At 40.7% G+C, this 109,112-nt stretch overlaps 3 protein-coding genes and 1 long non-coding RNA gene across 7 annotated transcripts in view; 2 read left to right on the top strand and 2 right to left on the bottom strand.

The window, feature by feature from the left end:
* Positions 1-4,848, top strand: part of LOC146572613 (serine/threonine-protein kinase pim-2-like) — a 13,077-nt gene extending 8,229 nt beyond the window's left edge. For 2 of the 3 annotated variants that reach the window (XM_085276846.1, XM_085276847.1), the window contains 8 exons: positions 1,143-1,385; positions 1,520-1,654; positions 1,772-1,866; positions 2,008-2,055; positions 2,159-2,377; positions 2,481-2,661; positions 2,748-2,918; positions 3,008-4,848. In XM_085276846.1, the coding sequence (XP_085132972.1) occupies positions 1,143-1,385; positions 1,520-1,654; positions 1,772-1,866; positions 2,008-2,055; positions 2,159-2,377; positions 2,481-2,661; positions 2,748-2,918; positions 3,008-3,099 (1,184 nt within the window). In that variant the 3' untranslated portion in view covers positions 3,100-4,848. Of the gene's footprint in view, positions 1-422; positions 513-1,142; positions 1,386-1,519; positions 1,655-1,771; positions 1,867-2,007; positions 2,056-2,158; positions 2,378-2,480; positions 2,662-2,747; positions 2,919-3,007 lie in introns of those variants that run through there. The other variant, XM_085276848.1, reaches the window with a different exon arrangement.
* Positions 4,849-41,764: 36,916 nt separating this feature from the next.
* ankrd49 (ankyrin repeat domain 49) lies at positions 41,765-49,039 on the bottom strand. Of its 2 annotated transcripts, none has more exons than XM_085276844.1 (3): positions 48,887-49,039; positions 46,137-46,358; positions 41,765-42,346 (listed from the first exon to the last, which is right to left on the bottom strand). In XM_085276844.1, exons 2-3 carry the CDS (start codon positions 46,347-46,349, stop codon positions 41,870-41,872), a joined length of 690 nt encoding a protein of 229 aa, XP_085132970.1. In that variant the 5' UTR covers positions 46,350-46,358; positions 48,887-49,039; the 3' UTR covers positions 41,765-41,869. The 2 variants fall into 2 exon arrangements, with proteins under 2 accessions (XP_085132970.1, XP_085132971.1); XM_085276845.1 differs by having other exon boundaries at positions 46,137-46,355.
* A 15,241-nt stretch (positions 49,040-64,280) lies between these two features.
* LOC146572611 (uncharacterized) lies at positions 64,281-65,837 on the bottom strand. Its single transcript, XR_014892924.1, has 2 exons — positions 65,478-65,837; positions 64,281-64,645 (listed from the first exon to the last, which is right to left on the bottom strand). It is a non-coding gene; the product is annotated as an uncharacterized LOC146572611 (long non-coding RNA).
* A 1,322-nt stretch (positions 65,838-67,159) lies between these two features.
* gpr83 (G protein-coupled receptor 83) lies at positions 67,160-100,591 on the top strand. Its single transcript, XM_085278656.1, has 4 exons — positions 67,160-67,582; positions 70,221-70,346; positions 97,138-97,271; positions 99,812-100,591. The coding sequence occupies exons 1-4, from the start codon at positions 67,160-67,162 to the stop codon at positions 100,527-100,529; spliced, it is 1,401 nt and encodes a 466-aa protein (XP_085134782.1). The 3' UTR covers positions 100,530-100,591.
* Positions 100,592-109,112: the final 8,521 nt, after the last annotated feature.

Here is a 109,112-nt window from a genome sequence, read left to right as displayed (position 1 = left end):
CTCGCTTCACCCTGGCCAAAAAGGCTAAAAAGACCAAAGAAAAAGTGGAAAACAGTTAAACATGAGAGGTTTAGGACAAAGTTTGTGTTTTTTCCATTGTTTAAGCACTGCTTCCAGCCAAGAGTGATGCCATATATGCCCCATAGCTGCAGAAAAGGCTAACATTGTTATCTTTTTACAAAAAACAGCTGAACATGAGAGGTTTTTGGACCAATTTTGTGCTCTCCATTCTTTAAGCACCGGTTTGAGCACCGGCACCGTTTCAAAAGTACCGGTTTGGCACCGGTATCGGATAAAACCGAAACGATACCCATCCCTACTCCTGAGTTTATTTTGAAAGCTCACTTACGGAACTCGCTTAAACAGCTTAGGAAAGACAAGCGCACACATTTGAAGAAGTATTCCCTCATCACGGTGACATTTTCCATTTTACAAGGTCTCAAAAATTAACATGAAAAAGGAAACGAGAAAAAATACAAATTCAGGAGAAAAGAAAGATCCAGGAGATCAAAGTAAGTAAACAAATACATCAAATCTGGGTAAAATCCCTCAAATAACAGAATCTACTTTTCTAAAAATGTTGACAGTCTGTGTATAAAATGAAACATTTGAATCCTACCCATATGGAAAAGATATATATAAATCTTATAAAGTTTGTATCTGTCTTGTGTGAAACTTGTATGTTTTGGATACTTACTAAAACAATATATGAAAGTAATGAGAAAGTGGCCACTTTCATGAGTAAATCATATAAGCCTGATATGATTCACTGTATGAAGTAGGCCACATCTTATGCAAGTCTTTTATAAATTTGTACCATTTCTTTTCCATATGGGTATGTTTGACTGAAAACAACATAATTACAACACGTCTAATCAAAGAAAGGTTAATGGGGCACTTTGTCTTTTGGTAAAATAATGTGACAAGTTTATTCTTGGACTCAGCAGTAAAAACAGATCAACAAGTGTCATGAAGATCTAAGTCTTAGTAGACCTAGTATGGACTCGTGTTGCTCTGTTTTTATCAAAAGGATAAACTTGTTATTATAATTTAACCAATACTTCCTAAAATGGCATCAAAATCCTTCCAGTCCTGATGTCGAGCACTCTTTTTCACTACTGTGTTGTTGTTGTTGTTTATAGACTCTAAGAGCAGGATGGCTAAAAGAAAGGCCAGTCCTGAAAAGAAGACCCCCGTAAAAAGAAGGAGGGTCACTGAGCAGGCTGCTCCTTCCACCAGCTCAGATACACACCAGGTCAAAGCAGTGAAGCGTAAGGCCCAGCAAGATGGAGCGGGCACAACCAGTGCACCGAAGAAGATTAAACTTGCTGAGCCTACGAGTGAAGACAGGGAGCAAGCGTCTTCCTCCGTGGACACTGGTAAAGGTAGGCTAATTAGTTGAGTGAGGGGTAGATTAAGTGCACAGCTGGTTGCTCGGTTTAAGATATTAGTGTTTGGGAGATATTTGTGTGTATGATTTAATACGCTGATGTGCTTTTGGTGTTTTCCACATCTGCAGACTGCAGTCAAAACACAAAGGGGTGCACAAAAAATGGCAGAAACAAGTCTGCGGGAGACAGCAAAGAGTCACCCAAGAAAAAGAAAAAGGACAAAACCAAAAACGTCGTCCAAAATCCAGCAGCCGACCAGCAACGTAAGTAGCAAGCAGCTTGGCTTTTATACTCAGGTGAAGAGCAAAATGAACATTTAGGGTACAGCAGAGAGTAATTTGTGTCACAGCTGTAGTAAAACAACATTTGGGTCTTTTCAGGGGAATACCAAGCCAGATATGTGCAGGAGCACCATCTAGGAAATGGCGGCTGTGGAGCAGTGTTTGCTGGCTACAGGATAACAGATCATTTCCCAGTAAGTGTTCAGATGGTGGGAGTAAGACAGGCAGTAATGCAGATAACGGATAATATCGTCAGCTGAGCATTAAAGGTGCCGTTTTACACCTTTAATGATGTCATACTGAGGAAATGCTCACCAATGCTCTGTGTCTTTTAGGTAGCCATCAAACACGTTCCCAAGAACAGAATCCCCATCAAAGTGACGGTAAGTGTGCAACACATGAACTGTTTTTACATTCCTGGACTGAGTGCAGCGTTCACCTGTGAAACATCTGTTCCTCATCATCCACTTTGTTGTAATATATCAGGATGAAAACGGGAAGGAAGTCTCAGTGGAAGTGGCCATTTTGCTGAAGCTTGCAGCTGAAGCAGATGGATCAGTGGGAACGTCGGCTCCTGTGTCTCTGTTGGACTGGTTTGACTTTGGCACAGAGCTGATCCTGGTGCAGGAGAGACCTGTCCCCGCGGTGGACCTGTTTGAATACATAAGAGAAAATGGAGGATGTTTACCAGAAGGAAAGGCCAAGGTAAGTTGACTGGAAGAGCCTTAGACTGTACAGCACTGAAAGCACAGAGTATCAGAGAAGCATCAACCTGTTGACTCATTACTGTCTTTTTCATCTTTTCCAGGTCATTCTGAAGCAACTGGTTGATGCAGCAAAGGACCTGGAAGAGAAAGACATCTTTCACCGGGACATCAAGAGTGAGAACATTCTGATTGAGACTGGCTCAGATGTGCCTCGAGTTCGTATCATTGACTTTGGCCTGAGCTGCTTTGCTACGGAGCAATCGCAGTTCTGCTTCTTCTATGGTAACATATTCAGCTCCTGCTCTTCACAGATGTAGCAATTTGTGCCTTTTGTTTTAGAAGAAATTGTAATTGTGTCTGTTTATTAGGTACACCTATCCACAGCCCTCCCGAATGTTACTGGGGCAAAAAATACAGGCCTGGACCCACCACGGTGTGGCAAATGGGAGTGGTGCTGTACGAAGCGCTTCATGTGGGGGACTTTAATATCATGACGTTCATTGAAAACGAACTGAAATTCAACGAGCATCTGTCCCCACGTAAGAAAACATCACACTTCAAGATTCACTGATGGCTTGGATCACTGGAACTATCATCTTCATCTTTTCTCTCCTTTCTTTCTTTCCAGACTGCCGGAATTTCCTGGATGCGTGTTTAACCGATGTCCCGGAGAAGCGCCCAACGCTGGGGGACCTCCAGCGTCACCCCTGGCTCAGATAAACCCATCTCTCACACACACACATTTCATATATTATCATATAAGTGTGATACGTGACCTAACTTTCTTTTTTTGTCTTTCTTTCATTTTTTTGGTTTTTTTTAACAGGAAAAGGTTGTTTTTTGGTTTTTTTGGCCAATTCTAAATTTTGCTATCCTGAAATTCCTGTAACCCCCCCAGCCATCCCAGGAAAGGGGATCTCTCTTTGAATTGGCTTTCCCGAGGTTTCTTCCCATCATTCTGGCCCCCCGGGGAGTTTTTCCTCGTCTTCATAGAGAGCTTGGGCTGGGTCAGGAGCTTCATCAAAATTGGCCTTATTTGATTAGGTTAATGTAATAAAATTACGTTGATGTAATCAAAATTAGTAAAAATCAAAAGATTTAACTTAAACTTCCATTAAAACTTGTTTAACTCAACTTTGCTGAGAATACTCTTTCATTACCATGTCAAGGATTGTTTTTTACTCATGATGCATTTTGACAAGTAAGAAAACTGAAAACTCAATCAGGTTAAAGTATGCACAACGAAAGTCACACTGTCACTGCTCTGAAGACTTGCATCTGTTGCCCTAACCTCTAATGCGTCTCAACAGATTTCCTGGATCTAACAGAGGTTGCAACAGTTTTTCCTTCCCACTGTTGCTGATTGTTTGCTCATAGTGGGCTCTCTGATTGGTGGGATTCATTTTCTAATAGTATAGGGTCTCTGCCTTCCAATGTAAAGTGCCTCTAGACAACAGATGTGACTTGTTGCTATAGTTAAGGTTGAATTGAATCATTAATGTCCATTCAGTAGTGAAAATTTTATATTTCTTAATAGGGGTGGGTTTTGATGATCGATTTATCGATTAAAATCGATTCTGGCTTGGATAACGTGATATCGATTCATTAAAACCTGAATCGATTTTTAAATAGAAATTTATTTTGCCCGAAACGCCAGAATCTCAGGTTAAACCTCACAAAATTTCTACAACCACCAAACCGCTAAAACAGTAAATGAGAGCAGGTACACGGATTCTGCACAAAGATGTAAACACAAAACGCGGACCCGACGGATCAGAATCACTGAGATGTGGCTTTCTCACCCGCCGGCACGTACGCTTAGCTGTGTCTCTAATCAAACCTCTGTAACTTTGCTCTGCTTCACTTCGTTTTTGACTGCACAATATTTTTAATGTCATCTGCTATAAAAACCCAGACCAAGTCTCGCAAGCGTCAGCTTTCTTTTTATAGATATAAAAATATAGATATGTACTGATAAGTGATCAGAATTATAATATTTCTGACTGTCTGAGGCAAAATTTCCCTGATTCAAATCGAATCGAAACAAATCAAATCGTGGATCGAATCGATTCGGGACCTTGTGAATCGGAATCGAATCGATTCTAGAAATCAGTGACGATACCCAGCCATATTTCTTAATATCCATCTATACTCAATGTGAATTCCATAAATTTAATAGAGCTGTTTGACTGATCACCTAATGTGTGACAAAAGAATCCACTGTGATGCTAATGACCGTCTGCGCTCTCTTACCTGTCTGTAAAAGTTGGCCTTGTCTCTCTCACTCTGCCTTCTCTCACTCGTTTCCCAGTCCAGTCACGCCTCTCTCCTCTGTTGCAGAAGTTCCAGCCTGTGCTCTTCCTGTGTTCCACATGCCCGACTGTTTCTCTGCCCCCTGGTTTCCCACGTCACCTGTGCAGAGTTTCTGTTAATGACCGTGCTCCTGTTTAAGTTGATTCCTCTCATGAATAAATCTTGTAAATATTTCAAGTGATTGAGTCTGCTCTTAGGTCCAACTGCACTCTCATTTCCAGTTTGTGACATGGGCTTTTCTTTCTTTCCTTTGCATTATTGTCAGGTCTTTACCTTTCAATATAAAGTGCATAGGAGGCAAACGTTGTTGTGATGTTGGCGCTACATTAATAAAAGTGACTTGAAATTGAATAAGTGCAAGAAGACACAGCTGAGCTCAATCTAAATAATAGAGCAATTGAAAATAAAACTAAAGGCAAAGTACAAGAGACAAAAAACTGAAAACAGAAACTGAACTAATTACACACAGAGACAAGAGACTAACACTCAACTAGTCATAGAAACACAGGGGAGGTTACAGCTAATCAAAACACACCGAAATATCAAATTCAAAGAATTCTTCCCCTCAACCACAACCGCTCACAGCAGATGGCTGCCCCTCTCTGAGCAAGACATGTCCGTCAATGCACATATTAAACAAATATGTAGGACTGCTTTCTTCCATTTGGGCAACATCTCTAAAATTAGAAATATCCTGTCTCAGAGTGACGCTGAACTAGTTCATGCATTTATTACTTCTAGGCTGGACTACTGTAATTCATTACTATCGGGAAGTCCTAGAAACTCCCTGAAAAGCCTTCAGTTATCCAAAATGCTGCAGCAAGAGTCCTAACAGGGACTAGAAAGAGAGAGCAGATTTCTCCTGTATTGGCTTCCCTGCATTGGCTCCCTGTTAAATCTAGAATTGAATTCAAAATCCTGCTCCTCACATTCAAGGTCTTAAATAATCAGCCCTTATCTTATCTTAATGACCTTGTAGTGCCATATCACCCTATTAGAGCACTTTGCTCTCGCACTCCAGGCCTACTTGTTGTTCTTAGAGTATTTAAAAGTAGAATGGGAGGCAGAGCCTTCAGTTTTCAGGCCCCTCTTCTGTGGAACCAGCTTCCAGTTTGGATTCGGGAGACAGACACTATCTCTACTTTTAAGATTAGGCTTAAAACTTTCCTTTTTGCTAAAGCATATAGTTAGGGCTGGACCAGGTGACCCTGAATCCTCCCTTGGTTATGCTGCAATAGACATAGGCTGCTGGGGATTCCCATGATGCATTGAGTTTTTCCTTTCTAGTCACCTTTCTCACTCACTATGTGTTAATGTGATATAATTTGAAGCATGCGCGGTAACGATATATATCGTGATATATTCTTTTCCACAACGTATTTTCCACGCTATAAAGCACACTTAAAATCCTTTCATTTTCTCAAAAATCGAGAGTGCGCCTTATGTATGAATTCTGGTTGTGCTTACTGACCTCGAACCGATTTGGGCGTGCAGAGATCTGTTAAATTAATGTAGTTTACAGTGATTGGAATATCTATGCTACACCTCTGTGTTTGCATTTTGCAACAGCATGTAGACAATTTTTAAAATGCAGGGCGAGTCGCCGTTTTGCCTTTTTTTTTTTTTTCCAGGAAATGGTAGTAAATAGACAAAATATTCTGTCTGCACACAGACCAGACTGCAGGTCTGTAGCTTCTAATATCGTAATACTTGCCAATTTTCATGCATTGTGCAGAAGAGGGACTCAAAGTCGAAACCACTGTTCCTGTCTTACGTTTGAAGTAGTCACAGAGGACAAGTACTTCTACAATGTTAGTACTTATAGTAATTGCAGGTAAGGCTTTGATTTCTGGATCTTTTATAGCATCCTGTAACGTTCATGAACACTATGCTAAATGCAGCATGCTCACATGATGGAGTCTGGAGTATGGCTTAGCACTGGAGCTTGCTTTGGTGTACCAATGTACCGCATATCTGAATGTTAAACAGTGTTCACCATAATGATGCCATCAGAATGGTCCAGCAGAAAATTAATTTACTTTGTTATTTCATTTAAAAAAAATCTAATCATCAACATTATGCTTGGTTTCTGCTACAAAAACAGGTGAGTATTTAATATTCTTATTACTAAATCTTATGACTTAATTTTACTTGTAAAAATATGTCAGTACAGTTCAGGTGAATGGACACAGTGACCTTTTGGGACTGGACTGGACCCCCAGGGCATGTGCAAAACCCCTATGCTAATGATATAGTTTCCCTGGTTCCTTTGACAGAAAACGTACTGGATTTCTAATATCAGTCATATCACCACTAAATAAAGAAAATGGCAATTTCAGGCAATTTTAGACATCAATTAAAGCAAATCAAAGCAAAAATATACAAAAATATAACAAAACAACCAACCAACAAAAAAACAAAGACACGGAAACTAGAAGTACAAAATTATAACTAACTTCAGTGAGTGTTCGCGAGAGTACTCTGGCATCCAGAGTCGAAAGAAATGCATGAAGTTAGTCTAATTGATCATTCATCATGTGAGTGTGATTGGTTGTCTGTCTCTTTGTGTTAGCCCTGATTGATTGGTGACCTGCACACAGTACACCCTTCCTCTTGCCCTGTGGCAGCTGGGATAGTCCAACGCTGGAGGTTGCTGCTTGGACAAAGTACATAATAACAAATATGTGCACGTTATGTTTCAAGCAAACTTGCAAAATTAAATGTGCAAAATTTTTGTATTCAAATTTTAAAAATATGAATCATTTTCAGGTAGGATTAAAAACAAACAAACAAAAAAAACCTTTGAAGGTCCCCAAAGTCATTGATCCTGTGAAAATACTGAGCATGAGTGGAAAATCTGAAGCCAATTCCAAAATCAAAGTAAAATCATTGTTAAACCCCTGAAGAAGTCATCGTTCCTTGTAAACAAGTGTTTTAATTCCTCTGTTCATCCCTTTTCTAATTATGGAAAACATGTCTGTCATGCAGTAAAAGTGCAGTTGACTTATCTGATCTTGTTTTATCTCTCATGTGGAAGCTACACATTCAGTTCACCACCAGCAGGACGATTTTCAAACGGTGTGTTTTGAAATCTGAATTCAAAGATCAAAAGCGTGTTCCCATCGAGGGGACTGGGCAGATCATCAATGGTTAGAGGCAACTACTGACCTCGTGTCCAATCCAGTCTGTCAGCTGTCAAATGAAAACCATTCCTTCTTTAAAGTACTCTCTCTGCACATTATACCTATAGTGTGTAAACCACTTTTTCATTGCAATCACAAGAACATTGTGTTTGAACCTCATCGGGAAAAGTGGGGGCTTTTGTTAGCAGGCTTGTCACGTTATCTATTCAGGACAGTAACACATCAGGCTGCCTGCATTTGTTCTTGTGGTATGGATTTTGTTTGGATTTGTTGCTGTCCAGGGTCCTGCTTCAATCCTCGCCACGAGGAAGCTGCAGAGCAAGGCAAGTAGGTAAAGAAATATATAGGACGTGAGGTGCAGGATGAAGCAGATTATTTGAAAGGTATGCTGCCTGCTGTGAAATATATATGAAGGCTTTGAAAGCATAGATCCATGTCAAGGCTGTGCACATATTTACAGCACTTTTTTTCTCTTACTGAGCACTCAAAGAGCCTCTGCATTCCTCATTCACATGTTCACACACATATTTATACCACACTTTAATCGCTGCACTTTATCATGCACAAACTTACACTTTTGGTGCAGAAAACTAAATGTTTAATAAAAACATAGGACAAAATATATTAAATGTATTCACTTGTTCTTCACTTTTTCCACATTGTGTCATGTTACAACCTTATTCCAAAAAGGATGACATTAATTTATTCATCTCAAAATCCTACACACAATACCAGATAACAATGAAAGTTAACAAATTCTTTAAAACCAAAAACCAAAGATGTAACATGTACAAAAGTATTCACAGCCTTTGTCATGATACGTTTTCCCCTGATCACTACATGATAGGGGTCCAACTGCATTACTTTCAGTTGATTGGGCAAAGTTAAAGTTGACACGTCATGTCAGAACACAAACCAGGCCAGGGAATTGTCCAGCAACTGAGACAAGATCATATCAATGCACAGATCTGATAGATACATACAGAAAAAGATACAGAAAAAAATCTGTAGCATTGTCCCAGTGAGCACAGTGCCCTCCATCATTTGGTAAAGGAAGAAGTTTGAAACCAGCAGGACTATTCCTGTAGCCTGCTGCCAGGCCAATCTGAGCAATCAGGACAGAAGGCCCTTAGTCAGGGAGGTGACCAAGAACCCACTGGCCACTCTGACAGAGCTCTAGTGTGGCTCTGTGGAAAGAAGTGAAAGTTCTAGAAGGACAGCCATTTCTGCAGCACTACACCAATCAGGCCTGTATGATAGAGTGGCCAAACAGAAGCCACTTTTCAGTAAAAGTCACATGACAGCCCATCTGCAGTTTGCCAAACAAAAATTCTCTGGTCTCATGTCTGGAGGAAACCAGGCACTGCTCATCACCTGGCAAATACCATCCCCAGAGTGAAGCATGGTGGAGGCAGTATCAATTCTATAGCGATGTTTTTTCAGCATCAACAGGCAGACTAGTCAGGTTAGAGGGAAAGATGAACGCAGCAATGTAAAGAAACATCCTTGATGATAACCTGCCACAGAGCGCTCTGGAGGTGAAAAATGAATTGAATCCATTTTATATGACAAAACGTGCAACAAATGAAGCGCTGTGAATACTTTCTGGATGCACTACAAAGAAAAACAAATATCTATAGGTAAACCTTTAAAAATGATTCTGAACTTTTTTTATTTACTTAAATAATACATTTCATCTTTTTAACATATCAGTAGAAATTAAAATGAAATGCTTTCATTTTAATTTTATTCATCTGATAGATTTCAAACCACTAGTAGACAGGAGCCCATTCACAAAAATGTATTTTGGGTGATAAATGAAGAATTTTGGCTGATAAATATATTGCACTAGGGCTGCCACAATTAGTCGACTAGTCACGATTACGTCGACTATCAAAATCGTCGACAACTGATTTAATAGTCGACGCGTCATTTGAAGGACACAGGAGGATTTAAGAGTGTAATAACGGACTGAAACAGAAGATGGCAGCACTGCATGTACAAGGATGCCAGCTGCCGTTAAACCCCGAAGAAGAAGAAGAAGTAGCTCTGTCCCAGAATTCATAGCGCAGCCCAGCTCAGTTTCCAACAATGGCAGCAGCTAGTTAGTTTTAATATTACTCTTATTATTCTTTCTGGGTCATAAAACTTCACCCGTTGCCTACTGGTGGTGGTCAGAGGGTCCGGTGGCGCCAGTGTCCGGCAGCCTCGCCTCTGTCAGTGCGCCCCAGGGTGGCTGTGGCTACAATGTAGCTTGCCATCACCAGTGTGTGAATGTGTGCGTGAATGGGTGGATGACTAGGTGTGTAAAGCGCTTTGGGGTCCTTAGGGACTAGGAAAGCACTATACAAATACAGGCCATTTACCATAAAACAAACGTTAAACATATTTTCAGGCGAGAATGTAACTGTGTAAACCTCAAATATCTGCTCAGTTTATCAAGACACCACATATTTTCAAAAGCGCTCCGACGTTTTTGGAGACGTCTGTTACCCACCAGCTTGATAGCTAGCCGGGGGCAAGGCTTACTAGAGCCCGTGAGAACACTGGACTCCCGGCAAATCGTTTTCAAACCCACCGTCGTCTTTCGCTACTCAGGTTAAATATATATAAGATACTTAGATCAGCGGTCCCCAACCCCCGGGCCTCGGACCGGTACCGGTCCGTAAGTTGTTTGGTAGCGGGCCGCGAGAGTTGAGGCTCAGGTGTGAAATGTATGATTTTCAGGGTTTTCATCGTTATTTTGTTATCGTTTTTATCGTTAACTCTGTTTTCCTGGGTCTTTTCACGTGTGTTATGAATAAATCTTCTTTTTTTCGGTACCGGTACTAGTTTTATTTGTTGTATTTATCCGCGACACCTTAAAGGCCGGTCCGTGAAAATATTGTCGGGCATAAACCGGTCCGTGGCACAAAAAAGATTGGGGACTGCTGACTTAGATAACTTAAAAATGTTATTGTTTGGCTTTTTTTTTGTATTTTATTTGTTCCTGAGTAAATCGGTTTGGCTGAGATTAAAGTTATAGTTTTTACAGGGTTCGTATGGGTGCTTGAACTCCTTGAAAATGCTTGAATGTTAATGTTGTCTTTTCAAGGTTTGGAAAGTGCTTGAATTTCAGATGTGGTGCTTAAAAGTGCTTGAAAATATAACTGTATTTCATTCACAATAAATAACTATCTGATTGAATTTTTTTTTTTTTTATCAGATAGAGAACTAAAATGGGTCGCAAAATGTAAAAACAAAATTTCCTTTTTGTTTTTACATTTTGGGCCTCTGTCTGTTTCAATGTGTCCCCCCCCTCGGATAGTCGGGGATGAGTGCGCTAACATACCTGTAGCTTGCTGTTTTAGTGTTGATGGAAAACGACAATGGCGGAGTTTGCGCTCTCCAGTCGCATGATAGGTAAGTCCTAGTAAATAATTTTTCATTACATGTACGTTACACATGCTATTTTTTAAAATTATGATTATTATTTTGCTAGCTATCAAACTCGCTGGAGAAATGATGGCAGTATGGCAGCGCTATTATGGAATATGCTGTGAACTTGACTCATATCACTGCTAAGTAATGTTAGTTAATTTACTCAAGTGAAAGCTTTAAACATTAGCCGATACATAACTAGCCAACAAGGCTTTCTGATTAACCCTCTGGGGTCGACGGACCCAGAGTCTCCATTTCAACTTGGGTCGAACATGCGGACTTCAAACTATATACCAGTTTTAAAATTGTGTTGATAGGCCATGTAAAACCGATGTTTTTTGAATAAGACAGTGGCGTTTACTCTGGGAAGAAACGGTAAAAACGGCGTTTTCTAAGGAGAGCGCTAGCAAACACACTTTGCTTGTGAGTGAAAAAAGAGAAAGAAAAAACACTCCTTCCTTATTTGTGGAAAAATGTACCACTTCGACCAATCAAAAAATGATATGGCAACATGTGGCATTTGGTTGTTTGGGAAGAGAGGGGAGTTTTAGGAGTGGCCGGAGAGAGAGAGAGAGAGAGAGAGAGAGTTTTGATACGTGAGAGATTTGTGACGTTTACCGTGTTTGGAGTCTCAAGTTAGTGTGTTGTCTTGTGTAGTTAGTGTGTAGTGTAGTCGTCGTTTTGTTTTGTATGTCAGTTCTACTAGTGAATGTCACAGTTGCTGCAAAAAAGCCACCGAAGGCAGATTGCAGTGTAAACACTGAGTGACACACCTGCTGTCAGACCTGCAGGATTATCCCTGTGCTGTTCTCATCTGTGTTATAGTGGACACAAACAATTTTGTGGAGTTGCATAAATAATTTGTGTGCCTTCTTATTTGATGCAGAACACCTGATTGTTGTGTAAATAGTTTTAAATGGTTATATAAAAAACGTCTGATCCTTGGCTGCATTTTTAGGTAAATAGTACCATGTAACTTTGTTGTTTGCAAAACTTGTGCATATTTTTTTAAAAAATTTACAATTTCTATTTGCATTTCAAGTTATGAAAATGATTCGTTAAACATGCTTGTGGTTTTTACAGTCAAAAAATATCACTTTCTACTCGTATTTTAAATTTTGTCTGAATTTAGATAAATTGTGCTGACACATTATGTCAAAATGAGTAAATAACAGATTGGCAAGATAAACAGTTTTTAAAGGTGAAATATAGAGGCCAAATCAAAAGTAGTCAAAAACGGCCAGTTATACCCTGGACCCCAGAGGGTTAAAGGCTAAAAGCAAAGTTGTCACCAAGTACCGTTTATATTTGTGTGTATTGCTGCAGCTTTTTTAAGTATTAACTTGGTGCCTTTGGGTGAAATAATGGTAATATGAGGGACCGATCCATATGGTCACAAAGAATAGCCACTTGTTTCTGTGCTACCAAGGTCCCCGGCTTTAATTCAAAATGTGTTTATGGTCAGCACCTGCACATTAAACTACTTAAACAGTCAGTGCTGTTCTCCATGCCTGTCTGACATGATGTTATTAGCACAAACACTTTAAAGGTGATCATTTAGGACTTCAGCAATAATACAGACAGCAATGCAGTTAGCAATAAAACAGTTTTATTGGGAATTAACTTAAAAAACAAACAACAAACAAACATCTGTCTCCTATTTTTTGTTACACAGGAACGAAGCATCAATATCTGATGAGAAGACTTATTTATTTCTTTTTTGGTTTTTTGGTTTTTTTCAACAGGAGAAGAATATCTCCAACAAGTTGATTTGTTCACATTTTCACATCTTAATTTTTAAGTGAAATGTGCATTTTGAGTTTATACACTACCTATATAAGGCAACTGTTTCCTTTTGCAGTATTTTTGTGTGGTGCGTTTTTCTATGTCTTAACAGAAGGGGAGCAAAGGTGTCTTTTCACATGGTCTTACTGAGGTGATGCGAATGAAACATGCATTCTTTTTTTTCTTTTCTTTTTTTTGGGGGGGTGCTAGAAAAGCTTGAAACGGGACCTTGAAAGTGCTTAAAAGGTGCTTGAATTTGACCCTGAAAAAGGCGTATGAATCCTGTTTTTACACAGCTGAATAAACGTCAAGCAGACAACTGATTATCAGAAGTGTGAGATGCTCGAGAATATACTCTTTCTAATATGCAAATCTCAGTATGCAGGTGCCTTTCCGTGATTGGTGGATCCAGAGGCCGGACCATACAGACTGGCTAACTAGCTGGAAATGACTTATATGATGGCACCGCCATAGACTGCTATTCATTCATCCTTGGCTCATCCCAACCAGCAGACCTCTGCAAACATGCCCAATGCGGTTAATTATATACAGGTGTTTGTAGGGATGGACTGCCTTTTTACTTTATAGTTTTCTGTGGTTTTTTTTAGTTAAGGAGGCAAGTTGTTGGGATTTGCTTTGATTCTTTTGATGAGGTAAACTTGGTAAATCCTCGAGTTAGGCTCCTTTTGTTTGTTGTTTTGGCGTTAAGTCCACTCTGAAGCTATAAGCAGCTCATTCTTAGTGTCAAATAACCTAACAAACTAACATATTGTAAATAAATCATTATCAAACTGTAACAACTGTGTGATGTGGCTGATGAGGTCTGGCTGACAAGGATGGATCACCCTGTGGTCTGGTCACCCCTAAACGGGCCATAACGGTATCCTTATATTCTTGTTTGTTTAAATATGTATTTTCTTTATATTTTATCTAGGTGTTACTTTATGTGCAATATTTGCTTCTATGCAATATTGAGGAGACTCCGAGACTAAGAATTTCATTGCCGATAGTGATATGCCATCATTTCCTGTATATGACAATAATAATGATATGATTTGAGTTTTTGAGAGCTATATATAATCAGTGGGCTTTTTCTTTAAAAAAAAAAAAAAACAAAACTAAATGAATTGCACAAATGTATCATGCACATTAAAACGTATGTATCCAAACTGATATTTAAGTTCTTTAAAGAGAATTGTGAGAAGTCCAGTTTAAAAAAAGTAGATTTTGTGATACATTTTTAAACTTAATATGTTATTGTTATAATTTTACTATGTTTGTCTGGAACAGTTCTCTCTTGTAAATGAGACATTGGGTCTCAATGGGACTACTTGTATAAATAAAGGTTAAATAAAATGAAAAATAACAACTATATTAGACTATCATTTTATTGCTAGTGTTAATAGTTTCATTTGTCTGATCTCGTTTCATTTTTCAGTTACATCGATAAATGTCTATTTGCGTGCACTGCTGTGAACATACAGTTATTTGTGTTTCCTGTTTTTATTTCCTTGTTATTACTTATTTCCTACAGAGTTATTTCTTGGGGAGCCTTTTCCCAGTTGCTGATAATTTATGATTTTCATTATAATTTGAACCTTAGCATTTAACTAGACATTTATCTGTCTTCATTTAACTGCTGTTTATGATTATTGCTGGCTCCATATTGGTACTGCTGATAAAATACTAACAACAAACAGGCATTTAATGCTTACAAAAAGCTTTTATTGCTCAGCTGGTGGAACAGTAATTGCCTGTTTGTTTGGTCATTCCCTTAAAGGTATGTGGTGCACGGCTCAGTGAGCCAGACAATTTGACAACGTGTGTTTTGTCCGTCAGGGCCAGCCTTCAGTGAGACTTCTCTTGTCTGGTCCCTGGAGCTTCAGAGTGGCTCCGCTTCATCACTCCACTCATCCTCCTGGCTCTGAAAATAATTCTTGCCACCTCCAGTGTTGTTTAAAGCACCGAATGCCAGAAGTGAAGGTTTTATGACAAAATCTAACTCTACTGTTTAATACACAACAAGACTGAAAAGCACAAGTAGGCTCATCTGTTTTCCTACGTTTGATAAGGGCTCCGAGAACATCTGATATATCCTCAGAAAGCAAATGCAGTCGGACACCCCTTAATGTGTTAATTAACCATTCTTCAGTTGTGTTAGCACCACATGTAGTAAATGTAGCAGTGGGAAATGGACATTTTACCAATGACTTTATCATGTTATTTTAATTAATAATAATAATGGATTGGATTTATATAGCGCTCTTCAAGGCACCCAAAGGACTTTACAATTCCACAATTCATTCACTCTCGCATTCACACACTGGTAGAGGCAGCTACAGTTGTAGCCACAGCTGCCCTGGGGACGGCCCCTCTGGCCAACACCAGTAGGCGGTAAGGTAAAGTGTCTTGCCCAAGGACACAACGACTAGGACAGAGAGCCCGGGGATCGAATCGGCGACCTTCCGGTTACAGATACACTTCCCAACCCCCTGAGCCACGGTCGCTAATTAACACATTAGCAGTAGTTTGTTGTGCATAATGTGTCAGCCTTTAGTGCTTTTAAAGCTATTATAATTCATTACAGAGCGTTGTTCATAGTAATATCAGAGTCTTAGATTATCCTAGATTTAATAAGCTTCTTTAAATGCAAAACTTTGTTTCAGTGCCATTTCAACAATATCCAAACCCGCTACATATAAGATGAGTCACAGGTGTGTGAATCACCGTCTGGAGGAGTGAGCCGTCTGCATAAACAGCGTCTGAGGTGCAGTGATGCTTTCTGCTCAGCGTCGGCTCTAACATGTTTTTAATATAGCTTACTTTCTTGCACATGTAATAAACTTTCCCTCTCCTGAGGAAAGGCCTTCCTCCATTTGAAATTAAATTGGGATTGGATATTTATATTGCCGACGGGTCATATTAATATCCATCTTCAAATGAGGGGCAGATGATTAAAAGAAAAGTCAAGAAAAAGTGTTTTAGTACGTGTCGGGACACCAGATTAGATCATTTGCTGTTTTATAGAGAGTAATGGAGAGCAGTTTCTAACGTGTTGTTGGGTTTAGGCTGAAATGAAGCCACATCTCCCTAACTGTGGAGGGCTTCATCCTCCAGTCAGAAGATTTGTCACCTCAAAATACATGAAAAATGCAGCTTAATAAAAATGCAGATTATAGGATGAAAGAATGACAGTTACATGGAAGAGAAGCTGAAAGACAAAAAATTTAGAACATTTTACAGCTAGAGGTCAATTGTTCCTCTATATGTTGACGTTTGTTTATTAAGGAAAGTGTAACAAAGATGGAAGTCCTTAGAAAGCCCGAAGCATGAATTAATTTCTGTATAGAGCTTAAGTAAATTCTGGAAAGCACTGGGCAAGTCTTGAGTGTAAATACAGCATACTGCCAAAAGAATGGGTTGGTCTGCCTTCACACGCCTGTGAACTTGAGTGACATCTTAATGTCCATTCTTTCAGAAGCGGATTTATGAAGTTGAACACTGGGACGAGACGGCCTGTCATGGTTCTGGGTCGGTTCGACCCAGCATTTTGAGTTCCTTGTGTTTTGGTTTATTTTTGAAAGATGGATTGTTCTTTATGTTTCTATGGTGCTTTGATTTTTATTATTATGAATCTATGTTTCTGTTATTCTGGTGTGTTTCTGTATTAGGATTAATGTTCGGGTTGTATTTCGTTGTTATTGCCGGTTTAGTTCAGTGTCTTGTCTGTCTCACTCTGTCGAGTCCGTGTCCTGGAAAAGTGTGTCTTGTTTCCTGCTTTACTTTGGAGGTTCATGTTCCTGTCTTATGTCTGTGTGTCTAGCTTTGCTCCCCGCGTCTCGGTTGTGTTCCCACCTGTTCCTCGTTCCTTCTTGTTCCTGCCTCAGTATTTATAGCGCGTATCCTCCAGTGTTCAGCGTCGTGTCGTTAACGTCTTCTGCCCTCACTCCCTCTGTGTGTTCTGTTTGCCAGCCTGCCAACCTGTCCAGTTATTCGGTACTCCCAGTTTAGTTAGTGTTTTTCTGCTTCATCCCAGCAATAAAGCTGTGTATTTTGAGTTTTTTCCGCGTCCTTGAGTCCTGCAATTTGGGTCCTCTCTTCCTGCCTGCCCACACACAGCGATGACACGGCCTGGTTCATCCCAAAGGTGCTCAGTCGGATTGAGGTCAGGACTCTGTGCAGGCCAGTCAAGTTCTTCCACACCAAACTGACTCATCCATGTCTTTGTGGACCTGAGAGCGACCCATTCATTCACAAATGTTGACAGAAACTGTCTGCATGCCTACGTGCTTCAATTTATACACAGAAGTCACTGATTTGGATGGGTGAGTGAATACTTTTGGCAACAGAAGTCTTGTCTAGGCGATTCAAACATAAACATGGATGTGCAATACACATTCATATTAAAAACTGGTAGAAGATGAGGATTTCTGAAGAGGAGAGGAATTGAGATGAGTTTTATCCTCATTTAAGCATAAAAATATTTGCAAAGCACCAGTCACCTATAGACCTTTTCTCTCTTTTAAACATACAGATCTGTCTGAATAATTTACATTTCTTTACACAGCTGTGAATCGTGTAACTCTACAGCTCTACGGTGCTCCTGATTACGCAAAAAAAAAAAAAAAAAAATTTAAACAGCTGCAGGTGCTGGACAAAAGTTGTTCGGTCGACCACCGCATGTGTTCATTTACATTTTTCATAAACAAACTTAATTCAGGCAGACTGTCATACATGCTCATTGCTCCCCTGTTTCTCTCTGCTCGTGTTCTTTCAGTGCTCTGATCCGCAGGTGTGTTGGAGTGGAGAAACCACTATCTCCCGGTTTTTCTCTCAACCCTCAAACATCTTCAGCCATTTGCGAAGGTCTTCCTTTCTTCTGGACCGCCTTTTTGTTTCTTTTAACCAGGACTCAGTACTCTTAGTTTATTTGTATTTGTTTAAATAAAAAAAAGTATTGGTAAAGTGCAGGGCCGTGCAGAGAGGTTTAAAGGGGCGGGTGCTCAAAGTTAAAAAGGGGCACATTGAACCAGGCTGAATAACAACAACACACATTCATCAAGAATCTAATATGGGAAGGGCAGGGCTGTGTTGATCTGAGACTGTAGACATTAAAAAGTCCATAGGAGAGATGGTAGCTGATTAAACAAGTGTCATGAGATAATAACAAAATTCAAAGATTGGTGACAGCGCTTAGGCTCTGCCTGTGAATCACTCTTTGCTTCTCTTCTTCCTTCCATCCCATCATTTCATATATCACTCTCCACTTGCTGTCTATGTGAGAACAAGGCACAACTTGCTATTGCAATAAACTATAATCTAATTATCCACACCTAACAACTCTTGCACTTAATCTATAATAAAATGATGACAGAAAAATGTTATAGCCCTGCCTTTAGTAGCCTCACACAGCTCCTGCTGTTTCCTCCTCATGTCCTTACCAGCCATGTCTGGACAATGTTATATCATGAGTAATAGTTTTTTTAAAAATCCATCTAAATAAAACACACACACGCACACACAGGGACATTTTAGACCTTCTTCAGAATACTGTATATACTATGGGCATCACTGTGCTGATCCAGAATCCTTACATTATTATTTATTACTAGAGCTACAATAATAAAGCAATGAGGAGGGGGAAGTAATAAATATGAAATAATGTATTTATGATGATTCCATTTGTTTCACTATCCACTCTGTGCAGGGGCAAAGCTTATTACATTTTTAAACTGTAGAGATACAATCATTTTACTGCTGTAAAATCCAAATTTGTCTTATTTAAAATATAAATCTAATATAAACTGCTTCTTAATGTATGTTCTTTAAAATACAGCGTGTGTTTTTAATATATTATAATTATAATAATTATGTGGACATGCATATTAGATCGTTTTTTAGTGAAATATAATCCCTCCAGAAAGGCAGGAAAAGCCCTGTAACTTACTTTAAAACTAAATATGTTCCCTAAAACGGTGACAGAGCTACAGACCCATGACAGCCAGGTAGCCAGCAGCTATGACCAGCACTACTTGTGCAGTTAATAAAAGGACAGGTAATGTTTGTCGCGCTGTTGCACACACAGCACGCTCGTTTGTTTCAGTTCGTCAGTTGCAACAAGACAGCTTACCAACGTGTACGTAATAAGCCAATACTCTGGGTGCTACACACTACAGTGTATGCTGTACACCTACTTACTGGTTTTGTCGCATCAGTCTGTGTCTCTGAGTTAACTTGTGTTTCTCCTACAGCTCCGGACCGCTAAAAATGCGCGTGCTCTTTGTGAGCTCGTTCCCGGCTCGTAACCAGCGCGTTCTGCCGTCAAGGGCGATCATTGGTTAAATGCGATCATGTGACTGATGCAAGCCAGATCCTTTTATTTAGCAAAACTGTGATTAATAGTTAAATATTATTGTTGAGGGGCACAGACAGGACTCCGCACGCACACACACATAAAAAAATAAATAATTTTTTTTTAAAAAGTTGCCTTATCAAAAGGGCACTTTGGGCACCCATCTGGAAAGGGGCGGGTGCTCAAGCCCCTCTAGCCCCCCCCCCTCTGCAGGTGCCTGGTAAAGTGAATCTTGGCTGTGCGTTTAACAGACCTCCACCACCCTGATAAATATTGGATACATTACCTTGAATAATACATTAACTCGCGACCAGAGATGGGCAGTAACGCATAATACGTTACTGTAATCCGATTACTTTTTTCAAGTACCATTACTTTCCCGTAGGAACGCTGCGTTACTGCGTTACTAAAACCGTGATTTTTTTTTTTTGTGAGAATGTCTCATGATAGTGACGTAAGCGAGTGCGACGTTCGTGACAACAGCTGTGTGCAGATCAACAATGGATCATATATGGATTGTGGGAGAGAGTATGAGCGTGCAGCGTTTAAAGCGTGGAAGTACTGACCTTACTTTGAGTTTGATTCCATAAAAAGTGACAAAAACATTAGTGTCCGTTGTGCGTGGGAAGAAAACTTCTTTTTACAGCGAAAAAACCCCCTAAACTTCCAAACAAGCACCGAGTGCGCAACGACTTAATGGGAAACTCATAGAGAAACTCGCGGATTCTTCCACTGACCGCCGCGGCACACCTGCACCAGGGTAAACCTCCGCCTACCCCACTCATGCTTTACAGGTGAAAATAGAGCAAAAGGACCGCTGAGTCTTTGACTTTATTTATTTTCTGCTGTGTTTTACTTGCATCTATTTGAAAGACTGAGTGTAAACACAAAAAATATTTTATTTTATGTGCTGGAATGTGCAGAAAATAGGTTTAAATGTTAAACTAATTTATTCAAGTCAGAGAATGGTGCATATAATTAAATTTTTGCTTGATGTTTAAAGTTAAAAGATTAAAACTAATAAAACAAGTTTTAAAAAGAGACTTTTCCATTTGATTACATTTTGTATGATGGATTATGTAGAAAAAGTAGAATTGGGCTGAAAGATCTATCGCTTTATCACCTATTCAGGTTGTAAATTGTGTTTTTAAAAAGTAACTAAGTAACTAAGTAATTAATTACTTTTGAAAATAAGTAATCAGTCAAGTAACTGGACTACTCTTTTTGGGAAGTAATTAGTTACTGATTACTTTTTTCAAGTAACTTGACCAACACTGCCCGCGACCCCGCTGTTGCTGTGCAGGAGACCTCGGCCAGCATAAGGGTCATCATCTCGTGCACTCAGCTCGGTTCTCTGGGCCATCAAAGCTCCACCATGTCTCGCTGTCCATCCTCCAGGGATCTGACTTCTTTTGCTCCTCAGCACGCATGCACACATCAGCACGCTGCTTGCATTAGTAATATTTTTAACTTTATTATCACTTTATTTCTCAATGGGCTCTTCAGTGACATCCTCTGAGCCGGTTTGTGATCATCTGATGCAATTAACGTTATAGGGGCTTCCCATATGACTCTACAGAGGGTTATAAGCCCAATCTTTTTGGTTTTGTTGCTCATTCTCGGCGCTCTAATGACTTCTATTCCTACTAGCATTTAAGCAGCTTTTTGTGTAATGCTCTTTTATTCACCTAGTCCTCTTTTTCCTCACACTGTGAAAATTGCCCAAATTTGCATGTGTAAGAATGATTTCCCCCCCCCTTGCTTAATCGGTCATAATTATCATACCTGCAGTTTGAGTGCATTTGATTTTAAATTATATATTTTCTTGGCTGTGATGTTGTGAAAACTCATTAGCCTCGATCCGGCACACCGTGTTCGTCTGCAGCCCTGCTTTGCTACAGTTCAGCGTAAAAAGAAAATGTCCTGAAGTTAATGAATTATTATCACCACTTACGCGTTCCCTCTGCAAATACAATGTGCTAGAATAACTCCATCAAATTACAGCTTTAACAACTTGCAGATGTGTTGGCCTCAGGGTTGGACCCGAGCACAATCATAGTTGTCTTTTTTTGGTATTCTACATATTTAATAAACATGTTTTCCATTGCTTGAGAACAGAGTGTCTTGCCCCCTTGGAAGGCTGTGCCACTGTTTGTTTGTTTTTTTTGTTTTGTTTTTTTCCAACATTACAGCAAAAACTAACTTTTAAAGCTTGTATTGCAAAGTATAATTTGACAAAGAAAGTAACCCTACAGTTCACAAGACTGCTAAATGTAGTTTGCAGTTTTCTAACAGTACATTGGTTTGTTTCATGCTAAAAGCCTGTTGAGAAATTTTTTTGTCTTTAATGATGACATTTGTGCTACTCTAAGTAAAAATAAAATCAAAAATCAACCTATCAGTGCTTTTATGTTTCACTTCTTATCATATTGTTTGTGGGCCTTTCTGTCTGTGTTCATTTCATGTCAAACAACTTTGTGTTCCTGTCAAAAATGACCGTCTCATTAAGACTCATCATAAAAACTATAATTATTGATATGCTATCACTACTTGTTGCTCTAGATCTTTTTATCTGCTTAAGTTCTTGTGAACATTACAATTTTCAAACTTCTGTTTGGTATTTGTGGCCCGTATGTCTCATTAATCTGAGTTTATATGCTTTGAATTTGAGTTCTAAAAAAAGAATTTCCAACTTTAAGAAATACTTGGATGAAATATATTGTACTGCTGATCACAAACTTTTCACAAAAAATAACTCCTGTAGTGTTCCCAGTCACGTTTGACTAGGAAGATTTTATTTGTGTATTAGGGAAATTATCCCAAAACTACACTGGTGGGTCTCCCAGTATAAATCTGCATGCTCCAGACATAACTTGTTCTGGCATCATATGTTACCCATATCTTTGTACCATTTTTAGATTGACAGATGCTCATCGACTGTGATTTTGGACTTGGGATACAGATGAGTAGCTGCTCCACAAACCTATTTGATCACTGCCAATTTGTATTGTTGATGGCAACCTGGTCTTGTATCTCCATTGTCAAAGCGAATCACCGTAACAGCGTAATAAAATTTCTTGAGTGAGTTGATGGCCTGAAATATTTTCTGACCAGACTCTGCATCCCATAAACTGTTGGTAGATTAATTTCTTGATCTGCTTTGATCTGATTTGCTTGATGTCTTTCTGGGTTACCACCTTCCAGCTGTCCTTGTAAGTCTTTTTCCTCTCCGAGTCGATCATGTTTACTGCTATGGTTTTAATAGACTGAGGAAGTGTTCAAAGCAGGATCTGATGTCATCAATTCAGGATATGGCACATTTTGTTGCCCCTGCATCATCCTGATGATATTTTCAATTGAAAGCCCAACTTGATTCTTCTTTGGCCGTCCTCTTCATCACTGAATTCCTCCCCACCAGTCATTTCTTGGTCTGGATTGCACTAATTTTATTCCGTGCCGTCTTTAGCTCCGACGCTTCCTCCTCTAATCCAGACCTTCCCAAAGAGTGGGGCCAGCCCCCTAGGGGAGGTGCAGAGTCATGGCAGGGGGGGCACGGGATGAAAAGGGGGGGGGGGGGGGGGGACAAAACGCTTGGACACTGCTAGCATGGCCGCCTACAGAAATGCAAAGCAGGAGATGAAGCATCGCTGAATATGCTTCCAAACCAACTTCATTCTAAGCCAAAGACTAGAAAATATGGTGAAGCATATCTGCCCTTTGGTTTCACCTGCACAAGTGCCAAGGTAGGTCTCCCCTGCAGAATTGCTTTTCCCTTCGTCGACTCGGGAGCAGCGCTGGGCTGTTTAAATCACGGACAAACAGTATCCCACATTCTTGATTTTTAGTTCACAAACACTTCTTGTAATGACCAACTACTCCTGACATACAGTAAAGTTACAGCTGGATACAAATAACATCAGGCTGATCCTGCCGCGATTTGTTCCCTCGGTTCAAACAGTATCCCACAGCTGTTGATGTTTTTAAACCTATTTTGCACAGAGGCATTTTTTGAAAAATGTATTGATAGCAATGTTGAACATTATTACACAGGAAAAAAACAACTACACGTAAAATAATCACATTGTGAGGTCTCTGCCTTTCTAAATGGAGGGACAGTAACTGCGTGTAAAACCTGCAGATAGTCAGATTAACAGTATTTTGTCTCTATCTGCCATTCTGCAATTCATCTCATGTAAACAATAACGTAGCGCACAGCGTGATGTGAAAAAAGGCACATACCTTTGACGTTGAGTGACGAACTCTGTATTCCTCGTCCACACGTAAACGCAAAAAAGGAGTTTTAAAAAAAAATCTGTTTTCGGTGATTCGAAACGTCGTTTACATGTGGACGAAACAGCTGCGTTTTCAAAAATACCTGTGTAGGTGCGGACGCAGCGTAACAGAGTCAGCCACCGATTGTGCAAGTTCCCCCACTTAAAATGATGACAGAGGTCAGTAATTTGCACCAGAGGTACACTTCAACTGTGAGAGACAGAATGTGAAAAAAAAAGCCATGAATTCACATGGTAGGATTTGTAAAGAATTTATTCGTAAATCAGGGTGGAAAATAAGTATTTGGTCACCTCAAACAAGGAAAATCTCTGGCTCTCAAGAGCCCTGATACGGAGATGCATAGCCTGCACTTCCAGCTGCCTGTTGCGGGTCTCCACCTCCTTTATGCGGAGCGTGAGGCGCAGATCCTCAGTGGACGTACCTTCACCGGATTCAAAAATCCGATCAGCCTCCGTGCCAGCAGCAGACGCATCAACTGCGTCAGCAGCCGCTTCAAATGCAGTGTCATCTGTGCCTGTCACTGGCTTGTTTTCCGCATCAACTCCCCGTGGTAGAAGCACACCTTTTTCCACTAGCTTTTCAGCCAGGGCATCCTTCAACTCTGCCTTGCGAGCACTGTAAGACACTTCCACATCGTAAGAGTTAGCCACAATGAGCAGGTCCGCTTTCTTACACTTGTCAATTGTTTCCCATGAAGGTGCACTCACAAAACCGTCCAGCGAAAACTCCATACTCACACACACACACCCCCACACAAAAAACAAAACCGCCAACCAGAAAAAAAACACGCCAACCCCACAAACCAACAAGCGAGAAAAGAAACGGAACGAGCCCCCAATTATGTTATGGCCCGTCTAGGCGCGGCCAGACCACAACATAAAGGGTGATCCATCCCCGTCCAACCCCAAGCAGCACGTCACACACTTACTATTTTGTGACAGTGATTTATTTACAATAGGTGCGGTTAAACAAAGGAAGGGAGCATATCATAGCTTCAGGGTGAACCCAGGGCCAAAACAACAAACAAAAGTAGCCTATCTCAGGAATAAACGAAACTTACCTACTCAAAGGAACTAAACAAAACGACAATCACTTTCCTCCCTACCTAACAAAAACAGGAGAAAACTGATCAACGAAAAAGGCGGTCCACCCCTACATGCTCCTACATTACATAATACGTCGATACAGTGACCGGTCTGCCGGCTGGGTTGGGCCGAGGATGAATGACTGGGCAGTCCCTGGCGGGCTCTTCTTATCCGCTGTCTCCCAGTCCTCAGCCAATCGGTGGGAGCCATCCACCCTGGATGCACCAATCCCGGAGGAGCACCTGGACACTCAAATCCACACACAATTACGGTCACAGTCGTAACACAGACCTGTAATGTCTTCTGTAAGAAGCATTTCTGTCCCCCACTCGTTACCTGTATGAATGGCACCTGTTTGAACTCATCATCTGTATAAAAGACACCTGTCCACAGCCTCAAACAGTCAGACTCCAAACTCCGCCATGGCCAAGGACACCAGGAAAAGTATTGTAGACCTGCACCAGACTGGGAAGAGTGAATCTACAATAGGCAAGCAGCTTGGTGTGAAAAAATCAACTGTGGGAGCAATCATCAGAAAATGGAAGACATACAAGACCACTGATAATCTCCCTCGATCTGGGGCTCCACGCAAGATCTCATCCCGTGGGGTCAAAATGATCATGAGAACGGTGAGCAAAGATCCCAGAACCACACGGGGGGACCTGGTGAATGACCTGCAGAGAGCTGGGACCAAAGTAACAAAGGTCACCATCAGTAACACACTACAACGGCAGGGAATCAAATCCCGCAGTGCCAGACGTGTTCCGCTGCTGAAGCCAGTGCATGTCCAGGCCCGTCTGAAGTTTGCCAGAGAGCACATGGATGATACAGCAGAGGATTGGGAGAATGTCATGTGGTCAGATGAAACCAAAGTAGAACTTTTTGGTATAAACTCAACTCGTCGTGTTTGGAGGAAGAAGAATACTGAGTTGCATCCCAAGAACACCATACCTACTGTGAAGCATGGGGGTGGAAACATCATGCTATGGGGCTGTTTTTCTGCCAAGGGGACAGGACGACTGATCCGTGTTAAGGACAGAATGAATGGGGCCATGTATCGTGAGATTTTGAGCCAAAACCTCCTTCCATCAGTGAGAACTTTGAAGATGAAACGAGGCTGGGTCTTCCAACATGACAATCATCCAAAACACACCACCCGGGCAACAAAGGAGTGGCTCCGTAAGAAGCATTTGAAAGTCCTGGAGTGGCCTAGCCAGTCTCCAGACCTCAACCCCATAGAAAATCTGTGGCGGGAGTTGAAAGTCCGTGTTGCTCGGCGACAGCCCCAAAACATCACTGCTCTCGAGAAGATCTGCATGGAGGAATGGGCCAAAATACCAGCTACTGTGTGTGCAAACCTGGTAAAGACCTATAGTAAACGTTTGACCTCTGTTATTGCCAACAAAGGTTATGTTACAAAGTATTGAGTTGTATTTTTGTTATTGACCAAATACTTATTTTCCACCCTGATTTACGAATAAATTCTTTACAAATCCTACCATGTGGATTCATGGATTTTTTTTTCACATTCTGTCTCTCACAGTTGAAGTGTACCTCTGGTGCAAATTACTGACCTCTGTCATCATTTTAGGTGGGGGAACTTGCACAATCGGTGGCTGACTAAATACTTTTTTGCCCCACTGTATATCGACCTGCCATGGTGCTGCCACGCAGTGACCTGTGAGCAAGGCTTTAAAAAAAGCATGATACAACAAAGCTATGAGAAAAGTTCAGAGTTATTGAAACAATTTTGTAACTGTCTATGAGAAATGCCAACACAGGAATGGTTCTCATGGAGAAGAAACTCTACTGGGCAAAAGTTTTTGTAGTGGTTGCCAATGAACCCAAGCTGTACGCATGTGTGTGTGCACACACATGCATGTTGTTTAGGGTAATTACTGTATTCCCCCCGTTCATTTTTAATGACCAATTATGTTTGACTTGGAATACCAAAAGTATGTTGAATAAAACACACAAATTAGACACAAACTGCATTTTTCTGAAGTAAAACTTATAAATCAGGCAAAATGTGACCCAAACACAACACTAAGGCTAATGTGGTGGCAATTTCTTTTCTCATGTATTAATCACATATTTTAATCATATCATTTTAGTATAGCAAGGTCGCTCCTGACACCAGTTGTATGCATGCATGTAGAATGTTATCACAAGTGTTATTGCACCTTCACAGAGGGCACATTGTAGACTTGAAGATCTCCAGACATCCTGCTCATAGGGAGGTGACGGGTGGTGTCACTTCACCTATTTTCCTATTACCTAAGATTTTCCAAAACAAACTCAAACCATAATATTTCATAGATTATTCGTTTGCATCTCACGGTGAACCGTCTCCTTCTGGAAAGTGTCTTTCTCCTGTCTCCAGAAAGTTGATTCTGTTCATCTGGACATAGCGTAGCGTGGAAGAAGTCACTTGGATGAGTGACAAAACGCTACGTCCAGATGAACAGAATCAACTTTTTGGAGATACTTTCCTGGATGATTGAGAATGCATCAAGGTGTCTTTCTCCTGGTTATTATGTAAAGGTTTGAAAAGGATCCCACAATCCTCCACCACTGTTGTTTTCTCAATGCCTTTTCTAACTTTTTTTCCTTTAAATTACCAGTGTGTGCTGCTGTCTGTGCTGCTTTTCTTGATTTGGCCGTTCCTAATGGTCCAGATCTATTTTGATGGACTTGCTTTGCTTTGGAAGTCTAATGATGGCTATTTTCACCAAGCATTAAAAGCTCCTGTGTGCGATCACAGCAAATGGATCCAAATGCAAGTGCCACACATGGAATCCTCTCCAAAACCTTTTTACCTGCTGAATTTATATAGAAGTGAGAAAGAAAAGCTCTCTGTGAGGAAAATGTCCCATTACTTTTACACCTTTAAGAACAGGGGGCTGTGTATAAAAATAGCAGTAATTAATTCTGGCCTAGAGCATTGTTTAACCCCTCCACTTAAATTTATCATTAGTCATGGCTAATGATGGGAGGCGGAGAGACGAAGCCGTAACAAAAGATACAAATTTATCAGCCAAAAGCCCCTAAATTAACATGTAAGGTGGTGTAACCTAGAATAACCAGGCCAAAGGAACTAAATAAACAGCATGAAGTTGGGCAGAGGGAGAGTGAGCAAAGACTAAGGGTGTTTGTTTAGTTTTATAAATATAGTTTTATTTACTCTGGTGAAAATCATCTGTTGAATTTGTACAATTCCAGCTTTTATCGAAAAGATAAAACTCCAAGTGAACCAAAATGTGTCAGTGCAAAACGCGTTCAGTCCACGTCAGGCTGGATGTTTCTGCGGTGGGAGGAAGTAAGTCAATAAGTAAATAAACTTCCTAAAATTCGTTTAAAATGGTTCCTAAAATTCATCCGACACACTCAAAACAACAAAACAGCCCATCTTCCAAAACAGTCCATGAGATCAGCACTTTCCAAAAAAGTTGACTGGTCCCTCTGAGGACTCTGCATTTGTAGCATTTATCGGGTTATTTATTTATATTTATTATTATTTATTATTATTATCTATTTATAAATTTGTTTGTTTTTTACAAGAGCTATGACTTAGAGATTTAAACAAAGAAAACGATATTTCTTGTTGACCTCAAACTTTGTTACCCAGTTTATATGCTAATAAGCTGAAGATATGATATTGTGAATATTGTTTTGATTAGCCATTAGTGACCTGACCATAATTGCAAGCCACAAAAAGAGCAATATTTTCAGAATGAATCCAATCCACTGTGGGGTTATGTTTGTACAACCATGCACGACGTCGAAAAATAAAATAACAACGAAGCCAGACTTCTAAAGTTAATGAAATTCAAAATTCAAAATGCAAATAATAATAATGAAAACTCATTTTAAAATATTTACTTGAGTAATACAACAGTGAAAGAGGATATGAGAAATAATAATAATAATAATAATAATAAAGACAATAAATACACGCTCACAGGTCATCAGGTACACCTTGCTCGTATGAGGTTGGACCCCGTCTTCCTTGAGAACTGACTTAATTCTTCACAGCACAGATTCAACAAAGTGCTGAAAACAATCCTCGGAGATTGTGGATGATGTTGACATGAAAGTATCTCACAGTTTGCAGATTTGTCAGCTGCAAAGCTGAATTTCCTATTCCACCGCATGCTAAAAGTGATCTGTTTGATTGAGATCTGGTGACTGTGGAGAGCATTTTAGTTCAGTGAATTCATTGTTATTTTCATGAAACCAGTTTGAGATCACCGGAGCTCTGTGACATCCATTAGAAGATGGATATGCTGTGGTCACAAATTTCTGTTACGACCAGCAACGATACTCAGACTGTGGTGTTTAAATGATGCTCACTTTGTATTAAGGGGACCAAAGTGTGCCAAGAAGATATCCTCCACACCCTTACGCCACCAGCAGCCTAAATGTTGATAGGAGGTGGGCGCTGAATGTTTGTACCTAATAAATAAATGAATGCATAACATATAATTTTATCTCTCTTTCAGTTCAATAAGGTAGTTTTAGGATACTTTGTGCAAAAACAGTTGCAACAGTGTATCCACTGATACATTTAATCAATAAGAACATTTAATAAATTAAAAGATGCCCCATAGAAGCCAGGCTTAACCGCTGGATTTTTAAAGATAGGAGTATCTTCTACTGTTCTTAGATCTTGTGGAAGGCTGCTCCAGAGACTCACAACATAAAGACTGAAATGAGCACCATGGACTCTTTTTATTTTTGTATTGGAGCAGATAAGAGAATAGACAGAGGAGTTTATGAGGCTTTCTTTTGTTTAAATACTGTTGAGCATTTCTCGATAGTCTTGTGAAGAGATTACGGCTATTTGTAGAATAATTACTAAACTTTAAAATTATAAATGAATATGTTTCTGACTAATTGTGGAGATTTATGGATGAACTGCAGCCGATTACTGTATTCTGTCCAACCTGCAGGTTATAAAAGAGAGCTACGGCTTTTCCACGTGCAGCTCACAGAGAGAGAAATGTTCCTGCAATGATAAAAAGCTGTTTATGTGAAATGCCACAAAATGACCTTTGAAATTAAAAAGCTAAAACTGGGGTGAGTGTTTTAGCACAAAATCACCAGCTGCCACGCTGATTAAATGTTAAAACCTTCATTAACCACTTGTCTTTGAAAAGTAAATAATTACATAGATTTATCTCATCAATGTCTCATCATGCGCACACGTCACAGCTGGTACACAGAGTGTCGGTGAGGGTTTTACTGTCACACATCTGAGGTTTCCAAATAGCTTGTCGCAGGATTTAATGCTTAAGCTGGTTTTTAATGCACTTCGGGAAATCTACTTTCAGAGAGGAGGTCGCTCTAGGAGTTCAATCTTTTATGTTTAGAAGGAAGTATGTTTTTTTTTTATTTTTTATTGGAATTTCATTTGAGATGTCTTTGGTTTGAATTTTCATACTCGACTGTCTAATATGTAGGGAGTCACTGCACCAAACAGTCACAGTTTTGATGAAACTGTTGGTCAAATATGCGTATTTATACACGGAGTACTTGTATAAATGTATACAGGGACAGGTTGTAATTATTGTGCTCATGTACTCGTACTCTCTGTCATTGTATTTTACCTCAAACTTTGATTATCAAGTAATCCCATCCATTTCCTAAAGAAGCAAATAAACAACATTAAATAATCAGTTTCTCTGGTGAGTTTTTCACAGTAGCTTTTAGAGCTGCTGAGTTAAAGCCTGTTGAATATGCTGTGGACATTTGCTTTTCATCATGCAGCTTAATCTGAGATTACCGAAAAGCACCACTGAACGACACAGGAAATCATTCCTGCCTGTGGCCATCTCCCTGTACAACGCATCCACTTAACACACTGTTTGCTGCTACAACTACACATGTTTCTTTTCCAACTATTTATTTATGAGTGACTTATGTATGTATGTATGTATATATATGTATATATTGTACTATTCTTAGTTAGTGTATTGTCTGTCTTGTCTTAATGTTGGTTTAAAATGGAGCACTGTAACAAAAAATAATTTCCCCCAGGGATCAATAAAGTATTCTGATTCTGATTCTGATTCTGATGATTAATCAGGTTGTGTCTAGAAAGGTTCAGGACTGTAGTAACTGTGTGGAAAAGGCAGAAAACTTCAAACAACCCTTTGAGTGACTGAGGAAAATAATTCATAATCATCAAACACCAAATGTCCTCAAACTCAGCATCAGAGAATCCCATAGGTCCTCACAATGACATGGAGTACACAAACAGTGGCTTCAGACACCAGCACAGTGCCCTTTAAAACGTTTAAAACATTTAAAACTTACTGATGTACGTTTTAGTCCCCATAAGGAAGATAGTCCCTGATATATTACAGTGAAATCAGAGTAAGGTCCCCGCATCATAAGAAAAACCTGGACCACACACACACACACACATCAGTTACTTTATAAAGGCACTGGTTTATGGACTGTCTTGCTATTAAGAAGAAGTGAATCTCTAATGGAAATGCATGCGGCATTTCAAAATAGCTTTAGTACATCAAGACCTTGAACTAGTTTAATACAAAATGAATCATTCATGCGATTTACAAAAGAAAAATAACCTTCTACCTGCTGGCAACCATGTGCCAACTATACATCTACGTTCCCAGTCCACATGGTGCAAATGCCAAAGGCATAAATCAGTTTAAAGCTACTTGTTATTGGCCAATTACAGCATAAGCAATCTTAAACCACTTTACATCAGAATGCTAAAACCCTAGAATACAAAGAAAAACCCAACAATTTGCTTCAAGTAAGCAAATAAAGCAAATATTACAAGAAATAGAAGCCTTTTAGCAGCAGCTTTGGATGCTGAAATACCTGCAGGAAGAGAGGGAGTGAAAGAAGCACAAACTACAGGAGACACAAACACCACATTACACCGCGTTCCAAATTATTATGCAAATTGTGTTTAAGTGTCATGAAGATTAAATAAGTTGTTTTTCAATTAAACCCATGGATGAAATTGTGTCTCAGGGCTCTTTGGATGACTAAACTCAGTCTTGGACACCTGTGATCATTAGTTTGCCAGGTGAGCCCAATTAAAGGAAAAACTACTAAAGAAGGATGTTCCACATTATTAAGCAGACCACCATTTTCAAGCAATATAGGAAAGAAACATGATCTCTCTGCTGCTGAAAAGCGTGAAATAGTTGAATGCCTTGGACACGTAATGAAAACCTCATATTTCACGAAAACTTAAGCGTGATCACCGTAATGTAAGAAATTTGTGGCTCAGTCAGAGCACACATGGGTTCATGCAGATAAAGGCACAATGATGAAGGTTTCTGCCAGACAAATGCATCAGACTAAGAGAGCAGCTGCTAAAAGGCCATAACAAAGCAGCAAACACATATTTGAAGCTGCTGGTGCCTCTGGAGCCCTGCGAGCATCAAGGTGTAGGATCCTCCAGAGACTTGCAGTTGTGCATAAACCTTATATCTGGCCACCTCTAACCAATGCTCACAAGCAGAAATGGCTGCAGTGGGCCCAGAACTACATGAAGACTAATTTTCAAACAGTCCTGTTCACTGATGAGCAGAGGTGGGACCAAGTCATTGTTTTGCAAGTCTCAAGTAAGTCTCAAGTCTTTATCCTCAAGTCTCAAGTCAAGTCTCAAGTAATGTCAGGCAAGTCAGAGTCGAGTCTCAAGTCACTGGTGTAAAAGTCCGAGTAAAGTCACAAGTCTGAAATTTTCAATTTTCAGTTTTTGAATTTCAAGTCCTTTCGAGTCTTTAAAAAAAAAATGAAAAAAAAATGTTGCAGTTATGCTAAATGTAAATATTAGACCATGTAATTTTTAAATCTGTGTTTTTCTCAACACATGACAAAATAGTGAACTTAGAAAATATACACAAATTGTGAAATTGCACCTCTTTAAAATGCAGCTCAATTAAACCTAGCTCCAAGAATAATTTTCACCGACAGTTCTGAGATAAGCTGCATGTTATTCTTGGATGCGGTTGTAGGACCGGCTTTAAAATCGCATGACAAAAATATCATACACATTAAAAAAAACTGCATCACCAACGTAGCCTGGACAACATTTGCTAGTTAGATGAAGTCAGCTATCTCATCGTAGCATATTTATATGCATATTTATAATTATACGGTTCTTGGAGTGAGTGCATACACTCATGAAGTTTAGTAACTTCAGGTCGCTGCAACAAGCCCAGGTACAGTTTACCGCCGGATGGGTACAGGACCTTGAAATGCACCGTGTAGAACGAAAGACCATCGTACCTATCATAAGTTTACCAGTCTCACAAATCGTCTTCATAAATACACATTCCTTAACCGTTTATTAATAGGACCTTTGAGCTCAAGGGTAATTAATTAGTAGTGGAAATAATTTCTGGTAGCATCACAGAAATGTAGCAGTGACAATAATACTGTATGCTGTAATCGTACTGGGCAATTAGTGATACAAAAAACCTGTTTTATCCTGTGAATAAAAGTATGTGTTTTTGTCAATGTACCATAATAACAGAAGCGAAACGCAATATTGTGTCAGGACAATTCACTATTTATGCACAATAAACAAAGGAGCATAGCGCCACAATTTCTGTTCAGCGCCAGACTTGCTTGTAACCTATATCACTAATTATGTTATGAAAATGACGTATTAACTACAACAGCAGACTGACCTTTGTGTAAATGCTTGGAGCAGACTAACCTGTGAGCTGGAGTGTTCTGGGACGTTATATTTGACCTTTGAATGGCTGCAATCCAGGCCGTCTTTGTTACTTCGGAAACATGGCTCAAACAATTTCTCTTCAACGACGTAATCCGATAACAACCGATCTCTTTACCCGTCGGCTTCCCGTGGCTGTCATGTGACCAGCTATTGCAGTTAATAATACAACAGCTTCTTGACATTTTTGTGTTTCTTTTTATCGCTGTGTGACTGATTTTAATTGAAAGCCTGCGTGTGCTAGTACCTCTTGCCACGAGTTCCCAGAATCCTTTGCGGTTTTACCCCTGAATGACGTCACATTTTCAATCTCTATATAATATGCATGTTAAATTTTATATTTGGGGTGAAATATCAAGTCTTTTCAAGTAAACCGGTTCAAGTCCAATTCAAGTCCCAAGTCATTGGTGTAAAAGTCCAAGTCAAGTCACAAGTCTTAAAACATTTTTTCAAGTCAAGTCTAAAGTCATAAAATTAATGACTCGAGTCTGACTCGAGTCCAAGTCATGTGACTCGAGTCCACACCTCTGCTGATGAGTGCAATGCAACCCTTGATGGTCCAGATGGATGCAGTGGTGGATGGTTGGTGGACAGCCACCATGTCTCAACAGGGCTGCAACGTCAGCAAGGACGTGGTGGAGTCATGTTTTGAGCCGGAATCACGGGGAGAGAGCTCGTTGGCCTCTTTTGGGTCCCTGAAGGTGTGAAAATGACCTCTGCAAAGTATGTGGAGTTTCTGACTGACCACTTTCTTCCATGGTAGAAAGAGAAGAACTGTGCCTCTGCAACACAACCGTCTTCATGTAAGACAATGCACCATCTTATGCTACAGCGAATACCTCTGCATCATTGGCTGCTATCGGCATAAAAGGAGAGAAACTCATGGTGTGGTCCCCATTCTTCCCTGACTTCAATCCTATTGAGAACCTTTGGAGCATCCTCAAACAAAAAAATAAGAGGGTGGGAGGCAGTTCACATCCAAACAGCAGCTCTGGGAGGCTATTCTGACATCCTGCAAAGACATTCAAGAAGAAACTTTCCAAAAACTCACAAGTTCCATGGATGCAAGAATTGTAAAACTGCTATCAAATAAGGGGTCCTATGTTAATATGTAACTTGACCTGTTAAGATGTTTTTGATTAAATAGCTTTTGATTTCAGTAAAATTGATCTACTAATGCTGCAAATTCAACAAATGACCATTTTCAATTCTCTACTATCTATAAAATGTTTTGAAACTCTGTGCGGAATAATTTAGAACAGTGTATTTTAAGTTTATTATTTTTGAAAAACATACTTTTTTCATTGGCAGTTTTGTTGAGTAACATTTGAGTTATACTCTAATGGTTGATGACTCGAAAATTATGCTGACTGTCATTTGAATCGACTATTTAGGAAAATCAGAGAAAAACATCATTTGCATAAAAATTTGGAACGCAGTGTACATGTTATGTAGTGGAATATAAATTCACGAGGGGAGGAGGGCAGAGCAGAGTGCCTCCAGCAGAATAGGCTAGATGCATAACTAACTGGTACAGCTCTAAGTACACTGTACCAAAAATGAAAGTTTGGCATCTAATGTTAAATGTAGAGAACTGAGAGCTGGTTCCAAAAGAGAGGAGCCCGACAGGTGAAAGTGGGGAACCTCTAAGATCTTAGTGGTCTGCTGGGATAATATGATGAGGTCTTTAGAATTAATTTGTGGCTTTTACAGGGAACCAATGAAGGTGAGACGTGAGAAGCACAGGTGTATATTTCAGGGAAGATGAAGAGGTCATGTCCCTCTGATGTTTCCAAGCAGAAAAATGTGAGGGTCTTTTTCTCCCAGCAAAGTTTGATTATGAGTAACAAGTGCATCCAATCACTTTTATGGTAAACATAATTATCCCCACCACATACACACAGTGTTGTGAGTTCAGTCACCTGCTGCACAGGCACCCCGCCCACACACACACACAGATTTATAACTAATAAGGTGCCAGAGGAGAAAAGGGAGTAATGACAATGTAAAAGTAAAGTAAAAGTAAAGTGTGCATGTTAGTCCCCGTAGGGAAATAGTTCCTCTGCATTTAACCCATTCACCCAGTGAAGCAGTGGGCAGCCACCAATGCAGCGCCCGGGGAGCAGTGTGTAGGGACGGTACCTTGCTCAGGGGTACCTCAGGGTAGCTGTTAAGTGGAGTCGAACCACCGACCTTCCGATCATGGGGCCACCACTCTACCTACTGAGCTATCCCTGCCCTCATGTGCAATGACATTTTCTCAAAAAAGCTTAAAAACAAGAAAGGCGTCTATTAAGTTTAGTTTGTTAACAAATCTGTAGATACCCACTGCCTGGGCATGTTTTTAGTGAGCCTCAGTGACATAGCTGAGATGAACACGATCCTGAAAATGATCCAAAACCACAGATGTGTGTTTCAACACATCTGAGCATTCAACATGCGCAGCTGGTGCATTAAAATAAATGAATTTATCATTCACATAAACAAGGAGGCTACTTCCCAAAAAGACACAAAAACTCAGAATCTCCTGTGTGGACTGAGGCAAACAAAAAAGAGGAGAGAAGAGTGAATCATATCTGTATGAGTGTTGACTCATCAGAGATAATAGTACATTCAAAAATAATATGAGCTGAGAATAACAATTTGAAATCAATGCAAAATGCCCGGGATGCACCTGGCATTATGTTTCAACAGTGTTGACTCATTTTGTGTTTTCTTTGCATCAATGAAGACATATCCAGCATAAATTTACGCAGAAAGAGATACAAATTGATGCATTAGGGGAGGAGGGTTAGGTAAGTATTATGATGACACAGTATAACACTGAAGTTATATTTTCAAAATAATTCCCTTTTTTCTAAAAAAGAAAAAAAGTCCAAGCATAACCAAAAAAAGAGACCAGGGCCCTGTTTCAGGAAGCCGGTTTAGAAAACTCAGAGTGAAAAACGATACTCAGGGTTGAGTAACCCCGAACTGTCCAACTCGGAATATTCGGTTTCAGAAAGGCTGATAACAATTAGTTCAATCAACGCGGAGTTGCTTTAACCCCAAGTTAAGCGCGCGCACGAGGATACATAAAGCCCAAACAGGTAAGGTGTAATTGTATTATGAGCCATAGTGCTTGGTCTGTTTGTCCGATGTAAATCAATTGCAGTTAGAGGCTACATTAATTTCCCCTCTGTAAGCACTTATTGAAATTATCTGAGCACATTACAAGTACATATTTGCTTACTCTGTATGCTCAAATGTGACCCGTTATAGCCAACAGAAAAAAAAAGCGGAGGCCCGAAAAACAGGTGGGGGTCCTCCACCACCACCACTCACAGAGGCTGAGCAGTTGGCTTCCACATTTGTGATAATGTTGGCAGCATCACATATGATCTTCACAGTGCAGAGAACACAAATTAGCATCCATTACTATAATGAAATAATTTGTTAGTTTGAAATGCTACAGGGAACTATGTACCTGTACATTAATGCTGTGGAAAGACTTCCTGTTCACATAGTCTCCTTCATTTACTGAAGGAGCAATGATTGGAATGTGAGTGCCATCTATACAGCCAATCACGCCTGGGAACCCTGAAAATAAATGTAAAATTTAAGTAGTAGTTCAAGTATCACCACATCATGAATTAAGTTTTGTTCATCCTGATACCTGCAATTTTGTGGCATCCCTCTTTGATAAATCTTGTGGGTCTATGACCGGGGAACACCACAAACGAGTACAGGAGACGTTTCAGTGCAACTGTAACATTCCTGACTGCCCGACAGACGGTAGCCTTGGAAACGTGCTCAGCGTAACCAATATTATACAGAAAGCTCCCGTTTGCAAAAAACCGAAGTGCGATACAAATAATATGTACAGAACTGAGAGAATGTCCACGATGTGTCACATGAGCAATATTAGGCCTGAGGATGTTATTCAAATAAATTATAGATTGTGCTGAAAAACGGTAACGTTCACACAGGAAATCATCAGGAAATGATAAAATGTCCAAACGCGCTCTAATCACTCTCTCCCGGCGGAGAGCTCTGCGGAGAATTTGGGCTTCAACATCTACTGGCTCTTCAAGGAAGGAGCACGCCATGTCTGACACTTCCTACAGTCAGGTTTCCGACAAAGAGGCGGGGACAGTCAGGGTTAGTTGAAGTAAACCTGCTAGGGGGCAGGTTAGCTTCACGGAGTGTGTCGTCATAGTAACTCACTCAGAATTAATCTAAACTCGCTTTGTGAAACCGAAAACCCAGAGTTTTCGTTAACTCAGGGTATACTTACTCAGAGTTTGCTCTAAACCGGCTTCCTGAAATAGGGCCCTGGTTGACTATTTTCATCCTCTCTCTCGGTTTGTTCTGGTTCAAACTGTGATGCGGTGCAACCGTATGATGACACTACCCAGAGTGTATTGAGAAGTAAATAACAATGGCGGCCTACTTGTAAATCGGTTATATATACAGGGAGTGCAGAATTATTAGGCAAATGAGTATTTTGTCCACATCATCCTCTTCATGCATGTTGTCTTACTCCAAGCTGTATAGGCTCGAAAGCCTACTACCAATTAAGCATATTAGGTGATGTGCATCTCTGTAATGAGAAGGGGTGTGGTCTAATGACATCAACACCCTATATCAGGTGTGCATAATTATTAGGCAACGCCCTTTCCTTTGGCAAAATGGGTCAAAAGAAGGACTTGACAGGCTCAGAAAAGTCAAAAATAGTGAGATATCTTGCAGAGGGATGCAGCAGTCTCAAAATTGCAAAGCTTCTGAAGCGTGATCATCGAACAATCAAGCGTTTCATTCAAAATAGTCAACAGGGTCGCAAGAAGCGTGTGGAAAAACCAAGGCGCAAAATAACTGCCCATGAACTGAGAAAAGTCAAGCGTGCAGCTGCCAAGATGCCACTTGCCACCAGTTTGGCCATATTTCAGAGCTGCAACATCACTGGAGTGCCCAAAAGCACAAGGTGTGCAATACTCAGAGACATGGCCAAGGTAAGAAAGGCTGAAAGACGACCACCACTGAACAAGACACACAAGCTGAAACGTCAAGACTGGGCCAAGAAATATCTCAAGACTGATTTTTCTAAGGTTTTATGGACTGATGAAATGAGAGTGAGTCTTGATGGGCCAGATGGATGGGCCCGTGCTGGATTGGTAAAGGGCAGAGAGCTCCAGTCCGACTCAGACGCCAGCAAGGTGGAGGTGGAGTACTGGTTTGGGCTGGTATCATCAAAGATGAACTTGTGGGGCCTTTTCGGGTTGAGGATGGAGTCGAGCTCAACTCCCAGTCCTACTGCCAGTTTCTGGAAGACACCTTCTTCAAGCAGTGGTACAGGAAGAAGTCTGCATCCTTCAAGAAAAACATGATTTTCATGCAGGACAATGCTCCATCACACACGTCCAAGTACTCCACAGCGTGGCTGGCAAGAAAGGGTATAAAAGAAGAAAAACTAATGACATGGCCACCTTGTTCACCTGATCTGAACCCCATTGAGAACCTGTGGTCCATCATCAAATGTGAGATTTACAAGGAGGGAAAACAGTACACCTCTCTGAACAGTGTCTGGGAGGCTGTGGTTGCTGCTGCACGCAATGTTGATGGTGAACAGATCAAAACACTGACAGAATCCATGGATGGCAGGCTTTTGAGTGTCCTTGCAAAGAAAGGTGGCTATATTGGTCGCTGATTTGTTTTTGTTTTGTTTTTGAATGTCAGAAATGTATATTTGTGAATGTGGAGATGTTATATTGGTTTCACTGGTAAAAATAAATAATTGAAATGGGTATATATTTGCTTTTTGTTAAGTTGCCTAATAATTATGCACAGTAATAGTCACCTGCACACACAGATATCCCCCTAAAATAGCTAAAACTAAAAACAAACTAAAAACTACTTCCAAAACCATTCAGCTTTGATATTAATGAGTTTTTTGGGTTCATTGAGAACATGGTTGTTGTTCAATAATAAAATTATTCCTCAAAAATACAACTTGCCTAATAATTCTGCACTCCCTGTAAAATGTGCTTAAAAGGAAAACATTTGGCGTATTTTAATTCCACATATATATTATTGAAAGCACATACATATTTTAACACAAACATGTCTTAATAGCCGGGGTTCCTTTTAATGGTCATTGCCTGAGAAAAAGCATGCAGAGAAGAAGATCTGTAAAACCTTGTCACACAAAGTAAGAAGCTATTATTAAAAACTTTAATATTTAGCAGTAACTGAAAAGAAAAATATTCTAGTTGCGATCTATGTTGCACACAGCATGTTTAAACTACTTTAACTGTTGATGCCAGAGGTCAGAGCATAACCAGACTGCTTTGAGCTGACAGGGAGGCCAGCAGTAAATCAAATATTAACTCAATGGGAACTCAAAAATTAAACCTCACTTTAACTAGACAGCACCAAATCACAATAACAGTCGCTCAGTTTTATCTGTGTCACGGCCCATGGCTCGGCATCCAGGGAGCCGTGGGAGGCTACGGTGGCCACACCCTCGGGCTGGGCCACCTCCAAACCACCTACGTCTCATCTGAGGCAATCACCGGAGGACTACTTCAGCCAGCTCTGACAGCTTCTCTTCGCCAGTCCGTAAGTCTCCTCCCAGTGTGACCAGCATTCGGCGTGGAAGCTTGTGGCCTCCCTCCCTCCCTAGGATTCCCTTCACGGGCACCTCTCCCCTCCAAGCTCCACGGTCCTGCTCTACCTGTAAGCCTCGGCAACTTATGAAGTCTAGCTGTTCATTTCTTGACAACCTGCGTGCTGTTAACTGTGTCTCTCCTTTCTGTTGCAGTTTCCCCACGGTCCCGATTACGGTGCTCCTGGGCTCCACGCTCCTCGTTTCCCCCCGTGGTATGAGCCTTAGTTTTTCGTTTCCTTAGCGTTGTTAAAAGATTCTTCAGTTCAATAAAAACTTGTACATAGTTCTGAGCTGCGGTGTGCTGAGTCTGCTTTGGGGTCCTGTTACCTGAACACTCCGTGTTCTGTGACAATCTGGATTTACAAGCTGGAAATTAGAGGTCATCCAGGTCTTTATGTCTTTAAGATGTTCCTGCAGTTTAACTAATTGGTGTGTGCTACCTGACTTCCGACTTCATAGATAAACCTGGGTATCATCTGCAAACCAATAAAAATGCATGCTAATGATATTGCCTAAGGCAGGGGTCCCCAATGCCAGTCCCTGCAGGTTTTAGATCTCACCCTGAGTCAACACACCTGAATCACATGATCAGTTCATTACCAGGCCTCTGGAGAACTGCAAGACATGTTGAGAAGGTAATTTATCCATTTAAATCAGCTGTGATGGATCAAGGCCACATCTAAAACCTGCAGGGACACCGGCCCTCGTGGACTGGGATTGGGGACCCCTGGCCTAAGGGATCCATATATAATGTCAGCAGAATCCTAGAACCCTGTGGACTTCCCATTTACATTAACACATTGGGGTTTATTAGATATGATTCAAATCACAGCAGTGCAGTATCTATGGCATGCTCTAATTTCTATAATAAAATATTCTCAACAGTATCAAACACTGCACTGAGGTTTAGCCATACAAGCACAGACATAAATCCACTGTCAGAGGCCAAAAGAAGATCAGTATGAATATTCACTAATAAGCATAAGTTACAACCAAGTTATGCAGAAAAGCATCTCTTAAAACATGTCAAACCTTAAAGCAGATGGGCTATAGCAGCAGAAGACCAACCTGGATGCCATCTCTGTCAACTAAGAACAGGAAATTGAGGCTACACAACAAGTTCACTATAACTGGACCATAGAAAATAAAAAAACATTGCCTGATCTGATAAGTCTCATCCATCCTACCTTTAATCAGTGTTTCAGGCTAGTAGTGGTGTTGTAATGGTGTGGGTTATATTTACTTGGCACATTTTGGGCACCATAGTACCAAGTGATCATCGTTTGAGTACCAGAGCCTACTCGAGCAACAAATAAAGTGGCTAATGAGTGTAAAAGTTAGGCCCTACACAAATCCAAAGAAAACCTTTCAAGGTTGAAAAAGACTTTTAGTTAACAGGTAGATACTAAAATAACTACTCATATATAATGGTTTGAATTTCTAATATCTAAATGTCACTGAACAATTGGCACTCAGAAACACAGCTTGAATCTTATCACAGCATCTTTTCAGCTCCTCAGAAATCCTGCAATTTCAGGTTTAAAGAGACCTTTTTTTAACCTGTGGTCTATTGCAGAATAAAAGAGAAGAAACTTTCAGTCTAATTGTAAAGAAGATGAATTGGAGATTTGACATTCACGTTTATTATGTTGCTTCAAAAGGAAACCTGACCATGAACAAGACATCAATACTAATGTGAAAGCCTGTGTGGGCCTGTGCTTTTGTTCATGAGATGGGCACCACATTCACATAGTCTTCCACCATCTCAAACATAAAGTGATGGGGCCCACTACGTCGAGCCACCTCTCCGGCAGTCTCCCCGCTGCTGCTGCGGAGCCCCGGCTTCAGATGGCGCTGAGAGAGCAGCAGCTCTAAGGTGTGTCTGGAGTCTGTTTTTGAGAAGCTTGTGTATGAAGCAGCGAGATGTAATGGTGTGAGTCCACCGTTGGTCTGGGCGTTCAGTTCCGCTCCGTGCTGCAGGAGACAACTCGCCACAGAAACGCGGCTCCAGCGGCAAGCGCTGTGAAGGGGAGTCCAGCCGTCGATGGTGCGGGGGTTGACCTTAGAGCCGCCGGCAAGCAGAGCACAGACGACTTCGATGTGACCGCTGTATGCTGCACGGTGCAGGGGAGTGTAACCATCTTCATCACAGCAGTGCACCAGCGAAGGATCAGCAGCTAACAAACTGTGGACTGTGGCAAGCTGAAAGAAAACCACATAAAGTGATTGTAAGAAAACCTTTCATTTGAGCTGCTCTTTCTCAAATAAAACTTCATTTCTGCAACATTGATCACAAGGTCGGCTCCATTTGTGCTTCATGCAAACTTTAAATAGTCACATAAGCACCTTCGTTTATTTTTTACTTTGCGGTAAAGGCACCAAAAGCTGTCAAAGGACCTGATGCAGCAGTTTGATTTTCAGACTTTCTGATACCTCTTCAGCAAAGCTTCGGTTTAACCAACAAACTGATACCAATAACGTAGGCTAACAAAGAAAAAAGGTCAAAAGGAACACTCTGCAAACACTTGTCAACTAGTCTCTGAGCAGTGGAGAAACTTTAATATAAACTGGAAACGTAGACTGTTCAGCTTCAAAGTAAAGGTTACCCATATGGAAAAGATATATACAGTATAAATCTTATAAAGTTTGTATCTGTCTTGTGTGAAACTTGTATGAAAAGCATATAAGAGTGAAAACAGATATAAGATCCCTTGAAAAAGTATATAATGAAACTTGTATGTTTTGGATACTTACTAAAACAATGTATAAAAGTAATTAGAAAGTGGCCACTTTCATGAGTAATCACATATAAGTTTTTACTATTTCTTTTCCATATGGGTATGCCTCACCACTGTAACTACAGACAGACAAAAGATTAATGTAGTTACTGTGATGTCACCAATTTTTAAACCTTAAGATAAGCATATTTGCAGTTGCCATTTTGATTTACTTCAGTTCCATTTAAGTGTTTTTTCACCGTATACCTATTTTAACTACTGACTTCCAGCAACCGGTTGGCAATAAACAGTCTTTCCTTGCAGCTGGTGGTTATCAGGGAGTTACCAACCTCCTGCTATGCCTGAGTAACTGGGGCCCAAGTCCAACTGCTAAATACAGCGCAATGCACAAATTATGATTTAAAGACAGTAATGTCAGACTGAAAATCACCCTGCAGGAGGAAGAACTGCTGTTTAAATTATATTCACACATGCACTGTAGCCCCGGATCAGGCGTCAAAAGATCTTCTCCCTGCCAGCTTCCTTGTACAAAGTCAGTGCAAGGTCAAACTGAGAACACAGAAGGCAAAAGCTCTGGGAATTTACAGCAAATGAGTGGGTGCTGCGCATCCTGCCTCCTACATGCTCTACCCAGCTTCTTAGCTCCAAAGTTAAGCTGACTTGTTCCAGAGGTGAGAACAATGAGAACACATCTGATGAAAATCTCCTGCTGTGGGCTACATGTACAAAAAGGAAACTCTGGACAGCTCCATGAAATTATTCTCCTGACATTATCAGGACATTATCAGGACTTACTGTCTGGAAACTGCTCAGCTGAATTCTTCTACTCACTTAATCAAGACAAAAATCAAGAAAATTTGTCATGACTCCAAATAACTTTGAATTATTTGGGAATTTATTCCACGCACGAATCTTTTTCAATTATGGTGTGTTGAGGGAAACTGCTGGATGTGACAGTGTTATAATGCAAATAATGAACTTTGATTAAATTAGGCTGACGCAAGTTTAATTATCTGCAAGTGTATATTGTTTTTCATTCAGCTTTTGTGCTTTGTCTTTTTCGGGAGTTCAGGCTGTATTAAATGCAGCTGTGTTTCTGTGCTGCTTCCTGCCTCATGGTGTAGAAAGTCATGAGATTTTTTATTCCTCGGTGGAACTTCTGCAATTCTTGACATTTAATATTGAATTTACCACAAGTCTCAGACAGCAGGTTACTCATACAGCTATACTGGTGCATTAGTATATAGTTCTATCATTTTTAATCTAGACGGTCACTTTGTAAACTCTGTGTTTTGTTTTTATTTTTTATATAACTGGGGAAAAGGTATTGATGCCTTCTGAGTATTAAAATTTGAAATTCAAATATAATCACTGCTGCCTGTGAAATATTTACAACTAATTCACGAGTTCCCATTTGTGGTTAGAGAGCCATGTGTAATTTTAACTAGAAGAAATAATCATTAAAAAAAAAAATCAACATTCAAGACTATTTATTTACACTATTTAACCTTCTCAAGTGGAAACAACTTAAAGGATACCACAAACCATCCTGTGTGTGGTCAACGTCTCCGTGGGATTAGAACAAAAATCTGCCAAAATAAAGGATGCATATGATGAAACTGTGCTTTTATCTTTGTATTTATCCTTAAAGGTGAAGTGTAAAAATAAAGTGAATATACGAAGCTGATTAGTTTTGCCATTGCTCTACCCTCACACTTGGATGATGTCCAGCTTCAGCCAGTAGGAATTTTATGCAGTTACGATTAGTTGCTGCTTAGATCTCGCAGCAGGCCAGAGATCTGTCGGGGGAAAATATTTGTTTGACAAACATTTGACTTTAATGGAGTGACTTTAATTTGTGTCCCTAAATGCTGTAATTACTATTTATTCAGCTCTGCTTCTATCCTGAGATGAAGACTCAAAGGTCATGACTGGTTTGAAATTCATAAAGCATCAGCTTGTGCTGTGATTTTTTCCCCAGTGTGTGCCCCCAGCACTTTAATTCAAACTTGAATAAATAGTGTCTAGTAATTGACCAAGAGGGATGCTTGGCTGAGAAATTGCAGTAAATAGACGTGGCAGTCAGTGTATCCTGAACTAAAATTTAGGGGAGACATCAGCAACAGCAAAGACCGGCGGCTCGATACCTTCAGTTTTCATTTCCCAGTGACCTTTAAAATAAAAAAGCTCATGCTTTAAAATAACATAGGTTTCCAGAGGAGTAGTTTTACTGTCAACAAATAGTCAGCAGCAGATGCTACATTGGATAACTCAGTATCTTACAGAGAAAACCAGCGACAAAGAAGGAAAAAGAACAGACTGATCCGCTCGCAGCTGCTGACTGCAAAGAGGAAGATGATGGGGAAGAGGGCAGGAGTGTGTGAGGGGGAAGCAAAGTGCTGCTTTTAAGATGACAGCAAAATGTATTTTTGTGGTATTATGTTGAGACCACTGAAAGCTGCTGTCGCCATTTTCACGACAGGAAAAAGTCATTTGCAGAAGAAGCTGTACTGCGACAGCCGTTTAATCTCGGTACAATAATAGTGTTAACTCGTTTCCTGGTCACTTCTGAGACTGCAGCGTATTTAGGTGAACTTTGTATAAGTTTGGTATCTTTAGTTAAGTAAAGGTCATCTACAGAGAGTTGGGATCAAAACGGGTAAAATTCATCTTAAACTACCAAAAAAAAAACCTACAGTAGTTGACAAAAGTGAGCTAAACTGCAGCAGCACAAGATGTTCATGTTGATAGATGGTTAAAAAAAACTGGATGCCCAAAGGATGAAAATCAAACCATGTTTCAGTTTAAAGACCTGAATGACTGATGATACCGTTTGTGCTGCAACAGATGGAAGAAAAACTCAAAGTTTAACTATTCAGGCTACAATATAAACGAGGATATTATCTCCTTACTTTGGGTTCTACTGTAGTTCACGTGAAGAAGGAAGGAAATGAGAAGCAAAACAACTAAACTTTTCTTTTCTTTTTCTTTTTTTTTTTAAACGCTGCAAAAACGAAGATTAAGCCAGAAGGGAATTGGTACCAGTTGGCACCAGGAAAAACTGGCACTTTGTTTCAATAGATTCACACTTCAAATTAGATAGCCTGTCAGCAGTGACAGTAGCTCACTGTAAAACAAGGATGGAAAAGATTTTTCCCCATACATAATATCATTTTCACAAATTTCCTTGAAATAATAATATTATTTTAAAGCTCTACCGCTCACCCCTAATCTGAAAACAAAACTGGACTTACGCGATTGTTTTCTGCCGCCCACAGAATGAGCTCGTTGGGTTCATCTTTGAGAGCTTCCTCCTTTTCCAGATACCACTCCTCACTGTGCTCCCTCTCCTCTGGCTCTTCTTCATCGTCCTTGCTTCCGGTCCACACGCTGCCAGACCCTCGGGGGATCAGGTGTCCGTGTGTGTCGAGAAGCTCGAGCTGGTTAAAATCTTCTGGAAACTCCATCAGTCGCTGCTTTGGACAGAGAAGACACGTCAGAGTTATTAGTTTGTTCCTCGTGTTAAGGTTGAAGTAGACACAAACACCAGTGAGCCACCCAAAGAACCAATTAATTTCTACCTAGTGTTTGTGTAAGATATGATCTACCAGATCTTTAAAATGTAAGTGTGCAACGACCTAAAGCCTTGTGGCTCATTTATTTCCCCCAGTTCTTTATAGACCGCATTGGATAAAAAATGTCCAGCATCATTAGGATTACAGAAACATATCCAGCTGCCGGGCTCGGGCTACCTCACTGCTGACAAACAGTCATTATAGAAGAATCTGGCATGCACAGATGGTTTCATAATTATTTTTGGTCTGTTGCTTCTTAAATTTGATATTCGCACCTTTAAGAGTAGACAAACAATAAGCCATCACATCTGTTGTTCCCGTCAGATTCTTTCTTAGCTGCGGCACTGACACAATGAGGGAATTAATGAGTAGAAAAATAATTAAAACCTATTTTGGTAACTGGAAAATGTCAAATATAGACCTTTCAAGTTTCTCAAATGTGAGCTGTCATTCCATTATTCCTAGTTTGCAATATCAGAATGGTTAATTGACTGGCAGACTTTACAACAGAAACCATTTTATCGTCATTTTTGTTATGATCAGACATTCTCGCATCAGGTTTTTAGCTATTTTTTTTTTTCCTTTCTCCCTTTTATGTCAGTCTAAATTAAATCTCTCGGGTAGGACAAAGCTGACTACTCTCAGTGGCTAAAAAATAATTAACTGAAAAATTACTGAAAGGGAAGTGATGAAAATTATAATTGTATCAAAGTAAAAACAATGTTTAATTTTACATGGTGTGAATCGAAAAACTTTAAGTGATTGCTGCTTATTAAAATAGGGTTAGGACAATAAATCGGATGAGTTTGGGTGACTCAGGATGTTAGAGCACAACCCTGGTTTGACAGTGCAACTGTTGTGGGTGGACTCTCAGTGCAGAATACTGTAAATGTCAGAACAAAAACAAACATGCTCCTGTTCAGGGGGCTTATCTTCAGGCTTTGATGTTGGGAACTTCTGTTTGGTCACCCGGTTGTCGAGTGAGGCTCCGCTCTCATCATTAGTGACACTCAGGATTGAGGAGAGTGAAAGGGATTTCCAGAAAACTGCACTGGAAACGGTCCAGAGGTGCAGAGAAAGGTGACTTTAAGAGGCATCAGGTGTGGTTTTTTTGACTAGGTCACTCCAAACATTTTTGTTTTGGAGCCGTTAAGAAGTGGACTGCAAATCTTTTTCCTGCTGCAGGACTCAAATGTGTTCAAGCTTCAGGGCATGAATGTCAGACATTCTCCTTCAGAATTTTCTGGTAGAAAGCAGAATTCATGGTTGCATCAGTTACGACAAGTCATCCTGATCCTGAAGCCGCAAAGCAGCCCCAGACCATTACACTACCACCACGATGCTTGACTGTTGCTACGATGCTCTTTTTATGAAACCTTTGACTCAGTCCATGGAATATTTTCCCAAAAGTCTAAGGCATCATCAAGATGTTTTTGGGCGAATGTGAGACAAGTCGTCGTGTTCCTTTTGGTCAGCAGTGGTTTTTGCCTGTTTGTTGTTTTGCAACCTCCTGGATAAGTCGTTGATGTGTTCTTGGAGGAATTTTGGTAAGCTGGCCACTCCTGGAAAAGTTCAGTGGTGAAGCTGGTCATTTCTAGACAGTGCCTCTCACAGCAGTTTGCTGGAGTCCAAAACCTTGGAAATATCTGTGTAATAATTTCCAGACTGATAGATGAGAAATTGTTTCTCAGGAGTTCTCGACTTTCTTTAGATTGTGGCATGATGTGTTGCTTTTAGAGATCTTTAAATCTACTTCACTTTGAAAAACAGGTTCTATTTACATATTTCATAATTGAAGAGGTCCAACAGTAACCAGGTCTTTGCATGGCTAGCTTTCCAAAAAAATGTGATTAATGGCTTTGAATTTGTGACTTAACAAGGTGGGGAATTACATTTTGACAGTGGCCGGTGCGGTTTTTATAACTTTTGCCCTTAATAAATGAAATCACCACTTACATACTGCATTTTGTATTTACTCGGGTTACCTTTGTATAGTATTAAAATTTGCTCATCGTTTCACTTGACTGTAAATGCTAAAGAAAAAAAGCCTTGTTAACCTGACTCATGTGCATTAAAAATTTATTATCTTCATCAATGCTTCTTCAGCATTAAGTCTTTATTCATGCTCAAATGTAAAGCAAAAATAATGTAGGGTTTAGAACTGGAGCTGTAATGCAACTCAATGAAAATAAAACATCTTTAAGGGGTCCTAAATGACCTGACAACGACCCTATTCCTTGAGAAATGTTCACTTAAAAATGAACATGACAACTTTATTAGGAGACCTCCAAAGGTTGATTCTGTTCATCTGGACGGAGCGTTTTCAGTGGGAGAAACGTTTCGTCACTCATCCAAGTGACTATGAGTGAAACAAAGGCGTTAGATTAATTTTACAAGTAGTTCACGACATTTAATTCACACTTACACACCTGAAACTGTTCCGCCAGATGCCGTTGTTGACGTTCCGCACCGTGACGTATGGTGGCCGTGTTTTGACGTCCACTATCTGTGAAGCACCGCTCACAGACACGAGTGTAACTGCTCTAACTGCTAGCATAGAAAAGCAAAGCGAAGTACGTTTCACCTCGTCCACACAAAAACACGCTGCAGTGAAGACAAGCGGGATATGTAGTTCTTCGCCTAGTTAGCGCCAAGCAGACACGCCATTGAAAGACTCCATTACCCACAAACGCTCGCGGAGGGTTACTTCTTCTTTTATTCGACATCTGGTAGTAAAACTGCTGCTTCCGTCTGGCAGAACAATTGGTGCCGGTCTTATAAATACAGATTTATTAAACAGTTAGTAGTGAACACGGAGGAAGTGTCGAACATACCGATATCGATACTTTTAAACTTAAAAAGGTAGCTAATGTAGGGGAGAGCAGTGTGCCATGGTTTATGAGATGAATTATGATTAGTTTGCAAATTCTGATCACTAAAGTATGGAACGCCAGGACTGCCATAATGAATTAATTAAATACACCATTAAATAATTAATTAAATGTGGCAATAATTAATTAAAATTGGAATTAATTAATTAAATAAATAGTTATGACACATGTAATTAATTAATTATTGACACATTTAATTAATTATTTATGTATTTCACATTTTAATTAATTATTGACACATGTAATTAATTAATTATTGACACATTTAATTAATTATTTATGTATTTCACATTTTAATTAATTATTGACACATGTAATTAATTATTGACACATTTAATTAATTATTTAATGATATATTTATTTATTTCATTTTGGCAGTCCTGACGCCTGGCTCTCGTCATGAAATAATTTTATCTGTCAGCCTCACCCATCAAACTCAGGGGGCGGGGTTAACGCTGCCCATGCAGCTTCTCTAACATTTGATTGGTTGCCGTGCAAAGTAAGTCAAAACAGGTCGATCCTAGAAAATCGATTGCTTGTGTAGACTTGGGGCAGCCAGTTATCCCAGAATGCAGATCAAATCACAAGCAGCAATGGTGGTGGTGTAGTTTTAAAATACCCCGTTTTTCTGTCACCAGCTACACTTTTAACAGTGTTTTAGCCGCGAATGTCGCGACGTATGTCTGGTCAGGTTGTCAACATAGAACATGTTTGCAAAAGTGCTCAGATGTTTTCAGAGATTTCACTAGCTCTGCTAACAGTTAGCATGCAGAGTGCACCGAGGGGGTTACGTTAACCGGTTTGTTTACATATTCCACTCTCCGTGTTCCACATGTTGCATTCGCAGATTCTCATTTTCACCGAACGATCGTCTCTTTCCGCCTGGTCTTGTGTCTCTGTGCTTCTGTAACATAAAGAACGAGCTGACATTTTTCTCACGAAACCAGCGATCAGCTCAACAGATCCTCAGTTTACCTGCATGCATCCTCCTCCTCATCTGTCAGCTGTTTAACACCTGCTGCTAATTCAAGAAACACGCCTAGTTACCTGGTGATAGTCACAGTTTAACTGGGCAGCCGGTGCTCGATATAAAGCAATGTCAGCGCATTTTTCTGCACAAGATAAGTAAATATAGTGTTTTCCCCGAGCGCAGAGCTGCTGGAGCTCGTTTCCTTACAGAGCACTTTATAGGCGAACAGCTTTATCAGCGGCTGATGTCCAATCACCGGCACACAGCTTTGAAACCTCAGCTGAGTTTTAGCTCTCAGTGGTTAAACGCTGGACTTCATTCACTCAGGTTCTGTCTGTCGGGTCACGTTTACTTCGCTGTTTTATTTACAACTGAGCAAATCGGTTTGGCTGAGGTTAAAGTTACGTTTCATAACTGCATAGTTTCACAGACGTTTAATGGTTCACTGGCACATGTGTTAGACTGAACTATCATCTAAATATCATCTGTTTTTTAATAGTTATTCAACTGTATTCTAAGCACCAGCTGTCTGTTAGAATGTGATTTTTTTTCTCTCTCTGTTGGCAGAGGTATAAAAATGCGCAGGAAAATCTGACGTGCATGGCGAACTTCACCGACGATATTTAGGGAGGAATAAACACACATCAAACATAAATGAACCATTTGTCTGTCTCCATAATTGAGAGAATTTTCTCTTCTTATGTCAACACTCTCTCTCTTTTTTTTTTCTTTTTTTTTGCTTTTTCGGTCATGTTATGTTTACCTGTCAAAGGCTTGTTACAAACTATGAAACACATTGTGCAGACTTCTGGATGTTAGAAGAAAACTAATACTGCTCATGAATGAGACTAAAGGCAGGAAGGTGTCCTTTAAAACTAAACATGTTAATAGGACCTCCCTATTTATATCATAGTTTATGATATAGCATGTGTATTTCAGTAATAGCCTGCTGAGGCCACTATACGTGCTGGCCTCATATGAAATGTGAAGGCAGACTGAGTCTATGTTTGACGTTTGTTTATATCTAATCTTCCTTTTCAAACATTTAAACAGCAGCGAGTCTGCAGCTGAGGGAATACAAATTCAAATTGTCGGAACAGGTTTGCTCGTTTCTTGGATTCATTTGGTGATTTATTAAATGTATAACTGTTATTCTAATCTGCTGCTGAGTCTCTTACACTTTTCTTTATGCTGTATATTTTCACGTCTCTGGAATAGTTGGCAGTTAGATAGTCAGCTGGGAAACTTTGTGTTAACTCATGGAGCTGAGGATATCGTGGATATGCTGACCTCGCTGCGTGGTGTACAGAGCGAGGTCAGCATGATTAATATTCACAATAAAAATATTAGCCGAACATCATGAAGTCTGTATATGTTTCATAGTGTCGAACAACCTTTGTACAGTTAAAGCCAGCAGTTACTACATGACGGAAACACCAACGTTATCTCTTTTATGTGTTTATACACAGGTCACGCTGATTACTGAACAAAAACCCAAAGATCAGATGTTAAACAGATTTATTTGCTCTCTCTCCTCCTTAAACATGTTTTTAATGTTAGTTATAATTCAGAATTGGCGACTGAAACACGTAGGACACATAAGAACATCAGGAAATAAAACATCGATAAATATAACCTCAGTAAAAGAAGTCAGCGGGGGTTACTACAGCTGTGTACCGGGGCCTGCGCTTTGTCGGTGGGATTGCTTGCGAGGCGAGCGGGTCTATCCCACGCTTTGCCGTGAGACTGGGCAGACATCTCCGAAATCATCGAAACACTTTTGCAAAGAGGCTGTATCTTGACAAACCGACCAGACACATGAAGATTAAACCACTACATTCTCGGCTAAAAAAATATTAAAACGGTATTTGGTAACACACAAACAGGGTTTTTCAAAGCTCAGTTCTGTTAGCTTCCACATGCCGGTTGTTGTGTGCTAGAAACAATGGCCACCAGGCCTAAGCAATGGTTTTGACTCGATCAGCGTTAACCCCGCCCCCTGAGTTTGATGGGTGAGGCTGACAGATAAAATTATTTCATGATGAGAGCCAGGCGTCAGGACTGCCAAAATGAAATAAATAAATATATCATTAAATAATTAATTAAATGTGTCAATAATTAATTACATGTGTCAATAATTAATTAAAATGTGAAATACATAAATAATTAATTAAATGTGTCAATAATTAATTAATTAAATGTGTCAATAATTAATTAAAATGTGAAATACATAAATAATTAATTAAATGTGTCAATAATTAATTAATTACATGTGTCATAACTATTTATTTAATTAATTAATTCCAATTTTAATTAATTATTGCCACATTTAATTAATTATTTAATGGTGTATTTAATTAATTCATTATGGCAGTCCTGGCGTTCCATACTAAAGCACTGTGAGTTTTAGTTTTCACAATAATTTCCTAATAAAAACAAACCTGCTTTTGATTTATTTTGAAAATATATTTTATGGCAGTCATCTAAAAAAAATTTTTTTTAAACACAATTTAGTGGGCTACATACCAAACTTAGAGGATAGAAATAAAGTATTGATCCAGTTGTGCTGGCACTGATCAATACCAGCATTTGTATCTATAGTGTAGAGTGATCGGATTGAGCCGCCTGACATCTTTGTGTTTCTTTAAAAGGAGTGAGACTTTCTGGTAATCTTTTAAAGTGATCTTGAACAATAGTTCTCCAGGCTTTCTGAAGGCTTTTGGAAGTTTTTCTTTGGACACTGGCTGCTTTTTCCACTCATTTTCAGTCCAGTCCTTTTACGTGAACTTTTTCATAGGAGTGTTTTAACACGGACCTGTGAACCATTCAAACATAAAAATGCACCTGATTAAAGGGGTCAACTGGTGTTGTGTCCAGTAGCGGTTTTTGATACGGTTTGATACGGTTACCTTGTGGGGGGCGGCATCACGGGCATCGGCAAAAATTTTTTAAAAAAAAGAATGCTCGTAGCCTACTCATGCTGCCCCAACGTCATGCCAGCGCATATTGGGAATGGTATAGGCACCAATTGGTTTTCTATCGCCTATTTGCTGGGAGTAAGGGTGCCCTCCGTTTGCGAGGTGCGCCTGCTGCTTGCGGCACAGGGAGGAGAGGTCGGGGCAGCGGGGGATTCTCTGGCTGGCTGGAGTGGCATCTAATAACCAACTCGCAAAATAAAACAAAATAAAAACAAACCAACAAACACGAAAACACCAGATATTATGATACAGACTTATAATTTGCACCGATGTTTTTTCGAAATTCTATACGCGAAAAGTGAGCGCGAGAGCCCTCAGTGCGCCTGCTCGCTGCCGAAGTCAAAGTCATCTCCGCTACATACAGTCCAGCATAAACGAGGCGACGAGGCTCCAGTTACAGCAGTGCAAGTAAACAAACAATAAATATAAGAAGAGTAAGAAAATAAATATACACTTTAGGACCAGGGGTAAAGGGATCAATAACAATTCAAAATTTATAATTTACAGTTTGATGATTTAAAGTCTCACACACAAACAATCGAAAGGGGAGGGGGCCGGCTGCTTCCAAATAGAGCACATTTCATTCATAATCTTGTAAATCCAAGCCCATTATGTATTCATGATTTGGATCCTAGGTTGTGCGAAATCCCAGAAATAAGGGAGGGAGTTTTCGCCCAGGGCGCCAAACAGGCTAGGACCGTCACTGGTTGTGTCTGTATAAAACGGACAACTTAGTTTTAAGTTGTGGGAAAAAAATAATCATTTGTTCTAGTTTCTTTGGTTGGATCCATGAGAAATGTCAAAGTAAACATAATTTGACAGGCATGAAATTTTATTTTTGCACCAACAAGGTGATTCCCAAGACCTGTTAACTGAAAACTTGACATATCATGTGCAAGGTGTCCTAAAAAAAGTTGAGGAAATTGGACAAAGTGGAGGACAAAAGAAAAAGTGGCAGGTCTAACAAAGTATCTACACCAGATGAACAGTATCTGAAAGTCATGTCTTTCACAATGAGTAAAAAATTCAGAAAAAAATCTGACACAGACCCTGAGAGATGCATCTGGCCCTTCAGCTAATCAGTCTAATCATCAGAAATGGTCTCAGTGGACGTGGTATCAAGGTGGTGGCTGTCAAGAAGCCATTCGTAATGAAAGGAAAAAGAAAGAAAAGGCTAAGGTTTCTTAAATCAGTGGTCCCCAACCCCCGGGCCATGGCCCGGTACCGGTCCGTGAGTTGTTTGGTACCGGGCCGTGAGAGTTGAGGTTTGGCGTGAAATTTATGGTTTTCAGGGTTTTTATTGATTTTTAGAGTTATTTAAAAAAAAATCACATTTATCATTAACTCTTTTTCTCTGGGTCTTTTCCCATGTGTTATGAATAAATCTTTTTTTTGTTACCAGCACTGGTTTTATTTTAACGTATTTATCCGTGACACCTTAAAGGTCGCGACAGGGCGCAAAAAAGGTTGGGGGCCACTGTGTTAAATTATACAAGAACCAAACTAAAAATCACTAGCAACAGGTCTGATGGAGTGATGAATCTAAATTTGAAACATTTGTTTTAAGTCTTTTGAGTGAGTATGTAAGGAGAGGGTGAGGAGAGGTACAAAAGTGAGAGTCTACAGCCAACACAGAAGAGCAACAGTAGAGGCTCTGTCATGGTTTTTTCCCACAACTCAAAACTAAGTTGTCCATTGGCTGCATTTCAGGCAGTATTATTGGAGCTCTCATCAAAATGATGGAATTATGAACACAGAAAAGTACTGTTAGATATTGATCCACCATGTAATACCATCTGGAAAGCATCTGATTAACAGCAGCTTAATTTTTCACAGTGACCCCAAACACACTGCCAATGTAATAATAATAATAATAAAAAATCAATAAAAACATTTCTATCCAGGTATGCAATAAATAATAAACTAACATTGCATAAACTGGCATGTTTTATCCACCACATTTTACACTGAGCTCACGTTAAGTTAAATTAAATTAAATGACTGTGAACTGTAAAATTGCTGTTTTGTAATGAGATGAGATTTTGTTTTGGGTTCGCGGGCACATGATAAGCTGTGCCAAAATGATGTAATTTCCACTTGTGGCCACAGAGGTCGCTGTTATCCCTGAAACACAGTGTACTCCTGCTTTTCATAATACCTGCTGGAATAACTTTAATTTCGAACAGCTATAAATTACGGAGCCCCGCAGGGGACATGGGAGAAAAAAAATTAAGACGGACTTTTGCGAGATCTCGCCTGGAGCCTTTATAGTATTTAAACCTCAGCCAAGGATTAATGTTCAGCAGCTGCCTTGTTATCTCCACAACACTCTCTCCGAGGCAAAGGTTGTTCATCCAGCCATTCTGCAAAAAACAACACATCTTTTGGAGCTCATTTGAAATGTAACGAAATTAAGCCAATCAAAGCAATGTCACAAGAATTTATTCTCATTTTTTGACACATGTCAACACAGCTGGAAAGCTAAAATATAAAAGACTTCTTTTCCACCCTGTTAAAATTTTTCTGAGGGCATTTGCACCGAGAGTCGTGAATCAATCAGATGGCTCATCAGCAAGATAATAGAAATAGGCCTGGGCTCTAACTAGTCAACAGAGTGAGTGCATTAGCAACACTCAGGATGGCATCACCCTGGAATTTTTTTAGACATGAAAATCAAACAAACAAGAAACCTCAGAGTGACAGGTACAAAATATGTGGTTTGCAACACTGCAGGTATTGGTAAGTACATCCACATGCAAAATACTGCATGTGTTTTTCATACTTTTTGCATAGTTTTGATCTAATCATGCAAAAAAGTGTGTGTGGGCAACTGTGCTGACAAATATGTTTTTGCACACACACATATACATATATATATACACACACACACTTTGGCAACCTGCGTTATTGGTGATCTGGTGTTTGCTTGTGCTTCGGCTGGGAAACTTCCACAAAGCGCCGCAGCAGTAGAGGAGATGTCTTTGTGCAGCTGTAATGATGCTGCTGATCCCTTGTTAAAGCAGTATGTTACTGCTTGCCTCTGCTCAAAGCAGAGCCAGAGCAAAAACCCAGACGCTACTGTATGCATTATATGATGACAATGTGCCCTCTGTGCAGCACTTCAGAAATGAGATGTTTACTGACGTTACCCACCATCCTTCAGTTTGCTGAGAGGTCCCTGTAAACACAGGTGAGTCTGTATCCCTTCTCTTGTGACTCTAGTTGAAAATGAGAACTTTAAAAGTTAAAATGCCATTAATTGGGCAAAATAAAAAGAAATTCAACTCTTGATCCTTCCCTCTCACTGGTCCCTCTACCAGGTCTGGTATAAAGAGGAAATAATCCATGTTTTTCAAAGGGTATCAAACATGGCAGATTCACTTCAGAAGGTTGTAAACTGTTGCGTTGCATTTCAGTTAGATAAAATTTGGTCAAGCTACACTTGAGAATCTTTTAGAATAGGTACAATAGCTGTTAGTGACTCACTGGTTGTTATTTATTCTCAGTTTTTTTTTCTGGTTTTCAGGCAGAGGCAGAGTTTATATGTTTTACTCTGGATTTATGATAAGGAAGAGAAAATATTCTAAAACCTGTCTCTTATTCAAGGAACCCAAGGCCACTGATTTTGGCCTTACAGTTTTATAGCTGTTACTGGGTAACATGTCAGGTGTACACATGTTTGCATCCTATATTATATTTATAAAGAGAGAAATCTCACATTCCCCTAATCCCAAATACAGCATATATACAATAATGGCCTTCCTTTTCCATTGAGCAAGTTGCATTTGAGAATGTGAGCATCACATTTTTTAGCATTTTTGCTGAGAGAACCACAAGGCCAGTGCAATTAGTTGGCCAGGGAGATAAACAGTCCGTTCTTGCCAAAACTCACCAGTTCTAACCAAAAACAGATGGATAGAGAAAAAACATGCATAATTTATTTTTGGGTGGGATGTCCCCAAAGAGGATTTTAAAAATTCAGTTTGGCACTGTCATCTTGCTTTTTTTCATGCCACAAGAGAAAGAAGCCCCTTAAAGATGTTGCTCGTGTGACACACTAATGTGTGATCCCATCAGAAGTAGTACTTAAAAGAAAGAGAGATTTGTCACCGAAGTGAACTATGTTTAATGAGGTAGTTGCACCTCCCAGCCTCCGGGTGGCGCATTGTTCAGTGAGACAGAATAGCGAGGTCATAGGTCCTCCTCTCCAATATGGCAGAAGCGAAGCAAAGAGAAACTTCACCAGTTGTCTCTGTCTCATCATTTCCCTGTTTTGCAGGTTTGTAACCGGTAAAACTATAGTAAAACGGTTGTAAAATATTGATAAGAAACATAGCTAAATGTGGGGGTATAACTCAGCGGGTAAACGCTGTTATTGGTTACGTTTTATGAAGTAGAAGGACTGAAAAAATGCCAAAGCCCAGCCAGCCGCGGGCGCCATTTTGGTTTCCTTTCGTCACTTATTTCGGGTCGTTTAGCTGAATAAGCTCCTTGTCGTGTCCTGATTTTGTGAATATGAATGTTAATCTGCTGTTGACAGTGAAGAACGACTGTTTACTGGTTCTGAAAAGTGATTTTGAGAATGTTAAAGCTAAAGCTAAGCCTGCCAGCATACACATGACTCTTTCATGTATTTGTGAGCCACTAAGCTAAATTGGTTTAAGACCAAGCACTGGTATGTTGGTTAAAACAATCAGAATACATAGGTATTTGGGTTAAGAGTTAAAGAGAGGTAAAATGTATTTGAACATGCATTTCATATTGTTTTGAATTGTCATTCAGAGAGAATAACCGAGTAAATGATTTGAAGGTCACTACACGTGAAGTATTCTTGTTTCCCATGTAAAGATCGTGGTATTGCAGCTTGAACACACAGGCGGTTTTACTGTTATTTCTGTTGTATATAGAGAATGGTGATGCTGCAAGTTAAAAATACATGTGATTATATAAATAAATATGGCAGAAGCAAGGCAAAGAGAAACTTCACCAGTCGTCTCTGTCTCATCATTTCCCTGTTTTGCAGGAACATTTAATCTGTTTTACCGGCCCAAACTCTGGGTCGGTTACACTCGGCAGATTTAGTTGGCTTCGTGTAGAGCCAGGTTAGTCTTTCCCCGTGTTTGAAGTAAGATAACAGACGGTTGTTGCCACTTTATATTCAGTGTACATGTTATGGAACAGCTGTGTGCAGGCAGGAAAAGGACCCAAAGTGCAGACTCCAGAGACAGATATGAACTCAAAAAACAGCTTTAATGCTGAACTCAAAGTAACAAACTTCCAAAATACAAACATTAACACAGGCAGGAAGCCCCAAAACACACAGCATGAGTGAGGGTAGATAACAGTAGATTACAACAGGGACACAGAGAAACACAAGGCTTAAATACACAGAGGGAGCAATCAGGGAATGGGTAACAGGAGGGAAACACAGCTGAGGCAAATCAGGCCTAACGAGACAAAGGAAGCAAAACCAGACGCATTTACATGAGACACGGACTTTCAAAGTAAAACAGGAAACATAACACAGAGACGCGAACTTGACAAGGGGATACAGCTGACAGGGGAGACAGAGCAACTAGAGAACACAGAGACATAAACCATAAGACAGAACTCTAACAAAGAAACCGAAGACTAGAAATGATATTAATATAATAAACTCAAAAGCCTGGGTCAACGACCCAGGCATCCTAACAGTACAAATGAGAAAGCAGGAGTGGTAGCCGCCTTCTCTCTTCTCTTTGCCAGAAAATGCATACATTTACCAACACGTTTGAACTGTTATTTTACAAAAACAATGACAGATATTAAAATGGCTATCAGCAAAATTCCAATAAGAAAAAAGCCACTAAGTGAGTCCCTTTGGTCCTTTACTATTAAGGCTCTTCATATATAGATCAAGATGTGATGTTGCAAAGAACCTTTAAAGTAATCAGTAAAGTCTTATTAATGCTCACCTCGGTCTGGTTCACTAAAGCGTTTGATAAAGAGTGAGCATCCTTGAGAGGTACTCACTGTGGTGGAGCTCATGTAATAGTTTTCATTGCCTCTAGTCAGTCACTGTGGTGCAGTCTTACTCTTACCATCCATTCATCCACCCATTTCTGCTGATCCTTTCAGGGTGGCTGGGAGCAGGCAAAGGAGCCTATTCCTGCTGGGTGAGAAGCAGGCTACACCCTGCATAGGATGCCAGTGTGTTGCATAGTTGACACACAGAGACAGATAACCAATTACACATGCATTAATACCCATTTGCAGTCATCAATTAACCTCATTCACTGGATTGGATGAGATTCACCTTGACTTCCTTCCTGGAAGATGTGCTCCAGAATTAGGGAATCAAACTCTTTATTTCCGCTGGGACGGTGGATGATGTGGGTCTTTTGGTTTAATCAGGTTGTGGCCTCATGGATCTGAATCAGATACGACAACTGACACATGCAGCTGTGAAGCCATTATTTTCTACCAGAAAAAGGCGATGGCCCCAACTTTAAGTTTAATTTAAGTACCTTAAGTACCAGGAGATTGACAGGCAGATTGATGCAGCATCTACAGTGATGTGGATGAAGTACTGTACTGATCTGTTGTGCTGAAGAGAGAGCTGAGCGTTATGTTGATCAGTAGAGCCAGTACTCTTCCACATCAAAAGGAGCCAGTTGAAGTGTTTTAGGTATGTTATGCTGTGAGGAAGCCCGGCGGCAGGCCCAGGATATGCTGGAGAGGATACATGTCTTGGCTGGCTTGGAGGTAGGCAGGGAGAGGGAAGTCTGACTCTGTATAAGCTGTAGAAAATGGCTGGATGGAGTTAACCTAACACACATGTCTCTGGACTGTGGGAGGAAGCCTGAGTACTCTGAAATGCAAAGATGCTAGCAGGTGCATTCAAACTCAGGATCTTCCTACTGCGAGGCGACAGCTCTCACTTCCACACTACCACGCTTTTACCACTCTTAAAATATTACACATGCAAGCCATTTGCAGGCTCTCTTTGACCATCATCTTTGATTGAATGTTGATTGAATAAAAATGCTAAGAGCATAATGTTCAATCTAAGTGGATAGTGAAAAAGAACATGCAAATGTTTTGCATAAATAAAAGAAAATGAATGATTGAATTAATAGTGAACATCCTGCCCCATGTCCTCCCATTTTCAACGCTTCCTTTTATCATCATTCATCACATCCACATTAAGATAACAGATATTTGTGGGAATGAATGGACGTGTGAATGAATCTCACGCCACCACTGCTTTTGTATGATTTTTTTTTCACACAAATTATTACTTGTTCACTTGAAATATGACTCAAATGGTGGCTCATAATGCAAATGAATGACGAGTCTGTGACTCCTAAGTAAGCCTAAACCCTGCAATGAATTTTATTATCCACATCATGTTCATATCTGAGACAATCATACCAGATTACAGCATAGCAGCTTTGCAGAACTAATATTTTGCAGCATTTAACGATCAGGCAAACCTTTGAACTAGATGATCGCTTCTGCTTGATGATCAAAATACCTGCAGGCAGACGCTGTGTGGACTGGAAGAGTGGAGCTCAGTTTGCTGAGTGTGGGTTGTGATTGTGTGTCAGCCTTGGTGACTATGCGTCGTCCTCCGCTCCCCTCTTGTGTGGTGTCCCACAGGGCTCAGTTCTAGGCCCCCTCCTCTTCTCTTTATATCTGCTTCCTCTTGGTTCTGTACTGAGAAAGCACGGCATTGCTTTCCACTTTTATGCTGATGACTGTCAGATCTATGTCCCTCTAAAGAAAAAAGGCAGATATCTTACACAGCCATTACTTCAGTGTCTCGATGACATTAAGGCTTGGATGTCTGTTAACTTTTTAAAATTCAATGATAAAAAGACAGAGGTGATGGTTTTTGGTAGCCCCACTGAGACCCCCAATGTATATGTAGATTCCCTGGCACAGTATGTTAAGCCAACTGTCACAAACCTGGGGGTCAAAGTGGACTGTGATCTAAAGTTTGATAATCAAATTAAGGCCGTGGTAAAATCTAGCTTCTTTCACCTCAGGCAGCTGGCAAAAATAAAGCCAATTCTTTCACGGCAGCACTTTGAGACAGTGATCCACGCCTTTGTTAGCACTCGGCTGGATTACTGTAATGCACTTTATATAGGGGTCAGTGCATTATATATTAGTCATCTACAGAGGGTGCAAAATGCCGCAGCTCGTCTTTTAACTGGCACTCGAAAGTTTGAGCACATTTCCCCTGTTTTAGTTTCACTTCACTGGCTGCCCATTTCTTTTAGGATTCATTTTAAAATTATTTTATTTACTTTTAAAGCTCTCCATGGCCTAGCTCCATCTTATCTCTCTGAGCTGCTACAGCCTTATACACCCACCCGCTCTCTCAGGTCAGCTGATCAGCTGCTCCTGAAGATACCCAGGACTGGGCGTAAACTTAGAGGAGATCGTGCTTTTGCTGTAGCAGCTCCCAAACGGTGGAACGAGCTTCCTTTAGAGATTAGACAGGCCACTTCTTTATCTGTTTTTAAGTCACTCTTGAAAACCCACCTCTTTACCTTGGCCTTTGACACCACGTGAGATGTTGGTTTTTTATTTTTATTTTAGTTGTTTTTAGGTGATTCGATGCTGTTTTATCTTGTTTTTGCTTTAACATAGGGCTGTTTTAATTTTGTCTTATGTGTTTTATTTATTTAATTTGCTGTTTTTTGTTATTCTATTGTTTTAACTTATTTTCTGTACAGCACTTTGTTCCTGTGCTGGGTATTTTAAACTGCTTTATAAATAAAATTGGATTGGATTGGATTGTATTCATTCGATATATATTTATAATGACCTTCCTTGAAACTTGGTTTGAATAACATTTCCTTGTGCCATTCACACTGTCAGTAGAAAATCAAGAAAAATCCTTTCATGGTTCATTTAGTATTATAATATTAGAAGTATTTCAACGAGCTCTATAATTTTCTACGTTTTTTTTCTACAAGAGACCCACCAGCCTGCTGGCTCATATTTATCCTGTCAAGGAGGGACTTTTCATCACACCGCACAGCAAAACCTCCAAACACCAAAACGTTCCATATGCAGTGCAAACTGGTTTCCCAAAGGTTTATGTTGAGGAGTGTTAAAACAGCTTTTTAGCTTTTTACAGTCTGATTCTGTGATCATTAAATTTGGCCTAATAGTGAGGAGTTGCGAGATGGAGACAGTTAATCAGGATTTTGCAATTGCTTTCCAAAACATTCTGCAGCCCATCTGCTTTCTACAAGGGCTGGTTCAAGCCTCTGGGGCCACGGGGCAGAAATGAATGCTGCAGGACCCCAGACACTGAACGAGATTAGCCATCTCTGGTTCTGCCGCATCGATTTAAATCCAATTTTTAAAACTATCCGTCCATTACTTTTATTTAAGTGCAGTGCTAATTACCAGGGGCACATGCTGAACTTGAGGCTCCCGCGTTTTGCAATCCATCTACCACATACAGGCTCAGAGTGAAGCCAATTTAATGCCTTGGTATCCTCTGCTCAAGACAAGCCAACTTCTTTTCATGCTAGAGGAATTTAGATAAGTGAAGCAACAGTTCAGCTCTTACTCTCCTGTATTTTTGATCATTAACGCGTGTCTTATCCTTTCGTCTCTGACATCTGTTTGTGGCTTTTCTTACTGCTCTCGCCAGTGTTTCTGTCACTTTTCCCATCCTTTCAGCCTCCGACTCATCTGGACTGAGTGGCATTTAAAAACACTGCAGCAGACACTGTAATTGCATGGAAGCAGACTGTCAGAGCAGCTATTGATTGAATAACATTAACAGTTTATTTATTTGATACTTTAATTTTAATCTATTTTTCTGAGAGTTTTTGCAGCACACTGAGCTTAACCGGTACAAATAAAACAAAACTGTTTGCATCTATAGTGTAAAAATCTGAGTCTTGTGAGCACTGGAATCTATTTATCACCTGTGTTACACGTGTTTGTCTTTTCCTTAATTTACATATATAATTTATGCTGGTATCCTATTTCTCCTCCCAGCAGTCCAAGCCTCTTCATGGCTGATTTCACTGCTATTATCGCTCTCAGCAGGGGACTGTGTTATTTGCTAATCTGAGACTGATACTACTTTATGAGCCAGGTATATTTGACTGCATATACAATGCTTATAAAAGGTATTCACCCCTTCAATGCTTTAATACATAAGATCATGGTCAAAACAATGGTCAAGCTTCTTTCATGTTGATAAAATAATGCCAGTTAATTAAAAGTATATATAGTAAAATAAACATTTGATCTTTAAAGTGACAACCTAATTTATCAGAGGTCCAGCTGATTCCAGCAGTTGGGGAAATGGAGATCACCTGTGCATCTACCATGTATGAAGCGATTGTATAAAGGCACCTGTATCTGTAAGGTTCAGACTCTGGTTCATCAGCTGCTGCAAAAAGAAAACATAAAGGAACTCAGAAAATTCTGTCCTTGAAAGTTGGGAGTTGGCTACAAAACGATTTCCAACTCACTGGATATACCACAGAGTTCAGGTAAGTCCATAATTAAGAAATGGAAGAAGTATGGCAGTTGTCTAAATTTGCCTAGAGCTGGTCATCCTCGCAAACAGAGTGACTGGGGAAGAAAAACACCAGTGATGGAGGCCACCAGGTGTCCACTCTGAAGGATTTAAAAGCTTCAGGGGCATAGATAGAAGAGACTGTACATACAACTACTGCAGTACTCAGTGGTCCATAGGATATTGTGACAGGTTTGTGTATCATTATAAAGTAACCCAGTGAGAAATTAACCCATTTATAGACGTTTTCGTCCTGTAAATAATGAAACGTGCGTGACTGTTTCACTCAGTTTTATGGCCTTATAGCAGTTTTTAATATACTTAAATTGCAGATGTCAGTGTTTGTTTCTACTGTGGGTCTTATTAGAACTATAATTGGTTTAGTAATTCAATATTTCTGATTTTAGTTTTTACTGATTTATAAGAAAAAAGTGGTATCATAAGTAATTGTAAAGCTTTTTAATGCTTTGAGTTATACATCTACAATTTAGCCAGAGGCAGACAGAGATGTATCCAGGAGAAAAGTGCCGTCAGCAGCCCGCAGACCTGAGGCCACACATCTGGGCGACATCTAAGCGTCCATCCCATCAGGACAAGGACGAAGGGCCCAGATGGGGTGCCCACAGCAAAAGGGGGAGAGTCCCAGTGAATCTGAAGCTGCCGACCCCGCCAGAGGCCGGCCACCATGGCCCCAGACACCCACGAACCACCCGGCACCAGAGGGAGCTCCCCCGACAAGGAAGAGGTTCAAGCCACCCCGGACCAGCGGCTCCAAGAGAGCGGGTCAAAATCTTTTTCACAAGAGTGTCCTGGCCAAGACAGACAGCAGCCCAATCAGTGGAACTGTAGTTAGTAGCACACACACCAAATCCACACAGGGGTAGGAACCGGCAACAAAAATGAGCAACAAGCAAAAATAATAATAATCTTCATGAATACCTTAGCAAAAGTAACTGTAAGATGTCAGAAACAAATTTAATAATATAATAATTTTATTCCGTACTTTTCCCTCTCATAATTTATTTATTCATTTTTTAGAAAGACGTTTACCCTAAATCAGGGGTGTCCAAACTTTTTTCACTGAGGGCCACATACATAGAAATATAGGAGGGGCTGGGCCACTTAGGTATACAGTATAACCTTAACTTTACTGTATTAAAGTTAGAAAATTCCCTTAAAAGTGATACATTTCAAGTTTGTTATTTAAGTTATTAGGCTTAGCAAAACATCTATTAACGTCCGTTTGAAACGATTATCAACATTAACAGACTGAACTGGACTTAATAACAGGAGTCCATATAATTTTAGTAAATTATTCTGGTGAGTATCAGCTGCGCTGGGTATGTAAATCGGGCCATCCAGCTGCGGTGCTGATCCGACGCCAATCTGCTAAAAATCCGGACAAATGTCACTTGATCAAGGAGCAGATCTGCATCAGATGAGATCAGCTGACTACGTGTGCGTGCGCTGTGCACAGCGGTGTGTACTCTGTGTGTTAACAAGAAAAACGCTTATAAGAAAGTGGTGCGCAAAAGCAGGGTAGTGACAGAATTGATGCGCATTATAGATATTTGAAGCATGTGTACCTGCACATGCATGCTTATTAACCCACGGGTACTGTGGAATATATTTTTTACTCACCTAAAGCGCTCGTGCTCTCGTCCACTCCCCGCAAAAAAACATAGCAGCTGACAGCTGCGGTGTCTGTGGCATCGTTGCTCTCATCTCATGCGATGGAGTAAAAATCAAAAGCACAGCTTTATCAGACAGTTGCAGTTTAATGTTGGCTGACGAGTCTTCATGCAGTGCGTCCTGCACTTTTTCCGGGCACATTATTTTGGTGACTTTAACGAGGCCGTGTTTTATGAGGTCTCCATCTGAAAAAGGCTTGCTGTGTCTTGCGATGAGTTGGGAGACCTCATGCTATTGGAGCCTTTTCCTGGACAATTTGAGCACGAAAAAAATACTGTTGCTGACCATGCAGGAGAGCTACCCTTTGCTTTAATTTCTGCTCTCGCTCAGCGCCACACTCAGAAAAATAAAAGTGCCAACTGGAACCAAAAGTGGTTCTTTAGACTGATGCCATAGAGGAACCTTTTTTGGTGCCAGAAAGAACCTTTCAAACAATGGTTCTTTGAAGAACCATTTCTTTCCGTGGTTCATCGAAGAACCTTTAAAGGTGCCCCAAAGAACCATCAAGAAATGGTTGGGGCACCTTTAAAGGTCGAACCAAACCAAAGAACCATGAAGACATCTGAAGAACCATTTAAGAACCATAATTTTTCTGAGTGCAGTGTAGGATGCATAGGCCTCTTGTTTGGTTTCATATGACGTCGTACATTATACTCTTTGATAATTGCCATAGTTTCAGTGCAGATCAAACAGACACACTTCCCCTTGAATTCTTTGAAGAAATATTCACTCTCCCACCGTGTCTGAAATTTTCTGCACTCACTTTCTACCTTTCGCTTCTTTGGTTCTGCCATGTTTAGTAACTTGGGGGTAAATTTCTTCTGTGATTGACCTTTTTGGTGGAGCAACTGCCTTGATTAACAACAGCTCCCCCTGGTGTTAAAACTAAGAAGTGCAATACACTCAAGCAAAAGTTGAAGTGCGGGCCATATTCTATTCTATTTATAAAATTACTTGCGGGCCAATTAAAAATGGACTGCCCGCGAGCCGGAGTTTGGACACCCCTGCCCTAAATGAACAAGGAACCATATTTGGTGACTTCACTGACCTTGACTGGCAACATATACCTGAAAAATCTTCGAAAAAAGCTTATACAAGTAAAAAAAAAGCAAAGTCCTTTAATATCATCTAAGAACACACTGGGGTTTAAATTACGAATTTCCAAGTATTTAACAGAATGCTCTAAATGGTCGATACGTTTACAGGCCATCAGCTTAAATGTCTGTTGCCAAAACAATTCAATTATAAACCACCAGGCGGTTTAATTTGGCACGCATGGAGACCCGAAGCAGCCTTGGACTTGCAAATCAGCCAGCTTCACCCTGCATCACCCTGCAGGTAAACATCTCACTAAGAACGAATCGATAAAAGCACAGAAGGAAGGAGTCTCTCTCCCTCCCTCTCTCTCTGCTACACACAGACACACACGCGACAGTCTGAAGCTTTATAAACAGCAGCCTCTCCTGCTGCTGAGTCGCTTCACACAACTTGTTGCCCACGCTTCAGCCTCTCTCCTTTACTCCAGTGACACGAATGACAGAGAAGCAGCTGCAAACCTCTCATTCTCTCATTAAAACTACAGGCAGGGGGATGCGATAATTACACTGATAATAATAATAATAATAATAAAAATGACAGCAGTATGTGTTTGGCTCTCCGTGGTCCTCTGGATGAGCCGGGCAGCAGCGGGACACAGAACTAACGACTCTTCACTTTCGGGAGAGGAGATACTTTCTTTCGCGGAGCGTTTCATGAACGTTTCGGGACAGAGAGGGAACGCGAGTTCCGGATTGTTTCTCCTGGACTTTGATGAGGGTCTGCTGGAGGGCTGGCGCTCTCTGGCCAGCAGCGGCGGAGAGTCTCAGGACAGGGGCATCAAGGCGCTGCTTGTGGCAGCCTATTCCCTCATAATCGTGATCTCCCTGTTCGGGAACACCCTGGTGTGTCACGTGGTGGTCAAAAACAAGCGCACCTTGTCCGCCACCAGTTTATTTATCCTAAACCTGGCGGTGGCTGATATCTTCATCACAGTCCTCAATACACCCTTTACTCTGGTAAGACCACTGTGTGTGCGCGCGCGCGTGTGTAGGTGTGCATGTGTGTGTGATGGGTATGGCAGCTCTTATCTTCACACATAAATGTTTTTTTAATAACAACATTTGTAATGTCCTGCAATAATTAAACTAAGTCAAATTAGGGGAACCTGCTCAACGCTCCGAGCACTGCTCCAAGTTCTGTATTAAGCTGCTATGGCGCTAGTGGTGTCATCGTGATGCCTCTCTTTGGCTGGCTGTGTTGTATTATATATCTCATGTGTGAGTGGGGTAGTTACTTTAAAGCAAAAAATATCACACCCTGTTTCCATTACCAACTTAATATTAAAAAACCGCTTCATAGTTGAAAGTGTTTTTAGCTGGGAGCTAAACCGTCCCGTGAGGTAGAAAACTGTTTAGAAAAATGAGCATTTAATAGGTTGAAAATGTGTCACTCCTGCTTTGAATCATCCTGGAGCCTGCAAACTCACAGCTGACATTGAGTTTGGGACTTACTCTGAATGCATGAAATGTATTTCTTAAAAATGCTGCTTTAATCAGACGTGGGCAGCCCACCACCTCCAGCCTCCGACCTCATGTTGGAGTCCACGAAACAGAGTGCGTTTCTGAATATATGCTAATTGAGTCTCTCCATGCAAAGGATTTTTTTTTCTAACAACCTAACCTACTTAGCATTTTTTTCAGTTTGGACTTGTGTTTTTGACATTTGTATAGTGAAACCCCGACTACATGGAGTATTTTTCCCTTCCCACTCCTTATATTGTTCAGCAGTAAAGTGTCACGCATATTTGTCACACTTAAAAATTCAGATAATCAAACAATAATATTAATATTATATACAGATAACCAGAGTAAACACAAAATGTGTGAAAAGTAATTGCCCCCTAAACCTAATAACTGGTTGTGCCGCTCTTGGCTGCAAGAACTTTAGTCAAGCATCTGCAAAAACTGGCAATGAGACTTTCACTCATCGCTGTGGAGGAATTTTGGCCCACTCTTCTTTGCAGAATTGTTTTAATTCAGTCACACTGGAGGATTTTCAAGCATGAACAGCCTGTTAAAGGTCATACCAAAGTATCTCAATTGGATGTAACTCCAGATTTTGACCAGCCCACTCCAAGTGTGTGCCAGAGTGTTTTGAATAATTGTCTTGCTGCATTACTCAAGTGCACTTAAGCTTCAGGGCACAAACTGATAGCTGGACATTCTCCTTCAGGATTTTTGAGCCTTTATGTTAGTTTTGGTCAACAGTGTTTTTTTTTCTTTGGAACTCTCCCATGGATGACCTCTCACCTAAACTGAGACAGGTGAGGCTGGCAGTTCTTTAGATGTTTTTCTGGGTTCTTTTGTGACCTCCTGGATGAGTCTTTGATGTGTTCCTGGAGTCATTTTGGTGCATCGGCCACCTCAGCACTGTTCCAGGTTTTCTCCATTTGTGGATAATGGTTCTCTGAAGTGACAAACCCCTAGAAATGGATTTGTAACCCATTTCAGACTGATAGATATCAATGACTTTTTCACACAGGGCTGGTCAGGTTTGGAAAACCCCTTTTCCTTAATAAATGAAATCACTGTTTAATAATGGTGTTTTGTATTTACTCGGATTATCTTTTTCTAATGTTAAAATTTACTTGATAATCTGAGATCAGATTATCAAAGAGATCACGAATGGGACAAATAATGTTTCAAGGCACTGTAGCTGCAAATGACAGAGAAAGAGAAAGCTTGGTGTTTGTGTATTAGTGGGGCTGGAGCAGCTGCTCCAGTTTGAGGACTGGCATGTGTTATTACGGAGATAAAAAAGAAAAAGAAAAAAGCTTCACCTTGAATGAGCCCTCTGTGGCATGCCAGGCAACTCAATATTACTCTCCATTCTTACCTACCCCAAGGATCACTAAACAACTCCTGCCTCACACACCCTCACCCCACCTTCTCTCTCTCTCTTTCCGACAGATTTTCTTTCAGCACTTTTTGAAATAGTGCACTTAGGCTATTTAGAACATTTGATCATATGTGCCGAAAAATCTAACACGATGGCTGTATCCTGCATGACCTGTACAGCATGTGTCACTGTAACTGTGATTATAAACACTAGAAGAAGCAGGAGCACACCTCAAGTGGGGATGTCTGACAGTGCAGGCTATAAACTGTAATCTTGTGTTACAGGTGCGTCTAAAATTGCTCCCATCTTTGCTGACATTTCCTCACCTGAATCAGAGCAGTGTAAAAGGTTGCTATGCTATGAAAGCCTCCAATGGAAAAAAATCTATAACAAAGCAAAATGTTCCCCACATGGCATACACTATTTTTAGGGGTCTACACTGAACTGCAAGAAAATTACTAATAATTCTGATTTGTCTCATTGGTGCACTAGTATTCCAGAGCTGTTACTTAGAGTTAAGGCTTATTGTTGCTGTGGGAACTGGAGTATGAACATAGTTAGCTCATGTCTGTTTAGTGGCTGCTAATCATTATAATCATAATGAGAAGTACTCTAGAGAAGTACTCTAAGAGCAGCCATGTTAGGCTGCTCTCATTTTTGCAGTTTTAAAAGTTGACGTTCCTCCCAGTGTGTCTACCTGATGAGACCGTTGACATTTCTCATTTTGGCCTGCCCTGTGTGTGTGCACTCCTTTAGGTCCGCTTTGTGAACAGCACCTGGGTGTTTGGAAGAACTATGTGCCACATCAGTCGCTTTGTACAGTACTGCTCACTGCACGTCTCCACCCTCACGCTCACCGCCATCGCGCTGGACCGACGACAGGTTTGTCTATAAGGGAGTTGGGGGGATGAATCTGTGCAATTTTTCAAATTTTAAGGATACTTAGGAGCTTCAGAGAGTCTCTGTGAGTTCTATGATGCACAAAAGCAATGGTAAAACAGCAACAGTTGGTGAAAAGTATTTGAGTATAAAGCATAGTAAAGACAGAAAATTATATGCTGGGAAGTCACCATTTTCATATTGTGAGCACATGAGACAATTACTCCACTTTTATTATCACTAGTACTTTCGGGTGCTCCCTATTCCCCAAGTGGTAACCACAGTCGATGTCCTTCACAAAACCTTCAATTTTTTCTGGAATCAACACTAAGAGTACACTAGTTTGTGACCCCATGAGGCTCAGTTTGTGTCTCAGTCTTTATTTTTATATTTATTTTACTTGCTATAATAAATCAAAGAAGCAGACAATAAAGTCTATCTATGAAGGGCAATTAGTGTGTGTGTGTGTGTGTGTGTGTGTGTGTGTGTGTGGTATTTCTATTTTTTCAAACTGTAATGTTTATTGAACTTTCTAAATAAAAAAAAGTAATTTTACATGTATGATTTTTATTTTGTATTGTCCTTGCTATGCTTGGAATTTTGGTGCAATTTATTGAGGTTTTTCTGGGGAAAAAAATCACACTGACGATATAGAGGTCTTGAAAGCTCACAAAAAGAAATGTATCAAATTTTATATACTTGGCAGGGCTATTGTTATACAAAGTGCTACTGCTATTTTTCCTGTCAGATTTTAGTGCCTTTCATTCCATGCATTGCTGCCAGCTCTTCCATAATCCCAAACTCTGTTATCCCAAGTGCAAAGACGAGTAACTGGACTGTGTCACAGCCCAGGATAAAAAGAGTAAAAAGTGTTATTTTTCACTCCACATTTCCCATAAAATCCTCAATCAAACTTGTTACGGTTCACCTGGAGAGGGGCACATTATCAAATGCTTCTTTTGTCTCACTGTGGCTTACGGTGGGTTTGTGGGAAATCACAAAGCTGGTCTCCACTCCTCCATTCCTGGATTTGTAAAGCTTGGTGAAAAGTCCTTGCTGCACTTGCAGCATTGCTAGCAAATGGTCAGATGTGCGTTTTCGCTCTGCATCAGTCAAATTCAAACTGTAATGCTTAAACACAGCACTCTACTCTTTACAAAGTAGGCACTCACTCTTCCTGACTTAAGTGGTTAAATACAGTGGGGCAAAAAAGTATTTAGTCAGCCACCGATTGTGCAAGTTCCCCCACTTAAAATGATGACAGAAGTCAGTAATTTGCACCAGAGGTACACTTCAACTGTGAGAGACAGAATGTGAAAAAAAATCCATGAATTCACATGGTAGGATTTGTAAAGAATTTATTCGTAAATTAGGGTGGAAAATAAGTATTTGGTCACCTCAAACAAGGAAAATCTCTGGCTCTCACAGACCTGTAACGTCTTCTGTAAGAAGCTTTTCTGTCCCCCACTCGTTACCTGTATGAATGGCACCTGTTTGAACCCATCATCTGTATAAAAGACACCTGTCCACAGCCTCAAACAGTCAGACTCCAAACTCCGCCATGGCCAAGACCAAAGAGCTTTCGAAGGACACCAGGAAAAGTATTGTAGACCTGCACCAGACTGGGAAGAGTGAATCTACAATAGGCAAGCAGCTTGGTGTGAAAAAATCAACTGTGGGAGCAATCATCAGAAAATGGAAGACATACAAGACCACTGATAATCTCCCTCGATCTGGGGCTCCACGCAAGATCTCATCCCGTGGGGTCAAAATGATCATGAGAACGGTGAGCAAAGATCCCAGAACCACACGGGGGGACCTGGTGAATGACCTGCAGAGAGCTGGGACCAAAGTAACAAAGGTCACCATCAGTAACACACTACAACGGCAGGGAATCAAATCCCGCAGTGCCAGACGTGTTCCGCTGCTGAAGCCAGTGCATGTCCAGGCCCGTCTGAAGTTTGCCAGAGAGCACATGGATGATACAGCAGAGGATTGGGAGAATGTCATGTGGTCAGATGAAACCAAAGTAGAACTTTTTGGTATAAACTCAACTCGTCGTGTTTGGAGGAAGAAGAATACTGAGTTGCATCCCAAGAACACCATACCTACTGTGAAGCATGGGGGTGGAAACATCATGCTATGGGGCTGTTTTTCTGCCAAGGAGACAGGACGACTGATCCGTGTTAAGGACAGAATGAATGGGGCCATGTATCGTGAGATTTTGAGCCAAAACCTCCTTCCATCAGTGAGAACTTTGAAGATGAAACGAGGCTGGGTCTTCCAACATGACAATGATCCAAAACACACCGCCCGGGCAACAAAGGAGTGGCTCCGTAAGAAGCATTTGAAAGTCCTGGAGTGGCCTAGCCAGTCTCCAGACCTCAACCCCATAGAAAATCTGTGGCGGGGGTTGAAAGTCCGTGTTGCTCGGCAACAGCCCCAAAACATCAAATCAAATCAAATCACTTTTATTGTCACATCACATGTGCAGGTACATTGGTACAGCACATGTGAGTGAAATTCTTGTGTGCGAGCTTCACAAGCAACAGAATTGTGCATCACTGCTCTCGAGAAGATCTGCATGGAGGAATGGGGCAAAATACCAGCTACTGTGTGTGCAAACCTGGTAAAGACCTATAGTAAACGTTTGACCTCTGTTATTGCCAACAAAGGTTATGTTACAAAGTATTGAGTTGTATTTTTGTTATTGACCAAATACTTATTTTCCACCCTGATTTACGAATAAATTCTTTACAAATCCTACCATGTGGATTCATGGATTTTTTTTTTCACATTCTGTCTCTCACAGTTGAAGTGTACCTCTGGTGCAAATTACTGACCTCTGTCATCATTTTAGGTGGGGGAACTTGCACAATCGGTGGCTGACTAAATACTTTTTTGCCCCACTGTATATTACAATCCATATCTTGTTAAAAACTCTATATTTATTTTTTAAATCTGAGCTGAAATCTTTCAGGACCAGCAAACTCACATCTCTCATAAATGTCAGTTCCAACACATTTATAGTGAGGCTGAATTAATTTGCATGCATGTACATAAACTGTTTGATGATTTCCCACAAAAATTGCAAAAATAGTAATTCTCGGATGGGAAGTTTATCAAAGACTCTTAAGTGTATATTTATTTATATTTTAATTTTAATTTCCCATTGACCTCCACTCAATGGGACAACCAAATGGACAGATGTGATCCAAAGGCTTTACAATGCCCAGGTGAGTCAAATGTGTTTACTACCAGGTCAAATTTCAACAGCATTCTGTGCTCTCATTGGTGGATGTTTCAATCACTTGCCTGGAAGATGGAAAAGTTTATCTTGTGCCCTGCCCACATTGTGTCACTAGTAGTTCCTTTGCCCTTTGTGACTTGAAGTTTTTCAACTTTCTATGGTCTGGGAAGGCTCGCAGCATTGTTACATGTTGTGTTGTCGGTGTGATCATGCAATTCAGAGTTGATTTGAATTACAGATATGCACATTATTTTCTTTGTTGTTCCAAGTCACAAGTTTTTGATTGGGTTGGTATTTGACCCAACACAAGATTTTATCCAAACTTTTAATATCCCAAATGCTACTATGCATTCCAAGGCATAAATAAAGTAAAACATCCACGGCAAAATGACATATACTCAGGCAGCGCAGCAGCATTAATGAGAATCTCAGCTCCTCAGCAACTGACTGTGGTAGAAAGGCAAGGGGGAGTGGAGTGGAGATGCCATGAGCAGAAAAATCAATATTTTATTTAGTTTGATGCAGGTTGTTAAATCTCTGATATTCAGAACATATTTAAAAGAATGTATTTCAGAAGTAAAATGAAAGAAAAGTGAGGTGTTGCTGTGGAAGAGCATACATTGTTGATAGCTGCATTGGTGTTAAGAGGGGGTTTGTTTTGTTTGAATTTCAATAAGGCAGCGAATTTAGTCAATTTATTTAAAGAAAGCAAAACATGCCTCTTGTTTTAGAGGAATGTCTCAATGAAGACAAAACATCTAAATTGCCTGGTCAATTTTGCTCAGGTGGCACCTATATACATCTGCCCCGCTTGTAGACTGTTGGATTAGTCATAAATAACACAGTAACGCAGTAGACATGCAGAGAGGAGCTTTTTGAAAATGTCAGGCTGCAGGGGAGTTCATATCTTTTCTTCTGAAGACTCACAATTTTCAATAATGCAGTTTCTCAAAGGTCCAGTTGCTTTGGCCACCTCTTGGTGCTTACCTGGGAAATCAGTCAAATAAATGACGTCATCTGACCTGCATTAGATAAACTGCTTTACATGGTGTGATTATTCAACAGTGACATGGACTGTTGAAAGTTAAAATTAAATGTGGCTTTCTCACCAGCAGCACGAGGACAGAAATAAGTTTTTCTTAATGCAGGTTTTATTAGGATTAAAATTGACCAAAAACGATCTGCTGTAACATTCGGAGCCATCAGTGGGAGAAGAGGAGGAAAAGGGATGATGAGTGCGAAGTCTTTAAAATTAAACGAATATAGCATCGGGGTTGCTTATAAGCAATAAGAACTATCATACAGAAGACAGAACAAGCAAGGCCTTTTTTATAGTTCTTTTATCTGTAATTGTAGAAACTACCATTGTTCTTAGCCACCTACACATTACACCTACAGGAGCTGCTCAGTAGGTATCTGAATTTATAACAGACGCAAATAAAAACTGAAAAAAGTAAAGACGGGAAAGAAACACCTTTTAACCATCTCATGAGTGTTAAGGTTGCATAGTTTGTCCAGCAGAGAGCACTCTGCAACCTGTTGGCAACAGGTGTTTGGAACCAACAACCAGCTGATCCTAGAGGGCGGAGCGCGAATAAGCCATTCACAACTTGTTGTGGCATTACAACTAGATTATTTTTAAACTGCACCGTCATATCATTTTATTATGGATTCATAAATAACTGCATATGCCAAATATTAGAGAAAGCTGTTTATTATTTGTGTGTCCTAAAGAAAAAAAATCTACTGATATTCACACCTGATGTTCTGTGGTTCCCAAACGCTGATAACCGCACTTTTTGTTTGTGGAACCAAACATTGTTATTGTGGAATATCTAGGAGAGAAGAATATTCACAAAGTGACTAGTTGTTGTGGAGCGGTTAGCACAGCAAGAAGCTCCTTGGTTTAAATCCAGTCTGAAACCTTTCAGTGTGGAGTTTACACTGTGGGTTGGTACTTTAGCTTCCTGCCACAGTTCAGAGACACACATGGGTTTGGCTGACTATAGGTGTGAATGGCTGTCTGTCTTTCCTGCAAAAGATTGGTGACTCGTCCAGTATGTACATGTCTCTTGCCCAATGACTACTGGAATAGACTAAATATGGTCATATCACACTGATTTTGTGTATTATCAGCTCCACTGCTCTGTCAGTGCCTCAAAGTTAGTGCAATAACCATATTTTTACATATGTCAGGCTTGTGACAGCAGGAAACAACTGGGCTTAACTTTTCGAATTTTTCTGTCAGAAACGCAAACCCATGACACACAGCAAACACACAGTTCCTGCCATGTCCTCCTCTGTCGCGTTTAGCTATCACTCCTATTGGCGGTGCAAATACAAACAGGAAAAAAAGAAGTATGTAGCACCCCAGGCAAAGCTTATTAAGTGAAAACTGCAGAAAAAAAGACTAAATCCAAGTGCTTTGTGCCAGAGGAACCAAGAGTCCGTACAGGATACAATCGAATTTGGTTTGCTTATTATTACAGCTTTTCTCCCTCGTCTTTTCAAACCCATATCTGAACAGAGGACAGAACATCAACCTCATCCAACAAAATAGTCTGCAGTTCTCATGCCAGGATTTTAGCCTGAGGCTCACCAGAGATTTTACTGCCCAGTTATTTTTTGTGGTGCGGTTTCATTAGTAGCATACATTTGATTTAAAAATGTAATATTTTTTCATCTTACAAAATATGAAAATATTAATTATAACTTAGAAGCAAAGTAAAACTTAGAAAAACTCTGTGAGCATGCAGATATGAACAGAAAGTTGGTGTCTGCTGAGAGACTGAAGTAAAAAGGTTTTCTTAGCTTAATCACTTGCGATGTCCCTCCACTACTCCTTTCACCGTTATGAAATACTCAAAGAAACTATGAGCTTCTTGTGGAAAAAAAGGTCCTGGACAGACACCATACCCTGAACCCACTGCTCCACTCCTCCCCTGCAGCCGAGCCACCAACCACACCCCCACTTCCTGACTTAGGCTGCGGACCGATCCGGCCTAGCCTATTCTCCCCCTCCAGCGAGAGCGGAAATGACCACCTCTGCCCCTGGCCTATGGACCACTTTGAACTTAAAAGGCTGGTGAGCCAGATGCCACTGTGTGATCCAGGCATTAGCATCCTTTATGTAATGGAGCCATTGCAGTGGGGAGTGATCCAAACAGAGCTGGAAGGCCAGCACCGTAGAATAATGACGGACGCACCTGCTCGCTCCCCAAGTGGTACCCCAGATACTGTACCTCCCTCCGTCCCACTGCACACTTGTTTGGTTTGGCCGTGAGCCCCGCCGGCCTCAGGAACTCCAGGACGGCAGCCACCGCTTCATATGCTCCACCCAGGTGTCACTGTGGATGATAACGTCATCCAGGTAGGCAGCAGCATATGTAGCCTGTGGACACAGCACCCTGTCCATGAGGCGCTGGAAGGTGGCAGGACCTCTGAGCAAGGCAAACGGAAGTGTGTCGAACTGGTACAAACCATACAGAGTGGAGAAGGTCGTTTTTTCCTTGGACCGTTAGATAAGAGAATCTGCCTTGGTTAAATCCAGCATTGTGAAAAAACGAGCAGTGCCTAACCGGTCCAGGAGCTCGTTGACCCGGGGCATGGGATAAGCATCAAACTGTGACACTTCGTTCACCTTGCAGTGTCAACACAGAACCATATAGGCCCATCTTTCTTCACCACAAGAACTATGGGGCTACACCAAACACTGTGTGCCTCTTCTATTACTCCTAGCTTTAGCATTTCAGCCAATTCCTTTTGCACAATTTGTCTTTTGTGCTCAGGTAACCTGTTGTGCCGTGAACGCACCGTCACACCAGGGTTTGCTTTTAAAAATGGTGCTCTGTGTGATTTGTACAGAGAAGGCAAGGGGGAGAACACATTTGCAAACCGCTGTTGTAATGCAGAAACATCCACTCTCTGGGCCTGTACGAAATGATCATCACAATGGAGGGAGGCAGGAATGGTGGAATTTGGCACCTTCGGCCCCAAATCACACAGATATATCACCTCAACCTCCTTAAAACATAGAGAAAGCCTGAAACTGCTTCTCTAGAGAACCTGCTTAACCTGTTGGGCCGTGAGCATACCGTCCTTAACCAGGCTCACTGAAGAAGTAGTTTCAGGCTCACTACATACTTTAAGGAGGTTGAGGTGATATATATTTGTGTGACTCCTCCCTATCTCACCGTACGACTTCACAGTCAACGTCCCCCACTAGCTGTGTGACCACGAAGGGTCCTTGCCACTTGGCGAGCAACTTTGAGCTAGAAGAAGGGAGTAATACAAGCACTTTTTCTCCCGGTGAAATTTGTGAGTTTAGCCCCTCTATTGTACAGGTGCTGCTGACATTCCTGGGCCTGGAACAAATATTTTCTTGTGATAACCTTCCCAACGTGTGCAGCTTTGCTCTCAGGTCCAGGACTTATATTGAATCTCTTTCTTGAACTTACGAATCATGGATTTTAATGTCTTATTCAGCCGCTCCACCAGCCTGTCAGTCTCAGGGTAGTCCAAATAGATTTAATTCCCAGCAACTGTTTGTAACCCAGTGAGTTTACACGAGTCAGTAATGCACTACAACATGTTATTGTTAATTGGGATTTATCATTACTCTGTTAATCAGTGAGTTGAGCTAAAGTAAATCAATAGTAAAAGATAAATAATATAAATATAAGAATAAAACCCCAAAGAGTATATTTAACACCCCTACTGGTTAGGAAGGAACAAGCCCCGCCTTCCCCTGCTCTGTACCGTCACATGTGCTCAGACACAGAGAGAGACGGAGGTGCACGAGACCATCGCTGATTTTCAACGCCAAGCTTGTTGCTGGAAAATAACTATTAACTTGATAAATTGAGCAAATATCCATACCGGAGATCTGCATGGACCTTGAAGAAACGGACCTGATTTGTTGTGAACATTTTGGACTTTGAAACCATCGAGATCTGCACGGGAGCGGATGAAGTGGACAAGATCCTCTCTGAGAGTTGAACATTAGAAGTGTGCTGGCTAGGTTTTTTATGGGATCGTGAGACCTGGATTTCTTCCTGACGAGGAAGATGGCGAGCCTTTCCCTTTGAACCGAACCGCAGCCATTCCAAGTTGGCCCAGAAGGGCAGGTTGCTCTTCTCTCACAAACAATTGCAACAGTGCGGTAGGACGAAATTGCACCAATCACAGACTTTTGACCTATTGGATTTGACTTGACTGAACACTGACTATTAACTCCGGCAAGACTGACATATCTGAGCTCAGATAGGATTCTGATTGTTATTATTATTGCTGTCACTGTATTTTATTTTATGTTTTCATTCCTGTTTATGAAATGCTGTTAAATTGTTGCTAAATAGTTTAATACAATTCATAGCAACTTTACCTGTGGCTCCAGTCATTCTTCTCCACGCAACTCACTTTATCCGAATCTAGCTATTGGCCCATTCTCTCCATCTTACTTTAACTTCCCCTACCCTGTCCTGTACTTGGCTACATGTTGATTTCTTTTACTGTGTGAGACATGAACGGTGTGCCCTGGTAAGTCAGTATCTCTTTCGGGATGCCGACTCAGGAGATGGCCTGAAGCAGTGTCTGCGCCACACTCTTTCCAGAACTGGTGTGCAGCGGCACCTCTTCAGGATATCATGCTGCATAATCCACCAGAAATAACACAAAGCAACCCTGCATGTCCCTGCCCACTGTAAACACACCCTGACACACTGTCCCATTAACCTACTGTACCTGGGCCATTCTGTTCCCAAAATTAAGAAGTGTATCAGGCGCAAACTAACCAGAGCCTTCACTCTATGCACCTAATTTCCAGTGGAACCAAGAGATATTTGTGGATGTCCCCATGCACGCATCAAACCTCTACCTACTCTGCCTACAGCAATGCCCCTGGATGAAGCAGGGTTTGGTGGACCAGGGTTTGCATACAGCTTGAATCCACCATAGCTTGACGTGCACCCCCTTGGCACCTTACCGGTATGCATAATGCGTGTCCTGGACTTTGCAAGGGTTTCGGAGGTCTAGTGACTTGGAACACCTTTCCCAGCTCCATTTACAGGCATTTTCAGCACAAGTGCTCTGGTCCTGGAACCAGGACTAATCGGTAGCCCGCTGGTGGCCACTCCACCAGGTGGTCATCTGCCAGTGTCAACACAACTTTGAGGCTTGCCAGCTTGTGACAACGGAACCATTCCACTGTCCTGACCGGGAGTCACTCAACAAACTGTTCAAGGACCACTGTGTTGAGCAGCCGAGTCTCCCCCAGCGTGGGGCCAGGCTGTAGTTACCTGGCTGTGGGGTCGTGCAGGTGGCTGTGAAGATCAGCCTCACCTGACACCACGCCCTGAACCTGCTACTCCACTCCTCCCATGCAGCCGGGCCACCAACCACACACTGCCACACACTTCTATGAAGAAGTTGATATATCCAACAACCTTGCAGCTTCTATACTGTAATCTTTACAGATGTGTCTGGAATTGCTTCAAACTTTCTTGACATTACCTTGCACGACTCAAAACAAGAAAAAGTACACACCTTGAACAGCTCCCAGAACAAAAAAACAAACAAACCAATCGTTATTTTACATATTGCAGCTTTAGTGTTGGATAATCATGATTTAGTACCTTGTACCTTAAGCTTACTGATGTACCATGGGAGGTTTTTTTTATTCTAGTAACACATGTTTTAAGTTTCAAAGGAAAATTCACGCTTGCCTCAAAATTAGAGGCTGTGAGCCTTGTGTTGTACTTAAATAACTTCTCATCCATGTTGGTTTAAATAATTAGTGACCTTTTTAGCTTCATTGTGGTAGATACTTGAGAGCTTCTTCTCACTGTGTCTGCTCCAGTGCTGACTCAGGAAAGCTAACTATGCGCAGGTAACAATTTGATCTGGCCCCGTTGATCTGGGCTCTCTGATTCATAACTGTGTTTTCTGCCTCCCTTCTCTATTTTGAGTATTTTCCAGCGTTGGAGGAATAGTTCTTAGATTTTTAAGTCTACCTCTTTGCTGTTTCATAAGAAAATGTATGATAGTTAGGGATGCAGCGATACCGATGCACATTATATGGTATCGGGCCGATACCATAAAATGTGCGTGTACTCATACTCGCAAAAGTTAACCGATACCATGAATCGATACCAACTTACTTCATGAATCAGAGGGTGGCCTGTACTTTCTGTGGTAATTTTTTTAGATTGGCCGCTAGGGGGACATGTCGCCAGGGGGTTAGGCGAGTGAGACTGGCGGCTCTTGTAGCTACGCTAAACAAAATGTCAGCAGTGTGGACTTACTTCAAAATTTGTGAAGATGACAGAAGCAAGGCCGAGTGCAAACTGTGTACCAGTAAGATGTCCAGGGGAGGGAAGGAGAGTACATCGTTCAATAAAAGCAATTTAATAAAACACCTGAGGACACATCATGCTCTGGAGTACACCGAGTTTGCTAAGGCTAACGCAAGACCAGAACAGCCCACTTCAACTCGGGTTTTGGAAAAGCGATGAAAAATGTCAAGAGAAAATCCACGAGCAGTTAAAATAACAGAGGCTCGGACTCATTTTATCGCTCTGGATGACCAGCCACTGTCGGTCGCAGAAAACGTAGGATTTCGCCGTCTTCTCAGCATACTCGAGCCGCGATATGAGATTCCCAGCCATCACGGACGTAATGCTGCCAAAACTTTTTGAAGAGGTAAAAAAACACGTGCATAACCTCTTGCAGGAGGTTGCAGCCTTAAGTTTCACTACCGACATTTGGACAAGCAGTGTGTCCCCGATGTCGCTCCTCAGTTTAACAGCGCAGTGGATTGATGAGAAGTTTGTTCGTCATCAAGTAACACTACATGCAAGGTCGTTCAGGGGCTCGCACACCAGCCAAAACATCGCAACTGCTTTCGATAGTATGCTTTAAACCTGGGACATACCAAAGACGTCCGTCCACATAGTGCTCCGGGACAACGCAAGAAATATGATAAAGGCCATGAGTTATGCTGAGCTGCCCAGCCTACCTTGTACTGCTCACACTCTCCAGCTGGTTGTTCATAAGGGCCTTCTGTCACAGAGTGTTGCTGATGCGGTGGCAGTTGGCCGCAAAATAGTTGGACATTTTAAACATTCTGCTCTGGCCAGCTCCCATCTGGAGGACATTCAATTACAGATCAACCAGCCCGCGAAGCGGCTCCAGCAAGACGTGCAGACCCGCTGGAACAGCACCTTTTATATGATACAGTCATTGATCGAGCAGAAACGGGCTCTGGGAATATTTGTCTGAATATGGACTCCCTGATATGCTCACGGCTCACCAGTGGACACTGCTGGAGAAGGTGATATCTGTTCTGGGTCCATTCGAGGAGTTAACTCGAAAAGTCAGCTCTGCAGATGCCATGGCTGCAGACGTCATTCCAGCCGTCACTGTGCTCCACAGATTTCTAACAAGGGAGACTGGCGAGGACCATGGGATCAAAGCAATGAAGGGAACCTTGGCTGCAGCTGTCAGGACACGGTTCACTGATGTGGAGGAAGACCCACTCTATAGCATCGCCGCGCTACTCGATCCCAGGTGAGTGTTGTGCCTGTGTGTGTGTGTAACTGTTTGACTGTATGTGAATATGACTGTGTATGTAACTGTTACTGCAAAAAAAAATGGTGAGCAAACCTATTGTCAGCTAACTTTTTTCTTTCTCTGTTTTAGATATAAAAATCGTTTTTTCTCCAGCACCACAACTGCTGCAAATGCCAAGGAGATGCTAAAACTTGAGCTGCTAAGGTTGCCTGGAGAGGAGGATCATGACCTGAATGAACCACCTTCAGGAAAAGCACGCAGTGACCAGCCCACAACTAGTCTGGACAGCATGTTTGATGAAATTGCAGATGAGCAGGCATTCGCATCGGTGGGCAGAGCTGCGGTAGGTTCTACTGTAGAGTTAGAGACATATCTTGGAGAGGCCGCAATTTTACGAGAAGACAAACCTCTACAATACTGGATGGTTAATAAAGTGCGGTTACCAAACCTGGCTAAAGTGGCGGGCAGATACCTTTCAGCACCATGCACAAGTGTAGATAGTGAAAGGCTGTTCAGCTCAGTGTCACACATTGTGAATGAAAGCAGAAACAGGCTCACAGCTGATCATGCAGAGATGATTATTTTCATCAAAAATAACCTGCCTCTCACTTTCCCAAAAACAGTTTAGTTCGGAGGTCACACCATTGCTTGCTGACTGAAGTTTTTTTTGTTTGATGAAAATGTGGACACTCTGCAATAGGTGGTTCATTAATGTTATGTGAATCTGAAAGCTGTAGACAGTGCCACATAGTTCACTGTTATTTTGTTTGGATATAATATGGGCATTGTGCAATAACTTAACAAAAGTGTTTATTTTATTCTGAAACCTAAGTTTTATTTGTTTTATTCTGAACATAAGTGTTTATTTTTCAATCTGAAAGAGGGAAAGAGACCCAAGGAGTTCAGTTATTTTATTTTTTTAAATTAAAATGTGGATACTCTGCAATAGGTTCATTAATGTTATGTCCCTCTGAAAAATGGAGGCTGCAAAACACTTTAGTTATTTTGTTTGTTTGTTTACAATGTGGACACTGCGATAATTTAAGAGAAGTGTTTATTTTTCGCTTGAAATGTAATTTCTGTGGTCATTTTTATTAATATTTTTTATTGACAGAGAATAAAATAAAATCTGTCTTCCAATTCATTGCATTTTTCTGTGTGTGTGTGGTAGACGTATCATTTTATGTACTCTGTATCGGCAAGTACTCACATCCAAGGATCGGTATCGTATCGGTTTGAAGAAATTGGTATCGTTGCATCCCTAATGATAGTGCTCAAGCATTTGACATTTGTAACTAAAAATGTTTACACAGTTGACTCAAAATAGCTGCAAAAGGTCGAAATGAACAAACTGAACTGTAATTTCTGGGAATTTTAAGCACAGAGCGTTGTTAGTTTCTATAGCGCAGACTGAACCTTGAAAATTCTCCAGCAAATGCTGGTATTTTAAACAACAACCAATTAGTCAATTAGTCAAACTTACCTACTACAATATTTACTCGCAGCTCAGTCAAATTTAAATCAATAAATTTGATTTAAACTGTGGCTCATGGGTCAAAGCTGGCCCATACAGGACACCGTATAGCAGACTATTAAGTCCTTAACTTGGATTCCAGTGTGTTGCAGGACTTAACATAACAGATCCTAATTCACCACCAACTCTGTTATTGTTTTATTTCAGAAAATGCCAATTAACAAAAACATGTAAGAAAATGATCATGAACAAATATGAAAGCAAAAAAAACAAAACAAGAAAAAGCATAACAAAAAACCCCTAGGGGTCTCCAAGGCAAAACCAACAACAAGAACAACAACAAATGTTTCTAGAAACATTTTGATCCAGCATTTTGAGTTCTCATGTTTTGGTTTGATTTTTGGTTATTTTCTTGATCTATCGTCAGGCAATGATGATGATGATGATGATATTTAGTATGTTCCAGCTTATTCGGGTTTAGGTTTAGCTCTGCCCGTGTAAAGTCCGTGTTTCTTAGTCGGCGTCTTTGTGAATTATTTCTTGTTTTATTTTCAAATCAAATCAAATCACTTTTATTGTCACATCACATGTGCAGGTACATTGGTACAGCACATGTGAGTGAAATTCTTGTGTGCGAGCTTCACAAGCAACAGAGTTGTGCAAAATACAATAATGTAAACAAGCAAAATACAAGAATGGCTACATCTGAAACTAATAAATATATGTACAATATATAATAGTATATGCATTTCTGGATGTGTATACTAAATATTTTTCTGTGTGTGTGTGTGTGTGTGTGTGTGTGTGTGTGTGTGTACACATATTTTACAAATTAAATAGAGTAAACAATGAATAGAATATATAAAATAAATAAAATAAAATATACAGAGTTGAATATGTGCAAAACAGTGGCGTTACTGTACAGTATGGAGTGCATAATGTTAAAGTTCCAGTAGTGAAGCTGAGGTGTCTATGAAGTGTTCAGCAGTCTGATGGCCTGATGGAAAAAGCTGTCTCTCAGTCTGCTGGTACGGGACCGGATGCTGCAGAACCTCCTTCCTGATGGAAGCAGTCTGAACAGTTTATGGCTGGGGTGACTGGAGTCCTTGATGATCCTCCCCGCTTTCCTCAGGCAGCGCTTCCTGTAGATGTCTTGGAGGGAGGGAAGCTCACCTCCAATTATCCGTTCAGAGCACCGCACTACTCGCTGGAGAGCTTTGCAGTTGTAGGCGGTGCTGTTGCCATACCAGGTGGTGATGCATCCAGTGAGGATGCTCTCAATGGCACAGTGATAGAAGGTCCTGAGGATGCGGGGGCTCATGCCGAATCTTTTCAGTCTCCTGAGAAAGAAGAGGCGCTGCTGCGCCTCTGTCAGTGCGCCCCAGGGCAGCTGTGGCTACAATGTAGCTTGCTATCGCCAGTGTGTGAATGTGTGTGTGAATGGGTGAATGACTGAATGTAGTGTAAAGCGCTTTGGGGTCCTATGGACTAGAAAAGCGCTATACAAATGCAGGCCATTTACCATTTACCATTTCTTCACTGTTTTGTTTGTGTGTACTGACCACGTAAGATCCTCAGCCAGGTGTACGCCAAGGAACCGGAAGCTGCTCACTCTCTCCACAGCAGCGCGAGAGAGGGATTATGTCTTATGTCAGTGTGTCTAGGTTCGCTCAACCCTGTCTCATTAGCCCTAATCTCTCCCAGCTGTGTCTCCCTCCTGTTTTCCATTCCCTGATTACTCCCCTGTGTATATAAGCCCTGTGTTTGCCTTTGCTCTCTGTCGTGTCGTACCCTCAGATTGTGCCTGTGTGTTTCTGTTCGTCGGGTTCATTGTTTCAGTTCATGTTTTGTTTCTTCGCCAGCAATAAAGCTGAAGTTTTCAGTTACAATTCAGTCTCTGAGTCCTGCGTTTGGGTCCTCATCTACGCTGCCTGCACACAGAGCCCTGACAGAACTGCTGCAGGGGTTACATATTTGCTTTCTTTAAGAAGTACAGTGAAGTTCAGCCATGATGCTGACTAGACTAATAAGTAGCCATCTAATTAAATCTGAGGTCAGTAGTTCAAGATTCATGATTAGATGTTACCTATATTTTTATTAAATAGTAAATTAACAAAAGACACTGTTTTTTGTTGACTTGTTTGATTTAACTCCTTAACACTTAGTGTACCATATTTGATACATACAGTTTTTTTTCGTGAGTTTTTGAGACTTCATCATCAGTGTGATTTTTTTTTTTCCCCTCCTGAAAAACCCAAATAATTGCGTAATACATTTTTAAAGGATTTCATTTTTTTTTTTTTTTTTTTTAAATCCAGATGTAGCAAATACAATACAAATGAAAAGTCATTCATGGAAATTTCTCAGATGATTCAAAATATTAAAATTTTCTGACAATTATGGGGACCGCTGCTTTAAAGGGTTAAGCAATAAAAACAACTTATTAGTTAAAAGATCATGGTTTGGATTAAAAAACAGTTGTTGCTTTTTTTAAAATAAAAAGCTCTGCTGTCTTAGTTGGCATGGTGATGGCCCCTGCTTTTTCTGCTTCCTGTGGAAATGCATTACTTATAAACTTGTGCTCACTCTCACCAAAAAATGTGACAATTCGTTTCCATGAATGCGAAATGAATGCAAACAAAAACAATTTGCTGAGTGTGTGTCCTGAGGCACAACCAACAGGTTTCTTATTGTTTTGTTTTGTTTTTTAAAAAGAAGAACGAAATAAAAATGTCTGCTTTCACCGTCAGATAGGATTTAAAATGTCACTCCCTGTAAAAATGGGCAATGGCTGCAATGTTTATTACTGGAGCTTTTCAAACATTAGACATCTAATTTCCTTTATTTAGTGCATTATGGGAGTCTAGTGTCCATCAAAGCCATCTCAAAAAGTTAAACTAAAAGAGTACTTAGCATGCACGCACAGTGATGCCCTAAGGACATTTTAAGTTTTTTATTTTTTTCATTTTCCAGGGTGAACACACCAAACATTCAAAACCTGATTAGAATGAATATTAAATATGGGGGTGGGACACAGCTACAGTGTGCGTCTCTCAGTGTGCTGTCAGTGCTGGTGAATTTTAGAACTCCAAGTAACATGTGGTCACATTGTGCGCTTTACTTATTTTTTATGCTTTAAATGTTTTTCATTTGTAATTTTGTTAAATAAGGGTCCTAACTCCTGGATTCAGTGATAGATCTGTTACGAAATCAGTTTCACCCCGGTTCTTTTTTTTATTCCTCGAGGCATCCAGAGACGGCACCGGACTCAGTAGTCATTTTCACAAAACCTTTATTCATCTTCAGTTAAGCATGCATCTTCTAGAAGGGGAGATGTGCAAGGCCGGTGTCCCTCTGCAAATCTTCCACTCCTTTGTTTGTTACAGTCAGCTTTATAGAAGCGACCCCATCATAAAACCCTCATGGTGTACTGCAAACTCTGTGTTTGTGTGTGTATGCACGAGCACATGAGTGCCTGTGTGTGTGCGTACCCGTGTGTGTGCATGTGGGTGTGTGAGTGTAACAGTCAAAGCACTCTGTGTTTGTGTGTGTGTCTCTGTGTACGTGACTTCATGATGGTCATAAAAGTAATCTCCTCACCCAAGCTACACCAAATTCCTTTTGACAACATACAAAACAGAGTTAACATTACAAACACTGAGACCTCCACTCTGCATCCACTGGGCCATTGGCCTCTTATTGTCTTACATTTACAGATAAGCATGTGGAGAGTCTCCTGCAAACCTGCTTCTACGTTATAATAATTATGAGTTTTTATTAAAGGTACAAGCATCAGCAATCCCCAACTGTAGCTTCCGGTCTCCTTTTATGACAGGCAGACCCCCAGTGTCCATAAATTCCTTTCCCTGTACACAATTACACACACACACTCTCAAGCCTACAGCTAAACCAGACTAAAACACACAAACAAATCCTTCCCTATTCCTCTGATCTATTGTTGGACCCTTTCATCTAAGCAAATTTAACACATTATATTCTAATAATTATTTTCTTGTACTCACAGATCCTTCATGGAGTGATATCCCAAGTTACACCACAAGGGGGCACCACCTCCTCCTGAGTACGACAGTTTAGTGTGGTACTAGCTTTTGTCTTCAGACTTTGGCAGAAGCCAAAAAAGGAAAGCACACTATATACCTTACTTGTTCTTTTCGGGGAAAAATGTAACTTGTTCGCAGACCTTACGTTAGGGGCCTGGTACAGATTCTTGGGGACTTGTCCAGTAGGGGTGCAACGATACACAAAATTCACGGTTCGGTTCGGTTCGATACTTTGGTGTCACGGTTCGAACAAAAAAAAATGTTCATGCCTTTTTAAATTTGTCATTTATTAAAATTATAAATATATATTTTAACTCAAAAGTACAGTTTTTAAATTTAACCCTAACCCTAACCCTTGTGCGTGTTTTCTATTTTGACAGCGAATGCGCACATGCGGACCACTTATGTGCACCCCTGGTTATATAGCTCATCATATTGCAGCCACAGAAATTATTTTGTCCATGAAACCATAAAGCTGCACTTTCTTTTTGCCTTATAGTCTGATTTGTCATAACTTTTCCGTTTTGTGGTAAGCTTTTCTTTGGCTGGTCACTTCTTCACCCTGACCTGTCTTATTTGGCTCAGCAGAACTAAAATATATATCCTGCTGCTTTTACACACGCACTCACATAAGCTCAGCGATTCTCTGCGCGATCAACCTCTTACATGTTTAAGCTTGCTGCGGGAGATTTCACTTGTCATGTTTGCATAGTAAGCTAACGATTAATAAGACGATGTCAGAGGAATTGGTGCACAAATTATCATCACTCACAGATCAGTGCTGTCGCTCTCTATACACAGTTCACGCGATTGCAAAGTGAAAGCAAAAAACAAGCACAAATTCAAACGCGACTTCAATATGTCACATATTGACAGTGGCTCACCGATGCCAATGACATAATTACCCAGCTACATTTCCGAAAGAATGCAAAAGCATTGACATATATTTTTCCTTCCTACAATAGCCCGACAGGCAGGGCAGAGATAGCCCTGGGACGTCGGGCTAGCGATATTGCGAGCCCTGTATCTGATTGAGGAATCACTCATCTTTGGAAAAGAGTTTATTACAGAGAAATGGCTCTTTCCAAAATAAAAGCTATACTATCCGCTTCTTCTGGGCTATATTCTCAGCAGCATATTAAACATATCAGGTCCCCATAAGGAGAATCATGTGCTAACGGCTGTCTAAATGACTTGGGTAAAGTTTGTAGCATGTGTGCTTGTTGTTTTTGTCTGCTTCCACTTGTCTTTGCACTAGGATGATGTCGGCATAAATGTGCAGTCATATTTGTTGTGTTCCCACTAGTGTTTTCAGGTTAATCTCGTTGAAATGACGTTAACGCCACAACACGGCAAATCTCCGTTAACTAGCTACCGCCGATCGCCCCGTGCATGGGGCTGGACGGCCAACACGTTAACGAGCTAACTGCGCTAACACACTAGCTCCCACCCATGTAACTGAGCATTGCGTGGCACATCCAACATACTGCTTTACTTTAGTCCATGACGCGCTTACCTTCAGGGTCATACGTCACATGAAAACCAAAATAGTTCCAAACGCCAGATCTGAATGAGGGTGGGGGAGGTTCAATTTGCCATGTTGCAAGGAGAGCTTAACTTCTGTCTCGCTAGCTTGCCCTGCGCTCTTCCTTCTGACAATGCTGTCTGTGTTGAGCGCTCAGTGGATCTGCGCTCAACAGTGCAGCCTAGGCGGAGTAGTCGAACGCAGATTCACTGAGCGCTCAACACAGACAGCATCGTCAGAAGGAAAGTTGATAAAATAAATTACAATTTTGTATTGTTCGATACATATGCGTACCGAACCGAAAGCACTGTATCGAACGGTTCAATATCGATACGAGTATCGTTGCACCCCTATTGTCCAGGATCTGCTCTCCTTGTTGGTCATGAGCTAATCCACAGTCTACAAGACATGCGACTGATAGAATTGGTGGTGCAATGTAGCGTGAGAAGATGAGCTGTTTGTGGGAAGCAAGCTGGGACTAAACAAAGAAGACGAGATGTACTTGAAAGTAAACGGCTACAAAGGAGCGAGGAAGTTGTTGTCATGGCAGACTGCAAGAGGAAGAGTCCGCTTCCCCCATCATCTAACAGGCTTTTCCAGATTCCTTCCAATATTGTGCCGGTTTCTGTCAGTAATACTGCACAGCTTATCGGTGGAGATGTTGAGGGGTGCTTTGATCATATCCACACTTTCATGTACAGCAAAAACTTGCTAGAGATATAAGATATTATCAATGAGGTTGTTCAGTCTCAAAATGGTGTGATCCTACTTACTGAGTCAAGTGTAAATGTAGAGTCACTTTTCACACCCGTCACTGCCACGTCAAGGAGAAGGCATCTGACCGTGTCACTCTTGGTATCCTGTTGGGGGTGTGGTTTTGTTGGCTTCATTAAGCAGCAAACTCCAGGTCACACTCGGGAGGTTTGCAAGCTGGAGGTGAATCAAATGGGATGAGAGTTAGCATCTCAAATTCTGAGGTCATGGTATCCCAGGTGGACCATTTGAGGTTTTGTTCATGAGTGAAGAGAGAGATGAGCACAAGATTGACAAACTGAAATGGCAAAATATAGGCCGAGGAGCTTGGCATTTGTGAATAAGTCAGAGTGGAGCCTCTATTCCTCCACATTGAAAGGAGTCAGTTAAGGTGGTTTGGGCATCTGACAAGGACGCCTCCAAGGTGCCTCCTATTTGAGTTGTTTTAATCATGTTATGCTGCAAGGAAGCCCTGGGGCACACCCAGGATATGCTGAAGAGCGTACATCTCTCGGCTGGCTTGGAAATGCCTTGGAGGTAGCCAGTGAGAGGGAAGTCTGAACCTGCTGAACCTGGATCTAGTTTTTGCCTTGGCATCTGCCAGACCCACTCTATGCTTGACTTGTCAATAGTAGTAGTGCTAGTAGGCAATAGCAGTTTTGTTTGTACAGCACCAATCCTGTACATATAAATAAGTTGACAAGTTCACAGACTATTTTGCAGGTGTCTCCAATAATTATTTAAAGTTAGTCACTGTAATCTTATTTCTGCTATCTCTGCCATATTTCTGCAGGGTTTCCCCCTACACAAATGTGCTTTTATCAAAGTGCAAATCAGCATTACTGTAATCCTGTCAACATATGTGGAAAAAAATTAACAAATTAAATGCTGGTTGGTGTTTATATTATTTGAGTTTATATTCCACTTTATTCGGATTTTGGTAATGTGAAAGATTAACTCCAAGATGCACTTTCTGTACATTTGGAACACATGAATGTGAATAAAGAAAGACTTGGCAGAGGCGAGAGATGAAAACACACTATCCACTTTACCTGTTCTTTTCAGGGAAACATGTGATTTATTGGTAGGTATCATAATAGAAGCCTGTTAGAATTTGATGGCAGAGACATCAAGCATTCTGTGAAATCACAGAAGTGTGTGTACCTGTCAATTACAGCCAGTAGAAGTGTCATAGCCTTAAATGGTTAAAGCGTTTTTCCTTACGCTTTGGGCCAATTCTAAGACAACTAAAAAAAAAAACCTGCAAAGGACAAGGCTGTGACTGGAGTATGTCTAAGAGCAGTGTTAGCCTCTCTGTCTCCACTCTCTCTTATTTTTAGGCATGAAGAGACAGCAAGGTGTCACAGTCTGGCGGTGTCAGACTGTATTAATTGTGAAGAGTGGACCCAAAATGCAGACACGAAGGAACTTGGACCAAAGCTTGAGTATTAACAAAAAGCGAGCCGTTTAACAAGGCTGGTAAAAGGGTACAAAGAAAAGGCAAGGCAAACTGAAGTAAACTAACATCAACCTAAACTGGGAGAATTAAATAAATTAAATAAACAACAAGGAAAAACCTAGACATGAAACTTGGAAACATGACATGGCAACCTTGGAGTGAACAACAGACGACCTGACAAGGAATGAACAGAAACACACAGACTAAATACACACAAGGGTGATTGGGGGAAGTGGAAACACATGGGGAAAGAGCTGGCACTGGTCTGACATAACGAGACAAAGGAAGCAAAGCTGACTACACTGACATAGGACACAGACTTTCAAAATATAACAGGAAACATGTGACGCAGACAAGACAATATAAACTTGACAACATAAGACACGCAGCATGAAACACAAAGGGCAAAGGGAGAGGGAAACTTAAATACAGTGGTAGAAGACACAAAGGGAAACTAATAAACAACTTAGCTACCCTAAAGAACTCAAACATATCATCCAAATAAACTAAAACTCAAAACGCTGGGTCAACAGACCCAGGAAGGTGACAGCAAGGGCCACTTTTGGACTACTGTCTAAAAACAAAGCAGCAGATCAGACTGTGCTGCTGAACTGGCTCATGAGTTATTTAACATATTCAGCTTCTCGCTATCTCTGTGCTCTGCAGCTTACTGCCTCAAAGAATCCATTAACATACATGTGACCCTGCATTAATGACTTCAAACCAACAGTTCTAACATCTGTGGTCACTGAGTCATTCAAGGATCACACTTGCATACCTGAAAACCTGATCAGCTCCGCTAATGGACCCCTAAAAGTGTGTATACAGGGCCAACAGACCTGCTTATGATGCAGTGACTCATCACAGTGCTGAAACTTGGAGTTATCTGTTTATATACATTTCCTTTGTGGACTTTTACCACCTGAAATCCCGTTAAGCTTCCATAATAATCACTGGACATGTATATTGACCCTCTACATCATAGGTGTCAAACTCTGGCCCGCCATACCAAATTACTATCAGAGCTGGCCTACTGGTATTATACAGCTAATATATATATTGTTTAGTATTAAGCTTTGCTGTTCCATATTCAGTTTTTAAGCAAAACGTGTTTGAGTCCATAAGAAAAGATTCATTCTTATATCTGGAGGAATAAATATATTTCAACAAATATTAACGTTAGCCCGCGACGTTGTTCCAGTTTTGAATTTTGGCCCACTGTGTATTTGAGTTTGACACCCCTGCTCTACATCATGAAAAGTATAAACAGCATCTTAGTAACTTTAGGGCACATTATTAAAAACAGCTCTGATTAAAAAAAAAAGTGACATATGCTGCTGGTAAGTATATTTTTTCTCTGAGGGAGTCTAAAAATTACCCTCTGTAATATTCTTAATTAACAAAGCCACAAGCTTCTTGTGGTTCTTGTTTTTGCTTTAAATGCATTTAAATAGTATTTCTACATCTCAACAGTGTTTTCTCATTCTAATTGCAATATTTCAACTTTGCTCCCAGCTGTGGAAAGATAGGAGCTGTGCAGTCATAAGTTTGGGTATGCCTGTTAGTTCAAGGGTTATTCAGACTTTTTAATTTAGTACCCACATGGTAGAGCAGCACTAAAGACTTGAAAGCTATGTGCCCTATACGCCTGCTGTTCAAATGCTGTTTCTATTTCTGATATTCGGATAATCAGGAGATTGCTGACTTAGATGGAGGGCAGCTGAATGAAGGCCCAGTATGACATAAAGATCATTTTGACCTGTGAATCATGCAGCGCTACTGCAGTACAGCGTGAGAATAAACATATGGAGTTCGATGTAACAGGTTCTCTTTAAACAACGCAGAATGTTTTTGGATTGCCTAAAATAGCCACCATGTGACAATGTCTCAACCAGTTTTATGAGACTGTGACTTGTATTTACTTTCAGTTAACAAGTGAGTTCAGTGGTACTGCTGGCATACAGTGGCATATAACCAGCAGTGAGACGTGGCAGGTGTGTGAAGTTCCGGTTTTTCAGTGGAGAGGGGGAAATGACTCACTTGGAAATAAGTGACATAATATTTTTATATTGTGAACTCTGGTAAATTAGTTTTCCACTGATTGACCTGTGCTGCTACTGGTTCTAAGGTTTACTGCATTTTGTGGGTTTAGTCAGTTGCATCACGTTGTATGTTACATAAACTGTCATGGAGGCTTCTTCAGTTTAAAGGAGAAAGAATACTCTTTCAAGGATGTCAGTGCTCAAATTTTGGACCAAGGTGGCAATCTATGACCACTGTGAATGATCATAGTTGAACAGAGTTGGTGACTTCTGACACCTACAGTGCAGTTTTGAGATCTGTTTCCAGGCATTTCAACCCTTACTCACATCTACCTCGGGTGACCTCGGTAGCGAAAATGATTGTCGAATGAGGCAAGTTTCCTAATGAGGCTGTACACTTTGGCCCTAGTGACAGTAAAACCTCGGCTCGTGTGATGAACCACCTCCAGAGAGTGTCCTTGTCTGGGAAGACTCGGGGTTTTTATGTTTGTCTTCCTTTTCCTCTCACTTGATTTTTTAGTTTTCTTTCTCCACACAGGCGAAGTGGTGGGAAAATGCTTCCATGGGTCATCAGGCGTGGCCCTCTCTCTGATTCCTTGTTCTGAGTCTCCTCATCATCCAGAGTATTTAATGGCTGGAAGTATGGCAGATCTTCGTCAGATCGTTACACCTCCCATGGTGGTAATTAGGCTATCCATGTTTGCTTTCCATCCGAGTTATTTACATTTATTAATTTCATTTCTCCCTCTGCCTTTTTGGAGTTAACTCCGTGAACCTGATTTCTTACTTACCTGTATCCCCTCCAAGTTTCACTCAAGACCCCAGCCACACTCATAGCCATGCTCCATGCTGCTCGCCTTGCCTCTCTGGGTGCCTGCTTGCTGTTCCATCAGACCATCCACAATTCACATCTCAAAAATCTGAAGTAAAACTTATTTATCTTACCTTCACTCTAAAGACAAAAGATTCTTAAGAGAATCAGAACAGCTTAGTGATTTGTCCAATAAACCTTTTAAAACTGTGAGTTAAGACTGTGTTTTGAGTCTGTCCCCTGCATTAATAAGATGGGGGGATAATCCTCACAACAGTTATCGCTCTGGCTCATGGATGAAAGGTGAAATGCCTTGGTGAACCTTAAGAAGTTGCCATCTTTTCAAGCACTAATAAAATTAGTGCAAAGGTAGAATTTGTCCTGGCACTCATTAGCCATGATGAAATAGGCACTTATTCAGGAAGCTATTTTGAGACATTATCTAAATTAACTTTAATTTCAGTGGTCAAAAGAAAATGGAAACACATGTACAGACTACCCAGTAAAACCTGATTTAAAAAAATATAATATTAAATGCAGACTTTGCCCAAAATATAGTTTTAAACTTTTTTTTTACCTCGTATGTCTCTACTGCTACTCATGACCTCATCTTTAAATAACCACAGTCTGTCTGTGTCATTGTTACCACAATGCTGCACAATAGCCAGTAAGACCTGTACTTACTGTCCCACGCACGTTTGAATTCGTTCCATAAGTCTTTACTCACACCCCTTCAGTGGTACTCGCTAAATGCTGAAGAATCAGAATCAGAATACTTTATTAATCCCGAAGGAAATTAGGGGAAGTACAAATACTGCAACTTTATTGACATCTGTATGCACGAGAGTGATGACAAGAAAATAAGGATGCTTGCAGAGTCTGCAAGTGGCACCATGGGATGACTTTACTTTCACTGATAAATCCTCCGGAAGGACTAGCAGGCAGCAGTAGATGAAAAGTGAACTGACTGATGGCATATTTTATTGTATTAAACTGCCTGTAAGATTTTATTAGTCAAAAACTGAAGGTGTTTGAACACTATTTCAGAAGGTCTCAGTCCACATTAATGATACTAAAATGGCTTATTTATCCAAAAATCTAGAAAGTTACTGTGGCAAAAAAACAATATTAATGCATCGCAGAGTAAAAAAAGCTAAGAAAGGTAAACAAATTACACTGAAGATGTAGTTTGGGAGTAAGAAGACCTTTTTGCCTCACAGCAAGGTCTTAGGTTCAAATCCAGTTTGCATGGTACTGTGCACTTGCTGCTTACACAGTTGGAGCTGGAGAAACTGGAGAGTGGGGTTTAGCTTAATTAGCAATTCTAAATTGGCCGTAGGTGTGAATGTGAGTGTGAATGGTTGCATGTCTCTGTGTTAGCCCTGGCAGATTGGTGTACCTCTCATCTCGCCCTATGACAGCGGGGAAAGGCTTCAACTGAATTGGATAAGGGGAAGGATGGTGTAATTGGGTAAAAGATCATTTTTTGAAAAAGCGATTAAACAAACCGAAATTTAAATATGACAAAATGAAGAGCTTGGGTCTAAAATGAATACAGGCATTATTGTGTGAGATGGTAAAGATTTTCTCTATGTATCCTAGTGGCAGTGGAGCTGAAGCATAAATTAGAGAAAGTGTTCAGTTGTATGTCCAGTAAGTGGTGCAGAGGATCCATTAGTTATGCCATAACTCCTGGGTATACAGCACATTTAAGCTCTGCTTAACCACAGTAGTTAAAAAGAGCCTTTAAAATATGCAAAGACAAAAGACAGTTGATTGGTATTTTAAGACGTAACAGTCAGCAAGTGTGGAAAAAGTCAGTTATGAAAGTTTCTTTGGGTGTGGTCCGGAAAAACATCAAATAGAAGGGAGTCATATTAGAGATACGAATACCAACAATTACCTCTGCTGCAGAGAATGACTTCATCAGAGCTACCAGGCTCAGAAATTGCCAATCACCACAGAGTAGAGCGCACATAAATACTTCCCAGAGTTTAATTAGCAGGCACATCCAAACGTATGGTGTTCAGAGGCGATTGTACAAATCAGGCCTTCATTGTTGAATTGCTGCACAGAAACCAGCACCGGGGGAGAACAGGACAATTATAACTGCTCGGTCTGAGAAACACGAACAACTTTAGTTTGATGAGCCAAAATTAGAGATTTGCTCCCAGCTGGCATGTCTTTATGAAACACATTGAATCTCCATAATATGGGTCCCAAGATAAAGCAAGAAGGATGAGATCCTTATTTTGAGTGGGATTGTATTTGTGTTTGCAGCAGCTTAATGAGCCAAACCATCTCTGTACACTTTGCAAGGACTTTTTGACCAAGAGGCAGCGTGACTGCCTAACTTGACCAAAATAAAACTTTAATTCAAGGAGGGAAAAAAAAGTGTATTTCAACAGTTATGTCATGCTTTTTGTTGTGGAGAAGGCACAGTATCTGGCCAGTATTTTTAATCTTATTGAACTGAAGTGAACAAAAAGCTTTTGTTTCCTTCCCTTTTCACTTGCTCTCCTGACTAATCTGTGTATCAGGGACATTTTGCCTCCTCACTCACACATCTGCTCATCGCTAAATACACACCGAGACCTTCCTCTTGTGACATTTTATTATCTTACGTTCCACACTGTAGTTGGCTTGTGGCACAAACAAAAACAGCCAGAGGCTGAGAAACAGCAGTTGGCTATACTGCAATACTACGCTGTTTTCGACTAGTTGGAGCCACGCTTGTAAAAAAACATACTCTAATCTTTCTTTCTACTTCCCTGGGCACAGACTGGTGATTGATATTGATCTGAAGTGTATGCATTTGCACTGACTTTGATCTGTGTGTGGTGATTCTCAGGTGATTTTGCATCCTTTGAGGCCTCGCATGTCTCCTACACAAGGTGGTGTTTGGGTCGCCGTCATCTGGATAATGGCCAGCTGCTTCTCCCTCCCACATGCAATCTACCAAAAACTCCTGACCTTTACATACAGGTAAAATGATTCACAGTCATTATGTAGAGGCACAATTCAGTGAGGTTAGCTATGGAGATGGAGGTTCTCTACTTTATGTACTGATGGATGTGGAACAGGTTTGCTCTGTGTCAGATTTAAAGGGAAAAAAATCCGAAAAAGAAATATTGGCCTGATTTAAAAAGAACGAACTTAGTCACAAGAGTTACAGAAAGTAGGCGAAAACAGTGGCCAAAAGTCGACACAACAAAGTCAAAGAAGCAAAATGAAAACTGGAATGCTCAACTTGGTAGCACAAAAGCAGTCTGGCAAATTGGAAGAGCTACACAGGAGTTATATCTACAAAGGAGACTGATTAGCTAATTGAGAACAAGTCATGCGTTCCCAGAGTTCAGAATTCAAATTTCTGTGCAAGCAGAAATTAATCGTATACAAAGAATTTCTTTTTTATCTCTTAGTATTTTACTCTGTGAAAATGTATTCATCTGTGCACTTTCCCTTTTCACCCAGTTTTAGGCTCTTATCAAATTTTTATATGCATTTTACACACAGTGTGGTTGCTTTTAACAAAAAGCATCAAATTCCACTGGGCTTTGAGTTACATACTAGTGAGAATCAGAGCAAACACAGATGAAGATTTGCCCTTAAATACACCAAAGACTTTGTGGTTGTGAGCCTTCTGTGGGGTGTGAAGCAAGATCACGGCTGAGTTCTTAATGAATTCATTAACTGGTGTGACCAGTTTTTCCTCCAAATTAATGTGGATAAAACCAAAGAAATGTTTGCAGATATTTGTCAGAGGTCCCTTCCCCATGCACTCATGTCTGATTAAAGGGGAGGAAGTGGCTTAAGTATTACTAATATATGCACTTGTATCCTATATTTCCTGCTCTGATGAATGTTTATCCTGATGAAAGTCATACACAATATGATGAATAACTCTTTGGTTTAAAAAAACATCAGGTAACAATGAAAAGTGAAGAGCTAGAATAACTTTAAAATAACTATGAACTAATAAACTCAGTGGATCAGAGACAAATGTTGTTGTTTTTTAATTCATACTTCTCTATGAAATAACAATAGCCAATGATTATTAATATACAGTACTGGGTAAAGGCTCGAGCTGCACCACCAGTCAGACTTTCTTGTAAATTTAAAGTGGTTTAGCTCTCCAGGCTTTCTGAAGGTCCGTCAGAGTTTTTATTTGGATATTGGCAAGGCAAGTTTATTTATATAGCACAATTCAACAGCAAGGTGATTCAAAGTGCTTTACAGAGACATTAAATAACAAAAACAAATAAAAAATTATTATTATTATTATTTTTATTCAAATGCAGCTGAGAACAGGTGAGTCTTCAACCTGGATTTAAATAAGCTGAGTGTTTCAGCTGATCTGAGGCTTTCTGGGAGTTTGTTCCAGATATATGGAGCATAAAAGCTGAATGCAGCTTCTCTGTGTCTGGTTCTGACTCCGGCTGATTTTTCACTCATTTTCAGTCCAGTCCTTGTACCTGACCATTTTCAGAGGAATGTTTGTACTTGTTACTTAACACGGTACTATGTATCATTCAAACATATAAAGGAACCTTACTCAACAGATGACCCAGAAGTGTATCTATACATGAGAGACATTAAGAACAAAGAACCAATTTTCAATTGTAATTTTAGGAACTTTATTTTATTTTAACCAGCACCCTGTCACAAAAGTGCATCATGTGTTTTATTTTCTTTAATTGAATTTGTTAAAAATGGCAAAAATAATAATATTTGATAGACATAAACTACTATTTTTGAACTAGTAATGTGATTCATGGTGTGTCCTTAAAAAGATGTGGAAACTGGATGAGAGTTTAAAAAAAAAGTGGCAGGCCTAAAAAAACCATCTACAGCAGATGAGTGTCAAGTCCTTAAAAATAGGAAAATCTCTAACAAAGACCTGCTGCTTTACTGTTCATGACCTGAGAGATGCATGTGTCCCTTTCAGTTTCACTGAAGTTCATTGAAACCTCATAAGAAAATGGAAGGGTGGCTGTCAAGAAGCCATTCTTGCTGAAAGGATAAGGGTGATTTGGCATGTCACATTACACCAGACCTGCACTGAAAATCAAGAAATCCAATCAGAAATTTTGGGTTCGAATTGATGACTTATAGAAAAACACTGTAAGTCATGGATTGGCCTCTCCAGAGCCCAGGCATCCACATTATTGAAGCAGGCTGGGATCATGGTGACAGAACAGCCAACATCCAAAGAGGTGTTTTGAATGTCCTTCAAGAAGCCCGGAGAACTATTCCTGAAGACTACTTATTTAAATGAGAAAAACCTTGCCCAGAGAGTTCAGGCTGGGTTAATGAAAGGTGGTCGTACAGTCAATCATTGACTTAGAAGCTGGTTAGAATATTACAGCTTCAAGGTTTTTGTTTTGCCATATATAATCTGTATTTCCATTTATGTTTGCACATGTTGATAAATCATTGTACTTATTTCCCATTTTTCCTGACAAAATATAAAGATTTCTGCACAGTACTGTAGTATTTTCTGTCTTCTGTCTTTCTCCTGACAGTAAGGAGAAAGAGCGAAGCCTGTGTGTCCCAGACTTCCCAGAGCCGTCAGATGTCTATTGGCAGTACATTGACCTGTTGACCTTCATATTGCTTTACTTGCTGCCCCTCCTCATCATCACTGCCTCCTACACCATAGTGGCCCGTAGACTGTGGCGCCACAATGCCATCGGTGACACCACAACAGCTCAGCATGCCACGCAGAGAAGGAAGCGCCGGAGAACACTGGCGATGCTGCTTCTGGTGGTCGGAGTGTTTGCCGTTTGCTGGTTTCCCCTCAACTGCTATGTGGTGCTGCTGTCCAGCCAGGCCATCCATTCTTCTAATGCCCTTTACTTCTGCTTTCACTGGCTAGCTATGAGCTCCACCTGCTACAACCCTTTCATCTACTGCTGTCTGAACCCCACTTTCCGTCAGGAGCTCCAGCTCCTCGTTGACAGGTGCAGGAAGAGACGACGGGCAGTGGTCGGCTTGGATCCGGAGCTTCGCCCTGCAGTACCTCACGCTCCATGTCACAGAACTGCCTGGCCCGACAACCAGGACTCCTCGAGGCCAAGGAACGTTTGGTCACACCCGGTCCAAGCTTCCTCACAGCAGAGTCACCCTTCTTCAAGTCAGTCCCACAACCTGAAAGATGCACATGTGCTTTTCACTGCCCGGCAGGCGCTCACAGGGAGGACCGACATCCTCTCAGTGGAGCCCATTGTGGCTGTGAGCTGACTGGAGACAATCCTGGACTGAACTGAGTTGTTTAACCTCTTAAGCCCCAAGCCTAACTGATGTCCTGCCTTTTGAGGTTAAATCTCTTCTAGGGCTTCATCAAATAGGGCAGAACATTTGGTAATCTCAGATCTGTAAGTCTGGGCCAGTAATTTCAAAAGCAGCAGGGTGTGGAGTGGCTTTTGTGGTGACTGTGAATTGCTGAAAGATGTGACTTTTTCTCCCCTGAAGCTTATAAAGCAACCGCTCCACGTTCACACATGCTTTTTCTCTTTTCACGCCAGTTTTTTATTTGATTTCCCTTCCTGATGTTTGTTAAAAACAATGTCCCCGAGCCTTGACAAATGGATAAAGCATTCATCATGTTACTTAAACATCTTTTTATATTGTATTGTGATGGAAAAAAAACAAGAAAACCTTCACAGACTGGCTGGCAGGGTAGCAATGAAGTTCAGTCTCTGTGAAAAAAAAAATCCAATGTTCAAGTTTAACAGGATCAGTTGCTGTAAGATATGTCTTAACAACCTTGGTTTACCATTCAGGACACAAGGATGGATTCTCAGAGGGAAACTGAACCCACCTTAGCGTGAAAATATCGTCATATTTATCCGCAGACCACCTGAAATCCATCCTGCTGCAGTATTTTTCCTTGGTTTTCCTTTGATTTGCTGTCATCTAGCCAGAGGATTTGTAGAATATGCACAGAGGGGGAAAAAAGAAACAATTTCTATCTTTCTTACACCCGAAATTGAATTAATCCAAAAGTGATTTTGGGTTGTGAGAGGTGAAAACATTAAAAACAAACTATCAAAGATCTAAATAGCACTGTGACATGACGAGAAATTGATGTTATGTTTGTCTCATGCATACACAGGTCAAAACAGGAAATGAAAAAAACTATCATTAATAACCTTTTGATTGATTTCTTGTATTTTCAAACTAGAAGACTTCTCATCCCATATTTTTTTTCTTTCATATTCACTGCAATGCTCCAGTAGACACCGCACAGTGTGAGGCTGATGATGACCATGATTAAATCCATCTCATGCAGCAGGAGGTGTATTCAATGTAGGTGGGGGGTCGGGGTGGGGTGGGGACAAATAATGATGAAATTGGCAGCGACGCGGTGACCAGAGACCATGGGCGAATTGAAGCGATGGCTGGGAAACAACTGTAACAGTTAATGCTGACAAAGCCTTGTAGAAACTGAAGGATGCCACAGACTGATGAGAAGGGATGCATGCACGCGAGGGTTATCTGTCCACTAGACACCAACTGTCTATTTGGACAGAAAGCAGGGGGGGCGCAAACATGGACATTGTGGCATCACTTTTTGTTGGCATTTTTCATGCTTTTCGTATAAAAAAATGTTGTGCAATAGGGTGACAGTTGTGAACAGCACAAGCAAAACACTTTGCAGGATTTTGTTAATGCTACTTAGGGTTCATCTGTGTTTTCTTACATGTGTGTGTTCTTATCTGTCTGTCTTTGCTTCTCTTTCTCTTGGTTTATTCAATCTCCCGTCTTTTTGTTAATGGGTTCTTTCCCGTTGCTTTTACTTTGTCTTTTCCTCACCTTTGTTGTTCCTCGGTTCCAATACCTCATATATAAGCGTTTCAATCAGGTCGAGGTCTGGAACACAAACAAATCATTTGTGTGTACGAAACGCTCTCCTGGAACAAATGGTAACAATTTCAGACATTTTCTTTGCTCATTTACACGTTATAATAAATATATTATCAAGTTAGCTTTACTTTGCTCCATGGTTTATCTCAGTGACTGCAATGCTCCCAGGTCCTGTGGTTGCAGAAGAAGCCTAAAACGTTACTCTTCTAGTTGTTATGCTGTGTTTGGCTTTCTCCAAACATGGTGCTGCACATCATAGTCAAACATCTCCACGTTGGTCTCATCTATCCAAAGACATTGTTCCACGGGTTTTATGGTTTGTTCAGATGCAACTTTGTAAACCTAAGCTGTGCTGTCATGTTCATTTTAGAGAGAAGAGGGTTTTTCTTTAAAAGTCTTTTTCTGATTGCACTACCAACGTGAGATGTAGCTCTTGTTTTTGTTTTTTCCTTAAGCATTGCACTGTCTGACCTCACCTGAATCCTCAAGAAAAACAAATTGCCAAAACTGCTGCTTTAATAAAGATGATCACACTTGCTAGCGATGCCTGGCTGCTCTTACCCTTCTAATTCCTATTGAAGCAGTGAGGCTGTACTTAATTTTTCACAGCACTGCATAGAGTCCTGTGAACACACAGATAACTGTATCAGCATATCAGCAAGTTTTGGCACAAGATGGAAAACACACAGCCAGTTTACATGATAATGGGCATTCCTAATTGGTCACACTGATCATTTGTTTACAGGAGTCATGTAAACAAAAGTAGGTCCAGTGGATCGTATGCTAAAATAGCTAACAAAAAAGCACTGGACAGCCTTTGGTTAGTATTTAGAGAATTGGATCAGCTCTTTTTATAGATGGCATTTAGATGTTTTCGGGCCACTACACTCAGGAAGCAAAAGTGACCATTCAAATGCAACCACAGCCTCTCCCTCGTTCTTTTCTGTGGTTCCTGACTTCATTTCTCTCCTGTGATTCTTACCTGTTTTTTTTCTGTTCCCTTTAGTTTTTCCTCCTTTGGTTGTGTTTTGGATTTATTTTTAACTTGATTTTATCTTGATGTGTTTTTGTGTCAGCTGTCTTCTTTAAAGCTTGCCATTTTCCCTGCCAATATTTATACCCACTTTTGTCTATACAAGAAATCTCCTTCATTTTGTATTGCTTACATGTTTAAGTCAACATATGCACTGAAATTGTGAAAAAAGAGAAAGAAATCACTTGCTAATCTCAGGTAGACAGGTAGAAAGTATGGAGACTAGGTTAAAAGACACCAATAATCTCAGTGATGTACATTCAAAGACAGTCATACAATCTGAAAAACTCACATCGACCTTGAATATTCTCAATGTTGTATTGAACTTAAAAAAAAAAAACCCATATACTTACTTTCTGATGCATTCAAAGCCATAATTCACGTCTGCACCTTTGGTAGGTATTAGCGTTACTCTGGCAATGAAAGGAGGCAAACTGTGTACATAAATTATAATATGTGGTGGTCACGCATCCTCACCAGCTGTTCAGCTTTGTATTTAGATTCATCGTCTCCTATTAAACATAATCTCCATCATCTACACGCACGCTGAGAGCATGTTATTGCAGCACCACAACGTTGCATAGACATTTTGTGCTATGTTGTCATGGTGATCACAGGTGAAACCAAGTATTTTGAGGGAGATTATATGTGTCATGCTTTCAGCTTTGAATGGTATAACATTGTGCACCAGCGTTGCTGAGTGAAACGGTTTAGGAGACTTCAGTGTTACTCTCGGGAACTCTGAGACTCTGTCTGATGTGACATTTCGGCGTCAGCACAGGCGGCCGCAAAACCTTTGTGTTCAGCGTTAACATAAATATCGTGCTCCCTCGTTTTTTTAATGTTCCAGTAGGTGAAAATAGTAACGTGTGCACAGTTGCATGATGGGTGTTATTGTATGCAAAAGAAAAACGGCGGCCTGTTGCTTGATTCGAATGAGCTTTGTTGTGGTTTGTTTGCTGCCTTGCGGGCAGAAATGTACAGTGGCTTGCAAAAGTATTCGGCCCCCTTGAACTTTTCCGCATTTTGTCACATTAAAGCCACAAACATGAATCAGTTTTATTGGAATTCCACGTGAAAGACCAACACAAAGTGGTGTACACGTGAGAAGTGGAACGAAAATCATACATGATTCCAAACATTTTTTTTTTTACAAATAACTGCAAAGTGGGGTGTGTGTAATTATTCAGCCCCCTGAGTCAATACTTTGTAGAAACAACTTTTGCTGCAATTACAGCTGCCAGTCTTTTAGGGTATGTCTCTACCAGCTTTGCACATCTAGAGACTGAAATTCTTGCCCATTCTTCTTTGCAAAACAGCTCCAGCTCAGTCAGATTAGATGGACAGCGTTTGCGAACAGCAGTTTTCAGATCTTGCCACAGATTCTCGATTGGATTTAGATCTGGACTTTGACTGGGCCATTCTAACACATGGACATGTTTTGTTTTAAACCATTCCCTCGTTGCCCTGGCTTTATGTTTAGGGTCGTTGTCCTGCTGGAAGGTGAACCTCCGCCCCAGTCTCAAGTCTTTTGCAGACTCCAAGAGGTTTTCTTCCAAGATTGCTCTGTATTTGGCTCCATCCACCGTCCCATCAACTCTGACCAGCTTCCCTGTCCCTGCTGAAGAGAAGCACCCCCAGAGCATGATGCTGCCACCACCATATTTGACAGTGGGGATGGTGTGTTCAGAGTGATGTGCAGTGTTAGTTTTCTGCCACACATAGCGTTTTGCATTTTGGCCAAAAAGTTCCATTTTGGTCTCATCTGACCAGAGCACCTTCTTCCACATGTTTGCTGTGTCCCCCACATGGCTTGTGGCAAACTGCAAACGGGACTTCTTATGGTTTTCTGTTAACAATGACTTTCTTCTTGCCACTCTTCCATAAAGGCCAACTTTGTGCAGCGCACGACTAATCGCTGTCCTATGGACAGATTCCCCCACCTGAGCTGTAGATCTCTGCAGCTCGTCCAGAGTCACCATGGGCCTCTTGGCTGCATTTCTGATCAGCGCTCTCCTTGTTCGGCCTGTGAGTTTAGGTGGACGGCCTTGTCGTGGTAGGTTTACAGTTGTGCCATACTCCTTCCATTTCTGAATGATCGCTTGAACAGTGCTCTGTGGGATGTTCAAGGCTTGGGAAATCTTTTTGTAGCCTAAGCCTGCTTTAAATTTCTTAATAACTTTATCCCTGACCTGTCTGGTGTGTTCTTTGGACTTTATGGTGTTGTTGCTCCTAATATTCTCTTAGACAACCTCTGAGGCCGTCACAGAGCAGCTGTATTTGTACTGACATTAGATTACACACAGGTGCACTCTATTTAGTCATTAGCACTCATCAGGCAATGTGTATGGGCAACTGACTGCACTCAGACCAAAGGGGGCTGAATAATTACGCACACCCCACTTTGCAGTTATTTATTTGTACAAAATGTTTGGAATGATTTTCGTTCCACTTCTCACGTGTACACCACTTTGTATTGGTCTTTCACGTGGAATTCCAATAAAATTGATTCATGTTTGTGGCTGTAATGTGACAAAATGTGGGAAAGTTCAAGGGGCCCGAATACTTTTGCAAGCCACTGTATTCTGTCTGTATTAATACTGTTTTGTTATTTTGTCCGAATGTTACAGGAATGTGGGGCATGGATTTGCTGTTTATTTGGCTGTCCTCTGTAAAAGTGTGGCCTCCATGACATAAAATACTGTATATTAAACACGCACAATTAAACTTGACACTGAAGATTCAGATTGATTTTTTTCTATCCCGGAAGGGAGGTTCTGTGTAATCGTTTCCATTTGTTCGTCTGTCTGTCAGTTTTCAAGATCTCCTTTTTACACATTTGAGTGATGGTAGATATCAATAACGGTATGAACTGAGGTGAATTTAGGTGAAAATCAGGTCAAGGCTAAGCCAAATGTGAGGATCAGTAAAAATTTGGACCATCTTCACTTGAGGGACATGGGTACCTACTAGTTTGGCTAAGCGTTTGACATTGACTTTCATTGTTAGCATCCATGGTCAAAGTTAACCTTGAAAAATCATGCAAGATATCATATGAAAGGGCATGCAGAGAGCTGTGCAACACTTTATGTCTCAGTATGTCTCACTGATGTCACATTGACACCATAAAGTTTTTAAAATTAAAACGCTGCATGAATGTATCTTAAAATCTCAACTTTTTACAGCTTATAGAAGACAAAGATTTCAACTAATTCTTCTCCAGTCATATGGGTAAAGATAATAAAATACACAAATTTAGTATGTAATGCTTCATGATCATAGATCACCGATCACAGTCACAGGAGTTAGGTAAAAGCTTTAGTTTCCAGTCTATCATCTCCAAACTTTAAAATAATATATTAGTCATTAAGAGAAAATGAGCACTTTCTGTGTTTGAGCTCTTTAAAACATTATGTTTTCAATACAACTTTATAATGACACAAAAAGATGAATATAATACTACATTTCCATATTACCAGTGCTAAAATCAGCACAAAACATCAAAGCTTTAGGATAGCACTCTCTGGGTGTTCTTGATTTCATTTTTGGAAAAAGGCAAGAAAAACTGTCATGGCTTTTGTTTTTCACAGTATTGGTTCTTATTTTTATGTTTTGACAACACTATCTGTGTTTTATAGCTCTGTTTATTCCTTGCTCGTTTGTTATTGTGTCTCCCTCCCACCTTTACCTTTGAGTTTTTCGTGTTTTCCCTGGATTCACGAGTTTCATCAGCTCAGCATTAAAGCATTCAGTGTTCCAGCCTCCTGTTTCCTTCATTTGGGTCCTCCGTTTAATAAAACAGCGGCTCAGATTACGATTGTATTGCATGCAGTGTTGGAAAAAGGCAATTTAGATAAAATGCATCTTCAAAAATAATAATCTGAGAGCCTCTCTTCTTTGGCTCTCGGAGGAGGTGGACGCACTTTTTCTCCTCTCCCTTATCTTCCCTGCTTATGTCCTTGTATTACTTTTCCCTGGAACACACTCTCACATTCTGTTTCTAAAACCTAAAGAGAATTATGGATTTGATCAACTGGTCTCTGAATGCTATTGACACCCTTTTCTCAACAAGAAGTCTGGGCTCGGGAGAGCCCGAGTGCCCTGGAGGGACTTTCCCTGCCGGATACACGATGGACGGGTGGCAGAAATGGAGGGTCGTGTGCCTGGCGGGACTGTCAATCGAGGACGCTGAAGATATCTACCTATTCGGAACCATGATAACAGGGTTTTTGCTGATCGGAGCTGGCTTGGCCCTGACTTATCGAAGAATTAAGACAGCAGAACCGGCTGTTCAAACCCCCCCCCCCCCCCAACCCCCCCCCCCCCCCAAGGCTGCCCGCTGGAATTGAAACGATGGGACGAGGCGCGACTTCTCAGAACGGGCTGGAAAGCAGAATGGTTAAGACCTTGGAGACGCTTACAGCTGCCGTAAATACTCAGAATAACACCTCTGAACATATATTGGGATACATCAAGGAGAGGCCTGCTCAAAATAACACCCTTGGGCGAAAGTTGGATTGCATCGCGGAATGGCTCACTGCAGTTGTGAGTTCTCAGAATCGGCTGTTTGGGCAAAAGAATGAAAACACCAGCAAGTTTGATACCATCATCGGGAAGCTCGCGGTTCTCCAACAGGAGATTGAGAGACCAGTGTCGGAGTGTTAAAGAACAGCTTTGAAATTCTCATGAGTTGTCGCAAAGAAAGAAAGATTACTATCATAATCCGGCTACCCCTTCAGCGCCAGCTGTGGGCTCAAGGCCCGAGCTCAACAAAAACTCCCTGATAACGACTGTGTTGAGTCTGTTCCTTCCCATTCCATGCAAGGCCACCTGGGTTGGCTGGAAGACTGTTTACTAAGCCTGGCAGTGTGAAGGACACTGTCTCAGCTGAACTTTGGACACGCACACACATACATATACTGATACTGATAAGCACTCACTGACGGATCACCCTCCCTACCCCGGATCCAACGCCACCTCCAACGCTTACCTCCCCTCTGATGTGGACATCGGGTCAGTTGGAGGCGCAGTCAAAAGATTGCAGCGGTCCCAGATCAGATGTACACACTGGAACTCTTTCCCATGTTGCTGTCTGTGTTTATTGTGTTATGGTGTGTTGATATCTGTGCATTCCTGTATTATCCCTCTGTGTTACACATTTCGATGTTTTTTTTCCTCGCTACCTAGCCTAACCTGTCTCCCCAATGTGATGTTTGTGTAGTGTATGTACGGTCGGCAAGGTCTGTCATCTCGAGACCTGCAACTGACAAATAAAGGCTATCTCATCTCATCTCAATAGAGACTGGGTGTTTCATATGATCAATACACTCGAGGCATGCTGCTGCAGTACTCAGCAGCACAAAAAGGTTTTCTGAGAAATGTTTTCCCTTCAAACAGACCACAGAACCACTTCATATTGCAGATAAAATGGCTACTGGAAGCTTTCTATTCACTGGTGAAACAGGGTCCATACATTTCAATTGAAGATAGTTATTTAGTTCAGGCTCTGAAAGCATTTGAGTGACAGTCCAGAGAGGAAGCCTAGAATAAAAGCTCCAGCAAGGTGATCTATGGCCGGATCCATGTAGTCCACTTGTGATTCACCATGCACCATTATGTACTCGAGATCTCCTGATGAAGGAAACCAATTTTTTTTGTCAAATTTTAAATAAATAAATGTTTAAGGGTGGATATGTAGATGGAAATATCTTGGAAATAGTTTATGACACCCTGCTTTGATGCCACAAACATTGGAGCTGTGGAACTGGATGTGATGAGAGAGGCATCTTACTAAGAAACTCGGGCAGGGAAGCAAGCTGTCGAGGTATACTCACCCTAAAGTATACTCGGCTTCACTGTCTATAATTTACACAGTGAACATCATTTTACATTAAATAACACTTCAAACTAGGCTGTGAACTCAG

This window comes from Mchenga conophoros, linkage group LG6 (assembly GCF_057382185.1).
Source record: "Mchenga conophoros isolate Kocher_MC1m ecotype Shallow Benthic linkage group LG6, M_conophoros_male_GT1.1, whole genome shotgun sequence".
NCBI classification, from domain to species: domain Eukaryota; kingdom Metazoa; phylum Chordata; class Actinopteri; order Cichliformes; family Cichlidae; genus Mchenga; species Mchenga conophoros.
This window is presented reverse-complemented; position numbering and strand designations above follow the sequence as displayed.

Coding starts and splice junctions, on each gene's coding strand:
- ankrd49 (XM_085276844.1), bottom strand. CDS start 46,349: ATGGAGTTTCCAGAAGATTTTAACCAGCTCGAGCTTCTCGACACACAC. Junction 42,347..46,136: donor GGGCGGCAGAAAACAATCGC/GTAAGTCCAGTT, acceptor GTTTTCTTTCAG/CTTGCCACAGTCCACAGTTT.
- gpr83 (XM_085278656.1), top strand. CDS start 67,160: ATGACAGCAGTATGTGTTTGGCTCTCCGTGGTCCTCTGGATGAGCCGG. Junction 70,347..97,137: donor TCGCGCTGGACCGACGACAG/GTTTGTCTATAA, acceptor GGTGATTCTCAG/GTGATTTTGCATCCTTTGAG. Junction 97,272..99,811: donor CTCCTGACCTTTACATACAG/GTAAAATGATTC, acceptor TTCTCCTGACAG/TAAGGAGAAAGAGCGAAGCC.